The sequence below is a fragment of the Neoarius graeffei genome, chromosome 27 (assembly GCF_027579695.1).
Source record: "Neoarius graeffei isolate fNeoGra1 chromosome 27, fNeoGra1.pri, whole genome shotgun sequence".
NCBI lineage: Eukaryota > Metazoa > Chordata > Actinopteri > Siluriformes > Ariidae > Neoarius > Neoarius graeffei.
In genome coordinates, this window is record NC_083595.1 from 26,364,309 (window position 1) to 26,508,487 (window position 144,179).

General features: G+C 41.8%; 1 protein-coding gene across 2 annotated transcripts; it reads right to left on the reverse strand.

Moving 5' to 3' along the window:
- Positions 1-917: 917 nt before the first annotated feature.
- rhpn2 (rhophilin, Rho GTPase binding protein 2) lies at positions 918-57,514 on the reverse strand. 2 transcript variants are annotated; one of them, XM_060912010.1, is made up of 15 exons: positions 57,287-57,514; positions 50,948-51,063; positions 35,072-35,200; positions 21,397-21,472; positions 20,919-20,996; positions 20,507-20,631; positions 19,905-20,071; positions 17,161-17,348; positions 16,752-16,908; positions 13,693-13,812; positions 13,281-13,475; positions 10,772-10,818; positions 6,391-6,537; positions 4,714-4,872; positions 918-3,507 (listed from the first exon to the last, which is right to left on the reverse strand). In XM_060912010.1, exons 1-15 carry the CDS (start codon positions 57,353-57,355, stop codon positions 3,277-3,279), a joined length of 2,004 nt encoding a protein of 667 aa, XP_060767993.1. In that variant the 5' UTR covers positions 57,356-57,514; the 3' UTR covers positions 918-3,276. The 2 variants fall into 2 exon arrangements, with proteins under 2 accessions (XP_060767993.1, XP_060767992.1); XM_060912009.1 differs by having other exon boundaries at positions 10,742-10,818.
- Positions 57,515-144,179: the final 86,665 nt, after the last annotated feature.

Below are 144,179 nucleotides of genomic sequence, written 5' to 3' on the forward strand. Positions count from 1 at the left end.
AGCTCTTTGGTCTTGCCCACGTTGGAGAGGTTGGCATCTGATTGATTGATTCTGTGGACAGGTGTCTTTTATACAGGTGTCAATTTAAGACAGATGTCTTTAATGCAGGTAACAAGTTGATTAGGAGTGTCTAACTGGCCTGTGGGAACCAGAACTCTTAATGGTTGGTAGGGGATCAAATACTTATTTCACTCAATGAAATGCAAATCAATTTATATATTTTATAAAATGTGATTTTCTGGATTTTCTTTTTGATATTCTCTCACTGTTAAAATAAACCTACCCTTAAAATTACAGACTGTTCATATCTTTGCCAGTAGGTAAACTTACAAAATGAGCAAGGGATCAAATAATTATTCCCTTCACTGTATATCCAAAACTATTCATGACACGGATTTGAAACTTGGTATACATGTTAACAAGGTGATGTAGATGTGCCTTTTTATACTAAGAAATTTGAGAAACTTTAATTTTTCATGTTTCCATGGAAACAATTTCAGATTTAGTCCCTCAGGTTAATCTTAGGGGAAGGTTTTGTTTCCGGAGCAGAACTTGAAAACTATGAGGGTGTGGTCTTGAAAGTTGGTACATGTATACGATACTAAGAAAAGCCTTTTGATAGTAAGAAAAAAGTGAGAAATTTAAATTTTTTGGTCAGCTGGACCAAAGGTCCAGTGAGTTTATGCCATGGGCTGCTGAGGTCTGTGTAAAGAGGTAGGGTTGGTTTCCTGCAGCAGAACTTGAAAAATGTGACAAATGTCTTGAAACTTGGTATATAGGGTGAGGGATATAGAGGACTGTCTTCTTGTTCTTTATTATTTTGAAGTTTTAAACCTTGGATGATCACGTTGAGGCAATTAAAACCAAAAAAAAACCATGATAAAATTCATCTAAATGACTCAACAAAAGCAAATAAATCACCCGTTATATTTTATTTTATTCCAGGTTTGTATACAAAGTGACAAAAAAAAATGAGCCTCACTTCCACTCAAACAGTAGACTGCAACAGAAAGGCAAAACAGCAAATCTAAAACCACAGGAGGGAAGGGGGGGGGGAGAAAAGAAACCCACACACAACCCACTTAAATGCCAAAACCCCACTGGATACAGTACCAATTCAGAGGTTTGCCCTTTCAGACTTATTTAAATTTACTAATGCATTAATAACTAACCCAGAATATATAAAATGCCTTTTAAAATAGTGCCATCAAAGAGCAATAAATCCACCTGCATGTGACCTCCAGTACCTTTGAGGAGGTCTAAACATCGCCCAACATTACACTTGTTTCCATTTTTATTTAAAACCCCAAAAAACAAACAAACAAAAAAAACCCATGTCTAGATATTGCAGCTCTGGTGAATGCAGAGACGAAATATTTAGGAGTAAAGTCGCTTTTGAAGACTTTTAAAGGGAATTAGACATTTTAAAAGGGACACCAACACACAATAATAATAATAATAATAATACCCACAAAAAAAAAATTCAGTTGAAGGATAGAGAATAATATGAAGTCAAATACTTAATTGCACAAACATTAAACATAACACTCACCTATGGCATCACCCATGTGCAACTAGCCACAGTGGGACTCTCCCTAAATACATCAGAGGAATATATACTTATATTTATAGATCATTTTCTCTATGTGCGTTTTATTTATTTGATTATCAAATGTATACAAGTATCTACGTTGTAGACAGTGAAATACATCTAACCCTTCAGAAGGTGTTAGCAAATAGCAGACATAAAAATAAGAATAATAGGTCTTTCTATACTGAATGAGGTTCTTTCTTTAACCCTTCAAGCTTGAGATTGGCTCAAGCACCACCAGAGTCCTCAGGCAGAACTCTTCCTGTCAACACTTCATCAAAATAAACAGAGCATGTTTAATACAGAAGCAATCACTGCAGTGGCAGATTAACACGATACATGAACCACCCAATGAACCTTCACATTACACAAAATGAGAACACTCCAATACATTTCACACTAAACTTGCTGTAACATTAACATTTTTACTTCTTAAAATGCTCCAAACGGCAGCGTTAAAGTATTTAGTGAATCTCTTTTCCTTAGTGTATTCCTGTGGAACTGTGGACAAACTAGCATAAAGAAAAGAAAAATTCAAAGAAGTCCACACACACACAATCGTCGACTCTTCGATCAAAAAATACAGTGAAATAAGAATATTTACAGCAGCAGCAGCAGAATGTTCTTGATTGGTAAAAGCACAGAGTCCTCCCATCTTCATAGCTATTGGCAAGATGATGCCACAAAGTATCAGTTCCCTGTAGGACTGTTTATGCTCTTTTTTAAAAAAAAAAAAAAAACCTCCCATGTATGGCACACAGATAATAGGACAGATATACAACATTTATATATTTATAGATTTTCCAAAAACTGGTTATCATATTTTAACCGTGTCAACTACATGGGCACAATATGATGGCTTACTGGGCCACGGTCAGTTTAAAAAAAAAAGCATCACTGATGGAGGGGATAATACTCAGAAAAACTTGTAAATTTACAAGGTAAAAACTTGGATGTTCTCGGAGATCATAAAGTCAAATTTGGGAGACCCCCCCCCCCTCAATTTCTGAGATTCAAAAGACAAATAAATTTTAAAAAAAAATAAATTAATTAAAACAAACCCCTTGGATATCCTCTGAGACAATCACATTCTCCCATGATTGAGGAGGAAAGACCACTTTTCCTCTAACTCTTCGCTCAGCTGTGTTGTGCTGATGTTCAATACTTGCAAAATGAAAAACAAACAAACAAGCAAACAATCTGGTACCTTGACAGCAAACCCCCCCCCACTATTCTTCCAAGTTTTTTCCTCATAAATTTCTGACTTTTTAATATCTGAATTTGGGAGATATTAGTCTCAGAACCCCCTCCCTCAGCTCTGTAATGCACAAGACACTTTTTCCAAGTTTTCTTCTCATAAATTTGTGACTTTAATCTCCGAGAATATCTAAATTTTTTTTCTCATAGATTTAATCTTGGAAATTGAGGGTTTTTCCTCTGAATTACCCCCCTCCCTTTTATAAAACACCTACAATGGCTCGAGCATGCAGTCATAAGATGACTTACAGATCTATAAACTTTTTGCCAGTTGAGAAAGTCACCACACATTTACTCACTCTGTCCTAAGGATTGTGTGCAAGAGTCTTTTTTCCTTCACCACTTTACCAGTGACTGTTCGACTTTGTACCTGTGCCCGAGAGCACTGTGCCACTACCAGCAGGTCAGTGTTCTCTTCGTGTGCGCGTTTAGTAGAGGCTACTGTCATTGAAGGACCTGGGAATGGAGGGTTTGTAGTCGGCTGTAGGGAGGCTCAGAGTGCTGGCGCTCTTGTGTTTGTTCTTCAGCCCCCAGCTGAGGAATGACATCTTCTTGCTGACTTTGCGTACTTTCGGATGTTTGTCGTCATCATTTTCAGCCAGGCAGATCATGGAGTAGGTTTTTGGAAGGCCACCTGAGAATGTGGCACTTTTTGTTGGCTGTTTTTGGGAAAAATTATACAATATGAAGAGATTAGAACCTTTCACAAGTTAATCTTAATAAAATTATGCTAAATTTAAAGTTATTTAATTTAATATTTAAAAAACAAACAAAAAAAACCCCTCACCACTCACTGGCCAAATTAAAAGCCTAGACACAAATTCCTTTCAGCACTATTCAAGAGAGTGAAAACCAGACATGTGTCATTAAAGAGCAACTCCAAGGCTCTCTGTTCCAGCCATCCTGCCCACCTCAGTCACACTCTCTTGTGGATCAACCATAGAATGACGCTCCAACCAAGTATTTACTCATCAGTAAGAAGACTGAGATGCTGATCACCGTTTCATACCTTGAGGATTCGAAGGGAGAAAATGATGCAATACTACTGCGATCTTCTGTAAAGGGTCAGTGTGGCTGCAGCTTTTCACTCCAACCAAATCAGGAGTCACACCTGACTTCAGAACCTATATCCACATTGGCCCTTACCAAATACACACTCAGCTGGTGCACCTTTCTATGATAATGAGCAAAATCTTCAGCCACACCACCTCCCAGAAAGCCTGGAAACGTCTCCAGATGGCGATCTCGACTTTATAAAGCCTACTGTGTTTATGCCTACAAGAAAATTTATCGAAAGCAAAACACTTTGCCTTTGTTTGCATTGCCCTGCTCATAGCTTCATCTTTGCTCAACTGCATTAACCAGCTGTCAAATATCCAATCTACATGAGATTTACTCATGATGTACAAGCACAGAGGTGAAACTCCACTCTTAATTAAAAGGATGAAGATTGCAAGGAACAGGTAACTGCACAATCAGAAAAAAGGATACTGTTCATCACCAGGGTGGTACCCTCAAACTTTTATACCCTTAGTATGTATCCATTACTGAGAAAGGTATAGTGTACCTTTAAAAAGCTTTACTCTAAAAGGTCATGATGATAAAATTATGTACCTTAAATCTTTCCAGGTGAAAGATGCATATTTATATATATTTAAGAAAAAAAAAAAAAAAGGATAACGACACCACCCCAGTGACAAGGAGCAGTACAGTGTAGTACCCTTTATTCTGAGAATGAAGAATTGAAAAATCATGGACTGCACAGACAAGTTGTCACAGCCTTCGACTCCAAGCCACAACCTGTTCAGGAAATACAACAATTGCTCAAGTTGCTCTTTAAGACCTGAGGATGTTAGGAAAGTTACCATGGCCTGGATGCTGCTGTCAATCATGCTGATGACTTTTATGTCGATGCCTTCCTCGTCCACATCTTTCAACAGCTTCATGACCTCACTCACACCCATCCATTTACAGTCAGTGTCGCCAACAGCAACCAAGTAATCACCCTCTTTCAAGCCATCCACCTGGGGATGAAGCGATAACAGCAAAAAAGGAAAAGAGGCATAAGAGGAAGACAAAGGTTGCAAGTAGAGTAAATCTTGTTCTGAGAGGGGTATGTTTTATTCTGTATGGCCAATATTTACAGAATGCTTATCAGAGGGACAGCAGTGCAGGCTCATTCACAAAACACACACTACATAGGAGTACGTGATGTACTTTAGAAGAACAGAGTGTGTGCCCACAGGCCATTTCTGAACAGCTGCTCTGGACAGCTCAAAAGATTTAGGAGAATGAGAAGGCAGAATCAGGTGTCATATTAGGGAGGGGGGAAAAACCCACACAAGAGCTAGCTTAAGTCCTAGTCCCACCATACCGATAACTGCAACTATAAATAAAATCGGTCGCCTGCAGTTTGTGGTTGGTGGTCACGCCAGACCAATAACGATACTATAACTATAGCCCAGGCCTGGGTTTATCGGCATCTGAGATATAGCTTCTGGAGCGATTTTTCCAGGCCTGGACCTGATCCAATAAAACATCTGACCAATCAGGGAATTGTCACATGTGAGTGAGCACGTGCCATTTTCCCCAGGCATCTTTGTACATCCTTGTTGCATCATGAAATCACAGAACACGGATCTTTTATTCATGGTTACGTGACATTTTCCGTGAAACATCAATAGTAAATTAACCCCTTTGGACATTATGTATACAATTGTACACATGAAGTTCCATAAGTATTTTTCCTTGTGTCCAAAGGGGTTAAAGTAAACATAAATGCAGGCAAGATATTTTAATTATGAACTTTGGCAGTCCATTTGTAAGACAACTTAATTTAAAAAAAAAAAATTATATATATATCAGTGATGCGTCATCCATCTCCAATCTCTAATATACTGAAACATCCGTGACCAATCTGTAAATTATTAGCATCCGTATTAAAAATATGTAACCACTCTGTATTTTGTATCCTTTATTACATTTCCATAGTCTGTGACTTATCCATATTACTCGTCTGTCAACCACTGGAGTATGTGCATGGGTTGTTTTGAAGTCCAAGCTGTACAACATGACCCGGAATAACGTGCTACTACTTGGATAAAACTTCCATGACTATTCCCAAGTTGCATGCATTTATTTACCTGAGTGGCAAGACCAGCCGATATTATAGTGAAGATTATAGCTGTGGTGTGACTGCTCCAGACTGGAACTCAATTCAGGCAAAGGTATAGTCATAGTTATAGGTACAAGTGTTGTGGGACCAGGCCCTGAGAGGACAAGGGTCTAATAATGACCTGTGAGAGATAATCCATCTAATCGGTTTTTCCCTTTCCAACAAAGCCTGGTCACCATTACAAAACTACTGAGAGAGAAGACTGAAAGAGAAAAGAGACCGATACAGGCAGAGTCCAAGCTCCTTCATTAAATAAATCTTACATTTGTATGAAGAGGAAAGCACTGTGAAATAGGATCTCAAATATATAACGTGAAAAAGAAATGACTGGCATTTCTCAAGAGATAAATTGTGCATGTGAACTCACAGCAGCCTGGCAGAGGGGGTCAAGTGATTGGATCTGGACAGGTGCATCCCCCTTCAGTGTGAAACCTAGGTCTCTGTCCTCAGCTTTTATCCTGAGCGTGCGTGGTGCGGTCCACCTCTGTTTGGCTGAGAACACAGACAATGGGCCCTGCAACACAGGACATGCAAAAAAAAAAAAACCTGTGAGCATGACTCCGCAGAATGCACCACAAAACACAGCATGATAACTGTGTAAAATAGACAGCTTCAAGGGTCAAACAGGATGCAGCCTGATGTCAGCCGATAAACAATAGGGAACCAAATCTCCTGTGCTTAGCAATGGATGACCCAGATTTGAGTTTATAGCAATATACGGAAACATTTTAAATAGCCAAAAGTACATCCAATGTAGCTGATTCTTATTCAAGTTATAAAACATGTCTACAATATTTATGAAAATCTCACAAAATGCATGTTTCTCATGCTTTGCTGTGGTGGTGAAGTATAAATAACAGACGAATGGAATGTCAAGGGCTCTACTAATCAGCTTTTTGCTTCCAATTTACAAAAGAAAGTCAGAAGTCAAGTTATTAACACTAACTGGTTGGTTTAAGATACCCAATAAAAACAAGTCTTCTGCTGCTTGTGAGGCACATTACAACTTCTTAACTAAACCCATGCTTCAGGCTAAAAACTGTACACTTCTTTTAGGTGCCTTTCATGGAAAATAGGCAGCCATGCATACCAATATTGAGAATCACAGCAACTCAAATGCATCTTTAAAACACTTTAAAGGAGCCAGTTCACCCCTTCCAAGAACCCATTCATTTTTTTTTTTTTTGGTTTACATACAGGTCACTGCGTTCTGAAGTTCTCCGTTAACTCTTTGTGAGCACGCATCTAACTGAATATTGAGCTTTTACAAGAAAACTTACACTAACCGGCGGGGGACGACCCCACACAATTTTGAATACAATATGCCTGATAATTTCTGTTTTGCGGCCACCTGTGTGAAAGCCAAGGCCAGGTCTGGTCCATTACAACAGAATAACCATATGAAAACTAAATGGATCGGTCTAAAGAATTTAATATAACACTACTTTGACAAAATATCTTCAATTTCATGTTACAATTTACGATCCATGGCCTCGAGGGCCACTGTATTGTTGCGGATCATTTTCCAAAACATGAAACAGTGGAATATCAATGACACTGAAAATGGCGACTGCCATGTAGCACAGAGGGTGAACTGAGACCTTTAAACTATTAAAAAATAAGAAATAAATAAATAAATAAATAAATAAATAAATAAAGTCCACCTGTAAACAATGAGCCAATTTCACTAGAACTGAACATAAATCCAGTAAGCTAAAGTAGGCAGTATTACAGTCCACATGCTAAACAGTTTTTTGCTCCATCCTTGACTTATTAAGAATAAGAAAAATTAAACATCAAGTGTGCAGGTTTATGATATTTATGAAGTCTTAAGATGAAGTGTCCAAACCCGGATTATTAAAACTCCCAAAATCTTGCTTGTATGCTTCTGATAGTTGCACAAATTCATTTATATTACAAATCAAGTCAATGGTGGAGTTTATTTAAATGACTAGCATCAACTGAAATAATCAGTCACATCAAGTTCTCAGATCAGTGAACTGTCTCTCTCTCTCTCTCTCTCTCACATTCACGGCAGCTCTAATCTTACACAACCCCAATTCCAAAAAAGTTTTGATGCTGTGTAAAACAAGTTTCAGTTTGAACATTAAAATCTCTTATCTTTGTATTATATTCCACTGAATATAGCTTGAAACCAATTTGCAAATCATCGTATAGTTTTTATTCATGTTTGACATCATCCCAACTTTTTTGGAATCAGGATTGTAGTCCATACTAAGCCTTTTATGGGATTATAAGTGACAAATTACAGAGAGAGTTAAACTAAAATTAGTTCAACTTCTGAAGTTTTATTTTGTCATCTGAAGACGCTCTACCCTCAGGTATATTTGGAACCCTTTTCAAGCTTCAGAATCTTAAAGAATGCAACCTGTCTGGATCTTTAGACAATGATTGCAATCGATACAAAACGTTTTGCTATAATGGCTGATGACTACTATAGATAGTTTTTCACATGACGTCACAGAGTCAGGGATTCCCTAGTGGCGGCCATCTTGCGGGTCAAGCTTACCGTACGGGTGACTGAACACACATTGTAACGCGCGAGTACAAAGTCTTCAAAAGAACCCAAGCAGGCTATTTAAAGCTAGCAATGGTGCACACCTGTTGTATTCACGGCTGTCGTAATAGGTCAAATGATGACGTCGAGCGGAGCTTTTATGGAATTCCCACTGTACGGGAGCACGAAGGCGAGCAAACAAAGAAACTCAGCATACAAAGGAGAAATCTACGGCTTGCGAGAATCAACCGCAAGGATTATCAGCCTTCCAAACACAGCAAAGTCTGATCCGATCATTTTATAAGTGGTAAGTTGTTTATTTAAACAATCGTGTTTAAGTTTGTTTTTGGAAACCAAAACATCATGTGAATCTCTAGAGAATGCCTAATTGGAACTGCTGAGTGTACATTTACATTTTAATGTACACTTAATATCACTCGTTTGTCACGTTTCTATTTGAAACTTGTCACTTCACTCACGCAAGGGTCATTTTTGAAAAACATTTTAGGTCTATTCTGTATGATTTGATTTGTGTTTGGGATGCAAACAGCACGCCTTTTGGCGGATGCCGCCTGAATCACGCAGATCTGATTTTTTTTTTTTTAGGGGGGGCGTTGGAGTGTCTGATTATAATTTCAAAGTAAATTCTGTATTAAAATTACTTAAGCAAATCCATTACAGTCCATGAAACAGGAAGTATAAGGATGAGGAAAAAAAAAAAAAAAGTTTAAATCGGAAAGCTGCGCACATTTGCGCAGCCCGAGCGGTGTGCAGGACTGCGCAAACGTGCGCAGCTTTCCGATTTAAACTGTTTTTTTCCTCATCCTTATACTTCCTGTTTCATGGACTGTAACGGATTTGCTTTAGTAATTTTAATACAGAATTTACTTTGAAATTATAATCAGACACTCCAACGCCCCTGCTAAAAAAAAAAAAAAAAAAAAAAAAAAAAAAAAATCAGATCTGCGCGATTCAGCTGTGAAAAAGGCGGCATCCGACAAAAGGCGCGCTGTGAATATATAAAGTTGTATACATCAGACAGCCTTTAAAGTTTGATGAAGTCAGTTTCAGGCTTTGGCAGCCCTGCATAGTCACTTGAAAATGCATCTTTGTCCACTTCGTAGGGGTCAAATTCCCCTAATCAAGGCCAGTTTGGCTGCATACCATTGTCGTGAGATGTCGTCTAATGTATCTATATACTTCTGTTTGCTTGATTTAGCGATGGTCCGTTTTGTTTGCCCCACAAGATGGCGGCTGGATGGCGTTCCCCGGAATGCCGTGACGTCAGTGAAAACTATGTATTGCAATGATAGCTTTAGGACTGCAGTTGTCATGAACAGTCTTGCACTCAAGTTGCCATCAATGAACAGTTGAGAACATCAGCAAAATAGACCGTTTTAAAACTACAATGCACTTCCTGGTTACTCAATTGCACTTTCTGATTACATAGAAGCAAGCTATTTATAACCATGCTATCTTATCAGCGAGATGGGGATGGGTTCCCTTTTGAGTCCAGTTCCTTCATGTCGTCTCAGGGGGTTTGTCCTTGCCACCATCACCACCGGCTTGCTCATTAGGAATACGTTTATAAATTAATATATGTAAAATTTATACATTTCTGTAAAGGTGCTCTGTAACAATGTCTTGTTAAAAGTGCTGGACAGAAAATTGAATCGAATCAAGTCTATAAACACTTGTAGCCCAAGTTCCAATCAAAACACCCTGATACAGTGAGCAGTTTGAAACATGCAGTGAGTAGATTGAAGATATTCAAGTTCATGGTCATGCTTCATGATCAAAAAGCATCAGTGTAGTGAAAATTAAAAAATGGTGACTCGTGAGACAAAGAATTCTAGAATAATAAAGTGAGCAAATGATAAAAAAAAAAAAGTGAAAATTCCTACAGAACTCTTGATGTGCAAACAGCATTTCACCACCATTACTCATGTTAGTGCTGGTAAACAGTTTAAAGCTTCTTCACACTGAACAAAGCAAGCCAGCAACACAGTGTTTTATAAGAAACACATTATTAGAGCTGTACTACTGAACAGTGTGAAGTAGTTTTTGGAAGGGTCTGTTCAATACAGCATGCAATCCAAACAAGCAAAACTCATTACTAATTTTTCCTGACAACACAAAAGCATTGCTATACTGTCAGACCCTGAGGAAAAACTAGCAGAAAAATTAGCTGCCCACATACCAGTCGGTGGAATAAGTCTTTGACTTTCACCTTAGTGGTGACGGGAACCTCCATTTCGGCTTTCTGCTCAGTTTTAGCTACACAGGGGGGAGAAAAAGTTATTACAAACATAACTGACAGTCATCATCAAATCACAAGTTTACATTAATGCGTGTGTTCCATAATTTGTATAGAGCAACTTCTACAGGCACTTTTATTTAGCATTTCTGGAAGGAGCCTCCAGTGTCGACTCTCTTTAGTGATCAGTAATGATTTCTGAACAATGTTCGTCTTATCCTCTATAAACAGGGAGGAAAAAGGAAGGAGTGTGATAATGAAGGAGCAACTGTTTATAGCTTATGGAACACGTAATAATGGGACCTACCTTGTTTTTTCAGACATTCTGCAACATTAAATGCAACTATAAAATGTGTTCTGTGCCATTGTATAATAATAAAAAAAAAAAAAAAAAAAAAAAAAAAAAAAAAACACATTGCCTTGGCAACTGGCTGTGATACAAGTGTTCTATTTAAGATATTACATAGTGTTTTACTGGGAAATACGCTACTCCTTTTCATACTAGCTACATCTGGGACATAGAGAACCAAAACTGAGACATTTCTCTACATATCACTCGTGACGAAATAGAGTTGTTTTAATAAAATTTGCGTACTCCATTTGTGAACGTGTCCATATAATAAAAAGAACACAGGTTGGCTTGAAGATATGAAGTTTATCTTCATGTTGAAAAACCCGCATTTTTCAGACAAATACACACAGCGGATCTGAGTGACATTTAAATAATATTGGCTGGCGTTGAGTGGTATATCAGATATATTCCATTCAGCTAACATGATACTGAACAAGTCGAAGATGAGTAGCTGAATGGAATATATTTAACATACCATGAAAAAAAGCCAGCCAATATTATGATTATTATACATACACATTCCTTTAGGGTGTTCAGCGTCTTTCAAAATTCTCTCAATCTTCCGTATTTAACAAAGCAAACCTAGCAGCCATGTTTGTTTACAAATTGCTGCAGTCGCTCACTAGTGTAGAAGTTTTACATCTCCGATGTGTGACTTCATGTTGTCTTGACACCCATGCAATATCGTAAACCATATTCAATGCTCCTTCGCCACTGGGTCGAGTGACGTAACACATAGGATAAGCGATATGCTAACAATATTGCATGCTATCGAACCAACTGAATGAAACCCACTAGAATGGAATAGAACGTGTTTTTAATTCCATCCAAAAAAAAAAAAAAAAGTTTCCTGTATGTATAATAATTCCCGATATTGCACGCTGATGAAGTCACTCCCAGTGTTTTCCTGCTGACAAGACGCGCGTTGACAAAATGGCAAACTGCTTCAAAATTAAAATTCTTTCAATTAACTTGTTTTTTTGGTGGATGTGTCAGTATAATATAAAGAATATTACATGGTGGCACGAAGATATGAAGTTTATCTTCTCAGGTTGAAAAACAAAAATCACTCGTGAAATATATTCATGACTTGAACATAAACTTCATATCTTCACACCACTGTGTAATATCCTCATATGAGTGATTCCACGCTTATGGGTACTGAAATGGGGACATGAACTTATTTTTAAAAATTCACCTAAAACCATTTTTTTTACCATCAGGTCACAAAACATGTAATCTTTAATGAATGTTAAAAGATAACTTTAATTTTCTGAGACGTAATAAAAACATATTTATATGCCAAAGTCAGAACGTAACAGAAGTGTTGTGGACATATATATTCTCAATTTTAACAATGTAGAATTACTTTTTGAAACATAGGAAGGTGATGTTTTAGCAAATATTATATTTGCTAAAACATCACCTTCCTATGTTTCAAAAAGTAATTCTACATTGTTAAAATTGAGAATATATATGTCCACAACACTTCTGTTCACTACCTCCACGAGGCAGGTTATGTTTATGGCGTGGTCTGTCTTTCTGCCTGTAAACAGGATTCTGCAAAAGCTACCAACCCAATTTCCATAAAACTGGAAAGGTGTAGCATGGGTCAAGGAAGAACTCATTAAATTTGAGTGGCTCTGAGTTCAGCTTCATTTTTGCGAGATACATCATTTAACCTTGGTGGAGGTCTGCACTCTGAGTGTCCTCCTAGTTGAACAACCGTCATAGTTTTGTATTTTCCAGTCCAAAAGCTTTCATCTTTGAGCCCTCTTTTTAAAAAAAAAAAGTTAACATGATACACTGCAGTATTCTGAACATTGAGCAATACTTTCATTTTCTTACATTCCTCCATTAATATAACTTTACATTTTATCTTATTCACCCCTTCATGAAAAGCACCTTGAGGTTTTATTTTAAATAAAAATGACATAATGACTTTACAGTTATAAAGTTATCTTGTTGTATGTTTGACTGCATAATTATTAATCTTGACCTTCACAGAACAAAATGTGAACCTGTACAGGACCTTTTTGTCTCGACAGTGTAGGTTTCTTATTATGCCCTTGTATAATAGACGACTGTATTCTTTCCGATTTATTTATTTTTCATTTTAAGCCAACTCACCGGCGACGTTTGGTGCCTCCATGTAATCTGTGAACTCCTCTTCTGTGTTGTTTTGCTCAAATTTTTCAAGTGAGCGCTTGTGGCTGGCTTCGAGAATGGTACCGAGGATGTCCAGCTTGCGGAGGTGAGGGCACAGGCTCTGGTAACGCAATGCATCCTCTTGGTTCATTATCGCACGCTTCAGGTGAGCCTTACCTGTGGGGTGGAGCAAGACGGGAAGGTGTGAAGGGGCTTTGGGTGTCCGTTTCCATTATTACAGTTCATAATGCCATATTTGTGACGTAGATAACTATTGCTATTAAATAAACTGGGGTCTGGCTCACTGCTAATTAGCGAAGAGCATTTGATTTGAAAGAAGTGCTCATTTTGTGGAGTAACCACTGAATGATGATCGTAATGTGAAGGGTCTCACCTATGCGGCGCCGCTCCTGTTTCTTGCGCAGGATCTCGAGGAGAGGGCGTCCATCAGGCACTGTGTCATACACCTGACAGAGAGCCTTCTCCTGCTTATCCTCCTCATCACTGAGTGTTACTGCACGCACACACGTACGTCACTTCAACTTTCGCAAATAATTTCATGCATCTTTGTTTTCATTTTAATTCTCATTTTATGAGCACGAACACACTCTTAAGGAATACTTAGACAATCTACAAGTGTCATTATCACTGATACAAAACAGTGACGTTATAGATGAATTTACACAAAGACACAGAAGTTTGCATGATAGATTCCTCAATACAGAAGCTCCAATGCAAAATTAACTAAAGAAGCAAAACTTTGCTCAGCCAAAGCATCTTTACTGATAAACTACAAGTGAGACAAGGAGGAAAAATTTTTTTGGCTCATCGATTTTTTTTTTAAATACACAAAATGAGATCCAGACAAGTCCTGCCGTAAAAAGGCTTCTCCACAAAGATTCATTGTCTGAGATCTGTTTAATGTTAAAGCCGCATCCCTGAAGGCATCTGTGATTTTTCAGACCCATGCAGGGAGGCCTTCATTCCTGGCACTCAGAACTGATAAAATTTCTGCCCTCTATGTGAACAGTTTATAGCCCTGAGCCAGAACCAACTCCCTGGGTGTTTGAAAAGGAATAAAAGTTTTGCTAACAGCCTCCCCTCCCTTTCTCAGTCTTTTACTTTTGACTTCTGGCTTATGCTCAGCAGGCTTCAATAACAGTTTTGTATACCAGCCTGGCCTCATTAAAATCCCTCTGAATGTAAGGGGACTCTGTTAAACTTAGTTACCCCAATTCACTGCTCCCTTGTGGAAAACGAAAGGACTGAAAACTTAAATGTCTTTTGAAAGGTTACACCGAGTCTCAGACAATCAGCAGATGCCAACAGTTCCAGGAGTCCACTTAAGAACCTTCGGCCTGATATGTTAAGATGTGGATATAGTCAGTCATTTTAAATTAGGATACATCAAGTCTTTTTTTTTTTTTTTAAATTTGACATTTTGCTAAAATCTATACATAATGTACGCAAGTACATGTGCATCTATGAATGTACATAGTGTAGAATATTTTACACAGCTTTCAACATGACACTACCAACAGGACCTTTTCACAGAATTCATAGCACATACTTTAAAATGAGAGAAGCTTTTAGAATAAAATGCATGCAAACTTTCAAATTACAAGAACAGAATTTTTCACGCTTTCAAGAAATCTCATGACCACTGAGGGGTATTTCATCTGACTGGCTCCACTCCTCTGACTAGTGGAGGGCTACTAAAACTTAAACATTACCATTTTTAATAAGTTTATTTTCAGTAAATATTACTGAAACAGGATAGCATTTTTGAAAATTTAGTTAATACAAAAACACAATGTACATTTCATACAACTTTATACAATATCAACTTTATTATATTGCTGAAAAATTGCACATCCTAAGTTGGCAGCATGCCTTTTCTTTTTCTTGGGTGGAACAGCCTTTCAAAAGTTTTCGCCAGTCCATGAATCAGCTTGCAAGTTGCACTAATTCTTGCCATGTGAAGTGCATCCAAGGCTTTTTTATCTTTACACAAGGCTACAAGATCATCTACATCACTCATGGCCAGAGTTTTCTCTGCAGCAAAAGCCAAAGATTAAAGCCTGAAAAAAAAGTTTTAAAAGTTAAAAATCACAGTACATATCTGCTAATATCAACATGTACAATATTTAAATTTGAGAAGCATTAAACCACAACATTAACAGTTTCATGCAAAAGCATATAGGCCTACGGTATAGTCTATTAGGTTCACTAACTGTTCTATTGTGCATTATGAAGACTCACATGTACACTAAACTACATTTGATTAGTTAAACTTAGCCTGCAGTAGATCCAAATATTAAATAAGTTATCTGCATAAAATTACTTTAGTGAGGTATTTTCATGATTTTGCAATTTTAAGTAACTCAAAACTAGATCTAAAATGTCAAATCAGTAGCATTTCATTCTAAATTTGAAACTTTTCTCTATACTTAGGATACATTATATTCTTTGCATTGTTTGACAGTTAAGAGGAAAGTGCTAAAAACTTTGGCAAAAAGTGGTTTCTTACCTCAATATGTGCTTTCCTGTCCACAAATGGGTGTCAGATGCTTAGACTGTGTAGCTGCAGGCTTTTCCGAGGCCTGTAAGTAAACAGGGCTAATGCCACATGTCAAATCTTATTTTTGTGCATCTTCCCGGCAACAAGTGAAAAAAAAAAAAAAAAAAAAAAAAAAAATTCCTTGGCAGTTGATGATTTGACTGCTTTTCATACAGTTTCCTTTTGTTTTGATATGGTTGACCAGGGCAACACAACCACGATCAGCATAGTTAGTCTCTGCATCACACAAGACGCACCTGCATTTACCAGCAATGTCTACTTTCCGGTAATATTCGCCCACAGTGGTGTCCATTTCTTTGTTATAAATGACTCCTAATGGTTTTGAACACCATTCCCAATTCCATTTCACTCTGCATCCACTATCAACTTCCCTTGCTCGGTTTTCTTCTTTTTGATCAATAATTTTTACCATTGTTCAAAATATTCGCTTTCTAATTTCAAAATGCGGTTAACACGTTGTAAACAAGTAAGAACGAGCTACAATATATTCACGTCGCCGATTGGCTACATCACTAACGCTTGACACATTTTCTTCCAATCATGAACCTCGTTACACATGCATAATCGGAGTCAAGGTCAGTCCGTAAAACACGGAATGGGATGCAAAATAGCAAATATTACGTCTGCACATTTACCGCAAGTCAACACCTCTCCCGATTTGAGTATTTTGGCATTTCACAAAATGTATTCAAATCATCCACGACCAAATAGCGCAATCCCCTCCCCCAGACCATTCCACCTTGAGAACACACCACAGTGAAGCATGGTGTTGGTAGTGTCATGTTGAAAGCTGTCCTTGGCATTTGGGTTGTTTCTTGACTACTGTACAAATATATTAAAAATGAGGCTGCATGATTGGTTTATTGACTTACACTCATGGTCCATTAGGGAAGTGGAAATGAAGTAATGGCTGAGAGCCCAATAGTGATGGGCCTTCACTTGTGCCATTGTGGACCAGAAAAAGGGCACATTGTCTTTAACAGGGGACTGGATCATGGACTGGTGCACCTGTTTATACACTTCTCCCACCTATGAAACGCCACACACACATCAAAGGGTTTAAAATAAGTAGTTTATCTGTTACTTGCAAAACCAATAAATACACTCATGAACAACTACGAAACAGGACAATAACGTTCATTGTTAACAGTGGATAAATAGTCACCTGCAAAATATAGCAAAGTTATGGAGACCAAAACATTTTAATTAATTAATCCTCCAGTATAAACTACAGCTATGCATGGTTAGTTTGCCTGAAGTCATTAAATATCAAAGCAGTACCTTGGCAGCTTCCTGTGCAATTCTGAGCAGGCTGAAGAACTCATTACAGATTCCAGGCAGAGTGAGCTTCTCAAACACGCACTCCTGAGCCTGAGCCAACTGCATCTTTATCAGCATATTCAACATGGCTGGGCTCATGTCATAGCTGGGTGTGTGTGTAAAAGTCTCCTTCAGGTGATTGAGCACACCTAACAAGTTCAAGATTAGACAGTCAGTGTACATGCTACTATAAGCATGCTGGTGGTATTAAAAATGTCAGAAAAATCCACCGTATAATTCAGGAAAATAATAATGTTCTAGATCCAACTCTGAGCTGATTTTCTTGTCCCCCCTCACTTACATCCCACTACATATTATAGTGAAGGTAATTTCATGGTACAATTTACTCAAAGCCAAGTGTGAACTATGAAATGTGCTTTTCTAGCTGTCAATAACTGAATTGTTCCCTCTGGCACTAATGTTTTAAAGGCACCTTGGACCATCGGGTTCAACTCTTACTACGTTCTACTATATAATTCTGAAGACTAAAAGGAGAATTTAAGGCTTCCATTGCGACTGCAGCACAGACATTGTGTCAACTGGTATCTGATCCCAAACTTATGCCTCCAACAATGACACTTGGCAATCCAACAATCGGACATTAACAGTGTTAGGAAATCATACTTAGCAAGCAAGATTTTTGGCGTCTTTTGACAGACTGATGATTTTTTTGCTGGGTTTGTTAAGCTGGCTCCTTACATGACAATCTTCACAGAAAGATAGCCTTTGTAAGATTAAAAAGAATAAACATTTCTACTTTCAGTGAAATAAATGCATGATTTCTTAAAAGACCCTACACACTGTAAAACCCAATTTTGGCCAAAAGCCGGGGTTTTTTTTTGACTGATTACCAGACCTTGGCCACAGCAACAGCCGGCTGGTTTTCCCAGAGCACCACACATTTTAGTTCCTTATAAAGAATATCAAAAGAACAGCTCTCTGGATGTTGGTAGCAGGGAATGATTTTTTTTTTTAATGGGGTCTGAGAGTTTATTTTAAAAATTCTACCATATCCAAAACTTCATTAAAAAAAAAAAAAAAAGTCACAATAACACCACTGATTGAAATTGCTCAACTTCCCTTCCATGCTCTGTGTGCCTCATTTCTCACATTTCATTGTCTTGGCAAATTAAAAGTACCCTGTACCAGCACAGATTTGCACGTGAAATAACTATAGGTGCAAATCAAGCAAGCAAGCCACAGCTAAAGTAACCATGCCTTAAGTCAGGGGTTCTCAACCTTTTCTGCTTTATGGACCACCTATTCATACTTGTAACAAGTCGAGGCCCATAAAAAAAAAATCCCCAATTATTTTGGCTCATCTATTTTATTAGAAACTAAATTGATTGCAGAGTGCATTAACGGAATGCAGCATCACCCCCGTTACAGATGGGAGCCCAGGAATTAAACACAAAAATTTTTTTAGATGTAGGTATTATATTTAAAACTATGTGGATGTGCCAGAAGCCAAACCTTGCATGCAGGGCATTCTCTCAAAAGGGATTAAAGATTTTAGACTTTTTTTTTGTATATTTTTATTGTTTTGTATTTGTAATTATTTCTCTGTACATGCATTCTTTTGTATTTGTAATTATTTGTATCTGTACTCCACCAGCTCTACTCATCAACCTATCCTGTTTAAAGTTATTCATTCAGTATGAGCTGGAAAATTATCCATCTGTTGTTCCCAGACATCTCAAACTACCTGGTGCTGCAGACATCGTTCTAGACAGTCAAACAGATGAAAACCTGGAAGAGCATGGAGGAGTACAACTTTTTATGTGTGGCTGGGTTAAAGATCTGGGAATCAAAACAAGATAAATCCCGTATTGTTTTTGCCTGGATAAGGAGGAATTTCTGGGCTTTTTTTTTTTTTTAAATCGTCTTTGAGATGGTTGCTAGGACGCGACAAGTTTTAGTATCTGGTGTAAACAAACCACAGCCACTCAATTCTCAATCCTCCCTGCTCTTCTCTTCCAGAAGGCATCACAGATCCATATAATTTACCCACAAACGTATTTAATTATTCTGCCTACTGCATGCGCTCTCAGTCCCTGTGTGCACACATGGGGTTAAATGCAGAGGAGGAATGTGAAAAATAAAGGCTTGTTCTTGATTTACCCACAACTGTATTTATTCCACCTGAAAGTGTACGTCAAACCTGTGGGTGTGGCGGCGGCGGTGCTGGAGATGTGGGACTCGTTTTTAATGCGCCTTTTGGTGGGACTGTGGCTGCTACACCACGGGAATTACATCCTGACCCCTACTTGGTGGACTTTTTATTTTTATTTTATTTAATTATTATTAATTTTTTCTTTATTATTTATTTATCCTTGTCTATATTGTAAAGCGTCCTTGGGTTTCTTGAAAGGCGCTATATAAATCTAACATTATTATTATTATTAAACCAGCGACCGAATTTGGGACACTACAACATCCTGAACTATTTAGTATTTGGCTTCAAACTCGGGGGGGCACTAGATAGCGCTTCGCAGTCCAGTGGTTGAGAAACACTGCCTTAAGTGAACTGAAATTACTGGAACTCAATACAACTTTAAAAATTTACCCCCCCCCCAGGTGAAAGAGTGTCAACATAACACAGTTTAAGCAAATGTTTCAGCACAGCAGATGAAACTGTAATAGCGCTGTTTATTAGATACAAGCTTCTATAAATAATGATTCAGGCTACTAATCTGGGTACTAACCGGCTGATTTTTGCAAGGCAGTGATGGCACCCTCTAGGCCGGCCTCTGTGTGCCTTTCGCTGCGTGTGCCAATCTGGGTGTAAAGGGCAGCCATGTTGAACAGGATGCTGGCCTTTTCCAGGGATATATTCTGTTGGCATACTGGCACCCCAGTAAAAGAGTCGTACCTGCACAAGTCAGATTTCACACACAACTTTGTTCCATCTCTGTGTGTTTTCATAGCTCTCTAAATATTCCTAAGAACCAAATCAGACCTGCTGGGCTTCTTACAGTGGCATGATGAGTGATGCATGAAAAACATACTTTGAAAAAGTATCACTATAATAAGGGTACAGTTATGTGTACAGGCTGCAGTTACAGTTAAATGCAACTATAGAACTTAATGAACTGTTGATAATGCTGGGTACCATACATACTGCCAAGAAAGTCAAGGACGGGCAGTAATTTGGAAACATTTGGAGCCTGACCCTGAACATTGTGTGCCATTTCAAAAGTGAATACAAGTCATGTGGACCAGCAAATACTACAAATAAGCAAAATGTATTAATGACAAATGCAAATGCTGCCTAGTTTAACTTTATACTGTTGGACTTGGAACACACCATGTGAAGAAAATGCCCATCGAGCGGTTGGGGGAGAAGAAACGACTGTCCAAGAGTGATAGCTGGCTTAAATAGCTGGCGAGAAGTTCGACCCCTGCGTCGTTACGGCTTGGAGTGCGGCATGCCTGCTCAAAACACACACATCAGATGTGAAAATTTTACACGTGTTCATGCATCGGGTCATTTGTAAAGAATAAAACATAACCGAGTGTGCCATTATAGGAAGATAAACCAGTGGTGGTGTGATGCCATGAACTTGCTTATTTTCTTATAGCAGTCAGTAATGGTTTTATTTTTTAATCCCATATTTCTTTGCAACATGCAGATGTAAATTTGTTCCTAAAGCTTTGGCAACTGGAAAATCTGAAGATGGAAGACTTTGTGTGGAAGTCAAGTGTTCGTTAATTCATACCTTTCTGAGGTCCATCAGATCATCAATTTCATCCTGAAAGCATGCGCCATCCTCACTGTAATGCTCAAGGATGAAATCCTGTCAAAATACACAATATTGTTCAAACTGCCACATTCTATAAGGCTCCCACGAACGGTCACATACAGACCTACCCACACACACCATCCATCCATCACTCTAAATACATAGTGGCTGAGTGCAAAGCCAGAGTCAACATAAAATCACAACACCATGTCATTAGTGTAGAAATAATGGGTTACAAACTAGCCCAAACTGATCGGACTGTGCAACTAAAGCACAGGGGGATTAGAAAACATGATATCCCAGTTCACACATGACAGATGCTTCACATAGTACTGCACACTTTCTGCATAACAAATGACTACCATCCTTCTTCATACCATATTACCTCAGCATACATTTGTTTATTCAGTCAAGGGTTGCCAAAACACACAAAAGCCCCCCAAAACAAACAGACCTTGAAAGGTACAGAAAAGTCCAAGTCTTTTGTCTCCTTCAGGCCCAAAGGAATGAGAGGGATTATGGCTGAACCTCTGTGAAAAGAAAAAGATCAAGAATATGAGAGCAACAAAATGGCAAGTTACAGGTTCTCAAAATCAGCCATAACTATGTCAACCATATTCTTGCCTGATAAGGAAACCCACACAGCAGTTAAACATGCTTATAAAACTGCATGACAAAAGGTCTACAATCTCCATTTCTTATTTCCTAGCACTGTTCCAGCCTCTAACAGGTGACTGGGCTTAGCATCTCCATGCTGGATGATACTAAAGTATCTTTTGTAATCATACAATAGACGCACATTAATCCAGTTTTAGTTGTGATCAAAACCTTTGACCTTTTGTCTGATAAAACAATGCAACATTGAATCTTGAATTAGTGAGCAACATGCAGGACCAGTCAAAGGTTTGGACACACCTACTCATTCATAGGCTTTTCTTTATTGTGACCATCTTCTACATCTTCTACAATACTCAAGACATCAAAACTATGAAAACATTTGGAACATGTATGGAATAGTAGTTTAAAAAAGAAAAAGTTAATGCAAAATTTGTTTGGGATTTTAAAGTAGCCACCGTTTATCTCGACGCTTTGCACATTATTGGCATCATCTTAACCAGCTTCATGAGGTAGTCACTGGGAATGATTTTCAATTAAACAGGTGTGCCTTGTCAAAAGTTATTAATTTCTTGCCTTCTTAATGTGCTTGAGATCAAAACAGTAAATAACACAGTAAATAGTCCTATTCCACAAAGTAGTAATCCATACTTCAAGAACCGCTCAACTAAGTAAAGAGAAATGACATCCATCATTAAGACGTAGTGTCCTTTTAATTTAAAAAACACAGAATTAGAAGAAGTGTCCAAACTTTTGACTGGTACAGTATAGGATCAGGTGCTAAACCAAAAATATATTTTCATGACAAAAATCAAATTTTTACCACTGAAAAGGTCAAATTTTAAAAATCAGATTGTCCCATTTTTAAATCAAATCAACCACTTCCACTTCCACTTGGTTATAAACAGTCATTAAAAACATTTGAGAAATGCTTAAAAAAAAAAAATCATGATCTCCACGTCTTAGTGTATTGTGACAATTCTTCACAATACCAATATTAATATCTTCATATTGCACAGCCATGATTACAACTCCATAGGGGAGACTTGGGACAGTTTGTATTCCCATAAATTAATTTCAACCAATCAGGTTTCAGATGACATCAGAAGTTAGATGCTGCCCCTTAGAGTAACATACTTCCTCTGGAGCTACAAAGCTGGAAACTAATGTGTGCAGTTAAATATATTTGTCAACCAAAACTTGTATTTTCTACTTCACCTCCACTCTATGGTATAATGTACACTGGCGAGTTGGGGATTTGTTAGGAATTAAACGCATGTAGCCTAGTGTTACCAGATATAGTATTATTTATTAAACTTAAATTCTGAGGGAAAAACATTTCAGGATTTTTTTTTTTTTTTTTTCAAAATGGCCAGATGGGGAGAGTTGGGACAGTTTGTCATGTTACAGGTTCTCTCTTGCGATTTACAAATGTAATGGCTAGAGAAACAACTTCAGGACCAAAAAGGTTGCTGGTTCGATTCCTTGGACCAGCAGGACTGGCTGAAGTACCCTTGAGCAAGGCACCTCATCCCAATTGCTCCAGCAAGAGTGGTGGCGTACCTTGTGTCTGATTAACCAAAGAAAAACTGATGTGATCAGTTCGGGTGGGCGGACGGACAATTTTTTTTGTACGAATTTAAAAGTTGTTTAAAACCTTATTTCATTCCTTCTTGAGAATGCAATTGTTTTGTCTCATCAGGTTTTGAGTAAACTGACTTTTTTCTATCGCTGTACCAGCATCGTGTGTTCAGATAGCTCATATAGTACAAGTTTTGATAAAATTTAACCATGTCGGCCTCTGTATTTTTTGTTCCGGGTCTCCCAACATAATGTCTCCTTGCACCTCTTTTGCAGAGTAGCATTCGTGGGAGAGCAGGGATACTTGTGACAAGTTTTCAGCTTTTGTAGATTGTGTGAGATTCTTTGCAGGTAGCGTCATGTTCATATTGCATTAGAGTATTTACCATCTCTTACCACAACGTTAGTTTCTCAGCCTGTCGTATATGCTGGCCTTCAGGCTTCACAAATTTTTTTTGCAAGGAGACATTATGTTGGGAGACATGGAACAAAAAAACAAACAAACAAACAAACAAACAAACAAACAAAAAAACCCACAGAGGCCGACATGGTTAAATTTTATCAAAACTTGTACTATATGAACTATCTGAACACACGATGCTGGTACAGCGATAGACAAGTCAGTTTACCCAAAACCTGATGAGACAAAACAATTCCATTCTCAACAGCTAAACAGTTACAGTAAGCCTGTTCATTACAAGCACAAAGGAAGAAACATACCTACATTTACCTACAAAAACAAACTGTCATTTTGTTCTGGATCATATTTTTTTTTTGGGGGGGGGCTCCAATCTAGTTTCCCTACCACACATACAAAAGCATTTCCTGACCTGTTTATAGTGGGGTTTTTTTAAAGTCCTACATTGACTTGTCTGCCAGTGCTGCTCACACTAAAAAGCCCAACAGTCAAAATCCAAAAGTGAGAGAGATGCTTGGTGTTTTTTTTTTTTTTTTTTAAAAAGACCCTGTACTCTACAGTTCCATTTATTCAATCTTATCTTCAGGATTAGATACGCTTTGACTGCAGGTGAAAGTGTTTTGTCTGGCTGCTTTATTTTGGATGCACAGCACACAGGCAGAGACTATTCTAGCAAAGCCTGCTTACATGCTCACTCTGCTACGGAGGACAGCAGGCCCTCATTAAGAAGGCTTTATACTGAATTAGTGGCCTTTTTCAGATGCCTGAGATTTGAAAGGAAATAAAAAGAGGCTGAATCTCTTTCAGAGACAATAAAGCAGGCCAGAGACTGTCAAGGACACACTCACATGTACACACATGCGGGTCTCAGCTCATTGCCATCTGACCACTAATTACTCTTTTTGTTTTTCCGTTGTTATTGGAGACGAGGAATCTCAACAAGAAAGGGGCCACTTGAGTACAGACTTTTCTCTCATATTGCAGAGAAACTATAGCCAAGCTGGCAGACTGGGAGATTATTCTTTTGAGAGGTGCCCAAACAAAATAAATAAATAAATAAATAAATAAATAAATAAATAAAACACACCTCCCACCCCGAGAGTGCTTGTTTATATGGTTAACCTTTTACATGGATTTTTGAAAAACAGCAGCTGCCGGTGCTACACTGGCTCATGTTCGACCAATCAACATTCACTTGCATCACTCATGGTTCCCCTTCTGCTCACATAGTACCCATCCTGAAGTAGGACCTAAAAAATAACTCAACCCAGCCTTATAAGAACCACGATACTCCTCTATTCCTGCAGTGTAGACACACCAAAAAGGGGGAACGTCCAACAGTTTGAAGAATTATGAAAAAAAAAAAAAAAAAAAAAAAAAAAAAAAAACACACCAATATATGCTTAGTGAACATCCCATACAAAATCCAACGACATTAATATGGGGTTGGTTTCTCCTTTGCTGTTGTAATAACCTCCACTCTTCTGGGAAGGCTTTCCAATAGATTTTGGATTGTGGCTGTGGGGATTTTCTGCTCATTCACCAATTCATCCCAAAGGCACGCCGTGTCTTTATGGACCTGACTTTTGCCATGCTGAAACAGGTTTGGGCAACTTGGTGACAACGAAGGGAAATGTTAACTGTCACAGCATACAAAGATTCTATAAAACCATGTGCTTCAAACATTGTGGCAACACTTTAGGGAAGAGCCACATGTGGATGTTCTGTTCGGATATACATATACTTTTGGCCATAGTGCATACTGCTCTATGCACACTTACAAGCTATTCATTTTACTCCTCATAGTTTCTGCATGACTGACATGTCTCATTTCCCAAAAGCCTTCATCATTCAATTTATATTGAAAGAATTACATTTCCTCACATCACAGCATGGCTTCTCCAACCAATACAAGAGTGCTCTGAGAACACAATATCCCTTGCTGGCAACTATGCCATGACACTGGTAAAATGCAACTGAATTGAATGAAATTGCAATCTACGCATTACCGACATATAACAAAGAATCCTGTCAAGTTTCATGAAATTCCTCCAAAAACTGAGAGAGGAGTCGATTTCAGAAGGAGAGTAACCTTCCCAGGACAGACAGACTTCGCCACAACGTAATCCCCCTTTGGGTCTTTCGGCCAGCGGGGGGGATAAAAACCATGAGGGAAGTGGATTTCAGAAAGCAAGAGCACCTTGATAAAACTGCCAAAAGTACAAGTTTGTTAATAATCAAGGGCATAACTGGTAAAATTTGCCCAAATTAAACGAAAATTTCAGTATGCATATAACTGTCAAAGCCTTTTGCCAAGTTTGGCGAAATTCCTCCACAAACAGATTTCAGAAGAATGTACACCCTCATGAAACTGTCAAAGTTATTTAATCAACAGTCAACGCTCTGGTAAAAATTCGCAAATGAAATTAAATCGCAATATGCATATTGTCATAAGGCATTTGCCAAGCTTTGAGAAATTCATCCAAAATTGAGAGGAACTGATGACAGAAGGCAAGCACACCTTCATGAAATTGTGTCTTTTAAAAAAAAAAAAAAAAAAAAAAAAAAGTACAAGGTTGTTAATTATGGGCCACAACTCTGGTAAAATGCAACCAAACCGAACAAAATATGCGTACTACCAACATAATGCCTCATCAAGTTTTGTGAAATTCCTCCACAAACTAAAAGAGGAGTTGATTTCAGACGGTGAGCAGCCTTCCCGAGATGAACAGACCTCGACACGACATAATCCCCCTTCGAGCCTTTCGGCCAGTGGGGGATAATAAAACTTTACACATCCGCATCAAACCACACCCAAATTCACTGGCAGTCATTGAAAGATCACCATTTTTCACACAGACCAGAGGTTGGCTTTCTCGCTCAACCAAACATCACCCTGTATTACCCTGCTCCTCTCTACCTTCGTGAGCTCCTGACCCCTTACTGCCCCTCTCCCCCTCTGATCTTCTACCAATAATCTTTGCTGTCTCTCCCACCAGACTTTCCACCCTGGGAGGCAGGTCCTTCAGTGTCATGGCCTCCAAACTCTGGAACTTTCTTCCTCAAAATCACTCCATGACTGCTCTTCTTTCTCGACTTTCAAATCTGAATTAAAGACTTTTCTCTTCAGTGAACACTTCTCTTCCTCTTTTACTGTTTAACCTGACCCCCACTCTTCCCCCAATATAAAAGTGACCTTGGGATTGTGAAAGGTGCTATATAAATGAAAACTTGTACAGTATTATTAAATGTCATAATGTACACTATTAACATATAAAGTGTAACCAAGACCTCACCGGAACTCGAACCAGGCAACAAGTTCTCTTTATGTGCTGTTTGTTACTTAATGTGCACTAAAACTATGACTCAGTTTCTGAAACCATCTTCCGCATGCTAAAATAATAGCAACAACTGCTGCATTGTTCTTGAGGCAAAACGCATTTCTTGCCATTTGTGAGGTTCCTGTATATTGAATAGTTGATTTGAGATAACTAGTCTCGCTCGTTTTTCATAAACACCTTTCGTCCATCCTTTTTTGTTTGCATGTATAAAAGGTGTGTATGTCTACCTGTCTAACAGGCTCTAAAAGACATGTTTGGCAGCATCTGAACCAGTTCAGCAAGTAGTGAGCAGGGGAAGCTCTTTGATTACAATCTGTGTGCAAGTGTTTGTGTGCGCTTAAGGCTCATCTAACGTCCTCCTTAAACACAGGCCAGGTTTATCGTACTTAATTTGAATTAAAAAAAAAAAAGGATTGAGGGGGAGTAAGGAGGTACAGAATGTTCCGGTCAGGGAGCAGTCCTCCTCTGTCCTGTATTACTGCTGACTTATGGTTCAGCACTCTCGCTCCTGCAGATACACCACTTCACTGATGCTGACTGAACACCACTCCCAACTCAGCCAGTGGAAATTTTCCTTCTAGTTCTTCTTATACTGCTCTTAAATTCTGCAGTAGTGTTTTGGAGAACACTACTTCCTAAAAACCAATCAAGGTTTCATTGATCCAAGTTTTAGGTTTGTTCATGTTGCCCCGCTCAATGGGAAAATGTGGCTTAACAAAATCAATGATTAAACATTTAGCCTCACATTAAAACCTAGCTTCTGATGAAAATCACAATCACCACTACTCAAAGAAACAGCAATAAATGTTACGCTCAATCCCCCCCCCCAAATTACATTTTTCCTCCCTTAGGAGCATAAACTAGCATTATCATCTTTTCTTTGAGGAACATTGTTTTTTTGCTGCTTCTTATACTTACACTGCCAGTCAGACAGTTTTGAACACCAGGCTTCTCATGTTTTATTACATTTTAAAAATCACTATTAGACAGTGCTAGTATTAACTGTACAATGTAAATGGGGTGTGCCTAAGCACTAAATTCATCACATCTCATCTCTAGCCACTTTATCCTGTTCTGCAGGGTCGCAGGCAAGCTGGAGCCTATCCCAGCTGACTACCCACTGTTGATCACAACATACTGCTATATCGACTTGAACACTGGGTTGGATTGACTGGTAAAGTTATCAATTGGTTAAAATCATACTTAAAAGATAGAAGCTTTTGTTACCCTGGGAAATTGTTCCTCAACGTCAATGTCCTTGACCTGTGGTGTCCCCCAGGGGTCGATTCTTGGGCCATTACTTTTCAACCTTTATATGCTCCCACTTGGGCAAATTATCAATAAAAATTCAATTTTGTATCACTGCTATGCAGATGATACCCAAATTTATTTTGCTCCATCACCTAATGATTATGCCCCCCTTGAATGTCTCTACCAGTGTATCGATCAAATCAATAGCTGGATGTCACAAAATTTTCTTCAGCTGAACACAGATAAAACAGAAGTAAGGCTACGTTCACACTGCAGGCTGAAGTGACTCAAATCCGATCTTTTCGCCCATATGTGACCTGTATCCGATCTTTTATTGACAATATGAATGACACAGATCCGATTTTTTCAAATCCGACCCAGGCCGTTTGGATATGTGGTGCTAATTCCGATTCCTATCCGCTCTTTTCATATGCGACTTCAGTCTGAACCGCCAGGTCGCATTCATCCGACTTACATGTCATCAACAAGCCACAAACCTCACTATTCTGCGCTGAAGTAGGCGGAGGGTCTCTCAAAAAAGTTACAACAACATGGCGCATAATCACGGGCGCAGATAGAGGGTGGGACGAGTCATATTTAAATTCACCTCGTTCGGTCCCCCCCACTTATAGGGAGGAAAAAACATCTATGCTGTCTTTCTTTGCATAAGGCAAACCTCACGGAAAAATCAAAAGACTAATTACCATTCGGTTTATTGAGGTGCACGGCAGTGTATACATAGTTGCAACAACTCACATAAAACAAAACAAAGACTGATATTCGGTTGGTTGAGCTGCGCAGACTGCACAGGTTGCGAGCTCGAGCTTGGTTGCTATGGTTACTAACAACAAGTTTGACAGGCATATCGGGGTTGGGGTTGGTTTGTTGGCAGCTTTGTCCCCCCCAGTTCAAAAAACGTATCTGCGCCCCTGCGCATGACATCAATGCGAGGGACGCTTCGGGCTGTGAAGGTTCTGAATCTTCTCAATGGAAGGACGCAGAGGTTAGGGAGCTGATTTCCATTTGGGGGGATGCAGCTATTCAAGCTAGATTGGATGAGTCATACCGCAACCGGGCGGTTTTACTTCCGTAAACACTGGCCATGCTCACTGCGTGTGACGTCGTCGTATCCTGCAGTGCGCATGCGGAACACTTTTAGGTCGCTTTTCGTTCATACTGAGGATCACATACAAGTCGCATATATTTGTTAATGTGAACGACCTCACAAAAAAATCGGATTTCACAAAAAAATCAGAATTGAGCATTAAGCCTTGCAGTGTGAATGTAGCGTAATTCTATTTGGAAAAAAAGATGAAAGACTCAGGATTACCACTATTCTTGACACAAAAGGGATTAAAACTAAAGAAATGGTTAAAAATCTTGGTGTTTTCATTGACAGCGAGCTAAACTTTGACAGTCACATGAAAGCAATCACTAAAACGGCATTTTATCACCTAAAAAACATTTCCAAACTAAAAGGACTTATGTCAAAAAATGATCTGGAAAAACTAATACATGCCTTCATCTCTAGTAGGGTTGATTACTGCAATGGCCTTTTCACAGGCCTGCCAAAAAAGACCATCAAACGACTTCAGCTGGTTCAAAATGCAGCGGCGAGGGTTCACACGAACAAAAAGAACAGAGCACATTACTCCAATTCTAAGGTCCCTTCACTGGCTTCCAGTAAGCTACAGAATTGACTTTCAAGTATTGCTGCTGGTGTACAAATCTCTAAATGTTACAGGGCCCAATTACCTCTCTGATATGTTGCAGCAGCCTAACCCAATCAGATCTACCAGATCAAAACAGAAAAATTTACTATTAAAACCAGTTGTTAAAACAAAGTGTGGTGAAGCAGCTTTTAGCTACTATGCAGTACAGCTATGGAACCAACTGCCAGAGGACATTAAAAATGCTCCTGCTGTTGGCAGCTTCAAATCTAGACTAAAGACCAAGCTGTTTTCAGATGCTTTCTGTTAAATAATTATATTGTCTTCTTTACATTCTTTATAATCTTTACTTCTCTGCATGTTTTAAATTTACTTTAACTTTAGCCTATTTTATTCTTTATTCTATTCTGCTGGGTTTTTTTTCTTTTCTTTCTCATCCTATTTGAACTACTACTTCATTTTATTATTTTATTTTTACTATTGTTTAATTCTTATTATTTTCTTTTAATTTATTTTAATTCTTTTAATTGTTTTAGAATAAAAATAAAATTATGCAATTTTATTTCTCTATTGTTTACTGTTTTTGTTTTTACTTCTGTAAAGCACATTGAACTGCCATTGTGTATGAAATGTGCTATATAAATAAACTTGCCTTACGGGCGAAAGGCGGGGTACACCCTGGACAAGTCGTCAGGTCATCACAGGGCTGACACAGACAACCATTCACACTCACATTCACACCTACACCTATTTAGAGTCACCAGTTAACCTAACCTGCATGTCTTTGGACTGTGGGGGAAACCGGAGCACCCGGAGGAAACCCACGCGGACACAGGGAGAACATGCAAACTCCGCACAAAAAGGCCCTCACTGGCCACGGGGCTTGAACCCAGGCCTTCTTGCTGTGAGGCGACAGCGCTAACCACTACACCACCATGCCGTCCCAAGCACTAAACAGTTCCAATAAAAAGTTTTTTCTAACATTGTTTTTATTAAATATTTATGGAATTATACAATTTACTTCTACCTATTCCTTGGTAAGATTTTCACAACTGAGGGGTGAGGAGTGACATGGAAAGAACCAAAATACTTTCACCAATTTAAAAAAAAAAAAAAAAATAAAAAAAAAAAAAAAAAGCAGCGATGACTGCGATATTATTGGTATATTGCCAATTCTAAGGGGAGAATTGATCATTTTTAGAAGAGGTTCAATTACTTCCGGTATTATCTGTTTGAAGAGTCGTGTAGGTAAGGGATCTCATACACAAGTTGAAGATTTTGATGTGGAGATTAATGAAATTAGTTTGGTTTCTCTAAGGGGAGTAAAACATTCTAATTGCTGATCTGATACACTTTTTTTAACTCAAGGGTTGGTTAAATTGACCTTAAATTAGTAGTTTGAGTTTGTCGGATATTTTCAATTTTTTCATGGGGGGTGGGGGGGGGTGGGGGGTATGAAGTCATTGCCACTACATTGTAGGTGTGCATGGGTCTATGGCAAATCTTTTTCCTAGTTAAATTTTATGACTGTATTAAATAAGAATCTAGGATTATTTTTGTTATGCTCTATTAGGGTGGAGAGATATGCTGATCTCGCAGCACTAAAATCAAGAGGCTCTCCTTCCATGCCAATTAGAACACTATTGTTTGGCCCCATTTACGTTCTAATTGTCGAGTGGTTCGTTTTAAGGCGCATGTGTAATTGTGCTAGTTTTTTTTCCCCCTGCTCTAATCATTTTTCTTTTAAGTGGCGCTTCTTGATGAAGTTTGACAGTCCTGTTAATGTACAGTTTCAAGGCATTCCGGGATCCATGTGTGGGGCATCAACTCTTAGGCTTTCTTGTAGTCAATCCAGGCAGTGCACAGATTGGTATGTCTAGTTCTGCAGTCTTGAGTTACTGCACTGTCTACCAGTAGCTGATGTTTTGCTCCTCTGGTGTTCCTACCAATTCTTTTCTGAGTCTCGCTCACTTATTAAGTCTTGTGCCTACTCATCTTATCCGCCATGTTGTCTGACAGGAGCATCCATGTTGTGCAGAAGCAGGTTATCAGACAATAGCTAGATGGGACTGCTCCCTTCTGTAGGTCCTTCAAGATCAGGACTGTCCGACCTTCAGTCAGCCATTCCAGGGGAGTCCCATCCACGAGCAGCTGGTTCATCTGTGCTGCCAAGCACTCTTATGGCAAGGTTAGCTTCTTTAGCCAGGAGGCATGAACCATATCTGGGTCTGGTGTTGTCCAGTTCTTCATTTTCGAGACTCTTATTTGGATGTCTGCCACAGTGATGGGTACTGGGTCTTGTTCAGGCAGATTGCTGTATTTGGCTCCCAGGTCTATTAGCCACTGAGCACTGGCCTTATAGCCCAAGAGCATTAGCTCAAAATTGAGTCCAACCCGGAACAAATTAGTAACAAGCTGAATTTTTCAGAATATGTTCAGAATACCCTTAGGAATAACATACTAAAAAGTCCCCGGGAATCCACCTTGTGCTCTCTGAGAAATTCAAGATGGCGTCCAAAATGGCCACCGATTGGAGATTTTTCAATATCTCCGGGATAAAACATAATATAAATGCAATTAAAATGTTAAATTATATGTTCTCTCATACAAGCAATGCAAATTCACCATTGTCACACTCTTAAAATTAAAATTAACCAAGATTACAAGGTCATTAATGTGGAAATTACATGGAATTTGATTGTTGACATGATTGACAGATTAGCTTAGTAGGCTACCTACATACATGAACATAATGTAAGACAACAATTAGACGTCAATTTCCTTAATATTTAGTGCATCTTTAAGCTTTGATAAAATATTAAAGGGAAATTAAATTTGAGAACTCTATCTTCTAAAACTACAATGGCAAGCTGTTTCAGTACACTTAACATTCCAGCGACTTTCATGACAAAAAGGTCTGCCTCAATAAAAGCTCTTGCTTATAAACAATGAGTAGACTTAAACACTTCTCAGTGCCTCAGTTGTAATGCTTGGACCTTTGTTGTACCATCAATGAAGTAGGGAATTTATTCAAGCTTGTTTAAGGGTGGAAAAAAATTAATCTTTGAGTTTCTAGCACCAGTCTTTACTACTAGCAATGCCAGTGTGTTTGGACAAAAAGTGACTAAACTCAGCATGACCTTTTAACATGCCATTTTTCATTTTACACCACCAATTTACTTTAATATTAATGAAAATAAGTGCTCCAACCCCTAGTAATTGTGTTTGTTGTTTTGTGAACACAATAGGATGATACGGAGTGAACGAGTAACCAATGGATCCACACTCTATAATCGGTAGTGTACATTAAATAGTACATGTATAGATTTACAATTATAAGCCTGTAATTATTAGTCCTAAACATTAAGAACTGAAGCCATTTCAAAAAACATGAGATATCTTCATGATACCATAACGATTATTTTGTCATAAGTCATTGTTACTGTTATAATAATGTGTACATTGTTATTATATAATGTTAATGCACAATGTAATTAATACACACATGTTGGAATTTACTCTCCTACCCTACAAAACATATATTCTGACCTTTTAATTGCATTAATATTTTGTTTTGGGCCTGAGATATGGGCAGATCTCCATTTGGCGGCCATTTTGGACACCATCTTGAATTTCTCAGAGAGCACAAGGGGGATTTCCGGGGACTTTTAGTACGTTATTCCTAAAGGTATTCTGAACATATTCTGAAATTTTCAGCTTGTTACTAATTTGTTCCGGGTATAACCCTATTACTCCTGGGCTATTATGCGATTTTTCCCTTCTCCCATATCACTCAGTCTCCAGCCTTGGTGGATCTGGAACCACATGGTCATTACCCTGCCACTGGGTGCACACCTTTGATGGCTGAGTGGAGAACATCAGATTGATTCTCCTGGCTTCAGCTTTGCTTGTGTACCTCCTTAGATGGGTAGCCAGGGCTGAGTCTCTTTGGCAGTCTCTAGGGCCTCAGGAATGGACTCTGTGATATTATTGGATGCTCTCTGGAAGGCCTGAACCCACCCACCAAACCCCATCCCCTAATCTCACACGTTTGACCTTTGCCAAACATTAGACCTCAAAAACCTGGGAAGTGAGCCTCTTTTTTTTTTTTTTGGGGGGGGGGGGGGGGGGGGGGGGGCTCCATTTTAGAGTAGTTAAAAAAAGACAGGACATTCAAATAAAATACAGGGTATATAAAAACTCTAAAAATATAACCAGGATTAAACAATGGTGCAACTGAATTAATACATAAGCTTTAAATATGTTATCCAGGTGAAAGCTTAAAGGGGCCAGCTCACCCTGCCCAGAAGCCAATTCACAGTTTGTTTACATACAGGCCACTGGGTTCTGAAAGCACGTTATTGCTACTCTACTAGCTCTCTTCATGCGCTCACCTAGCTGAATATCAAGCCTTTACAAGAAAACTTTTGCTAATAATTAGTACACAATTTTGAACACAATATACCAGATAATTTCTGTTTCATAACCACCCGCGAGAAACCAAGACCAGGTCTGGTCCATTACAACAGAATAACCATACAAAAACAAAATGGATCAGTTGAAAGCATTTAAAATATAACTACCTTGACAAAATATCTTCAATATACATCACAATTTATGATCTATGGCCTCGAGTGTCATTGTATTGTTGGGGATTGTTTTTCAAATGTAAAAGCGGAATAGCAATGGCACTGAAAATGGCAACTCACCATTTAGAACAGAGGGTGAGCTAGGAACCTTAAGTGATTTTATAGCAGAGCTCCCCGCATCTGAAGTGCGCAGAGCGAAGCACCATATTTCTGTACGTACAAATGGCGTACATGTAGCACCACAGGGAACCCGATCGTAAGTGCAAGGCAACGCATTTCAAACATTTGTATCTTTATTTACACAAGATAGATGGGTTTTTAATCCAGTGCTTATTTTTAAATTTGCCTTTTAAAAAAAAAAAAAAAAAAAAAAAAAAAAAAAAGAGATTTACTAACATGTTTTACACTCCTCAGGAGCTCTGCTTTTAGGCAGTGCCTGGGAAAATAAATAAAATGACCAGTGTGTGGTTTTTTTTTTTTTCCTCCTTCTTAGTATTGTCCACCTACACAGAGGCTTCGGGAAGGGTGAGCCAGCCCCTTTAAAAATGTTTCTGTGCAACCCAGTCAAAGTAGAACATGAGATTTTAATATTACAAAAATATGCTTTATAAATAATAAATCATGATTATTAATAGCTATAAATTATTTGTACATGTATACTTACCGTACATTCTGGTAAACCTCTACTGAACTGTTCAGACCTTCCAATTCCTCCATAAGAAGTTGCAAATTGGAGTTCACATAACTCAGCTCCAGCAGAACCATATCACGGACTTTACTATTGGCTGTGGCCCTGAGAAAGAGAGATTTTGCTTTTAGGATTTATCATTTTAAAAAACCCTCCATTCCTGACAAGCATGCACACACGATCTGACCTGTACAATTCGCTCTCTTATGCAGAGATGTCAACATGGCTAACAAAATATTCAGAGAGAAAAATGTTTGACCAAATAGCAACAGTTTTCAGATGTGCATCAAGCAACAGTAAGAGGACTACAAGGCAAAGATCTGATGTGAGAGCTACTTTTACACACACACACACACACACACACACACACACACACACACACACACACACACACACACCACCCTGAGAAAAGTCGGCACAAAGCAAGAAGTAGCTGCTATCAGAAGCGACCATATCCCTTTCATGCCATGCATACTTTCCCTCTCAGGGATTTGGCTTTTCCGCTGGGTGAATTTTACTTGTTTTGTCTGATCGCTGCTTTAGCTGAAAATCTCCAGAAAAAGGGAATAGGTAAATTCTACAGCTAACCAATACATGTTGCCACCTCCATTTATGCATGTGGGTAGAACAGCTTTGCACCTTTGACACAATGGACAAACTTGCACTTGTGCCAACCTGTCAAACTTTTTGCAAGAGTAGCTCAGCAATTTCCTACACACACTAATCATAAAGTACCCATAACTAGCTCAAACTAGCTTGCCATTAGCCAAGCATTTCGTTTTGGGGAAAATGGAACACGAAATACATAAATTCCTGCCTGTCATTTCTTTTTTTGCAATCTATATAGGTGCACCCAATTTTTTTTTTAAAGAAAATGTTCAAGAAGTCATCCATTTCAACAGAGCGGCCCCCAAAACAATCTGCTGTATTCATAACACTTTCAGCCAATTCATTAAACTTTCTGGCTGACCCATTGATTTTACCAGTGGGAAGGGTAGGAGAAGGCTATTAAAAGATGTTTCATTTAAAAAAAAAAAAAGTTTACTGAAATCAGGCTTGTAGTACTTGAGTCTGACTCGTGCCCTAATTTTAAGGACTCGTGACTTGACTTGAGCACTGATGACTTGTACATTAACTGCATTTGGACTCCTAAATTGGAGCTGAGGACCTGGATTTTTTTCTTTATTTTTGTAACATTCCATAATTTGACAAGATATTTATATCCATGTTAATTTTTGTACTAATTTCTTGCAAGAATATCACACGTGCATCAGATAGCCTCTCGGGCATGCTCCGGACAGCGCGCGCGCGCCATGTGGATTCTCGTGCGCACTCTAAATGACTGTACCTTAATCCTGCGCAGGAGTGAATCAGCACATCTACATAAAAACTGAAAGCATACCTACTTTGCAAAGTATTGCGTTGCTGACATAACCAAGCCTTATTTCCTTGTTTGGTTTCCTGATCCCTGATTTCATGTTTCTCGTCTTTGATAACCTGTTTGTGCCTCGCTCGACCTATTGCCTGCCATTCTGGATTGTTTACCTGTCTTCACTTGTATTAATAAAAACACACCTTCTGCACTTACCGATACATCTGTCTCCCAACCATCTCTGACAGAATACTTCACACTCCCTGACAAAGAGAAGCACATTCACCTGTTCAGGAAAACAATTTTAATGGGACTAAAACAGTCACCATCAAATGGTGCAGTTGGAATTTTGTTCTCGGACTCAACTCTGATCAACAGTGGACTCAATTTTTCTCTTCATGACTTGGACTTGAACACTGGGGACTCGAGGTTTAATGACAACTACAACACTGACTGAAATTAAATTAATTAAATAAATAATTAAGTTAAAAAACAAACCACACCCAACCCCAGACATGAAAGGAAATGAACGAAAACACAGCTCGCAGATATTTTTCAGCTGTGACGGAGAGGCAGGATTTGAAAAATGGCCAACAAGGCAGGTGCACAACACAGCTTGTACTAAAACCCACTTAGCAGCACACAAATTCTCAACCAGCCATTAGCACAAGAGCTGCCCAGAAAAAGCCACTGAGTCACCCTTTAATCTTGGCGCACGTCCCATCGTTTCTATGTAAACAAGACAAATAAATGGCTCCATCTTTTTCTCAACCCACACCTTCCAACTCAGCTTGATGTAGCCTGTTTGTTTTATAGGAGGCATTTCTTTCTATTGAGAGCCTATTTTAGTCTGGCTGACAAATACAACTGAATTTAGATCAAGTTCATGAGTTAAATCATTAAAAAAACAACCATTTATTTGCAGTACACAGTGGTATTTTTAAACCACCAAAATGGTCTATGTAGAATAATTAACTGTTAATGTGTCTTACTTTTTAATGCCCAATAAATGACAAACTGGTTTGGCAGAATGTTTACATACATGACAAATTCTGAATTCCTATGTATTTGGAAACACCTCCATTATTCCAGGTCATTCTGACCTTCTAATGAACACCTAGCTCAAATCAAGTGCTTATAAAGTAGCTTGTATTCGTCAGTTGTAGAAACGAGCTGGATTTCACTGCCCGAGTCTCAATTTGAACCTTTTCTTTCAATTTATTAAACATTACACCACAGCACTGTTGCATTCTCAAAATCTGATTGGGCAGAAGATTGATGAATCACTCTGACAGTATTGCTGACTGCAAGACAAATCAAGTTTGTTTAAATTAAAACGTGTAGGTTTTTTAAAATAAATAAACACCCCACCCCACTTATTCCCATAAGAACATCTGACCTGGGGACATTCTTGCTAGACACGCCCCAAAAAACAGCGCGTCACTGTTGATATGGTGACGTTTTCTGTGAGGAAGTTTCTGGAGTATTTTTGGAAGGCGTCTCCAGAGCCAGCGCTTTGCAAGTCAGAGTAAAAGTATGCTTTTATGTAATAAATTTAAAAAAGGGGGAGTTGTTTGCTAATGGGCAGAATGAGTTGGTATTAGAAAAAAAAAAAAAGGATCAATTTTGCAACTGATTGTTTTCCTATACTTAGCCAAAGCTATCAGAATACACCATAATAATGAAAGTTACTGTGTCAAATCACAAAAATCAGCCCAAGTTAGCTAGCTACAGCACGCACATACTGTACCTAAAAGGTTTCCTGATACCACATTATCAATGTAATCTCAGGTATGACTGCTCCTTGTTTACAGTCATCACCTGAGCTCATACATCTGAATTCGTTTCTAGGGCAGGATGAAAGCTCTTCAAATAGGGGAAAAGGAAAGGGGGAGAAAAAGAGGGCACATTAGTCCATGTTGTAAGTTACACACACGCGTTTATTATCCTACACATTAAAACCAACTATATTGAGCCTAGCACAGTGTTTTGACTATGGAAAGCTGGAAATAAGAGATCAGCAGAACCTGTTCTGCTCGCATCTGATAGAAAGGCCACAGAAAGAATGCGGACATGCCAAAGCCATACGACTACAAGCGCACTCACACACACAGAGCGTGTGCACATCACCATACACACACACACACACACGGTCATATTTCAGCTTGAAAAGTCTTCACAAAACCTCTTTACTGAAATACCTCTTGGGTAAATCAGTCCACCTGTGTGAACATGAAGTACAAAGTCTGATTAAAATAGATTTAAAAAAAAAAAAAAAAAAAGTGACTGAACATTTCATTAGCTAGCAAGTTAGGCGTACCTCATTTTGGAGAAACCAGCAAGAGTAGCTAGATTTTGAAAGTATAGATATTCTGAAAAATCCCACCCCCTCCCTTCAGCCCTTCCTCCAAAACACATGAATGTGCACCGCTTGACTACTGCTGGAGGACAAATCCATGAGGGAGGAAAAAAAGTGTTGGGGAGAGGATGGTGGCGCATCGTTGTTATAGCCAATGACCTCATGTCTCCAGGCCATCCTTAAAAAAAAAAAAAAATCCGTTTCCTGTCCACCAGGTGAGCAAAAAAATTCAGTCGGGAGGGAGGGATTTTTTTTTTTATGGATGGATAAGAAATCGCAATGCTGTGTTTGCTTTTTCGTTCAGGACTTTATTACAAAAGCAGACATTTAATAAAATGGACAGTTTAATCAACTGAAACTTGTACAAAAACTAAGTTAGCATTTTAAATGCTGACTGCAACATTTGCAAAACTTTTACAAAAGGTACTTAAAGTGTCCGACACACGGACTTTTTGTAGTTCTAAATCGACTGTTAGGCCTAGTTCGGATGAAATTACACTATTAAAATGATCACTGAATGTTTTGTTTTTCTGAATCTTTACTATTTTGTTGTTCGCTAGAATACCATTTTGCGATTTCACACTTAAACAAATGTTTGAAAACTCCGGATCTCCTTCCTTCATGGTGGCTGCCATTTTTTTGTGCCGCACGGCGCATGTGCAGAGCTGATTCAGTTTAGAGTACGCGCGCACTCGGCGGAGGCAGTAGTGTGTCAGAGGGAACAGAAGCAGAGATAACGCTTATTTTGTCTCTGGTAAACCAGTCTTCTCTCGTTCAATTACGTGCTGGCATCAAAAGACACCGTTGGTTGTAAATGAAACCAAACTGAGTCGTTGGAGTGTATTTTCATACACAAATGGAGAAATGTTCGCTGAGTGTTTGTGTAGCCACCACTGCAGACCGTTGTTGTTAATTCATAGCATGCTCAGTTGCGCGAATGTGTCATGCACCGAAAATAAGAGATTTACAAGCCAGGAACGCCTCATGATGCAATACGCAAGAAAAGAAAAGATTTACTGCCATTTTACTTTGTATTTGAGTAAAGTGAATAAATAAATGGTCTGTGGAAAATACATTTAATCCTGGGAACAGGAGTTTATTTTGTGTTTACTCCCCCCCCCGGCTGGCTACTTATTTGTCATGGCTGGCTAGTATGAGCCTTAGTGGAAAGCCCTGGGAATGCGTAAATGTCAAGTTCGATTTTAGATTTACGAACCCGAAAAACCGGCGTTAAAAAAAAAAATTTAAACCGCACAAACGGCACTCACCCGGCCAGTGGACCGGAAACAGAACATTTTTTAATAAATGGCCCCATGTGTAAGGAAACAAACATCATAATGTAAAAACACTTCATACAGACTGAATGAAAATGACTGAACAGGCTTTTTACAGCCTTACGACTGCCACGGATGGCAGATATTCCCCCCATTTTTAGTGCCCGAACACTTGATTTATGCATTGCTGTCAGGATAGAAAGAATTTCAAGGAACAAAAATGCTTTTAATAAAAATGACCTCCAACTTTAAAGGAATACTCCGGAGTGAAATGCTTTTTAGGGCCATTTTCGCATGATTGGTAGTGCATACGTTGAGTTGGTAGCACAATCACGTCAATCGGTTGTGTTTTGAGAGTTGTTTTTTTGTGATTTAAACTGAAAGCGCTAACACGGCAGTGCGAGGGGCATGTCATTTCGCCGATACAAAACGCTGTTTTTAAAACCATTGCCAAGGTCCAAACAACATTAAAAGTTCAGTGGAAGTGAGTGCAGGGTTCCTACACACAAACCGAAGTGTCCTTGGCTCTGTAAGTGTACGGACAGATCGCCTAGAAGACTGAATACAAGACATGTACCTTCCCGAAAGTAGTTGTTCTCCAGACGCCATCTTCAGGGGACAGTCCGTAAAAGTAGAGTGCCAAGTGCAGAGCTAAATCCTCTGGAAATACACAATTTCGTAACATCACATGACCTCCCATTCAAAATTCCAACCCACTTGGACTATGTTGCATGCAGTTTCCTTTTAATTTCGAACTAAACACTAGACTGCGTTTCCATAAAATGCTACGAAATGGTGCATTTCCAGAGGATTTAGCTCTGCACTCGACTTTTACGGACTGTCCACTGAAGATAGCATCTGGAGAACAACTACTTTCGGGAAGGTACATGTCTTGTATTCAGTCTTCTAGGCGATCTGTCGTACACATACAGAGCCAGGGACACTTCGGTTTGTGTGTAGGAGCCCTGCACTCACTTCCACTGAACTTTAATGTTGTTTGGACCTTGGCAATGGTTTTAAAAACAGCGTTTTGTATCGGCGAAATGACATGCCCCTCGCACTGCCGTGTTAGCGCTTTTGGTTTAAATCACAAAAAAACAACTCTCAAAACACAACCGATTGACACGTGATTGTGCTACCAACCATGCGAAAATAGCCCTAAAAAGCATTTCACTCTGGAGTATTCCTTTAACTCACTTCTACAGCTGGCAAATTTGTGGTTTTGGGGTAGAATTCCCTTTTCACCTGCAACATTTTTTCTATTAAGTACAGGTATGACTGTTTAGAGTATGTATTGACTGAGCCCTGGCTTGTCTCAGTGTGATCTCTGAGCCTCTAGCCCTAGCTAACCAACTTGTATAAAAATGTCCCTGCCTGGACACACAGTGCATCCTTGACACCAGGGCCTCTAAAGGGTTGCCTTCTGTTACCCTGAGGCCCATCCTCACACCAACAATAATCTCAAGAGGTTCATTGGGGACCTTCCCATTTGAAGAAATGAACAGCATGCAGTTCTCATCATTATGAAGGAAAGGGAACTCTAGACATGCCCATGAGATCAGATTATATTATTAGGAATAAAGTTCAGTTTAGCTCTAGTTGCAGTTTGAGGGTTCTGGGTTTCTGCATTAGCTGCTTGCTCTGATTTAGTGATGAACAAGAAAGTCAGGCTTATCAAAGCCACACAACTTTTTCATAGAAACAGACCATTATTTAGCAAAGGGTTTACGGAGTCAAGGTCGTTGACAGAAAACATGTGAACGTCTAGAATAATAACCTTCTCAAAAAAAGTCAGGTTTTATAATTCATTCATTAGTGTCCAACTTTCTTGCTGGGGGGGGGACCCACCATATAATTGGTTGCTTGTAAATTTACAATAATTTTCAAGTGCTACATGAAATGATGATTTCATAGACCCTCAACAGAAACCTTGTAAGTCTCCATAAGACCAGAACAGGATTTCTAATGGAGACCAGGATGTCTAATGTCAGGACTGTTTACAAAGAGAAACAATTCATATGTATGCACGTAGAACGATAATGTTATGGAACTGCTTTACTTTCAGAATCAGTGCATACTATAGCTACAAAAAAGGGGGGGGGGGGGGGTACCCCACGTCCAGTGAGCAGTTACGTGAGTAAAAATGCCTTGTTGAGCGAGGTTAGAGGAAAATTGGCAGCCTGATTTGAGCTACATCTCAAATAACCACTAACTATGGTGAGCAGAAAAGCATCTCCGAATGCACAATGAAGTGAAGTGGAGGTCTGCTGCTGTAGCCCAATCAACTCAGCCACGAACAGGAATCTAAGGCTACACCGGGAACGAATTCACAAACACTGAACTGTCAGATTGGAAAAAGACCAGGTGACCCCACCCAATTGTGAATATTCAAGATTCTGTACTATTTCTAGGTCACTATATTCTAGTCCCTTTCCAGTTGCCTTCAATCTCTGGTTCATGCTTTCATTAGATCTCATTTAGATTACCATAAGTCACTCTTCATAGGCCTTTCTGCAGTCTTTACAAAAGCTACAATATATTCAGAGCCCTGCAGCTGGAGTTCTAACTCATACTAAATGCTCTGCTCACATCACCCCATCCTCTCTCAGCTACACTAGCTATCAGTTCTAGCCCGTCCAACCATCCATTATCTGTAACCACTTATCCTGTGCAGAGCCGCAGGCAAGCTGGAGCCTGTTCCAGCTGACTATGGGTTAGGTCCAGGGTGTACCCTGCCTAAGTCGCCAAGTCATCGCAGGGCTGACACAAAGACAAACAACTATTCACACCTACGGTCAATTTAGAGCCACCAATTAGCATAATCTGCACATCTTTGGACTGTGGGGGAAACCAGAGCACCCAGAGGAACTCCACACAGACACAGGGAGAACACGCAAACTCCACACAGAAGGTCAAACCCAGGACTTTCTTGCTGTGAGGTGACAGTGCTAACCACTACACCACCGTGCCACCAGTTCTAGTCCGTATTAAATTTAAAATCTTGTTCATCTCTTTCAAAGCCCTGCATAACCTTGCTCAGACCTACCTTAGGGAACTATTAACCCACTACACACCCACTTGCTCACTAAGGTCTTCTATCAAACAACCTACTTGCTGTCCCATGCACCAGACTTTCCACCATGGAGGGCAGGTCCTTCAGTGCCATTGCTCCCAAGTTCTGGAATTCTCTTCAATCTCTCCATGATTTCTCTTCTTTCTCTACTTTCAAATCTCAATCAAATACATATCTCCATGAACATCACGCTTCCTCTTATTACCGAGTGTCTCCCCCATGTAAAAACCTTGGGATTGTGAGAGGAACAACAGAAATTTAACTTAATTATTTAAATGTAAACAGAAATTATATTGGCCATGTGAACCCATGTTTTACAAAAGGTCAGATTTTCCTTGAGTATTATCCAGTGTTATAGTCAAGTCACTAAACCTCAAGTCCGAATACAGTATTTTTTTTATATATAGTTTTAGCACCGTTAACATTAGTTTGTTCCTGAACATGGCATATGAGCATTCTTTTAAGGAGGTCGAAGTATTCTGTCAGAGATGGTTGGGAGACAAATGCAAGTGCAGAAAGTGTGTTTATTAATACAAGTGAAGACAGGTAAACAATCCAGAACAGTAAGCAAAATCGTGAAATGGTGAAACAGGCAACAGGTCAAGCGAGGCACAAACAGGCTATCATACGCTTGGCAGAATCAAAGACGAGAAACAGGAAATCAGGAGCCCAAACAAGGAAATAAGGCTCAGTAACGTGTCAGCAACGCAACTCAGTACTTCGCAAAGTGTGTTTTCACAGTTTTTATATAAGCGCGCGGTGATTGTGCCTTAATCCTGTGCAAGTCGTTTATAGCACGTGCGGGACAGTCCATTTGGCGTGTGTGCGAGTCTATCTGATGTACATGCCAAGGTGCGCAGGTGTGACACTCTTGCCCAAAATTAGTACAAAAATTAATGTAGATATAATGTAAATGCCAAATTATTATAGCAGGCTATAAAAATAAAGAAAAATCCAAGTCCTCGTCTCCAATTTACGAGTCCAAATGCAGTTAATGCACGAGTCCGAGCCCAAAGTACTCAAGTCCAAGTCAAGTCACGAGTCCTTAAAATTAGGGCACGAGTCAGACTCGAGTCCAAGTCCTGGACTTGAGTACTCCAAGCCTAGTATTATCCCTTCGATTGAAGCAGTGGTTCAGAAAACTCACCAATGGATTTACTCAAATATGGATGTTTTATGTAAAACTGGAGTCAGGCAAGCTTGACTGCAGGCTGCCATTAAAGCAAAAGCAGGATATACTAAGAAACTTCATGTCAAGATTAACAGAAGTATTCAAAAAGGAAGCTTTTTTTTTTTTAGTAGTTTCACAGTGGACTGAGAACTTCCAAAACTGGCAGTCATATCATTTTTACTAAATGTAAGAGTTTATATACCCTATTTATTCCATCAATAATGCAACAGTCTGCGTTTGTTACAGAATACACACTTCACAGCTGTAATATGCATGCTCTTTGCAGCACATCCATTCTGAATTAATACGAAAAGACAGCTTGGTCTAGTAGGCTTCCCTCAGTAGCCAGTCGCCCTGCTGTCACTGATGCACACCACTATCCTGTTAAAGTCTATCTGGCTTTATTTGAATAAGAGGAAATATAAATGGCACTGATACTGAGCGTTTTACCAGTGAATACATGGAGAATAGAACAGGTACTGTAAATATTGCATCACCTGTGTGAGGATTAGGATTTATTCTTGGATACTTTTTTGTAATCTGTTGACACATGAAGGAAAGCCCATATAAGGAAATAATGCTTAAGGTCAGAAATGAAACTTGACCAAGTGTGTTAATCCAGGCACGGGATCGGCAACATGCTTTAAGGCTTTTGTACACCTACATGATTACAGCCCTGTAACAGGAAATGCAAATTTCATTCTCTGCTACCCTGAGTCTCAATGGCTGGGTCTTTAATGCAGGGTTTCTGCAGGCTTGAACAAGTTCAATTTAAGACTTTTTAAGACCATAACAGGTTAAATTTAAGACTTATGCTGCACAAAAAAAAAAAAAAAAAAGAAAGAAAGAAAATTGGGAGAGCCTGAATTATTTTCGAAATAAAATTTATCATTCACCAATGAACTCATTACATCCCTAGGGCGCGCTCTTGCATTAATGAGGAACTATTGGCCCTTTTCCACTACCCTTTTTCAGCTCACTTCAGCTCGCTTCAGCTCACTTCAGCCCGACACGGCTCGCGTTTCGACTACCAAAAACCAGCACGACTCAGCTCGTTTCAGCCCTGCTTAGCCCCTAAAACTCGCACCGTTTTGGAGTGGGGCTGAAGCGAGCCAAACCGTGCCGACTGAGGCTGGGGGCGTGAGCAGACACTCCCCTGTGCACTGATTGGTGAGGAGGAGTGTCCTCACATGCCCACACACGCCCCGCGAGCGCGCTGGGATCTGTCAACACCGCAAACCCGGAAGAAGAATAATTACGAATTACGAGAATTTCTGAAGCCTTATGCGCCTCGCCTCATCTATACGCTCTTGCCAGTATCTGTTGGCGTTGTCGGTGACAACAAGCCACAGAACCAAGACCAGCAACACTAACGACTCCATGTCCTCCATGTTTATTGTTTACTATTCGGGTCGTGAGACTACCGCTTAAAAGATCACTGAATCAGTGACATACAGAGCATCGTGGACGAGTTCGCGGAGCGCAAGGCTCGTCGTATGCCCTTCAAATAATGCGCACAGTAGGCTATTGATGTTTTATTATGAGCCATGTACAGTATGTCGCCTAATGTTTTTTGTTTCTGAGTTACATGTTCGTTTGAAGGACTTAATGTACAAAATAACATAGTTGCACCCCGGAGTGTTGAAATTGGTAAACACAGTGCATTCAGTGAGGTTTGCACCGCCCTCCTTTTATTTCTGACTCTTCCTGTCACCGTTGCAACCTCTGAGCGCTCATTCGCATGCCCTTCAAACAATGTGCGCAGTATAGGCTATTGATGTTTTATTATGAGCCATGTACAGTATCCTAATGTTTTTTGTTTCTGAGTTACATGTTCGTTTGAAGGACTTGATGTACTAAATAACATAGTTGCACCCGGTAGTGTTGAAATTGGTAAACACCGCAGTTGCGGACATTTTGTAGCCTAAAATGATGTTATGATAAGCTTTAATAAAGGGCCCGGTCATTTGCCCCGCCCCCGGCCCGGCTCTGACTTGTTCCGCCACTGTCACTGATGTCACTGTTTGCGCTGCTTAACGACATCACGTGACGTCCACCCACTTTCGCTAACTCCACCCAATGTGTCCACCCACTTCCAGCCAGCACGGTTCAGCGCGGTTGTAGTCGAAATGCAACTCCAACAGCCCCGCTCAGCTCGACTCAGCTCGACTCAGCACGGCACGGCTCAGCCGCGTTTGTAGTGGAAAAGCAGCATAAGTTGCAGTGGAGCCAAAGACATCCCGCAAATCACTTGAGGACGAGGCATTCGATTCCGTACGGTGTGCGTGTTGTAACGTTACAGTTTGCACGGAGTTAGCTGATACACCGTCTCGAGATGTGCTTGGACCTGACAACGGTGAACAAAATTGAGTGATGGCATGCGAATGTTGCAGACTTTTATGGGCAGCCTGGTGCTTCTCCGCTTTCGCGTGCGATTCCGGTGCCTTTACACCCAGGGTGCTGAGTTTGAGTGTTCTTTTGCACAATGTGCAGTATGCCTCAAACGGATTGTTTGGTACACGTTTTAACCAGTCTACGAAATCATTGTGTTCAAGCCAGCAGTCGTTAAACTTGCATTTGCCAATTTTGCTACAAACCGTGACAATAGGGCTGTGTGATATGGGAAAAAAAATGAATATCCCGATACATTTTCTCCATTTCACGATATACATCTCGATATATTTAAATCTCCTCTAAAGGACCCCATGAAATCTAACTTTTACTCTTTACTGTTTTCACTACAATCCCTGCAGATTAAATAACATTCTTGGTTAACTTTACAGGTGGTTTTCAACAAATTTTAAATTTTCATGTTGGTGATTAATCACAATTGAATTGAAATAAGACTATTTTTATTCAACAAAGATGTGGCACAAACTGCAAAAACAATCTTGAAAATTGCAACAAAGGGGCAATACAATACAGAGCTGCTCAGAGCTCAAATCAAAGCGCAAGCTCAACACAGAGAGACATTTAGCCTAAATAAGAAAAGTGCTCATTCATTAAATTTAAAAAAAATAGATCTCCAAGCTATTAACCTGACTACTGAGAACCACTGGAACATTCACAATAGAGAGAGAGATTGAGGGAGAGAAGAGAGAGATTTGCAAAACAATTTTTCTCTTTGCACACTTTTGAACTGAGTGTTTTCTGGTTCTGCCTCTCAGATGTGTATAATTCCAGTATTGCCTTCTCTGTAAAATGTCTGCGACCAGGCAACTCATGTTTGGGATCGAGTGTGTTTTGGAAGCCTGGTTTTTCCACTATACTAACTGGGATCATGTCTTCGGCAATGAAGTTAGTGATTGCATCCGTTATAGCTCTCCATCTCTGACTCGCTTTCTCATATGGGGTGGCTTTGGAGAACGAGGCCGCTATGGTCATTTGTTTAGCTCGTGGGGGGTTTTAGCTCGTGGGCAAGTCGTTCGGAATTTAAGAGACTCTTCATACTGTACCAGGTGAGTTTTCAGGTGATGGAACATTTGTCGTGCTGCTGCCTTTCGTGATGACAGGTTTTTTTTTTTGCACACTTTACAAACTGGCATTTGCTGTTCCACGTCCTCCTCGCGATATCCAAAAAAAATGCCAGATGACTGACCCCTTACTAGTTCTTTTAGGAACCAATTCGTCCGCTTCCATTTTTAATTTGTCGCTGAAATTGCCAGAGCTTACACTGTAGCCTACGCAACACCAGCAATTGCACGAACTGAGTCAGCGCTGTAAACCGGAACCAGGAAATCTTCCCACCGGCAGTGTTGCCAGATACTGCTGACGTTTTCCAGCCCAAAATATGTTCAAAACCTGCCAAAACGCACTTAAAACCACCCAATCTGGCAACACAACCGAAACTAGAAAATCTTCCCAGAAGTTCCTTTCAGCACCGAGATGCCAACCAATCCCGGGTGACACCTAGGTGCTGAAAGGAACTTCCGGGAAGATTTTCTACCTGCAGAATAATTCTGCACGTAACCTAGGTCTTAAATTACCCAAATGAGATTTTAGACCAACAGTGCAAAATATCTCTGTATTTTAGACTTTTTTAGGCCTAAAATTGAAAATGTGTAATTTTAGACTTTTTTTTAAGACTCCGTGGACACCCTGTTAATGGTTTAGTTTTGTATACTTTTTAGTGTGAAGTGCCTATTCACACTGGCACATCCGGACATAGTGCATCATGAACACCAGAGTTTTTTTTTTTGTTTAAATTAAACAGCCAACAGTTTAAGTGAGAACAGTCCTACACCACAACCACAAATTAGGAATAAATAGGGCATATTGGATATTTAGGACTTGAAAATCAGTTGTAGTCTATTTGAGGGCTTTTCTGGCTGCATGGTGAGAACAGAAGAGAAAAGAAGTCTCCCTTAATCACATTCTTCAATAGAAAGACCAACCCAGCGAAAAAGTGTATGATACTGCTGTGGAACACCAAAAACATACAAGACATTGCTATAGCAACTGATAAGTCCAAGGCTTGAGTGTGCACTCAAGTGTCTCTCCTCCTCTCCTCTCCCTGACACACACACACACACACAAAACAGGAAACTAAGTTTATAGCAGTCATCTGGGTGCATGGGGTTTCCAGGCCACTAATGAAACACTATAGCCTTGGGCACTGTGATCCCTCACTGACCTGCATGCAGTCTCGCCATTTCAGGCACTAAGGTCAGGCAAAGAAAACCCTGATTCTAGATCAGCACAAAGGAGCGAGGTCCAAAGCTGCAGTGGAAATGTAATAAATCAGCAAGGATCAGAGGGAGAAAACCAGGGAATTCTTGGCAAAGATGAGTGGGGGCAGAAATGAATCAACTGACTCTCATCTTTTCTATTATATCATTCGTCTCATATTAAAAAAAAAAAAAAAAAAAAAAAAAGTGACTGAACCAGACAGGAGCTGATATGATCTGCTCTGATGACTGGTGTCTCTCAATTGTTTATTTCTGTTGCTTCCTTGGAGCTGTTCTGTTTCTGGCCTGGAAAACCCAAAATGTTTAACATTTCAGAACATTACACAGTAAGTAGTATTACTTTCATATTCAGTGGGGTCGGACAAAGCCAACGAAAACAGTCAAAGCAAAATCTCCTTACGATATAGGTTGTTTTCTCCAGGTTAATTATTATCACAACCTTCAAGTTTCACGGCAGGAAATTGATTCTGGCCTCACCATCATAAAAAACAGAAACTGCAATTATGTTACAGGAAACAAATTGGTATTCTAGTAAGGAACAGATCATAGGGAGATTTAAATCCCAGCATGCCTGAATCATTCTAATAGTTTGTACAATATCTTTTAAGGGAACACCCAAATATACGCTCTAATCCAAGAAAATGAAATTAACTGTGGCACACAAACATGAGAGGAGATGAAATGTCTCTTCCTGAAGATAAAATAAATACGAGAACAATCACTTTTGACTTTAAAGTCAAAGAACACAAACCCAGATGATCCAACGCTTGTGTTTTTACTATCCCAAGGTATGAATGCCAAAATAAGCAGAACCCCCCCCACCATTCTCTCAAGCTGCATCATTACAATACTTGCTGACTAACATGAGATAAGCACATATACACCAGTCTCCTAGATGGAGACATGAGATAACTTGCAGGTTCATCACCTGCTCTTTCAAATATCATGCATACTTAATTTTTTTTTTTTTTTAAAAAGCACGCACAGGATGGATGAGACAATGGCTACATTAAGACACAGGTGATTGACAGAATTTAAACTGCCAGGAATTTAAATATAAGCAGGAAGAAGGGAAAAAATAAAAGCCACCACAACAACTTATAGCACAATGACACTTAACACACATTTACATCGCTCTAAAAAACAAAAATGTAATTTTCAGGCTCAAAACATGCCATAGGGCAGGTTCTGTTAAACAGAGAAGGAAATTCAAAGAATGTTATTTATGAATTAGGTGCAAAGGCTTGTCAAGTGTGTGCGTGCGTGCATATATATATATATATATATATATATATATATATATATATATATATATATATATATATATATATCTCACATGCACCCCATTCATCAGTTTTTCTGTATTTTGATCATTTTCTACATCGCAGATAAATACTGAAGACATCACAACTATGAAATAACATATGGAACATATATGGAATGTGGTAAACAAAAAACAGCATTGTTTTTTTTAAATACGTTTCATATTTTAGATTCTTGTAACTAGTCACCATTTCCCTTGACGTTTTGCACGCTACTGGCATTATCTTAATCAGCTTCATGAGGTAGTCACCTGGAATGATTTTCAATTAACAGGTGTCTCGTCAAAAGTTAATTCGTGCAACTTCTTGCCTTCTTAACGTGTTTGAGATCAAAACAGAAAATAGCCCTGTTCCACAACTGTATTAATCCATATATCACAAACCACTCAGCTAAGTAAAGAGAAACGACATCCATCATTACTTTAAGACATGAAGTGTCTTAATTCATAAAAATAAACCAATGAATTAGAAGGTGTCCAGACTTTTGACTGGTACTGTATATCTGTATATATATGGGTATGTGTGGGTTAGCAGATGTACAAGTATGTGAAAGCCAAGGTCTTTGTGCACGTGTGTTTGCATGTGTTACATACTTGAGAAGATTCTCAGCACCCGCTCTCATTCTCATTTGTTTGATGATCTGCTGATTGAGACTCGCTCTCTGGTTTTGAAGCTTACTGCGGCCGGTCTGAGCCAGTGGGTTACAGCCCTGAGAGAAAGAGATATTTTAAAAAGTTACATTAAAAACAGGTACACTAAAGCTCTTAGCTATATTAATTAATACAATTATAGAAACGTTTACATTTTTAAATACAAAACTAAACTTTCGAAACAGTTATGATGGTGGCATGTATCAGACAAATATTAAATCTGAGCCAATATTGATCCAGTGGTGGATGCCTGAATACAATTTTGTCTAAAACATTAACAAGTTCCTTTGTTTTTATTAAATGCCATAGATACAATAACACCGACTCAAACAGAATCACCATATTGGAGTTAGTCATACTGCGATAACAGTTATCTGTTCTCAGGACTAGTTATTACTCAAGGCTTAGGCATTTTAATACTATACTGTCTAAATGCCACCGCATCCTGTGTAAATATTTCATACATAGTGTCACTGAAGTGTGTCGCACCCAAGACCAGCTGACACAGAGAGAGAGAGAGAGAGAGAGAGAGAGAGAGAGAGAGAGAAAATGAGGAACATTCCCAGCTAAATGACATCACATTCTTTAGCCACACCTTTTATTAAAAAAAAGGGCAGCTTGAATGGAGAGCATTAAAATCACTGCTGTGCAGGCTGGGTTCATTCTAGAAAAGCCTTCCCAACACCCATGTGCACAAAGATCATCTCACACAGCGACACATTACACTGTCTCGTGTGTAATACATCTACGCAGCTAGAAAAAAAAAAAAAGTTAGAAAATTGGTTACAAAAAATTCTTGCTTTGATATATTTATCAGGAAACATGCTGGAAATGTCTGCTGTGGATGGAGAAATAGTTAACAATATTTACCAGGCTTTCGTCTAAACGGGGGAACAGGGGCGCTGCGCCCTCTTACTCTCAGCGTGCGCCCCCTTACCGACTCCGTGAAAACATCCCAGCAACACTACGTGACAATGTGTCTGATCATCAAATACGTTATAATTGCTCCAAAAATATTCCAATCATAGTAGATACACCGCCAGACGGTGCAAAAACAATCCGAATTGGCATTTTCCAGACTGAGGTGCCATGTTGTTTACTTGTCGCGGCTGCTCTCGCGAGATTTGACATGGGTTACATACAAGGTCAGCTGACTTGTAGAGTGAGATTTCTCGAGACTGAATGACCTTTCACCCACCGGCACGGGAGCTTTTGACAGAAGTAGTTCGCGAGTTGTTTTTGTTGACACTTGGGCATTTAAAGATGTCATCCCGCGGCACGAAACGGAAGAAAGCCAAAGACTGTCCGGGGCAGAAGAAGATTACTTCTTTCTTTTTCAATGTTGACAGACAATTTGTTACAATTTCCCCCTCAGATAGCCTCAGAATGTCCCATTGGAGCATTTTTAAAAGGCTTTGCACCATCCCCCCCGCTTCGCTCCCTCGCCATGGTGAGCGCCCTCATACTAAATTTTTCTAGAAAAAAACCTGTTTACTTTAGTGGGTTGGGAACAAGCCAAAGTACACAACTGCTATAGGAGCTACAAAAAGAGGAAGGCAACTACAGGACAGGTGCAATCTAACACACATGGGTCTATACCTTCTTGACATACTTTTTTTTTTTTAAGCCATATAATCTTATTCATACGGGTCCACTATCTAAATCTCATGATTACTTCAGGATAGTGACAGGTGGAGACAAAAACAAAGTTGGTGAACAGAAGAAAATGTTCTGATCCTCCAGAGATTTCACTTTCCATCATGTGTACACAGGAATCAGAAACAATGTTTCTAGCTCAAAAGAGACAAATTTAGTCTGAACTTTTGGGGTTTCTAAGGGTGCTTTCACACATACAGCGTTTTTACTGTGTGTGAATCAAACTCTGGTGTGCTTTATTTAGTCAGCCGAGAACACAGCAATCACAGTCAGGTGTGGTCCAAGTCTATGCGTGCGATGTGGTCTGGATCCGATTTCAAGTGAACTCTAACGTGGTTCAATTTCATTGAGAAAGAGATTTGACTCTGAATCAAAGCCAGTGTGGGAACTTGATGTGCTCTGGATATTTGGACAAAAAAGGCAGCAGGATGATGCATTGGTTAGCAGTGTCACCTCACAGCAAGAAGGTTCTGGGTTTAAACCTTACGGTCAACTAGAGTCTTTTTATGTGGAGTTTCCATGTTCTCCTTGGGCCTGTGTGGGTTTCCTCCCACAGTCCAAAGACATGTGGATTAGGTCAGCTGGCTACTCCAAATTGCCCACAAGTGTGAATGGGTGTTCGTCTCTGCGTTAGCCTCACGATAGTTTGGTGCACAAGTTGACAAACTATCGAGAGACCAATAACAAGGGCACTTGGAATAATTTAAACCTAGGATAATATTAAAAGCCGTACACCAAATTTCATCAAAATCTGTTCACTACTTTGAGTTACGCTGGGGACAGGCAAAATAAATAAATAAAAGTCCTGGATCTGCATACATATCCAGCTTTGCATTGAAATCTAATCAATTGCTCCTTGGCCCATGGCTTACATTTCCTCAAAATCTGTTTACTACTTTGAGTTACATTGGGAACAGGCAAAACAAAACAAGGCAAAAAAAAAAAAAAAAACCTCTGCCAATTTTGCAATAATAGGTCAGCTATGGTTCTCTCAAGATGATTATTGCATGATGTATCCATTTTCCAAATTGATTTCAGTTTGTAACATTCAGTACATCTCCAGAGAATAAAAAGACAGCCTCTACAATTATTGTGCACACTCTCGCTAATCGTTTACTGCTCTATCTGAAACACGGAGACATAGCAGGGTCATTTTACAATTATACAACTCTTCTCAGCCTCGTCAGAAGCTGAAACATCTGTGCTACATTAGTGTGTGGGGTTTGGCTGCATGCTGATTTTGGCTAGTTGCGACGTCAGAGGAAAGACAAGTAGAACGTGCCGAATCTGCGATTCCTACTTGCTGGCCACAGAGACAGCTGAAGCAACGATTCAAAAACCATCTCCCCAATTGATCACATTTAACATTATCTAATTACACCCCACTTCTCATTTCATCTTCTATTATCTGCATCTGTTGAGTGAGAAAGTTCTGTCGACTCGCTCAAAAGTATTTCGTCACAGCACAATAGTGACCAAGCCAAACGTGTACAATCCCCGAACCCACATTACGTACTTTCCTGAAACTATTCCCACCCTCTCCTTCATCTACTGAACCAAAACCATCCATTCACTTCCATTTCTGTGTCCCAACACCTTGTACACACCGTTTCATAACCACAGACTGAAAGCAACCTACTAATTTAAAAAAAAAAAAAATCCTTAACTACTGACTTACTTGCTGAAACCCAACAAACCACATCCTAATCTGCATCATCTACAAGACCACTGCATTTTCTTTACTAGACTAAAACCAGGAGTTCATGTGATTGCGAGGCTTTAATTATCATCCAAAGAATTATTTGCTCGAATCATCATTCCTTCTTCATCTCCTGACCAAAATCAATCTGCCACTGTGTTTTAAATAAATAACCATCAAAACCCATCACCAACACCATCTAACCATTTGTGAGCTGGCACAAAATGATCCCACTGCAAATTATCTTCACACTTATTCTGATTTACCAGTCCAAAACCACTCCCCACTTATCTACCAGCCACAAACGTTCCTTGTTTCAGGTCATGTTTCAAGTTATCTATAAATATTACAAGGACCATTTCTCTATGGTTGAAAATCTGCTTTACCAAAACCTTCAGCTTAAGTGAAACTCCTCCTCCCCCCATTCAGCTACAGTATCGGCATTACCCTGGTTATGGGCACAATGGATTCAGAGCCACTTGCTCCAACACCAGCCGCAAGAGAACACCACCTTAAATGGGACGTCAGTCCATTGCAGGGCCACTGTTTTTGCTTTACTGTCTCAAAATTACTCTGCACCTTCTGCCTCAAAACAATCCCCATGGGTTCATAGTTGGATGGCTGATATGCCAGCTTTCTGAAGGGGTTCAACATGGAATAGTTTATGAAAAGAAAACCCTATACCACACAGCTCTACACAGAAACTTTAAATGTTAATCCCCAAGATTTCATACTAAAGAACTTTTTAGAGCTTTCCATGGAGTGTATACTACCAGGAAAGCCGTCAGTCTTAGTGACAGTACAAAAGCGATAAATTAATTTAAATCATTATAAAGGAAAACTAGTAGGAAAGCAAAAATAATTTCAGTCAGACTACCATCCTTAACTAAATTCACTCTAGATCCCGATTAGTGGATTATATTTTCATCTCTGGTGCAATGGGCAGGTTCCCTCTACAGTCTGTTGCTGATCAGAACAGTCGGCTTATGAGAGGGAGATGCTACACCCTCCGAGCTCATTGTCCAAACAGCTTCTGGCGACAATACACTTTACTGCCTCCAGGAAGAAGAGGACAAAACAGAAGGGCAGATACAGTTCACAAGCAAAGCTGTGCTTCCACAGAGACAAAAGGCTCTTTTCAGCACTTGGATACACACACACACACGGTTAGACAAGAAAAAACACCACATGAATGAATGAGCAAATATGTGACCACACAGGTTCCACCGCTCAGATTGGACCAGCTAAATTAAAACACACAAACGTCATATTTTGAGATAATTAGTCTTCAACTGATACTCAGGACACGTACGCACACACACCTACCATCACTGCCTTTACTTAAAGAAAGAGCACAACTTTATTCATCACACACTTGTGAAATTTCCTCTCTGCATTTAACCCATCTGAAGCAGTGAACACACACATACATACCCAGAGCAGTGGGCAGCCATGCTAACAGCACCCGGGGAGCAGTTGGGAGTTAGGCGTCTCGCTCAAGGCCATCCCATACTAACCTAACCACGTCTTTGGACTGTAGGGGAAACCGGAGCACCCGGAGGAAACCCACGCAGATACGGGGAGAACATGCAAGAAAGGCCCTTGCCGGCCGCTGGGTTCGAACCCAGAACCTTTTTGCTATGAGGCGACCGTGCTAACCACTACACCACCGTGCTGCCCAAGACTCTGGGATTCTTAACGTTAACATTACAAACCAAGAACTGTATACACAAAGAAGAAACCTGTGTCACATATACATTACAGAACACCAAATTTTTTTCCCCCCTCCCTCATATCCCAGTGCAGTCCGAGCACAGGGTCAGCTATGATACAGTGGCCCTGGAGCACATGGAGTTAAGGGCCCCACAGTATCAGCTTGAAGCCCTCCTGGATCTTATACAAAAGACAGCTTTAACAGGAAGAATGCAGTAATGGAAAGACTAGGACAGAATGTGCATGGAGTATAAATACGTCAAAGAAATTCAGTCAAAAGCTATAACTCAGGATGGCCAGAGTTTCCTCCTCCACCATTATGACTATCAAAAAGTAGTGCCAGCTTTATTTTCAGGTTATTTGAAAATTAATTTTATATTATATATTTGGTGCAATATCTCCATAGGTGTATAGAGGCCCATTTCCAGCAACTCTCACTCCAGTGTTCTAATGGTACAATGTGTTTGCTCATTGCCTCAGAAGGCTAATGGATGATTAGAAAACCCTTGTACAATCATGTTAGCACAGCTGAAAACAGTTGAGCTCTTTAGAGAAGCTATAAAACTGACCTTCCTTTGAGCAGATTGAGTTTCTGGAGCATCACATTTGTGGGGTCGATTAAATGCTCAAAATGGCCAGAAAAAGGTCTTGACTATATTTTCTATTCATTTTACGACTTATGGTGGTAAATAAAAAAAAGTGTGACTTTTCATGGAAAACACAAAATTGTCTGGGTGACCCTAAACTTTTGAACGGTAGTGTATATTATATATCCATCCAAGAACAACTCACAAGGTATGGGTTTCCAATAACAATTGGCTTGTTATTCAGTATAGGCCTATTATTAACTTAAAAAAAATTAAAAACCTGAAAGCATAGTATATGCAGTTCAGGTTGTTGTGGTTTAATTATGATACAAAAACACACTGGATTATAAAATAAAAACATTACTTTGACCTTTCTAAGTGAGAAAAAAAACTTTTTTTTACCTCATAGCATTTGGTGCTTGCTAACAGTCATTTCAGGGATAAAAACAGCTACAAAAGCAGAAAACTATCCTGTGCGCCTTCAAAAATCTTCCTGTTACCTTTCTACACATTGACACTGAGTGAGACCTTGTGAGAAATAATTATGAAATAATTAACAAACTGGTCCAAAAGCCCGAGCAGGTCTTTTCTCTCAGCCCCAGAGCTGTGTAATGAAGCTCCTCTCACCTTCCTGAAGTAGTCATTCTCACTCACTCGGGTGCTCTTGCATCCGTTTGGTATTATCGCGTCCGTCATTTCTGACACTTCAACCTCAGCACTGGGCTTCGATTAAAACTCAGAAAGTGAAAAGTTCTTCCTCAGCGCGTTTAAACAAGCAACAAATTCAGAACTGCGTCTTTTTCTTCCTCCTTTCAAACTCTGAGGCTCATTCGGTTTCTCTGTGTGTGTGTATATGAGAACGCTCCACCCCTGGAGTGTGACGTAAATGTACGCTTGCGCTCACCTGCGCCTCTGTCCGACTTTAGACACGCCCCCTGTTCCATGTGGCACCCTGCGCGAGCTCGCATTAAAGTGCATATTCTGGTCCAATTTCGGTTTTTTTATATGAAAGTATGTCCCTTTACACACTCATCCGGAAGCGTAATTTTGTACAAGGCCATCTGTCTACAGCAGAAAAAAAAAAAAAAAAAAACGCGTCTGGAAAAATCCCAAGGGAGTCTGGAGCCAGATTCGTGACGTCACCTGCGGACCCGCCAGCAGGCTGATAGCCCTTTTCCACCAAATCAGTTCCAGGGCTGGTTCGGGGCCAGTGCTTAGTTTGGAACCGGGTTTTCTGTTTCCACTGACAAAGAACTGGCTCTGGGCCAGAAAAAACGGTTCCAGGGTAGCACCAGATCTTTCCCCAAATCAGTTCCAGGGCTGGTTCGGGGCCAGTGCTGGTGCTGGTTCACAACTCGTTCAACTTGCAAGCCAGCTGAGAACCAGTTTGCTTTTCCATAGCTTGCGGTGCTAAGGGGAGCCACGTCATTACGTCGCTACGTTTGCATAAACCTTGGTGCGAATATCGAAGCAAAAACAACACGGAAGAAGCAGCAACAACAACAATAATGATAATAATGGATGACTTCGCGTTTATACAGCTGCTGCTTCTCATCGCTTAAAAATGGCGATCTTTCGCGGTCTTGTTATTGTCGTTGGTCTTAACAACTCTGCCCCCCTGCTGACGTAAGCGGTTCTTTCCTCTGGCCCAGCAGAGAGTTGGTGCTAGCCTGGAACCGGTTTTTCTGGCCCCAGAGCCAGTTCTTTGTCAGTGGAAACAGAAAACCCGGTTCCAAACTAAGCACTGGCCCCAAACCAGCCCTGGAATTGCTTTGGTGGAAAAGGGGCATGTGTTGTTGTTGCTTCGATGTTCGCGCCAAGGTTTATGCAAACGCAGCAACATAACTGACGTATACAGTGACGTAATGATGTGGCTCCCCTTAGCACCCCGAGCTATGGAAAAGCAAACTGGTTCTCAGCTGGTTCGCAAGTTGAACGAGTTGTGAACCAGCACCATCACTGGCCCCAAACCAGCCCTGGAACTGATTTGGTGGAAAAGGGGTATGATGAGAGAGCTTGGACGGTTTCAGTGCACAGCCTGTGTAGACCAAGTTTAGCAGCTAGCGATTTTGCATTGAAATATGGAATTGTGACTTTCAGCTTCTAAACCCATGGATTGATGTATCAATGCTCATCTATCTATTGTTACATGAATCATATTTTTTCTAATTACTATTTTTTTTCGCGGTCCGGTTTCCATCAAATCCTGCGCTCTGATTGGCTGGCGAGTGGGTCCGTATCCTACGGTACGGACCCTGGTTATGGACCATTCACAACAACAACAAACATAGTAGCAATTTTTGTCAACATTTATCTTTTTTATAAGATTTATTTATAAGATTTTTATTAAAAATCTTATAAATTTTTGCCAGCATTTCTCAGCATAATAGCATTAATTTTACATCATGGATAGTGATAACGACAGTCTTCACAGCGAAAGTGAGTTTTACTACCCTGAGGAAGAAGAAATAAAATAAAACATTTCAGGAGAAAGCTAAAAACCTCTAATTGTTGCTAACGCCGAGCAAAAACATGGCTGAATCCTGAATGACTCAATTTTGTATAAATAGGGGACTACATAGGCGGCAAAATGTAGTTTTTTTCCTGCCATGGAAGTGAACTTGTATACCGAGGAGGAAGCCATTTGCATTCCAGTCGTGAATGAGGATTCAAAATAGCATTAATTTTACATCATGGATAGTGATAATGACAGTGTTCACAGCGAAAGCAAGTTTTACTACCCTGAGGAAGGAAAAAAAAACCTGTAACTTGCTAACACCGAGCAAAAACATGGCTGAATCCTGAATGACTCAATTTTGTATAAATAGTGGACTACATAGGCGGCAAAATGTAGTATTTTTTCCTGCCATGGAAGTGCACTTGTATAGCGAGGAGGAAGCCATTTGCATTACAGCCATGAATGAGGATTCAAAATGGCGGCTTGGCTCAGTTTTCCCTTTCGGGCGCTCTCGTTTTCTGTTAGAATTTGGTAAAGAAAAAAATAAATATATTATTTACCAGCTTATGGTCGGGCCGTATGGTGAAATACCGTGACCTTGGCCTTGAATACTGACCTCGGCCCAGAGGGCCTCGCTCAGTACTTTCAAGACCTCGGTCACGGTATTTCACGATACAGACCTCCCAGCTGGTAAATAACATATATGTACAGTGGTGCTTGAAAGTTTGTGAACCCTTTAGAATTTTCTATATTTCTGCATAAATATGACCTAAAACATCAGATTTTCACACAAGTCCTAAAAGTAAATAAAGAGAACCCAGTGAAACAAATGAGACAAAAATATTATACTTGGTCATTTATTTATTGAGGAAAATGATCCAATATTACATATCTGTGAGTGGCAAAAGTATGTGAACCTTTGCTTTCAGTATCTGGTGTGACCCCCTTGTGTAGCAATAACTGCAACTAAACGTTTGCGGTAACTGTTGATCAGTCCTGCACACCGGCTTGGAGGAATTTTAGCCCATTCCTCTGTACAGAACAGCTTCAACTCTGGGATGTTGGTGGGTTTCCTCACATGAACTGCTCGCTTCAGGTCCTTCCACAACATTTCGATTGGATTAAGGTCAGGACTTTGACTTGGCCATTCCAAAACATTCACTTTATTCTTCTTTAACCATTCTTTGGTAGAACGACTTGTGTGCTTAGGGTCGTTGTCTTGCTGCATGACCCACCTTCTCTTGAGATTCAGTTCATGGACAGATGTCCTGACATTTTCCATTCGAATTTGCTGGTATAATTCAGAATTCATTGTTCCATCAATGATGGCAAGCTGTCCTGGCCCAGATGCAGTAAAACAGGCCCAAACCATAATACTACCACCATCATGTTTCACAGATGGGATAAGGTGGTTCTGCTGGAATGCAGTGTTTTCCTTTCTCCAAACATAACGCTTATCATTTAAACCAAAAAGTTCTATTTTCGTCTCATCCGTCCACAAAACATTTTTCCAAGAGCCTTCTGGCTTGTCCACGTGATCTTTTGCAAACTGCAGATGAGCAGCAATGTTCTTTTTGGAGAGCAGCGGCTTTCTCCTTGCAACTCTGCCATGCACACCATTGTTGTTCAGTGTTCTCCTGATGGTGGACTCATGAACATTAACATTAGCCAATGTGAGAGAGGTCTTCAGTTGCTTAGAAGTTACCCTGGGGTCCTTTGTGACCTTGCCAACTATTACACGCCTTGCTCTTGGAGTGATCTTTGTTGGTCGACCACTCCTGGGGAGGGTAACAATGGTCTTGAATTTCCTCCATTTGTACACAATCTGTCTGACTGTGGATTGGTGGAGTCCAAACTCTTTAGAGATGGTTTTGTAACCTTTTCCAGCCTGAGGAGCATCAACAACGCTTTTTCTGAGGTCCTCAGAAATCTCCTTTGCTCGTGCCATGATACACTTCCACAAACATGTGTTGTGAAGATCAGACTTTGATAGATCCCTGTTCTTTAAATAAAACAGGGTGCCCACTCACTCCTGATTGTCATCTCACTGATTGAAAACACCCGACTCTAATTTCACCTTCAAATTAACTGCTAATCCTAGAGGTTCACATACTTTTGCCACTCACTGATATGTAATATTGGAACATTTTCCTCAATAAATTAATGACCAGGTATAATATTTTTGTCTCATTTGTTTAACTGGGTTCTCTTTATCTACTTTTAGGACTTATATGAAAATCTGATGATGTTTTAGGTCATATTTATGCAGAAACTTAGAAAATTCTAAAGGGTTCACAAACTTTCAAGCACCACTGTATTTATATATTTCTTCATTTAGAAGAGTACTGGCTACTGTAGGAGAAAGATTTCATAAGCCAGTGTTTCCCAACTGCTGTGCCGCGGCACATTAGTGTGCCGCAAGAGATCATCAGGTGTACCGTGGGACATTATCCAATTTCACTTAATTGTTCCGAAAAATATTTATTTACCGCAAATAATTTGTCTTCGTTCGTCTATGCCAGTGATGTATAGTGACCGGCGGAACCATCTTCGAATAGATAGCAGCAGGTAGCTAATTAACCTGTGTATCTACCTGTTGCCATTCAAACAATAGAATTAGTAATGCTTCGGGTGCGACAGTGGCACGGGTGCAAGTTTTCCAGCATGTGCCGGAAGCTCCGTTTTTTTCAGTTCTGAAAAAGTCATTTTTCCAAATCATGTAAATCCGTTGAGATTTTCGGGGGGTGGCCCTCTCACTGTCTCACTCCCAGCGTACCGCGGTACAGTCTCTGCACGAGACAAATCTTTTCATCTCGTCTTCGCCACAAGCCTCATTCAATTTATCCGCCGCTCACCGACGAGTGGTCCTGACTAGCCCATTGTTTCACGGTGTTATACATGTGTGATATCATGTTGGTTGTTCGACCAAATCAACACAACTATTCCCATGAGTCGCCATTTCTTTTGGTGCAAGTTAGAACGGTGCTTTTGATTGGCTCACTATTAACTGCCGTCCAATGAAACTTCAGCTTTTATAATAAGCCTTATTTCGCTTCCCTAACTTGCGACAGATCCACGTGCTTTGCCTCTGGTTGCTGATCAAAATATGTCAAAATTAAGTTTCTATTGGAAGGCGCAATACAATAATAATAATTTTGAAATTAATGATATTGGGGGGCGGCACGGTGGTGTAGTGGTTAGCGCTGTCGCCTCACAGCAAGAAGGTCCGGGTTCGAGCCCCGTGGCCGGCGAGGGCCTTTCTGTGCGGAGTTTGCATGTTCTCCCCGTGTCCGCGTGGGTTTCCTCCGGGTGCTCCGGTTTCCCCCACAGTCCAAAGACATGCAGGTTAGGTTAACTGGTGACTCTAAATTGACCGTAGGTGTGAATGTGAGTGTGAATGGTTGTCTGTGTCTATGTGTCAGCCCTGTGATGACCTGGCGACTTGTCCAGGGTGTACCCTGCCTTTTGCCCGTAGTCAGCTGGGATAGGCTCCAGCTTGCCTGCGACCCTGTAGAAGGATAAAGCAGCTAGAGATAATGAGATGAGATGAGATGAGATGAGATGATATTGGCCGTGCACTTTTCTGATTTTTGTGCTATGTAGTAATAAGTGAATTCAAAACATTTATTGGTGATTTAAATTGTCATCTGATATTGTGTGATGTGCAAATGCAATGTGCTTCCTTCTAGAATTGAAATTATTCATCACAAGTATCTGCTTTTATAAACTTTTTTTTTTGACATTTGATTACCTTTCAGTTATTAAATAAAAGTAAGGTAGGTCTTGAAATAAGTTTGTTAGCTTTTTTATCATCTTTTCTAATGTGGTTGTTCGGTTGAAAACTCATTTGTAGTCAGTAATGGATTATAAAATATAGATATTTTTGTATATGGAAAAAGCTGAATCTTGTTATTTGCTAAAATCCAGGAGTTTCTGAGGACATCAAGACATGTGGCCCCTTATTTTAACTCAAGCTGTGTATATATTGTAAAAATGGTATCACAGCAAAAGCATATTAAAAATGGTTGTTTCAACATTTAAATTAGTAGTCGCTAGATGTTTTGAAATATCAAGCCTTGTACTTGAAATATTATTTCAGATGAATTGATGAAATGTATTAAACATTTGATGTGAATATGCAAATCATATAACTATTAATATTATAAATGTTTGCATGAGAGACAACCATTTTAACTTGTAATTTAAATTTTTTTTCGAGCCCTAAGGGGGGGCTCACCCCCCCTTTGTAACCCCCCCTGCATGGCTGCGCCATGCATGTCTGAGTTTGTCAGACTTTTCAGGTTTTTGAAAATTTTATACTTGCACCCATGTATAAAAACTAAAAAAGGAGAGTGACTCAGAGCTGTTGAAGATCTTTGTGTGTGTCTTTCTTGTTTGGTGGTGTGCCGTGGGATTTTTCAAATGTAAAATATGTGCCATGGCTCAAGAAAGGTTGGGAAACACTGTAAGCTACACACATGGAATCGGCTAAGCAGGGTTGTATATACATTTAATGTGTTTGACAGGTCCCAAGATCTCAAGCCCTGACACGCATATCCCTTGATACATGTGAAGTAAAATGTAAAGAAAATGTGACCTTGGGCGCTGTGTGAGATGGCTGCCTCTCCAGTAGCTCTGTAGTTTTTAGCTCTTTAAACCTCTTTTTTTCCACCTTTTTACTTTTCTGCTCTTCTTACGAAGACATAGTGTGTTTTTCTTCATATCCCATGGATATTTTTAACTTTAACACGCAACCAGGAGCCAGTGTTCTCGCTTATTCGAGAGAGGAGCTGCTGGCCCTGAAAACAATGGGACGAGCTGGGATACGACACCCCATCCCGGCCGAGCTGAGGAGGAAACCCAGGGGCTGCAAAGCCGGGGCTAAGCTAAAGGCTAGGCTAGCGGACAACCGGCAGTGCTACAAACCATCCATTCCCTCCGTTATCATGGGGAATGTGAACTCACTGCCGAATAAGGTCGACGAGCTATCCGCACTGAACAACCAGCGGATTTACCGGGAGAGCAGCTTATTTATTTTTATGGAGACCTGGCTAACACATCTTGTACCAGATGCTAACATGGACCTGCGGGGATTCACTGCTGTGAGAGCCGACAGAGACACTAAAGCATGCGGGAAAGGCAAAGGTGGGGGACTCATCATTTACATGAACAACCGCTGGTGTAACCCGGGACATTTCTCCGTAAAGACAGTCTTATGTTGCCTGGACTTGGAGCTCTAGCATCACCATCTGTGTTTACATCCCTCCGAGGGCAGACGCAGCCGCTGCATGTGAGGGGATTCACTCTGTCACAGTAAGGCTGCAGACACAGCACCCTGAGGCATTTACAGGCAATTTCTGGGGACTTTAAACATGCTACTTTGGACTCTACTTTGGCTGCTTTTTACCAGGCTGTATCTTTTTAATTTCCCTGAGGGAACCCTCCCAAAGGGATCAATAAAGTTCTATCTAATCTAATCTAATCTAATCTAATCTAATCTAATCTAATCTAATCTAATCTAATCTAATCTAATCTAAGTAAGTGTATTATTGCCCAGGGCTTTTGTATTGTTTACTTATGTGTTAATAAATAACATTATCCGTGTACCACACAAACACAGGAACACCTAATTTAGAGTATAGTCTCTCTTATTTCTTATCCTGGCAACAGTCAACTTGTGAATTGCCGATTTTCTTGGTCTTTTTCTCGGCTCTGCTTTGGTCCTTGGATTCCGGGTGCCTTGCACAAAGCGCTCCCATTTCTCTCTCATTGTCCGGTCTTTTGGAAAACAATGAGTACTAATCCCATCAAGACTGGTGTTGTTACACCCTCCTATGATACATCTGTTAACCATTTTAATAATTATGTGATAACGTTGAAGAAATTTGCAGAAAACCACCAGGTCGTTTTCTCATAAACAAACCAGCGCTGACGTAGGATTCAGAAGGAGGCGTCCCGCACGTGACATCACGAAAACCAACGTTTGCCAGGAAATCCAAATGCCAAGTTTTTTCAGAGGCAGACGAATTCGCCTCAAATGGCTTGATTTCAACTGAATTTTTCTGGTATTGCGCAAGGTAAAAAAATTGTACAAGATGCAAAATGTGACAGATATTTGACCAAAGTTTAATACAAAATAGGAGAATTACATTGATCTTGCTCCTGAATTTACCTGTGATATGCACTTTAAAGTACAACTTTGAGACCGTGCTGTTAGTGATAAATAACTGGCTGTAATCAACTACAGTGATGCTTGAAAGTTTGTGAACCCTTTAGAATTTTCTATATTTTTGCATAAATATGACCTAAAGCATCATCAGATTTTCACACAAGTCCTAAGAGTAGATAAAGAGAACCCAGTTAAACAAATGAGACAAAAATATTATACTTGGTTATTTATTTATTGAGGACAATGATCCAATATTACATATCTGTGAGAGGTAAAGGAAGTGAACCTCTAGGATTAGCAGTTAATTTGAAGGTGAAATTAGAGTCTGGTGTTTTCAATCAATGGGATGACAATCAGGTGTGAGTGGGCACCCTGTTTTATTTAAAGAACAGGGATCTATCCAAGTCTGATCTTCACAACACATGCTTGTGGAAGTTTATCATGGCACGAACAAAGGAGATTTCTGAGGATTTCAGAAAAAGCGTTGTTGATGCTCATCAGGCTGGAAAAGGTTACAAAACCATCTCTAAAGAGTTTGGACTCCACCAATCCACAGTCAGATAGATTGTGTACAAATGGAGGAAATTCAAGACCATTGTTACCCTCCCCAGGAGTGGTCGACCAACAAAGATCACTCCAAGAACAAGGCATGTAATAGTCGGCGAGGTCACAAAGGACCCCAGGATAACTTCTAAGCAACTGAAGGCCTCTCTCACATTGGCTAATGTTCATGAGTCCACCATCAGGAGAACACTGAACAACAATGGTGTGCATAGCAGGGTTGTAAGGAGAAAGCCACTGCTCTCCAAAAAGAACATTGCTCCTCATCTGCAGTTTGCTAAAGATCACATAGACAAGCCAGAAGGCTATTGGAAAAAACATTTTGTGGACGGATGAGACCAAAATAGAACTTTTTGGTTTAAAGGAACAGTCCACCGTACTTCCATAATGAAATATGCTCTTATCTGAATTGAGACGAGCTGCTCCGTACCTCTCCGAGCTTTGCGCGACCTCCCAGTCAGTCAGACGCGCTGTCACTCCTGTTAGCAATGTAGCTAGGCTCAGCATGGCCAATGGTATTTTTTGGGGCTGTAGTTAGATGCGACCAAACTCTTCCGCGTTTTTCCTGTTTACATAGGTTTATATGACCAGTGATATGAAACAAGTTCAGTTACACAAATTGAAACGTAGCGATTTTCTATGCTATGGAAAGTCCGCACTATAATGACAGGCGTACTAACACCTTCTGCGCACTTCGGCAGCGCATTGATATCTGAGCTCCGTATCAATGCGCTGCCGAAGCGCGCAGAAGGTGTTAGTACGCCTGTCATTATAGTGCGGACTTTCCATAGCATAGAAAATCGCTACGTTTCAATTTGTGTAACTGAACTTGTTTCATATCACTGGTCATATAAACCTATGTAAACAGGAAAAACGCGGAAGAGTTTGGTCGCATCTAACTACAGCCCCAAAAAATACCATTGGCCATGCTGAGCCTAGCTACATTGCTAACAGGAGTGACAGCGCGTCTGACTGTCTGGGAGGTCGCGCAAAGCTCAGAGAGGTACGGAGCAGCTCGTCTCAATTCAGATAAGAGCATATTTCATTATGGAAGTACGGTGGACTGTTCCTTTAAATGAGAAGTGTTATGTGTGGCGAAAGAAAAACACTGCATTCCAGCATAAAAACCTTATCCCATCTGTGAAACATGGTAGTGGTAGTATCATGGTTTGGGCCTGTTTTGCTGCATCTGGGCCAGGACAGCTTGCCATCATTGATGGAACAATGAATTCTGAATTATACCAGCAAATTCTAAAGGAAAATGTCAGGACATCTGTCCATGAACTGAATCTCAAGAGAAAGTGGGTCATGCAGCAAGACAACGACCCTAAGCACACAAGTCGTTCTACCAAAGAATGGTTAAAGAAGAATAAAGTTCATGTTTTGGAATGGCCAAGTCAATGTCCTGACCTTAATCCAATCAAAATGTTGTGGAAGGACCTGAAGCAAGCACAGTTCCTGTGAGGAAACCCACCAACATCCCAGAGTTGAAGCTGTTCTGTGCGGAGGAATGGGCTAAAATTCCTCCAAGTCGGTGTGCAGGACTGATCAACAGTTACCGGAAACAGTTGCAGTTATTGCTGCACAAGGGGGTCACACCAGATACTGAAAGCAAAGGTTCACATACTTTTTGCCACTCACAGATGCGTAATATTGGATCATTTTCCTCAATAAATAAATTACCAAGTATAATATTTTTGTCTCATTTGTTTAACTGGGTTCTCTTTATCTACTTTTAGGACTTGTGTGAAAATCTGATTATGTTTTAGGTCATATTTATGCAGAAATATAGAAAATTCTAAAGGGTTCACAAACTTTCAAGCACCACTGTATATGGTGGTGCAGTGGTTAGCACTGTTGCCTCACAGCAAGAAGGTTCTGGGTTTGAGCCCAGTGGTTGACAGGGGCCTTTCTGTGTGGGTTTGCTCTGGTTTCCCCCACAGTCCAAAAATGTGCAGTTAGATTAAAGGTAGACTGCCTTTCAGATTTTTCAAGTGTAGGTCATAAAAATAATTTTCCCTGACACCCAGTTACGTTTTTTAGTGGACCTTAAGCTACTGATTTCTAATCATAGACTTCCAATTTTATTAGTTTTTTTTAATAGGACAATTAATGAATTGAGGGCCATGTGGCCCTAAATTCTCCGCTATTTTTTCCTGCTTCAACATGACACAATTCAAGATACTACGTCATGCATCATATGGTGGGCTTTCCCTGTTCGAGCAAGACATTGTGGGATACAAATTTGAAACAGGAGAGAAAAATGGAGGACATGAGTGTGCAAATGAAACTTGAAAGACTGACTACAGTCACGGAAAGCGAGAAAAGATGCTATGTTGTGAAGGAAAGGAAATGCAGGAAAGGAAACCAAATTAATATCAGCAGTCAGCGAGCACGTCGGTGTGATTAGCTGTTTGTTTAGCGACAGAATGATGTAACTGTCAGTGTACGGTCAAGGTAAACCTGTGGATGGCAGTCATGCAACACTGGATGCCAGCTGCCATAAAACCGAAAAGAAGAAGAAGAAGCAGGTAAACCTGCGCATGCGCACACGGACTTCCTCTGTCTGCTTGACTGCGCAAAGCGAGTGATTTCATGCACATTATTTGCTAGGGAATCCCCTCAAATTAAATAACTTCCTGGTCACAGAATGGCCTGGTTTTTTAATATATATTACAGAAATAAACATACATATATCACAATGACCAAATTTCAGTGGGAACTAAATTTCACCAATTTTATGAAATTGAAAGGCCATCTAGCTTTAACTGGCTACTCTAATTTGTCCATTGACCAAGTTTGGAGAGGGATGGGTGCTGCTAAGGCTACGTTTACACTAGACCGTGTCTGTCTCGTTTTCTTCGCGGATGCACTGTCCGTTTACATTAAACCGCCTGGAAATGCCTGGAAACGGGAATCCGCCAGGGTCCACGTATTCAATCCAGATCGTGTCTGATCCGGTGCTGTGTAAACATTCAGAATACGCGGATACGCTGTGCTGAGCTCTAGCTGGCGTCTCATTGGACAACGTCACTGTGACATCCACCTTCCTGATTCGCTGGCGTTGGTCATGTGACGCGACTGCTGAAAAACGGCGCGGACTTCCGCCTTGTATCACCTTTCATTAAAGAGTATAAAAGTATGAAAATACTGCAAATACTGATGCAAATACTGCCCATTGTGTAGTTATGATTGTCTTTAGGCTTGCCATCCTTCCACTTGCAAGTAGTAAGTGATGTGCGCTGGGATCACACACACAGCGGCTCAGTCCCGAATCGTGGCTTGTGCACTTCACTCGCGCGCTGTGTGAGCTGCGCAGGGCCGGAGTGCGCACCCTCCAGAGGGCACTCGCTGTTCAGGGCGGAGTGATTTGGAGCGCAGGATGCCTGCAGAGCCGAGCGTATCCGTGTATTGGCGTTGCTATGTGCACGGCTAACGGTTTTAGTGTAAACGCGAATCGTTTTAAGAACATTAATCTGATGATCCGCTGATTTGACGTAATGTAAACGTAGCCTAAGTTTAAATGCCCTAGACACACCAATGATGGACTGTTAAAATGTCATCAGTGGTGCTCCTACATCCCTTGCCGGCAGTGGGAAGAAGAAGAGTCAACTATAACTACATCCAAAACTGCGTACTATGCTACACAGCCTGTTTATTAGAGCACACCCATACAGGGGAAAAAATATATACATTTACAATACGTAAATATTCAAAATTGGTCCAAGAAATATATTGTTAGTGAAATATATGTCAATATATTTACTAATCAACCATAACACTAGGTGTGTCTAAGGCTGACACATGTACAGCTGAAGAAGGAGTTAGTCAGCTAAAATTTCATCAAATCATATATTTTGTTTTATATCCCCCATCAAAAAATTCCTGTGCAGGGATTGGCCAAGGATGGCTCACCTGACATAAAATAGTTCCACTATTGATTAAGCAATGTATCTCATGATGTCAAAAAAAAAAAAAAAAAGGATATGGTGTGAGTCAGTTATGGGCTATCCTGGATATACCATGAACTGACGTCACAATTTCAAGCTATACGGCCGACTAGAGTCACAGCTGTGGCTCTGCAAGCATTTCTGTGTATGTAGATCGATGTATCATGATCATGCCTAGCGAGGCAGGCGATAGTATGGTACATTACACATAGTTGAAGGTCGCTCCCACGTAAACAACAAACATGGCTGTCTCCAGTGAGTTTATGCTGAGGTTCAATCTCAACACTTTTAGTTTGGAATTTTTTGATGAGGGATATAAATGAAATATACCATGCACTGAGAGGCACTGATAATTATGGATTCTCTGAGGTGACTGGCATAGTACTGCACCTCTCAGAAAATAGTACTATGCCAGTCACCAAAGAGAATCCATAATTTCAACCAGAGCCTCTCAGTGCATGGTATATTTGATTAATATTGTTATTATATTTGCTAATCCATTGAGGGTGAGCCAATCTCAGCTGACATTAGGCGAGAGACAGGGTACACCCTGAACAGGTCACCCATCTATCAGGGCGAAGATTGGGAATGAAAATTTGTTATATATTCCATGTTGTTTTTATCTCATACAATAATGCATTTCCTTTAAAGGGGCTACAGAGACATGGACAGTAGTGTTGCCACCTGTCCCGGTTTTTCCTGATTGTCCCGGATTTTCATGGTCTGTCCCGGAAAAAAAAATAAAAATCCGGGACACTGAATGTCCCGGTTTTTTGTACATGATGGGCAAAATGTGTATTTCAACTTGTGAGCCAGCTGAGAACCAGTTTGCTTTTCCGTAGCTCGCCGTGCTAAGCGGAGGCACGTCATTACGTCGCTGAATACGTCATTACGTCGCTGTATACGTCAGTTACGGCACTACGTTTACATAAACCTTGGCGCGAATATCAAAGCAAAAACAACACAGAAGAAACAGCAGCAGCAACAACAACAATAATAATAATAATAATGGATGACTTCGCGTTTGTACAGCTGCTGCTTCTCGTCGCTTAAAAATGGCGATCTTTCGCGGTCTTGTTATTGTTGTTGGTCTTAACAACTCCGCCCCCCCCGCTGACGTAAGCGGTTCTTTCCTCTGGCCCAGCAGAGAGTTGGTGCTAGCCTGGAACCGGTTTTTCTGGCCCCAGAGCCAGTTCTTTGTCAGTGGAAGCAGAAAACCTGGTTCCAAACTAAGCACTAGCCCCGAACCAGCCCTGGAACTGCTTTGGTGGAAAAGGGGCAAATGGAGGATGCTTGGACTGATAAAAGAAACAGACTCTCTGTTGCAAATATAAATGGAAGATTAGGTAAGGTTTTGGTGAATTAAATGAAATCCAAATAGTCTTATCTGCCTACTCCTGTATGTGCCCGGTTATATCAGTTACATGTCCTCCTATGTATTTGTTTAGCCAAGAGCAGCAAGCAGCAGAGGCACAAGCAAAGCACACACCACACTCTAAGCAATCAGGTAAGCTGTTTGACACTACACCTTACATTGTTACATTCAGGTATTCTTAGATACAATGAAAAATTAGATTATTTATTTTTATTCCACATAAGCAAATAAACAGAACTTAATTATGTATTCCCCTTTTACCTGTACCCGCTACTGCCCCCAGGTGTCCACAACCAAAAACTGTTGGAAATAAACCAAAATAATGAAGACCTGCTATATTATGTAAAGCAATTAACTAAACAAATAACTAGCAAAAGCGTCATTTTTACTAATTAGAGCAATACAATTTCAGCGTAGAAGGGCGATTTTTGTCTTGGGTTAGATGTGCGAAGGGCGCCGTTGCTTACAAGCAAAAAGGTCGATTGAATGGTCGAAATGTCCAGGATTTTTGTCAGACACAGGTGGCAACCCTAACGGACAGACATTTACACTCAGGCAATTTAGAGTAGCCAGGTGACCTAATCCTAGTATCTTTGGACTGAGGAAGGAGAACATGAGCACAGAACTCCACACAGAAAGGCCCAGGCCAACCAGTAGATTTGAACACGAAACCTGTTTGCTACGTGGCAACAGTGCTAACCACTGCACCACTGTACCACCATATTTGTCTTATATTTTGCATTTTGTGTCATAGATTTGAATATATTTCTTTTTTTTTTTTTTAGATTTTTTTTTTTGGGGGCTTTTTTCACCTTTTATTGGATAGGACAGTGTAGAGACAGGAAATGAGTAGGAGAGTGAGAGAGACGGGGAGGGATCGGGAAATGACCCCAGGTCGGAACCGAACCTGGGTCCCCGGATTTATGGTATGGCGCCTTATCCACCTGAGCCACGACGCCCCCTAGATTTGAATATATTTCACACTTAACATCATATATATTTTGTTATGCTTCAAAATTCATTCATTTTCTATACTGCTTATCCATTATAGGGAAGCTGGAGCCAATCCCAGCTGACATCGGGCAAGAGGCAGGGTACTCCCATACACACCTATGGGCAATTTAGAGTAGCCAATTTAACTAATCTGCATGTCTTTGGACTGTGTGAGGAAACCCATGGAGGCATGAGAAGAACATGCAAACTCCACACAGAAAGTCCCCAGTTGGCCATAGGGCTCAAACACAGAACCTTCTTGCTGTGAGGCAACAGTGCTAACCACTGCACCACTGTGCCACCCTTGTGTTTCAAAATATATTAAAAGAAGTAGCCTTTATTTGTCACATGCAAACTCAATTACAGTGAAATTTGTCCTCCGCATTTAACCCATCTGAAACAGTGAACACGCGTGCACACACACAGGTGAGCAATGAGCACACACACACATACCCAGAGCAGTGAGCAGCTATGCTACAGCACCCAGGGAGCAGTTGGGGGTTTGGGGCCTTGCTCAAGGGCACTTCAGCCCAAGGCCGCCCCATGTTAACCTAACTGTATGTCTTTGAACTGTACAAAATTACAAATATATGTGATCAACAATGCAAATCTTTGTATATTTACAATATTTTTGAGACATTAATACATTTATTCTGTATGGACAGGTTCCCAACCCTGGTCCTAGATACTACTACCTAGATACTACTACCATCGTCCTACACATACACTGCATGACCATATGATTTGTGGACATCTGACCATCACACCCTGATGTGGCGCTTCCTATTGCTGCAAAGTTGGAGACACACAATTGTCTAGGATGTCTTTGTATGCTGTAGCATTACTAAGGGGTGTAAACCTGTTCCAGCATGACAATGCTCCTGTGCATAAAGTGAACTCCATGAAGACATGGTCTGTCAAGGTTGGAGTGGAAAAACTTGACTGGCCTGAACAGAACCCTGATCTCAATCCAACTGAACACCTTTGGGATGAACTGGAACGCCAACTGCATCCCATGCATCTTCACCATACATCAGTGCCTGACTTGACTCTTGTAGCTGAATGGCCAAATCCCTACATCAATGCAACAAAATCTAGTGGAATGCTTTCAAAGAAGAGTGGAGGTTATTGTCTGGACATCTGGAACAGGATGCTCAACAAAGGATGGGTTAGGGTTCATTGTCAGGTGTCCACAAACCTTTGACACTATAGTGTATTAGTGTTTTTCCTGCTTTTAACACATCGGATCCAGTTAATAAACCCTTCCTCAGCTGAAGTGTGTGTGAGTATTAGATCAGAGAGTACTCCAGAACCAGCATAGAGAACCTGTACAGTGTGATAATACCATACAATCATGTGTGGTGGGGGTATCTTTGTTGCATTTCTGATTAATGCACTCCTTGCCCGGTCTGTGAGTTTTGGTGGGCAGCCTTCTCTCGTCTGGTTTGTAGTGGGAAATATTCTTTCCATTTTGCCAGAATGGGTTTAATGGTGCTCTGTGGTATATTCAAAGATTGGGATTTTTTTAATAACCCAACCCTGAGCTATACTTCTCCACAACTTTGTCTCTGACCTGTTTGGCATGCACCTTGGGTTTCATTTTGTTTGCTTAGCAGTGTTGCAGAGTCAGGGTCCTTCCAGAACAGGTTGATTTATACAGACATCATGTGACAGATCATGTGACACTTTGATTGCACACAGGTGGGACTTAATCAACTACTTATATGACTTTTTTTTTAATTGAAATTCAATCTCAATACAACGTGACTCACTAATTATGTGATTTATGAAGTGAATTGGCTGGACCAGCTCTTATTTAGGGGTTTCATGCGAAAGGGGGTGAATACCTATGCACACTCCCGATTTCTATTTTTTCATCTTAATTATTGTTTGTTTGTGTCACAATAAAACAACAATTTGCACCTTTAAAGTGGTAGACATGTTGTATAAATCAAATGGTGCTAACGCCCCAAAAATCCATTTTAATTCCAGATTGTAAGGCGACAAAACAGGACAAACACCAAGAGGGATTAATATGTGTGTAGCGAGACATGTGGTGCCATCTAGTGTTCTACGAGTAGTAGTAAATATATTCAGAGTTTCTGTGGGTTTCATTTGCATGGAAAAGTAATGCTAAAAAATTGCCCAGAATTAAAATATATGTTTGGAAGTCTATTATTTGAAAGCAGGATACAAATAAAATTGAACTGAATGTCTGTAAAACCAATTTGACATGAGTTGAATTGGAGAGAACAGCTATATAATTTTGGGCAGCACGGTGGTGTAGTGGTTAGCGCTGTTGCCTCACAGCAAGAAGGTCCTGGGTTCGAGCCCCGGGGCCGGCGAGGGCCTTTCTGTGTGGAGTTTGCATGTTCTCCTCGTGTCCGCGTGGGTTTCCTCTGGGTGCTCCGGTTTCTCCCACAGTCCAAAGACATGCAGGTTAGGTTAACTGGTGACTCTAAATTGACCGTAGGTGTGAGTGTGAATGGTTGTCTGTGTCTATGTGTCAGCCCTGTGATGACCTGGCGACTTGTCCAGGGTGTACCCCGCCTTTCGCCCGTAGTCAGCTGGGATAGGCTCCAGCTTGCCTGCGACCCTGTAGAAGGATAAAGCGGCTAGAGATGATGAGATGAGATATATATATATATGTGTTACTGTGAATAGTTAAGTGAGCAAAGATTAGTGTATTATTTTTGTTTTGTACAATTGGAGAGTGAAAAAAGAAAAGGAACACCATGCAAAAGTTTGTGCACCCAATACATTTGAGTTCTCAGGTAACTTTTACCAAGGTTCCAGACCTTAATTAGCTCATTGAGCTGTGGCTTGTTCAAATTCTTTGTTAGGAAAGGTCAGATCATGCAGATTTCAAAGCTGTATAAATTCTCTGACTCCTCAAACTTGTCCCTAAAATCAACAGCCATGGGCTCCTCTAAGCAACTCCCTCGCATCCTGAATAATAAAATAATTGATGCTCACAAAGCAGGAGAAGGCTACAAGAACGTAGCAAAGTGTTTTCAGGTAGCTGTTTCCTCAGATTGTAATGTTATTAAGAAATGGCAGTTAACAGAAACAGTAGAGATCAAGGTGAGGTCTGGAAGATGAAGAAAACTTTCTGAAAGAACTGCTTGATGGATTGCTAGAAAGGCAAAGAAAAACCCCTGTTTGACTGCAAAAGATCTTCAGAAAGATTTAGCAGACCCTGGCGTGGTGGTGCACTGTTCTACTATGCAGCAACACCTGAACAAATATGACCTTCATGGAAGAGTCATCCGAAGAAAACCTTTCCTGCATCCTAGCCACAAAATTCAGCATCTGAAGTTTGCAAATGAACATCTAAGCAAGCCTGATGCATTTTGGAAACAAGTCCTGTGGACTGATGAACTCAAAATAGAACTTTTTGGCCACAATGTGCAAAGGTATGTTTGGAGAAAAAAGGGTGCCAAATTCCAGGAAAAGAACACCTCTCCAACTCTGAAGCATGGGTGTGGATCGATCATGCTTTGGGGTTGTGTTGCAGCCAGTGGCACAGGGCACATTTCATTGGTCGAGGGAAGCATGGATTCGAATAAATACCAGCAAATTCTGGAAGCAAACATCACACCATCTGTAAAAAAGTTGAAGTTAAAAAGAGGATGGGTCCTACAATAAGACGATGATCCAAAACACCTCAAAATCTACAATGGAATACCTCAAGAGGCACAAGCTGAAGGTTTTGCCCTGGCCCTCACAGTCCCCTGACCTAAACATCATTGAAAATCTGTGAATAGATCTCAAAAGAGCAGTGCATGCAAGACAGCCCAAGAAACTTGTAGAACTGGAAGCCTTTTGCAAGGACGAATGTGTGAAAATCCCCCAGGTAAGAACTGAAAGATTATTAGCTAGCTACAAAAAGCTGTGATACTTGCCAAAGGGAGTGTTACAAGGTACTAACCATGCAGGGTGCCCAAACTTTTGCTTCAGGCCCTTTTCCTTTTTTGTCATTTTGAAAATGTAAAAGATGAAAATAATTTTTTTTTGCTTAAAATATAAAGGGAATGACTCATCTTTAACTTTATGCCTTTTGGAGATCATTTCATCTACAACTTGCTTAACTGTTCACAGTAACAGCAATTTTGACCAGGGGTGCCCAAACTTTTGCATACCACTGTGTGTGTGTGTGTATATATATATATATATATATATATATATATATATATATATATATATACTGTATATAAAAGGACACAAGTGTTTTACTGAGTAATACGGCCACTGATATTTTTCAAGTGAGCTATATTCGGGACATGGAGAACTCCAACCATAACATACATCCATCCATTATCTGTAACCACTTATCCTGTTCAGGGTCGCAGCTATCCTTATCCCAGCTGACTATGGGCAAGAGGCGAGGTACACCCTGGACAAGTTGCCAGATCATCACAGGGCTTGACACACAGAAACACACAACCATTCACACCTACAGTCAATTTAGAGCCACCAATTAGTCTAACCTGCATGTCTTTGGACTGTGAGGGAAACCAGAACACCCGGAGGAAACCCACACAGACATGGGGAGAACATGCAAACTCCACACAGAAAGGCCCTCGTCAGCCGCTGGGCTCAAACCCAAAACCTTCTTGCTGTGAGGTGACAGTGCTAACCACTACACCACTGTGCCGCCCCCGTCTGTAATATGTTTCTCTGTATGTCACTTGTGAGGAAATCGATGAATTGTTTGTGAATGTGTCGATATAATAAAAAGTAAATCACAAATTGGCTTGAAGATATTAAGTTTATCTTTTTGTGCTGAAAAACTCGCATTATTCATACAAAATACATCATGTATCTGAGTGACACATTTAAAGGTATAATGCCTTTCAGATTTCTCAAATTTAGGCCATAAAAGAATTTTCCCTGACACCCAATTAATTTTTTTTAGTGGACTGAAAGCTATTGAATTCGAATCATAGACTTCCAATTTTATTACTTTTTTCAATTCTCCACCATTTTTTCCTTGCCTCTCGTCAAGATACTACATCATACATGACATGGTGGGGTTTCCCCGTTTGCGCAAGGCATTGTGGGATACAAAACTGACATTCAGCCACTCATCATCGGCAGGGACTGTGTGGAGAGGGTCCCGGTGTTCAGGTTTCTTGGCATTGAGCTGGAAAACGACCGAACCTGGAGTGCCAACACCAAGGAGCTGCTGAAGAAGGCGCAGCAGAGACTGTACTTTCTGAGAATCCTCAGAAAGAACTGTCTCCCCCAAAATCTGCTCCGGGCCTTCTATCACCGCTCCATAGAGAGTGTGCTCACGTACGGACTGTGTGTATGGTACGGCAGCTGCACATCCTCAGAGAAGAAGGCTTGGTTGTTAAGGCAGCAGAGAAAACAATAGGCTGCCCCCTCCCCACCCTGGAACAGATTTACACCTCCAAATGCCGCAGGAAAGCAATGGACATTTCAAAAGACTCTTCACACCCCGGTCATTGTCTCTTCCAGCTTTTGCCATTAGGCAAGAGATACAGAGCAATGAAAACCAGGACAAACCACCTAAAAAACAGTTTCTATCCCAAAGCAATCTTGGCTTTAAACTCATATGTGCAGTAGAACTATTCTTGGCCCTATCCCCAATGTGCAATTTGGTTAGCGCTGTCGCCTCACAGCAAGAAGGTCCGGGCTCGAGCCCCGTGGCCGGCGAGGGCCTTTCTGTGTGGAGTTTGCATGTTCTCCCCGTGTCCGCGTGGGTTTCCTCCGGGTGCTCTGGTTTCCCCCACAGTCCAAAGACATGCAGGTTAGGTTAACTGGTGACTCTAAATTGACCATAGGTGTGAGTGTGAATGGTTGTCTGTGTCTATGTGTCAGCCCTGTGATGACCTGGCGACTTGTCCAGGGTGTACCCGCCTTTCGCCCGTAGTCAGCTGGGATAGGCTCCAGCTTGCCTGCGACCCTGTAGAAGGATAAAGCGGCTAGAGATAATGAGATGAGATTATATATATATATATATATATGTGTGTGTGTGTGTGTGTGTGTGTGTGTATATATATATGCATGTATATGTATATGCATGTATATGTATTGTATACATATATATGTATATATATGTATATTTTTTCTTATCAGTGCAATCTGTGTACATACAGAACCAATACAATTCTGTTTATATTCTATTTTTACTATTTTATCAGTGCAATCTGTGTACATATAGAACCAATACAATACAATTCTGTTTACATTCTGTTTATACTATTTTACCAGTGCAATTCTGTATACTTTACTATTTATTTTTATACTTTTTTTCTATAACTCATGAGTCAACAGCACCTTCAATTTTGTTGTATGTTTGAAAAAGTGACAATGACAATAAAGACTTATCTAAATTTGAAACAGGAGAGAACAATGGCGGCCGTGAGTGTGTGCATGAAATGTGGAAGATCAACTACAGTAACAGAAAGCAAGAAGAAAAGACGCTGTATTGCAGAGGAAAGGCAGGACCAAACTAATAAAGATCAGCAGTCAGCGAGCACCTCGGTGTGATCAGCTGTTTGTTTAGCGACAAAATGATGGAACTGGGCGGCATGGTGGTGTAGTGGTTAGTGCTGTCGCCTCACAGCAAGAAGGTCCAGGTTCGAGCCCCGTGGCCGGCGAGTGCCTTTCTGTGTGGAGTTTGCATGTTGTCCGCGTGGGCTTCCTCCGGGTGCTCCGGTTTCCCCCACAGTCCAAAGACATGCAGGTTAGGTTAACTGGTGACTCTAAATTGACCGTAGGTGTGAATGGTTGTCTGTGTCTATGTGTCAGCCCTGTGATGACCTGGCGACTTATCCAGGGTGTACCCCGCCTTTCGCCCATAGTCAGCTGGGATAGGCTCCAGCTTGCCTGCGACCCTGTAGAACAGGATAAAGCGGCTAGAGATAATGAGATGAGATGAGATGTAGATGTGTAGTAACCTGTAGATGGCAGTAATGCAACACTGGATGCGAGCTGCCATAAAACCCGAAAGGTGAAGAAGACGACAATAGCTCAGGTAAGCACGCACATGCAGACACAGACTTCTTCTGTCTGCTTGACTGCGCAAAGTGAGCAATTTCATACACATTATTTGCTCAGGAATCCCCTCAAATTAAATAACTTCTCAGCCACAGAATGGCCTGTTTTTTTTTAAGATATTTCAGAAATAAACATATATCACAATGACCAAATTTCAAAGGGAACTAAACTTCACCGATTTTATGAAATCAAAAGGCCGTATTACTTTAAATCAGTGTTTCTCAACCACTGGGCCGTGGCCCATTAGTGGGCCGCGAAGCACCATCTAGTGGACTGTGAATTTTTTTTCAAGTTGAAGTTAATTTTTTACTCGTAGTAGGATACAGTTGCTGGGTTGCACCCAATATCACATCTGCCTCATTAAGTTACGGTCACACTACAGCTCGCGATACTTTGCGATGGGTTATCGATGAAAATGAGGCATTTTGGTGGCAATATACACGTGAGCTAAAAGTTGTGGTCACACACTAGATGAACACTTGACTGTCACACCTTTGTGTGCTTGAGGCTGGCGCAGCTCAAGTGGCTGCACACACTCACGGAGCACGTTGTGCACGTGCTTGGGCCCCAGTCGTTATGGGAAACACCTGATATTGATTTGAGTGCAGTCAGCACGCACAGATAGACACTATATTCATAGAAGCTTTGCGAAGCATTAATACTGTCACATTTGTTTCTAACCATGTTTAATTCTGTTTAAATAGTCTGCTTTCTGTTTTGCTTTTGTAAATATCATGCCTGCTAATAAACACTCTTCCTGCACTTACAACCCCGATTCCAAAAAAGTTGGGACAAAGTACAAATTGTAAATAAAAAAGGAATGCAATAATTTACAAATCTCAAAAACTGATATTGTATTCACAATAGAACATAGACAACATATCACATGTCGAAAGTGAGACATTTTGAAATTTCATGCCAAATATTGGCTCTTTTGAAATTTCATGACAGCAACACATCTCAAAAAAGTTGGGACGGGGCAATAAGAGGCTGGAAAAGTTAAAGGTCCAAAAAAGGAACAGCTGGAGGACCAAATTGCAACTCATTAGGTCAATTGGCAATAGGTCATTAACATGACTGGGTATAAAAAGAGCATCTTGGAGTGGCAGCGGCTCTCAGAAGTAAAGATGGGAAGAGGATCACCAATCCCCCTAATTCTGCACCGACAAATAGTGGAGCAATATCAGAAAGGAGTTCGACAGTGTAAAATTGCAAAGAGTTTGAACATATCATCATCTACAGTGCATAATATCATCAAAAGATTCAGAGAATCTGGAAGAATCTCTGTGCGTAAGGGTCAAGGCCAGAAAACCATAGTGGGTGCCCGTGATCTTCGGGCCCTTAGACGGCACTGCATCACATACAGGCATGCTTCTGTATTGGAAATCACAAAATGGGCTCAGGAATATTTCCAGAGAACATTATCTGTGAACACAATTCACCGTGCCACCCGCCGCTGCCAGCTAAAACTCTATAGTTCAAAGAAGAAGCCGTATCTAAACATGATCCAGAAGTGCAGACGTCTTCTCTGGGCCAAGGCTCATTTAAAATGGACTGTGGCAAAGTGGAAAACTGTTCTGTGGTCAGACGAATCAAAATTTGAAATTCTTTATGGAAATCAGGGACGCTGTGTCATTCGGACTAAAGAGGAGTGTAGCGCTTACGGAGTGTGGGTGGAGCACAGAGGACGGCAGGACAACGCTTTAGATACAGAGAGGGCTTTTATTCTTCAACTTTTCAGTTTTAAATCGCCCGTTTCTAGTATGCGGCGAAACACATACACACACACACTCTGCATTCTCGTCCCGGGTTGCGCTCTCTCTGCTCTCCCTCTGCCTCCTTACATAGGGAGCGGTTACTGGGAAAACACACAAAACACAGGTTAATCACCGTCAGGTGTAGTGATTCGGCCACTCACCTTCCCTGGCTCCGCCCTCCCGTAACAGACCGGTGCTTGACCACGCCCCCGCTGCCACAAGGAGAAGGACGACCCAAGTTGTTATCAGCGCTCAGTTCAGAAGCCTGCATCTCTGATGGTATGGGGTTGCATTAGTGCGTGTGGCATGGGCAGCTTACACATCTGGAAAGACACCATCAATGCTGAAAGGTATATCCAGGTTCTAGAGCAACATACAGTATGCTCCCATCCAGTCGACGTCTCTTTCAGGGAAGACCTTGCATTTTCCAACATGACAATGCCAAACCACATACTGCATCAATTACAGCATCATGGCTGCATAGAAGAAGGGTCCGGGTACTGAACTGGCCAGCCTGCAGTCCAGATCTTTCACCCATACAAAACATTTGGCGCATCATAAAATGGAAGATACGACAAAAAAGACCTAAGACAGTTGAGCAACTAGAATCCTACATTAGACAAGAATGGGTTAACATTCCTATCCCTAAACTTGAGCAACTTGTCTCCTCAGTCCCCAGACGTTTACAGACTGTTGTAAAGAGAAAAGGGGATGTCTCACAGTGGTAAACATGGCCTTGTCCCAACTTTTTTGAGATGTGTTGTTGTCATGAAATTTAAAATCACCTAATTTTTCTCTTTAAATGATACATTTTCTCAGTTTAAACATTTGAGATGTCATCTATGTTCTATTCTGAATAAAACATGGAATTTTGAAGCTTCCACATCATTGCATTCCGTTTTTATTTACGATTTGTACTTTGTCATACAATTCATACAATTGTTATACAATTCAGTTCACTATTTGAAATAAATGGACTAGACTAAAGAAATCGCTTTCAGACATGTTTATGCTTATTACAGAGGGAAAGTGCGTTCCACTGAGTTCTAGTGCTGGGTCATTTCTGGGAAATAAGAGTTTGGGTCATGGTGACAGCATGTGTATGTCAGCCTTGGTTCAGAGGTTTCAGGTTCGAAAACTGTAAGAGGTAAGAGTAGAATAATATAAAGTACAGACACTTGGTATATTTTACTTTGTGATTTTTAAATTGTTCATTTTTGGATTACGCTTCATTTTTGTGACTACTGCTTCATAGAGTAAATATTGATATTTACTGTATGGACATGGTATCAGAAAACTATTTTATTCATAAGCAGCAGCCACATGTACCCATAGGGTACCTATTTTTTTCACAATATCTTCCTTCATATTCATCATAAGTGTTACTGGGTGAGGTTTGTTTTGCCTAGCAATACTTGTTTTTATTGCATTTATTTAATTTCCTCGGCTCCCATCTGTCACAGGGAGTGATGTTGCATTCTGTTAATACACTTTACAATAGATTATTAGATTCTAATAGAATAGATGAGCCAAAATAATTGGGGATCTTTTTTAGTGGGTCATAACTTGTTACAAGTATGAATAGGTGGGCCTCAAAGCAGAAAAGGTTGAGAACCCCTGATTTAAATAATATTGGCTGGCGTTGAGTGGTACATCAGATATATTCCATTCAGCTAACATGATATTGAACAAGTTGAAGATAAGACGATTATATCTGATATACCACGAAAAAAGACAACAAATATTATTATTATTATTATTATTATTATTATTATTATAATACATACACACTCTCTTTTCCAGTTTTTTGATGTCCGTTGGTATGTTTTTCTCTTGTAAATATGCTTGAAGAATAGCTAATGAAGTTTTGGTAGCCTTTCGGGTGTTCAGCGCATCTTTCTTTGTCCTGGCGAACAAAGCCCTGCGATGACCTGGAGACTTGTCCAGGGTGTACCCCGCCTCTCACCTATAGTCAGCTGGGATAGGCTCCAGCTTGCCTGCGAACCTGCACAGGATAAGTGGTTAGGGATAATGGATGGATGTTGCCATTCGTTCTCACAACACTTAAAAGATGTTTAGGGACTGAATTGTTTCAGGTGTTATTTTGTTCCATTCTTCCTGCAAACAAGTCTTAAGGTGTGCAATATATATATATATATATATATATATATATATATATATATATATATATATATGTATATATATATACACACACACACACACACACATATATATATATATATATATATATATATATATATATATACACACACACACACACACACACTAGTGCATCTCAAAAAATTAGAATACCATGAAAAAGTTAATTTTTTTCCTAATTTAATTCAAAAAGGTAAGCTTTCATATATTCTATATTCATTACATGTAAAGTGAAATACTTAAAGCCTTTTTTGTTTTAATTTTGATGATTATGGCTTATAGCTCATGAAAATCAGAAATCCAGTATTTCAAATTATTAGAATATTCCCTAAGATCAATCAAAAAATGGATTTACAATACAGAAATGTCCAACTTCTGAAAAGTATATTCATTTATACACTCAATACTTGGTTGGGGCTCCTTTACCATGAATTACTGTATCAATGCGGTGTGGCATGGAGGTGATCAGTCTGTGGCACTGCTGAGATGTTATTTGATAGTATTTTTGGGTCGGGTGTTTCTCATCTTCCTCTTGACAATACCCCATAGATTCTCTATGGGGTTCAGGTCAGGCAAGTTGGCTGGCCAATCAAACACAGTCATATCATGGTCAGCAAACCATTTGGTAGTAGTTTTGGCACTGTGGGTAGGTGCTAAGTCCTGCTGGAAAAGGAAATCAGCATCTCCAAAAAGCTCGTCAGCAGATGGAAGCATGAAGTGCTCTAAAATCTCCTGGTAGATGGCTGTGTTGACTTTGGACTTGATAAAATACAGTGGACCAACACCAGCAGATGACATGGCTCCCCAAATCATCACAGACTGTGGAAACTTCACACTGGGCTTCAAACACCTTGGATTCTGTGCCTCTCCCCTCTTCCTCCAGACTCTAGAACCGTGATTTCCAAATTAAATGCAAAATGTACTTTCATCTGAAAAGAGGACTTTGGACCACTGAGCAACAGTCCATTTCTTTCTCTCCTTAGCCCAGATAAGACACTCCTGACATTGTCTCTGGCTCAGGAGTAGCTTGATATTAGGAATGCGAAAGTTGTATCCCCTTTCTTGAAGATGTCTGTTCGTGATGGGTCTTGATACACTGACACCAGCCTCAGTCCACTCCTTGTGAAGCTCTCCCAAGTTCTTGAATCAACTTTTCTTGACAATCCTCTCAAGACTGCGGCCATCCCTGTTGCTTTTGCACCTTTTCCAGCCACCCTTTTCAGCAATGACCTTTTGTGGCTTACCCTCCTTGTGGAGGGCATCAGTGATCATCTTCTGGACAACAGTCAAGTCAGCAGTCTTCCCCATGATTGTGGTTGTGTGTACTGAACTAGACCGAGAGATACACTGTGTTCATACTGTTTTACTCAAACTCAAAATGAAATATTCTAATATTTTGAGATGGGTTTTTTTTAATGTTTTTGTACTGTAAGCCATACTGATTAAAATTAAAATAGAAAAATGCTTGAAACATTTTAGTTTATGTGTAATGAGTCTAAAATATATAACATTTTCACTTTCTTAAATAACTGATGAAAATATTGAACTTTTTCCACAATATTCTCATTTTTTCAGATGCACTAGTGTGTGTATATATATATATATATATATGTGTGTATATATATATATATATATATATATATATATATATATATATATATATATGCTGAAGTTTCTTCTACCTTATGTTATAGGGACACACCAGTACTACCTCCAACAATAACGTTTTTTTATAAGTTCTTATAAATATATGTTTGTAAGAGTCAAATGCAGGCTCAGTTTTGACCTTGTGATCATTTCATTTAATTCTACTTTATTTATTACACCTAGATTTTACTGGTTAAATTCAGAATTGCATTTTTTAAATTAATTTATTTATTTTTTAGCACTAACTAGGTTTTATTTTGGTACATATACTTTCATTCACAATAGAAAGATATTTAAGTGGAAGTTACTTTTTTTTTGTAAATTAAGTGCCCCTGACAGGATCCTTTGTTCGTCAAAAATGTCCTCTCCAGAAATCTGTCAGTAGCAGTGCAGAAAACCTAGCCTGGGCCCGCCCATCCTAAGCGTGACGCAACACGAGGGCCTGTTGCGAGCTTAGCTTTGAAGTCGCGTTAGCCAGACTACAGAAAACCTGAGTTTGAAGCAGTCTCCAAACATGGCTGCTCCGGACTACACTTCCCAAGTGCCACAGCACCCCACATCGCCAGAGTATTAATAACATCACCTGTTTCTTGTTTACCTGCAATAATCTCCCTATATAAGCTCAGTTCACTCACTCTCTTGACATGAAGTATCGTTCTGTGTCCTAGTACCTGACCGCTTATTGTTTCGAATCTGTTCACGTTTATTTCCAACTTAGTTTTCTTACCGAGCCTGTGAGCTTCTGTTTGCCGATCAACCGACCCTTGTTTGTCCCTGACTACGTCTCCAGTTTCCTGATTTGGCTTAGTTGACAGTTTGCGACGCACCTACTCTCCCCTGCGTCTGCATCCATAAGTGCCTGCACCCTGACAATCACTCACCATACGAAATTCCTCTAGATTCCTTGAATCTTTACTGATATTATGCACCATAAGGAATCAAATATCCCAATTCCTTCAAACAAGGATATTATTTGAGGAACATTATTTTTAAACATTTCAATAATTTTCAAACACTTCTTTTTAATAAACTGGAGACACTTGGCCCATCTTTGCTCCTCAAAGACCAGGCCTTTCCTGGATGCTGATTTTGTACCAAATCATGATTACAATCATTTGTTGACATCACCTGTTTCAAATCACATCATTATTTAATTGTTTTACCTGATTGCTAGCCCTAAATTGCCCCACCCCAACTTTTTTTTGGAATGTGCTGCAGGCCTGAAACACAGGAATGGATGTATATTAACAACTGAAATGAAGTTGACCAGACAATACATGAAATATCTTGGGCTCATTCTCTCTGCAAAGAAATACAAGTCCAAGTAAATCTACAAATCACTGCTTTCTTTTTTAATTGACATTTTCCATACCGTCCCAACTTTTTCTGATTTGAGGATGTACAACAAAAGTTGAGTGTTTTTGGCTTGAACAAAGTTCAAAGCAAGTTACATGTTTAATGTTTACCATACTTGGCATTCGTTGGAAACACTTGCAAGCCAGTAGAGCATTATGGACTTGATATGTTATTAGAAATCACACTTAAAATTAGAAAACATGAATATCTTTCATTTTGTGTGTGTGTGTGTGTGTGTGTGTGTGTGTGTGTGTGTGTGTGTAATAGTTAATTCCTATTATACCAACAGTGAGACAGGATATTGCTCAGCCCTAACAGTTTCTTTGTTGAGGTATTGATAGATTTTGCCCCACCATCAAACAGCATGACCAGCCATTACTGGACACTACAGTTACATATTCTGAACTTTGGGTGTATGGATAACTAAATAATTTTTAGCTCATTTCCCCATTTTTTAGAAGTAGACACTGAAAGCCAAATAAATTTGTTTCATGGTTGCAGATTGTTTTATAGCTAATTCATTACAATTTACATTCAACTGAGAACTTTTCCTCATGAAATGTTACATTATGTTGTGCTAATTTTGTGGTATTGACTGTAATTGGTCTGTTTCTGCTAGGAAATTATGATCTGAAATCTCAAAATGCAGGGCCGTGACTCAGCATTTGTCTCATGACTGACTCTGTACTCCAACTCCAATTTCGTAACAAGCTGAAATATGCAAAAAAAATAAAAAAGTTGCACTGTGCTGTAGGAAGACTTCATCTTCTAAAACAGTGAGAAGGTTTTGTGAAATTATTGTTGTGTTCCTGTGCCATAGTAAAGCATTGTGAACCCCCATGGCTGCCTCATTTTATGTTATTGTTTTTACAATGCTTCCTCATCAATACCACATCATGAGATCTCAAAATTAAATTTTCTCAATTATTTAATGTCTTATACTTGCTTATTTTGCAGGTTATTGTACTGTAGCTTATCTACATCATTTTGTAGCAAATGTACACACAATGAAAATCTTATTCTCAGTAAAAGAAATATATTATTTACATGAATGAAATATGGCCAAAAGTATATGCACACCTGACCATCTGTCAGATATGACAGCCAGATGTAAAAGCAGAAGCGAGTGTTTAAGAGCAAACTGATGAACGGATCCAAATCATGAAGAAAAAGCAGTAGTATATTAAAAAAATCAAGCAAAGGTCAGGTGAGGCATAAACGGAACATCAGAGGCAATGTCAATAGGTAAAGTACAAAGTACAGGTGCAGGCGTGACAATAATCACATTGATGTGTTTGTTGAACATCATATTTTCACAATCGTGGGCATTATTAGGGCACTGGACCCCCCTTTGCTGCTGTAACAATCTCAATTCTTCTGGGAAGACTTTTCACTAGATTTTGGAATGTATATGTGGGGATTTATGCTCAATTAGCCACAAAAACAAGTGACATTAGGGGAAGAGGACTGACACTCATTTGGCATTCCAATTCATCCCAAATGTGTTCAGTGGGGTTGAGGTCAGGACCCTGTAGAAGCCCCTTGAGTTTTTTTCACATCAAACTATGCAAACAATGCATACAGTGGTGCTTGAAAGTTTGTGAATCCTTTAGAATTTTCTATATTTCTGCATAAATATGACCTAAAACATCAGATTTTCACACAAGTCCTAAAAGTAGATAAAGAGAACCCAGTTAAACAAATGACCCAAAAATATTGTACTTGGTCATTTATTTATTGAGGAAAATGACCCAGTATTACATATATGTGAGTGGCAAAAGTATGTGAACCTTTGCTTTCAGTATCTGGTGTGAACTCCTTGTGTAGCAATAACTGCAACTAAACGTTTCTGGTAACTGTTGATCAGTCCTACACACCGGCTTGGAGGAATTTTAGCCCATTCCTCCCTAAAGAACAGTTTCAACTCTGGGATGTTGGTGGGTTTCCTCACATGAACTGCTCGCTTCAGGATCTTCCACAACATTTCGATAGGATTAAGGTCAGGACTTTGACTTGGCCATTCCAAAACATTAACTTTATTCTTCTTTAACCATTCTTTGGTAGAATGACTTGTGTGCTTAGGGTCATTGTCTTGCTGCATGACCCACCTTCTCTTGAGATTCAGTTCATGGACAGATGTCCTGACATTTTCCTTTAGAATTTGCTGGTATAACTCAGAATTCATGTTTCCATCAATGATGGCAAGCCGTCCTGGCCCAGATGCAGCAAAACAGGCCAAACTATGATACTACAATCACCATGTTTCACAGATGGGATAATAATAATAATAATAATAATAATAATAATAATAATAATAATAATAGGTTCAATTTATATAGCGCCTTTCTCAAAACCCAAGGTCGCTTTACAATTAGAGAATGGATAAGGATATAGGATAAGGTTCTTATGCTGGAATGCAGTGTTTTCCTTTCTCCAAACACAATGCTTCTCATTTAAACCAAAGACTTCTATTTTAGTCTCATCCGTCCACAAAACATTTTTCCAATAGTCTTCTGGCTTGTCTGCATGATATTTAGCAAACTGCAGATGAGCAGTAATGTTCTTTATGGAGAGCAGTGGTTTTCACCTTGCAACCCTGCCATGCACACCATTGTTATTCAGTGTTCTCCTGATGGCGAACTCATGAACATTAACATTAGCCAATGTGAGAGAGGCCTTCAGTTGCTTAGAAGTTACTCTGGGGTCCTTTGTGACCTCGCCAACTATTACACGCCTTGCTCTTGGAGTGATCTTTGTTGGTCGACCACTCCTGGGGAGGGTAACAATGGTCTTGAATTTCCTCCATTTGTACACAGTCTGTCTGACTGTGGATTGGTGGAGTCCAAACTCTAGAGATGGTTTTGTAACCTTTTCCAGCCTGATGAGCATCAACAACGCTTTTTCTGAGGTCCTCAGAAATCTCCTTTGTTCATGCCATGATACACTTCCACAAACGTGTTGTGAAGATCAGACTTTGATAGATCCCTGTTCTTTAAATAAAACAGGGTGCCCACTCACACCTGATTGTCATCCCATTGATTGAAAACACCTGACTCTAATTTCACCTTCAAATTAACTGCTAATCCTAGAGGTTCACATACTTTTGCCACTCACAGACATGTAATATTGGATCATTTTCCTCAAAAAATAAATGACCAAGTATAATATTTTTGTCTCAGTTTAACTGGGTTCTCTTTATCTACTTTTAGGACTTGTGTGAAACTCTGATGAGGTCATATTTATGCTAATATGAAGTCTCGCGCATAATAGTTTATGCACATGCGTTTTTACTTCTTCTATTGTTCTGGTGTCTCCGAAGGGACCGTCTTACAGCGCCCCTAGAGGTGTGGCATGTGTATTGCATCGTTTTCAGCAAGCGTTGCGTTGCCATATGGACCTGATATTTTACTGATCGTTGCCCATGTGGATGCGAGATTTTTTAAAATAACATCTCGTTGCCGTTGTCGTGTGGATGTAGCCTTAATCCACATAATTTTGGACTGTGAGAGGAAAACAGAGCACCAAGAGCAAATTCATGCAGGTTCAAACCCCGAACCTTCTTGCTATGAAGTGACAGTGCTAACCACTGCACCACTGTGCAACCCTGATGTATATTGTGTTCTTTGCAAATAATAAATATTAAAATGAAATGTACAGTGTGACAGAGAACATATACAAGACTTGTCTATAAGCCTATTTTACAGGCTTGTAAAGACCGTTTTCAAGCAGAATGCATCTAAATTCCACCCGAAAATAGACACAAACATCTCAGTAAACATGGCCCTGTGTACACACACCACTCACTAACACATCAGTTAGCTAGAAGATTCCTCAGGTATTTATTGAAAGTACAGAAAATGAAATTATTTTACAAGATTTTTTGAAGGAATGCTGGAAGGTTCAAAGAAAAAGTGCAAATAATTGCCTTGATATGTTAAGGATGCTAAGTTTAATCATGTTGAATACCCAGACGAGCAGCTTATTTCCAGACTTCCTTATCTGAAGTATCAGTTATCTTTACTGGAAATGAGGGAGGACAAGTGTCAACAACCTTATGATAGTTCATGGTCCATTGTCACTCCCCCAATTTTATTCACCAGTAATAACCTTAAATTCCTATTTAAGAACTGTTTGAACACAGATGTGACTATATTCATACAGTCAAAACCATACTGTAGCCTAGATTAACAAACGTAATTTTTTTTGTTTTGTAGGACTTATTGCTATCGAATGGAGTCTACAAGCAATGTGAAGTTGGGAACTGTGATTTTTCTAATCCAGGTAAATAATTTCTCCTATGTGTCTGTTCTGTATTTTGACTATTTTCTACATTGTAGAAAAATACTGAAGATATCAAAACTATGAAATAATACAACCCTGATTCCAAAAAAGTTGGGACAAAGTACACATTGTAAATAAAAACGGAATGCAATAATTTACAAATCTCAAAAACTGATATTGTATTCACAATAGAACATAGACAATATCAAATGTTGAAAGTGAGACATTTTGAAATTTCATGCCAAATATTGGCTCATTTGAAATTTCATGACAGCAACACATCTCAAAAAAGTTGGGACGGGGCAATAAGAGGCTGGAAAAGTTAAAGGTACAAAAAAGGAACAGCTGGAGGACCAAATTGCAACTCATTAGGTCAATTGGCAATAGGTCATTAACATGACTGGACTGGGTATAAAAAGAGCATCTTGGAGTGGCAGCGGCTCTCAGAAGTAAAGATGGGAAGAGGATCACCAATCCCCCTAATTCTGCGCCGACAAATAGTGGAGCAATATCAGAAAGGAGTTCGACAGTGTAAAATTGCAAAGAGTTTGAACATATCAAGTCAACTCAAGTTTATTTGTATAGCGCTTTTAACAATAAACATTGTCGCAAAGCAGCTTTACAGAATTTGACGACTTAAAACATGAGCTAATTTTATCCCTAATCTATCCCCAATGAGCAAGCCTGTGGCGACGGTGGCAAGGAAAAACGCCCTCAGACGACATGAGGAAGAAACCTCGAGAGGAACCAGACTCAAAAGGGAACCCATCCTCATTTGGGCAACAACAGACAGCCTGACTATAATATTAACAGTTTTAACATGAGGACAGTTTCGTTGATGTTATAACTCTTCATTGATGGAAACTTGAGTGCAAAACTGTTCATGATAACTGCAGTCCTAAAGTTAGCAAGACAACTGTAGTCCTCAGCCATAAAAGCATTACTCTAAGAGTCCAGAGCATCCTCCAGGTATAACCCTCAACTGTCCTCATGGGGCCGTCCTTCACAGGAGCGATGCGATAAAACTCCGACCAGACACAGGGCACCAGGATGGATCAAGCAGGGCCGAGGGGCAGAAGAGGCCAGCATCTCAATCCCAGGACCAACATGTAACTCAGAGGGACAGATTGGGGGGGGGGGGGGGGGAGAGAGAGAGAGAAAGAAAACACATGTTGTTAGGTATGCCCTAAAAATGACAAGTCTTAAATCTGTGTGGTAGGCTCACAGAGACGAGAGTCTTGACATCAGGCATAACACACAACAATGGCATGCTAATATGGTAAAAAAATATATCATGACCTGCTCTGGCTGGATGCTTGATTGGGTGATGGGAGCACACTCCTCAGCAATGATGAGATGCAGATGGGACCCTTAGGGCTGGCCAAGACAATTCGGTTACATTTCACCGGGGCTGGGACATGCGACAGAAAGTCTGATGGCTGATTCCCTGCAGGCTACGATAGCCAGTCGAGGTCTCCACCCTCTCCACCAAAAGATTTCCTGTTGACTCCATGTAACTCAGAGGGACAGATTTGGGGGGGGGAGGGAAAGAAAACGCAGGTTGTTAGGTATGCCCAATGTCACCTGAATAAGTAGGAGCAGTATACATATTGCAGTGAGTACAAGTAGGGACTCCGGCAACTAACTATGACAGCATAACTAAAAGGAGAGAGCCAGAAGGTAACACAGGCATGAGGGAGCCCCGGGACATAAAGCAGCCAGCCACTACACCGTCAACAAACTCGAGTGAGCAAGCGAGTGGGGACTGACAGCATCCATACATCCCAGTTTACCAAAACACTCTATGTCTGAGGACCCTCCAGATCTACTCCTTTACCTCATAAACACCATTAACAAAAGGCTTGACTAAACAGATATGTTTTCAGCCTAGACTTAAATGCTGAGACTGTGTCTGATTCCCGAACATTACTTGGAAGGCTGTTCCATAACTGTGGGGCTTTGTAAGAAAAGGCTCTGCCCCCTGATGTAGCCTTCACTATATGAGGTACCAGCAGATAGCCTGCACCTTTTGATCTAAGTAGGCGTGGCGGGTCATAGAGGAGCAGAAGTTCACTCAGGTACTGTGGTGCAAGACCATTTAGTGCTTTAAAGGTCAATAGTAGTATTTTATAATCAATACGAAATTTGATTGGGAGCCAATGCAGTGTGGATAAGACAGGCATGATGTGGTCATATTTTCTAGTTCTAGTAAGGACTCTTGCTGCTGCATTTTGAACTAACTGGAGCTTATTTATGCACTTATTGGAACATCCAGACAGTAAGGCATTACAATAATCCAACCTGGAGGTAACGAAAGCATGGACTAGTTTTTCTGCGTCATGCAATGACATTAAATTTCTTATCTTTGCAATATTTCTGAGATGAAAGAAAGCTATCCGGGTGATGTTATCAATGTGAGTTTCGAATGAAAGACTGGGGTCAATAATCACTCCGAGGTCTGTTACTGCTGCACATGAAGAAACAGAAAGGCCATCTAGAGTCACTGTGTAATCAGAAAACTTACTTCTAGCTGTATATGGTCCTAGCACAAGTACTTCAGTCTTGTCAGAGTTAAGCAGAAGGAAATTAATAAGCATCCAGTGTCTAATGTCCTTAACACATTCCTCAATGCTATTAAGCTGGTGTCTCTCATCAGGTTTTGCAGAGACATACAACTGTGTGTCATCAGCATAACAGTGGAAACTAATACAATGTTTACAAATAATATCACCCAGAGGTAACATGTATAGAGAAAAAAGCAGTGGACCCAAGACAGAACCTTGTGGAACACCAAACTTTACCTCGGTACGTCTAGAAATATCACCATTTATATCAACATACTGATAACGATCAGTTAGATAAGACCTGAGCCAGGAGTGGGCCATTCCCTTAACTCCCACAACATTTTCTAGTCTATCCAGAAGAATGGAATGATCAATGGTATCAAATGCTGCACTAAGGTCAAGCAACACAAGTAGCGAGACACAGCCCTGATCAGACGCCAACAGTAGGTCGTTTACTACTTTAACCAGTGCTGTCTCTGTGCTATGATGAGGTCTAAATCCTGACTGATACATTTCATGGATGTTATTCCTATGTAAATATGAGCATAACTGCTGTGCCACAGCTTTTTCAAGGATCTTGGAGATAAAGGGGAGGTTTGATATTGGCCGATAATTGGACAGCTGACAGGGATCAAGGTCAGGTTTTTTAATCAGGGGTTTGATAACTGCTAGTTTAAAGGATTTGGGTACATAGCCAATCCTAAGAGAAGAATTTATTATTTTTAGAAGCGGTTCAGTTACTCCAGGCATTATCTGTTTGAAGAGATGTGTAGGTAAGGGATCTAGTACGCAAATTGAGGCTTTTGATGTAGAGATTAATGAAAGTAATTCAGTTTCTTTAAGGGGAGTAAAACATTCTAACTGATGATCTGATACAGTTATATAGTTAACTACAAGGTCACTTTCATTGTCTGACCTTAAATTAGTAGTTTGAATTTTTTGTCGGATATTCTCAATTTTGTCATTAAAAAAATTCATGAAGTCGTTGCTACTACATACTGCAGGTGTGCATGTGCCAATAGTGGACTTTTTCCTGGTTAATTTCGCTACAGTATTAAATAGGAATCTAGGATTCTTTTTGTTATCTTCTATTAGGGAGGAGAAATATGTTGATCTCGCAGCACTAAGGGCTTTTCTATACTTCAGGAAGCTCTCCCTCCAAGCTAATTTGAACACTACCAATTTTGTTTGACGCCATTTACGTTCCAATTTTCGAGTGGTCTGTTTTAATGTGCGAGTGTCATCATTATACCAGGGTGCTAATTTTTTGTCTCTGACCATTTTCCTTTTTAGAGGAGCTACATTATCTAAAGTATGGCGGAATGTTGACTCTAAGCATTCAGTTGCCTGATCAAGTTCTGCAGGGGCTGACAGTGACCCAATCAAAGTTGACAACTCTGGGAGATCATTTATAAAGCTCTGTGCAGTAGTTGACGTGAAAGTACGTTTAATACAGTAGCGTGGTGAGGTGCATATATTATTACTCAGACATAGTTTGAATGAGATGAGATAATGATCTGAGAACTTCAGACTGTGGAAGTGTGACTATATTGTCTACGTTTAATCTGAATGTTAGTATTAGATCAAGGGTGTGACCACCATTATGGGTCGGTCCTATGACATTCTGCTTAATCCCGACTGAATCTAAGATGGACACAAACGCTGTTTTTAAAGGGTCTTCTGGGTTATCGAAGTGAATATTAAAATCTCCGACAACTAAAGCTTTGTCTAAGGAAATAACCAGATCTGAGATAAAATCTGCAAATTCAGAAAGAAACTCAGAATATGGCCCCGGGGGCCTGTAAATAATAAGCAATGGAATTAACTGGGTAGACTTATTTTTCGAGGCTACATACATTATATGAGTATGAAGAACTTCAAATGTATTAAATTTATAACCAGGTTTTTGTGTTACACCTAGATAATCGTTATAAATAACCGCAACGCCTCCTCCTCTGCCAGTTAGACGAGGCTGGTGTATATAACTGTATCCAGGAGGACTCGCTTCATTTAATGCTATATCTTCATTTGGCTTAATCCATGTTTCAGTTAAACAAAGTACATTAAACTCCTGATCAGTAATGAGTTCATTAACCATTAGCGCTTTAGATGTAAGAGATCTAATATTTAATAGCCCCACCTTTAGATCAAAGGTGCTGGCAGCAGCTGTACAGTCAGTATGATCTAATTTTATATTGATTAGGTTACTGGAACAAACTCTCTGAATATTTCTACCTTTTTGTTGAGCTCGGGGAACTGACACAGTCTCGATGTAGTGGACCCTGAGTGACGACTCTGTGCAGCTAGCAGACAGTCGGTTTAGCCTGTTCGTCTGCTCCCTGGCCTTGGCTCTGGATTGTCAGAAATTAACTAGGCCTGTTCTGAGACTATGACCTATGCTGCAGGAAATGAGAGCAGCACCTTCCCGAGTGGGATGGATACCGTCCCGCCCAGCAGGCCAGCAGTGCCCTCAAAATTAGCCCAATTATCTATAAAGCCCACACTGTTTTCAGAGCACCACCTGGACAGCCAGCAGTTCAGCGACCATAACCTGCTGTAAGCTACATCGCCACGCCGCATTGGGATGGGGCAAGAGCATACTACAGCATCGGACATCGCCTTCGCTAATTTGAACACCTCTACAAAGTTACTCTTAGTAACCTCAGACTGACGAAGGCGTATATCATTAGCTCCTGCATGGATAACTATCTTTGAGAACCTGTGCTTGCCTAGGACCCTAAGATTACCTGCTATGTCCGGCACCTTGGCTCCCGGTATACACCTGATTAAAGCTGCTATATATAATAATAATAATAAAAAAATAATAATAATGATATATATATATATATATATATATATATATATATATATATATATATATAAAATTATCTACAGTGCATAATATCATCAAAAGATTCAGAGAATCTGGAAGAATCTTTGTGCATAAGGGTCAAGGCCAGAAAACCATACTGGGTGCCTGTGATCTTCGGGCCCTTAGACGGCACTGCATCACATACAGGCTTGCTTCTGTATTGGAAATCACAAAATGGGCTCAGGAATATTTCCAGAGAACATTATCTGTGAACATAATTCACCGTGCCATCCGCCGTTGCCAGCTAAAACTCTATAGTTCAAAGAAGAAGCCGTATCTAAACATGATCCAGAAGCTCAGACATCTTCTCTGGGCCAAGGCTCATTTAAAATGGACTGTGGCAAAGTGGAAAATATACATATATACTCATATACATATATGCATATGTATATGAAAAATATACATATATACTCATATACATACATACACACACACACATATATATAATGTGTGTGTGTATATATATATATATATATATATATACACACACATACATACATACACACACACACACACACACACACACACACACACACACACACAGTACATATATATACAGTGGGGCAAAAAAGTATTTAGTCAGTCACCAATTGTGCAAGTTCTCCCACTTAAAAAGATGAGAAAGGCCTGTAATTTTCATCATAGGTATACCTCAACTATGAGAGACAGAATAAGAAAAAAAAATCCAGAAAATCACATTGTCTGATTTTTAAAGAATTTATTTGCAAATTATGGTGGAAAATAAGTATTTGGTCAATAACAAAAGTTCATCTCAATACTTTGTTATATACCCTTTGTTGGCAATGACAGAGGTCAAACGTTTTCTGTAAGTCTTCACAAGGTTTTCACACACTGTTGCTGGTATTTTGGCCCATTCCTCCATGCAGATCTCCTCTAGAGCAGTGATGTTTTGGGGCTGTCGCTGGGCAACACGGACTTTCAACTCCCTCCAAAGATTTTCTATGGGGTTGAGATCTGGAGACTGGCTAGGCCACTCCAGGACCTTGAAATGCTTCTTACGAAGCCACTCCTTCGTTGCCCGGGTGGTGTGTTTGGGATCATTGTCATGCTGAAAGACCCAGCCACGTTTTATCTTCAATGCCCTTGCTGATGGAAGGTTTTCACTCAAAATCTCACGATACATGGCCCCGTTCATTCTTTCCTTTACAGGGATCAGTGGTCCTGGTCCCTTTGCAGAAAAACAGCCCCAAAGCATGATGTTTCCACCCCCATGCTTCACAGTAGGTATGGTGTTCTTTGGATGCAACTCAGCATTCTTTCTCCTCCAAACACGACAAGTTGAGTTTTTACCAAAAAGTTCTATTTTGGTTTCATCTGACCATATGGTATTCTCCCAATCCTCTTCTGGATCATCCAAATGCTCTCTAGCAAACTTCAGACGGGCCTGGCCATGTACTGGCTTAAGCAGCGGGACACGTCTGGCACTGCAGGATTTGAGTCCCTGGCGGTGTAGTGTGTTACTGATGGTAGCCTTTGTTACTTTGGTCCCAGCTCTCTGCAGGTCATTCACTAGGTCCCCCCGTGTGATTCTGGGATTTTTGCTCACCGTTCTTGTGATCATTTTGACCCCACGGGGCGAGATCTTGCGTGGAGCCTCAGATCGAGGGAGATTATCAGTGGTCTTGTATGTCTTCCATTTTCTAATAATTGCTCCCGCAGTTGATTTCTTCACACCAAGCTGCTTACCTATTGCAGATTCAGTCTTCCCAGCCTGGTGCAGGTCTACAATTTTGTTTCTGGTGTCCTTTGACAGCTCTTTGGTCTTGGCCATAGTGGAGTTTGGAGTGTGACTGTTTGAGGTTGTGGACAGGTGTCTTTTATACTGATAACGAGTTCAAACAGGTGCCATTAATACAGGTAACGAGTGGAGGACAGAGGAGCCTCTTAAAGAAGTTGTTACAGGTCTGTGAGAGCCAGAAATCTTGCTTGTTTGTAGGTGACCAAATACTTATTTTACCGAGGAAATTACCAATTAATTCATGAAAAATCCTACAATGTGATTTCCTGGATTCTTTCCCCCATTCTGTCTCTCATAGTTGAAGTGTACCTATGATGAAAATTACAGGCCTCTCTCATCTTTTTAAGTGGGAGAACTTGCACAATCGGTGGCTGACTAAATACTTTTTTGCCCCACTGTATAAATACACACACACACACACACATATATATATATAAATTGGAGCAAAAGGGCATAAAATAAACAGTCAAGGGCACTTGAGGTATACAGTAGCAGGTAAACATGAAATAACCAGTATAAACAATAAACTAATAGCTGTTAAGGTGAGGTAGTGCGGAATCGTGCAAATGAGCGAGGTAAAGTGAAATGTCCAGTCCCTGAGTTCAGTGTGCGAATGAATGTTGAGAGAGAGTGTGTGTGTGTGTGTGTGTGTGTGTGTGTGTGTGTGTGTGTGTGTGTTGGGGGGGACTGTGAGGGTGACGATGTCAGATGCTGAAGGGGGGGCAGGGGTGTGTGCGGGCAGAATCTGTGGCAGGGGGCAGAGGGGGGAGGAGGGGCAGAACAAGGAAGGGGGTTGAGCCTCCTGACCGCCTGGTGAAAGAAACTGTCCTTGAGCCTGCTGGTTTTGGCCCGGAGACGCCGCAGTCTCCTCCCCGATGGCAGCAGGCTGAAGAGGCTGTGAGTTGGGTGGGTGGGGTCACCTGCAATCCTGATGGCTTTGCGGGTGAGGCGGGAGTTATAGATTTCCATAAGAGAAGGGAGAGAGACACCAATGATCCTCTCAGCTGCTCTCACGATGCACTGCAGAGTCTTGCAGCAGGACACGGTGCAGGCGCCGTACCACACGGTGATGCAGCTGGTCAGGATGTTCTTGATGGTGCCTCTGTAGAATGTGTGCATGATGGGGGCCGGGACTCTTGCTCTCCTCAGTTTGCGGAGGAAGTACCGTACAGATGCTGTTGGGCTTTTTTGGCCAGTGATGCGGTGTTGTTGCTCCAGGACAGGTCTTCAGAGATGTGCACACCCAGAAACTTGGTGCTGCTCACCCTCTCCACTGCAGCACCATTGATAGTTAGTGGAGCATGCTGGGTGTGTGCTCTCCTGAAGTCCACAACAATCTCCTTTGTCTTCTCCACGTTCAGGTGGAGATTGTTGTCCTTGCACCACATGGCCAAGCATCTCACCTCACTCCTGTAGATTGTCTCATCGCCATTATTGATGAGACCCACCACAGTCGTGTCGTCCACAAACTTAATGAAGAGGTTGGAGCTAGATGTTGGTGTGCAGTCGTGGTGTGCAGTTGGGGGGCCCCCGTGTTCAATGTGATGGTGCTGGAGGAGTTGCTGCCGACCCATACAGACTGTGGTCTCACCGTCAGGAAGTCCAGCAGCCAGTTGCACAGGGAGGTGTTGAGTCCCAGCTGGTCCAGTTTATGAATGAGCTGCTGAGGAATGATTGTGTTGAATGCTGAGCTAAAGTCTATGAACAGCATTCTGACATACGAGTCTTTTGTCTCCAGGTGGGTGAGGGCTGATTGGAGGGCAGTGGAGATGGTGTCATCGGTCGAACGGTTGGACGATATGCAAACTGGAAAGGGTCCAGGATGGGGGGGAGGGCAGACTCGATATGCCGCATGACTAGCTGCTCAAAGCACTTCATGAGGATGGGAGTGAGTGCAACCGGGCAGTAGTCATTGAAGCAGGAGGGAGACAGCTTCTTCGGGACCGGGATGATGGTGGTGGCTTTGAGGCACGTGGGGACAACAGCTTGGTTCAACGAGATGTTGAAGATGTCTGTAAAGACATCTGTGAGCTCCTCGGCACAGTCTCTCAGGACATGACCAGGAATGTTATCAGGATCCAGGGCTTTCCGTGCATTTGTCATCCTGAGAGCTCTCCTCATGCTGTCTGGGGACAGCATCAACACCTGGTCACCGGGAGGTGGTGGGGTCTTCTGTGCCGTGGTGCTGTTGTCTGCCTCAAAGCGAGCAAAGAAGTTGTTCAGCTGATTCAGCAGAGAGGTGGAGTTATCACAGGTCTGCGGCAAGAGCTTGTAGTCTGATGGTCTGAATCCCCTCCACAGGTTCCTGGTGTCTCTGCTGTCATTGAAGTAGACAGCAATGTTCCTGGAATACTGTCTCTTGGCCACCCTGATGCCTCGTGACAGGTTGGCCCTAGCTGTCCTCAGGCCCACCTCGTCCCCAGCTCTTAAGGCAGCGTTCCGAGCCCTCAGGAGCCTGTGGACTTCCTCTGTCAGCCATGGCTTCTGATTTGCCCGAATGGAGATGGTTCTGGTGACTGTAACGTCGTCCATGCACTTCCTCATGTAGGCAGTGACGGTCTCTGTGTACTCCTGGAGATCTGTAGTGTTGTTGTAGGTGGCCACCTGTCTGAACATGCTCCAGTCAGTGGTGGAAAAACAGTCCTGGAGTGCCTCTGAGTACCCCTCTGGCCACACACGTACCTGCTTTGTAGCTGGTTTGGTGACTTTAACCAGCAGCCTGTATGCTGGCATTAGCATAACAGTGGAGTGATCTGAGGCCCCAAGGTGGGAGAGGGGGAGGGCTTTGTAGGCGCCTTTATGCATGGTGTAAACATTGTCCAGAGTATTGTTTCCACGTGTGGGAAAGTTGATATGTCCATAGAGTTATGGAAACACGCTCTTGGGGTTTGCATGATTGAAATCCCCAGCCAGGATGAGGAAAGCATCTGGGTGGGCTGTCTGCTGCTCACTGATGTGCTGATAGAGTTCATTCAGTGCTTCACTCCTGTTGTTATTGGAGCCGGGAGGGATGTATATTGCTACCAGCAATATGGCTGTAAATTCCCTCGGCAGGTAGAATGGCCAGCACTTAATAATTATAAACTCCACCAGTGGTGTGCAGTGTTTGCAGACCACAGCAGCATCGTGGCACCAGGCATCACTGATGTAAACACAGAGTCCTCCGCCGTGAGTTTTCCCCCCCGCGACTAGTGCTCTGTCTGACCGGTAGCATGTTAGCTGGGCTAGCTGAATGGCACAGTCCAGGATGCTGTCGTTAAGCCATGTTTCCACAAACACAAGGACACAACACTCACTCACAGACTTAGAAGATGAGCGGAGTAGGCGGACATAATCCAGCTTGTTGTCCAGCGAGCGTATGTTGGTCAGAGTGATGGTAGGGATAGCCGGCCGGTGAGGGATAGCCGCTAGCCTAGCCTAGATACCTCTGTGCTTGCCCCTCTTCTGCTTCCGCATGTTCTGCCTGTGGTGCTTCCACTGTGGGCTGGATGCAGGAGTGGGGGTCGGTGGTTGAGCAGGCCTCCGGAGCAAACTGCAGTCGCATAGCACTTCCGCATCCACTGGATTTATATCTGTGAATATAGTTCTGCGGATGTCGAGCAGAAACTCACGGGAGTATGTGCGCCTTAAAACTGATGGACGCGACAAAGACGAACAAATACATGCTGTTTTAAAACACAAAAAACACAAAACACCGTTCTGTCGGGACGGAGAGGAGCCACTGTGTGTGTACGCGCCGCCATCTTGGAAACACTAATTGTATTAGAAGGTGTGTCCAAACTTTTGACTAGTACTGTATATAGTTTTATATTGTCAGTAGTGCTATATAGAAACCCATCCATCCATCCATCCATCCATCCATCCATTATCTGTAGCCACTTATCCTGTTCTACAGGGTCACAGGCAAGCTGGAACCTATCCCAGCTGACTATGGGCGAGAGGCGGGGTACACCCTGGACAAGTCGCCAGGTTACCTCCGCGCTTGCCCCTCTTCTGCTTCCGCATGTTCCGCCTGTGGCGCTTCCACTGTGGGCTGGATGCAGGAGTGGGGGTCGGTGGTTGAGCAGGCCTCCGAAGCAAACTGTAGTCACATAGCACTTCCGCATCTGCTGGATTTATATCTGTGAATATAGTTCTGCGGATGTCGAGCATAAACTCACGGGAGTATGTGCGCCTTAAGACTGATGGACGCGACAAAGATGAACAGATACACGCTGTTTTAAAACACGAAAACACCGTTCTGTCGGAACGGAGAGGAGCCACTGTGTGTGTACGCGCTGCCATTTTGGAAACACTAATTGTATTAGAAGGTATGTCCAAACTTTTGACTAGTACTGTATATAGTTTTATATTGTCAGGAGTGCTATATAGAAACCCATCCATCCATCCATCCATTATCTGTAGCCGCTTATCCTGTTCTACAGGGTCACAGGCAAGCTGGAACCTATCCCAGCTGACTATGGGCGAGAGGTGGGGTACACCCTGGACAAGTCGCCAGGTTACCGCCGCGCTTGCCCCTCTTCTGCTTCCGCATGTTCCGCCTGTGGCGCTTCCACTGTGGGATGGATGCAGGAGTGGGGGGTCGGTGGTTGAGCAGGCCTATCCCACCTGACTATGGGTGAGAGGCGGGGTACACCCTGGACAAGTCGCCAGGTTATTGCAGGTTACAAGTCGCCAGGTTACCTCCGCGCTTGCCCCTCTTCTGCTTCCGCATGTTCCGCCTGTGGCGCTTCCACTGTGGGCTGGATGCAGGAGTGGGGGTCGGTGGTTGAGCAGGCCTCCGGAGCAAACCGTAGTCGCATAGCACTTCCGCGTCCGCTGGATTTATATCCATAAATATAGTTCTGCGGATGTCGAGCAGAAACTCACAGGAGTATATGCGCCTTAAGACTGATGGATGCGACAAAGACAAACAGATACACGCTGTTTTAAAACACAAAAAACACCGTTCTGTCGGGACGGAGAGGAGCCGCTGCGTGTGTACGCGCCGCCATCTTGGAAACACTGATTGTATTAGAAGGTGTGTCCAAACTTTTGACTAGTACTGTATATAGTTTTATATTGTCAGTAGTGCTATATAGAAACCCATCCATCCATCCATCCATCCATTATCTGTAGCCGCTTATCCTGTTCTACAGTGTCACAGGCAAGCTGGAACCTATCCCAGCTGACTATGGGTGAGAGGTGGGGTACACCCTGGACAAGTCGCCAGGTTATCGCAGGGTCTATAGAGAAACATTTTCTTAATATGAATAAAGATACTGTATAAGGTAATGTATGAAGGCCAACCCTGCCATAATCTTAATTTACATCAATTTTGATCCAGTTTTATTACCTTGCCTGCTACGGAGTAACCAGGGTGAGGTATTGTTTTTGGTCGTGTTTCTTTGGGGTTTTTTCGTTAATGATATTATGGGAAAACAGCTGGATCAATCTTCACAAAACTTTCAGGATAGATGGGTATTGGTCTCATATAGAACCTCCAACATTTTCAGGGCCATTCGGTCAAGGTCACCAAACAGGTTAAAATCATTTTTGGTGTGGCTACTGGCTCATATAGAGGCGCTAGCCACTACATCATCGTGCTGTAAGAATGTAAGAGTGTAACAATTGTTCACTGCACATGCGCATACACATACACGTGTTCTGATTAAAATGGCCAGCGAGTGTATACAATTTGGTTTATCATTTGAAATAAATGGACAAAAGAAATTGCTTTCAGACATGTTTATGCTTATTACGGAGGGAAAGTGTGTTCCACTGAGCTCTAGCGCCGGGCCTTTTCTGGGAAATAAGAGTTTGGGTCATGGCGACAGCGTGTGTATGTCAGCCTCGGTTTGGAGGTTTCAGGTTTGAAAACTGTAAGAGGTAAGAGTAGAATAATATAAAGTACAGACACTTGGTATATTTTACTTCTGTGATTTTTAAATTGTTCATTTTTGGATTACGCTTCATTTTTGTGGCTACTGCCTCATAGAGTAAATATATATATGCGATATTTACTGTACGGATATGGTATCAGAAGACAATTTTATTTATAAGCAGTAGCCACAACTACCCATAGGGTACCTATATTTTTTGCGATATATTCCTTATATTCATCATAAGTGTTACCGGGCGAGGTTTGTTTTGCCTGGCAACACTTATGAATTTTATTCAGTTTGCAGACATTAGAGTTAGATGAAAGTGTACAGGTGTACATTTTCTCTTCCCTAACTTGGCACGGATTTTGGGAAAACCAAACAAAGTTTTAGTATTGCAAATATCAAGATATGCCCACCGTTTATTTAATTGAGGTTTACAAAATAAAACAAAATAAATCGTTATGTGGGATTGAGCTGAAGAGTTTATGGTACAAGTTTATATTTTATAGTGGGTCCTAGTTTAGTTTTTTTCACTCGTGACACGAATGCAGTGAAAAGTGAGCTGGGCGAGTCCTGTTGGATTTTAACAGGGCGCAGGAACTTCGTGTATCGATATAATAACAGTGTGGGAAATAAGGCCACACCGGTGGACATTGAACAATAATTTTCACATTTGTCCGTCTGTATTTCAGAAGCATCAGACCGGATGGCCCATGAAAAATGGTAAAGATATGGGTCTAATCTACTTCTAATTTTCTTCCAGAAGTGACACTGGGCAAATACATTATCGTAACATGGCCTGTGATTGACCGATCGTGGACGCTCTCAATGAATGACAAGTCACTTCTCATCAGCAAGTAGGAGTGCATTCTGCCCTGACACCATGCAACGCTGTTATCAGCTGGGCAGGTTTACCACTAATGTTAAGAGAAAATAGACAACTGGGTGGTTGACGTGACGTGTGATTTTAGTGTAACGTAGTGTAAATACTTACTAAAATGTGTTTTTCCTTCCAAAAATCATAAGTAAATGAAGAAAATTACAGTATTTTATGTTGTAAATTTACTTTTGGATGGAAAAAAAAAATTTTGTTCATGTTTATTTTAAGGTTGTTATGCCAAATGTCCTGCGGTGTGACTGTGACACAAATGAGACATGAAATATAAACAGTTCTAAAATAAACCAGCAACATTTGGAATAATTAATAAAAGCTTTGGAATTATTTTGCAAATATTAACTAATTAAAAAAAAGGTTTTGACTTGCAAAAACATTATACAGTAATATTTAAAAGTTAAATTTTGTAACATAAATGCAGTCCTGTGGTGTGACTGTGGTGTGACATCACTTAAAATGGAATTAAATGCCTTTTAAGTAAGTTAATTCATTTTTATCATGATGTACCTTTTAAAACACTGCATAATTTAACTATCACAAGAAAACCAAACAGAACAGTAAGATTTTTTTTGCATTTTACAAAATACTTCCATGGGAGTGAGTGAGAGTAAGGAATCGAAGTAAGGAGTGAACTGAAAAACAGCTGTCGAAAATAACTGTATCCTGGATTTCAATGATGATTTTGAGAAAGGGCTTCTTAAACTTTAACATATGTCATCTGCAGTTGAAATCAGCAATATATGTATATTTTATCTTTACTGTAATATGATGTCACACCGCAGGACATTTTATGTCTGTGGTTGTGAAAAAGGCTTAGAACATAGCAGAAAGAGGGGGAATTCTATAAAACACTAACAGTTTAAAAAACTTAAGCCTTTGAACATTAGAATTTCATACATTTTGTGTGAAAATTGGAACATTAAAAAAAAATTTACTGTTTCACCTCTACAGTATTTGTCAAGTACCCAACTACAGGTTTTGGACCCTGACAAAGTGTGTGTGTGTGGGGGGGTGGGGGGAGGGGGTTCCATTGTATTTTAACCCTCTGGGGTCGAGAGCTTCTCTGGCGAAGCTTGGCAGGTTTAGGATGAGTAGGTCATGGATTTAGATAAATATCTTTGAGTTTTTAATCATACAAGCATGATAAACATATTGACAGAAACTTTATACTTTACACTTTCCTATGTGCCCACTGCCAAATAATATATTTTTTTTAATTACCTAAATTAGATGAAACATAAAACTTGTCACCTTACTCCATCACACCGGAGTCGGAGCACTAAGCGCGCACTTACACATTCATAAAATACTATTCACATGGTAACGGCATGATAATCACTTTCACTCTTTCGGTTTCAACTGATTTCTCTTTCACAGTGTTTTCTTCTATTTTCTAAGTTCTAGTCTAGCAGTTTTTAGTCTGAATGTCAAATGATATTACCATGTCTAGTTTTGAGTCATTTTAAAGGCGTCATGCAGTGGCGATAAAAGTCGCATTATTCTGCACCACAATGCTTTCGAGATTCGAAATAAATTGACCGTCGATTTTTCAAAAGCTTCCCGCGGTTGTAATCGGTCTTTATTTGATCATGCCCATCACTTGAAATTTTCCGCGTTCGCAGCGCCCCCTCTCGGTCAATGGAACAGCTGCGTGACGTCATACCAGTAACCACTCGGTGCAGTTGCAATGACGGACACACCAGAAAATAGGAGTGATGCTGAGGAAATTAGCTTTGATTTTACCGATACAGAAGAAGAAAATGGCCCACAAGTAGAGATTTTGACAGCTGAATGTCCTGGTGGTATCCAGCCTTACAGATTTGAACCTGAGCGCTCATCTTCAGAAGAAAATGAGGACAGTTCTGACGACGACAGAAACGAAGACGAGAATGAAGACCGGCGACTTGAAGACTTGTTTTGGTTGGTTTCTCTGACTAAATCACTACTTGTGTGTATTTTTAAAGACCATTTTCACTTGAATTAGAATGCTGTGTGATTAATCTATGATTATGTGTAATACTGATAGCTGTAGGGGGTGAAAGTATAGCTAGAAAGATTGAATTCTAGCGACTTGACAGCTTGCGATCTCGCGAAATGCAGTGGGCCTTCTGATACAGTAGACCCCTTGATATTTCAGTTTTCATCATTTTCCTTTTATTGCGGTTGATTTTAACTTGATATTCAGTATGTTATAGGCTGGGAGTATTGAGCTTTGTATTGTATTGTTTAGTAAACGTACAATCGTCAGTAATAAGTGATAATTATTAGTTAAAGGCAGCTCTGTGGCATAAATCTTTCAATTAATCTTCTGTCATCCATTTGCTAAAATTATGTGCCACATGTGTTATCAAGACAACACTTCATGTGACAAAGAAAGATATGACAAATACATAAATGTATGAAAATCATTTTGTACAATTAATGATTGATACATAAACACTTAAAACGTGTGTGGCAGCGGGGGCGTGGTCAAGCGCCGGTCTGTGACAGGAGGGCGGAGCCAGGGAAGGTGAGTGGCAGAATCATTACACCTAGACCCCGAAGCCGTTTGTTTTCAGGATAATGGCTGGCTGATGAAATTATTGGCTGGCTAGCTGACTCAGCCAAAACCTTAATGGCTGCTGCAGCCACCAAAATGTTTATGGCTACAAATGGCTGATACTGGACGTCACTGTGTGGCATATATCCGGGCGAACGGATCAAACAAATGGGGGGAATAAATAGCAAATTACCACAGGTCCCCTGGTCTCTTACTTCATTGTAAATATAAATCTAGCAAGATTGTAGTTCAATGCTAATAATAAGCTAATCTGGATTGTTCGAGGAAGACATCTAGCTATCTACTCTCACTAGCAATGACCAGTGAAGGACTGGCAGCTATCTTACTATGATGAAAGTAGAGTGGTGGAGTACTTTTTTTTTTTTTATCAATCTCGAAGTATGTGAAACAAACAAACAAACAAAAATACCTTTACACTTTCCCTCAGCAGCGGCAAAGAATGCAGCCATCTCGTCGATATCGGAGTCGATTGATGCTCTGGGTGGGTTCCCGGGTTCCCCAGTGTATCGTGGTAACGGTGTGAGGGGCGGGAAGCCAGACAGGTAGTCACAACGGCAAGCTTGTGGTGGCTCTCTGTGCTGTGATATCAATTCTAAATCTCTACAGTGTATGCCTATTAGGGTTGCCACATCTGAGTTGTAAAAAACCGGGACACATCGGTCGGCAGCCGCGCCTGCGCGCACGTACGAGCGCGGGGGTTGAGGGCTGCGGACACGCACATCTACGATGCCTTATGCCTTATGTGAATGTTCACGTTTAAAAATAAAACAGTTCAACTGGTGCAGTTAGGCGTTTAGTTAAAATTCATTTTGTCTTCTTAACCCTTAAATGGGCACTACCACAAATATTATTACAAAAAATAATTTCATCTAGGAATGATCTTATTTGGACGCCAATATTTTTTTTAACAAATATTTAATAGTAGGCTAACCGCCCCCTGAAGAGCATGCATCTTACTTTGAAGCTTTAGGCCAAGTTTTAATTATATACAAAAATAAAAGAAAATACATTTGACTCCATAAACAAGTTTTGACATTTGTCTCTTCATAACAATAGTAGGGGTTAACAGAGTAAACAGTTATTTTTATAGGGATAATCTTTTTTGCCCCCCTCCCTTCTTTATCAGTGCAGGTTTTGAACAATGTTGAATGTCACGTCTTTTTTTCTTTTTGACAGGTACCGGATCTTCTACTTCATTCTGTCCGACTCCCTCATCGTCTGTCTCTCCTCCCATTCCGTTTCCAAATCAAAATAATACAAATATAATCAATATAATTTCTCTCAGTCTGCTTCGTTGTTGTTTTAGCCTTTTCTCTGGAGAACTGAACTTTAAAAGTTAGACTACCGTATCATACCAAATAGCCCTAATCCTTTGTTTTAATCACAAGAGAGAGGTGCTATGTTATTGGGACAACCGATTTATTCATTTCTCACGCCAGTGTTCAGGCATTCTTTTTTGATATATTTAATGATTTATTTAATGATTCATTTATTGATGAAATTGGCCCAGGCTTTAGAACCAGCCTTTATCAGAATCAGAACATAGGAAGTAGACAGCCAGCCTACTCGCGCACCGACCAAGGGAACTCACCTATTGTTTGGTATTACGGTATTCCAGTAGCTTTGATTTCGCGCGGCCGCCGTTGTATTGACCACGATCACCTAGCAACGGAGACTGGCTGCGTGCACAAACATTCGGTGAGGCCGCACAAGTAGCTGCCTACAATATGCCCGCTTACGTGAAAACTATTAATATGTTAAGTGGCTGCGAGAAACATTAACGATTTGTGTTTATTTCAATGGGGGATAATGTGAGGAAGTAAAAAACCGGGACAAAACGTGTCCCGGGAAGGTTATTCCATTTTCCTGGACATTTTCCATTTTCCACAAAAAAACCGGGACAATCCCGGAAAAACCTGGACGTGTGGCAACACTAATGCCTATACGTCTCTATTGTGTTACTACTTGTGTGTACAGTTGATCATGTTTGTGTCACTTTTCTTGTAGCTCATGATGTGGATAAACCCATTATTTGATGTACACAATTCTTAGTGGCTCAGCCAAATTTTATTAGATAGCGGCTCAAATTGGCTTACAAAATTATTGGCTGGCGGCGGCTCAAATTCTAAATGGCGGTTTTAGCGGCGCCTGGCGGCGGCTTCGGGGTCTAATTACACCTGACGGTAATTAACCTGTGTTTTCCCAGTAACCGCGCCCTATTTAAGGAGGTAGAGGGAGAACAGAGAAGAGCTCATCCCGGGACAAGAACACAGTGTGTGTGTGTTTCGCTATCAGATTAAAACTGGCGGTTATACTGAAAAGTCTGGCAATAAAAAGCCTATGTGCATCTGAAGCATTGTCCTGCCGTCCTCTGTGCTCCACCCACACTTCAGAGAGCTCTACAGTGGTGCCAAAACCCGGGATAAGGTGGAGCACCAACCTCGCAGCCCCATGGAATCCTCCCTGTTCGCGGACCTGGTCCACGCCCTCGCCACGGCTCAGCAAAGCCAGCACCAGGCGCTCGTCACGCTCCGAAAGGAGCAAGAGCGGCGCTTCGAAGCCCTGGTGCTGGCCCAGCAGGAAGATCGCGAGGCGTTCCGGCATCTCCTCGCGTCGGCAGGGTCCACCAGCGCCCCGGGCCCGTCCTCTCACCGTGACCAAGATGGGCCCACAGGACGACCCCGAGGCGTTTCTCACATTGTTCGAGCAGGTCGCCGAAGCCTCGGGGTGGCCGATGGAGCGGCGCGCCTACTCCCCCTCCTGACGGGAGAGGTGCAGCTGGCCGCGCTATAACTCCCCGCTGGCCTACGCGGACCTTCGCCGGGCCGTCCTCCAGCGCGTGGGGCGCACGCCAGAACAACAGCGCCAGCGCTTCCGCGCGCTGGAGGACGGCTCGGCGAAGGTCCGTGTAGGCCGGCGGGGAGTTATAGCGCGGCCAGCTGCGCCTCTCCTGTCAGGCGGGGGAGGAGGCGCGCCGCTCCATCGGCCACCCCGAGGCTTCGGCGACCTGCTCGAACAATGTGAGAAATGCTTCGGGGTCGTCCTGCGGGCCCATCTTGGTCACGGTGAGGGGAGATGGGCCCGGGGCGCTGGTGGACCCCGCCGACACGAGGAGATGCCGGAGCGCCTCGCGATCTTCCTGCTGGGCCAGCACCAGGGCTTCGAAGCGCCGCTCTTGCTCCTTTCGGAGCGTGACGAGCGCCTGGTGCTGGCTTTGCTGAGCCGTGGCGAGGGCGTGGACCAGGTCCGCGAACGGGGAGGATTCCATGGGGCTGCGAGGTTGGTGCTCCACCTTGTCCCGGGTTTTGGCACCACTGTAGAGCTCTCTGAAGTGTGGGTGGAGCACAGAGGACGGCAGGACAACGCTTCAGATGCAAATAGGCTTTTTATTGCCAGACTTTTCAGTATAACCGCCAGTTTTAATCTGATAGCGAAACACACACTGCGTTCTTGTCCCGGGATGAGCTCTGCCTCCTTAAATAGGGCGCGGTTACTGGGAAAACACACAAAACACAGGTTAATTACCGTCAGGTGTAATGATTCTGCCACTCACCTTCCCTGGCTCCGCCCTCCTGTCACAGACCGGCGCTTGACCACGCCCCCGCTGCCACAATGTGTTTTTTAAAAAATAATTTTTTTCTATCAATACCTAGCCATGACCTTGAAATCAGATCCATTGATAACAACAGTCACAAATAGTGTTCAGTGTTCGTTGTTACAGCCAAACACAATACACCGATTAGGCATTTTGTATCACAGAATATTAGTACATCATTTCATAGTGTTTTGAGTGTTCAAAACTATCCACAAACTGAATAAATCCACAAAATCCGCAATGTAAACAACTCTGGTAAACGCACGCTATAGAGAAAACATGGGGACAGGCCAGCATCACCCAAGGGAGGTTACTGGTATGACGTCACACATAAGTTGACCTAGTTAATGGCTGGCTGCCTAAATTTGGCTGTGCGCGTCAACTTTAAATGCTTGTAGCGGGCGCATCGTGACACTGAGATCGCGGGAAACCGAGGGGCTTGAATAACCCACCAAACCCGACATTTTGACACGATATAGCCTGATTGCTGAAATTACCGCACGACGCCTTTAAGTCATTTTGTTACAAAGTTACTTGGAATCTCGTACTCAAAATTTTAACTCTGTTATGTAAGAATAGTTGTATTGTTAATGACTAAATTTCTTATAGACTTATTATTAACATAGTATTAAAAATAGTCATTGTTGACATAATAGTTCATGAGTGTTATTATAGTACCTATATATGAGTAACAGGAGGCTGTTACCAACTGGAACAGCCTTGCCCCCACCCCCACACACACTTTTTTCTAGGCATGGAACTGACCTGTGTGTACTACTGTTTTCTTGGGTATAACTTTAAAGCATATACGCAGAACCATGGCCTCACTTTCGTTTATAAATGCCATGAGACCTCAAGAATGGCACAGGAATAGTTTTAAGCGTTAACAATAAATCTAATATAGTAATTTTTACAACTAAAGTGATTCATATAGGTAGTGGTCTGAGTGAATCACCTTGATGTCCGTAACGTCACAGCAGGAAGTCTTTCGGTCTCATCGCCATTTCTGCTATACTAAAACACAGAGCTGACTGCAACTCTCATCCTCCATTTTGAGCTAATCTATTGCCATGCCACATAGATGTGCCAGCAACATGACAGAAGGTGGATTTACGTTGCATTCATGGCCCAAGAATGTTCAAACTGCAAAGATTTGGATGCATTTTGTGAGAAGTTCACAGGCACATTGGGTGCCTATGAAGTGGTCTCTCCTCTGCTCTGCACATTTTACTGAAGACTTGTACAAGACCTCTGATCTGTTGAGGAGCGTTGGCTATAAGCCTGTATTGAAAGAGGTTGCAGTACCAACAATTAAATAAAACTACAAGAAAAGGAGAGTATTTATTTATTTTCTAAAAAGGAAAGCAAGTTCAGCTGCACCAGTTCTCCCAGAGTATGAAGAAAATGGAGAATGAGTGGAGCAGCCATCTGATTTCTTCACTGGATATTGCTGCCATCTTGCCCTTATGTGGAAGAAGCAAATGAATGGAAAACTGAACGAACAACTGAAAGTCAGATTGTTTCAAAACAATCGACCACAAGATGGGCCTTCAAGAAGTGAGAACACAGACAGATAAGCTCTGACTCTCATTTGGATATAAAACAACAAAAACACGTTGTTTACCTGCATTTAGATTAATACATGTAACTTGTATTGTGTTTAAGTTACCGGTATAAGATTATTTAATTTGCTTCAGAATGTGATTAACTCAGTTCATCTGATTATTTAATTAACCTTTTACATTTTATCAGTGAAAATGCATGCATGTACATGTATGTTGCATAAGTTATAACATCTATCCTATTTTAATGAGAGTCAAACCACAGTCAATGAAGTCAAATCAGTCTTAGTTGAGCAAGTTGGTAATGGTATTTCTTACTTTCACCATAAATTTGTATTTATATGTCTTTGGTCTATAGACCCTTTTCAGTCACGTGACCTTCGTAAACGCGACCGCCATTTTGGACATGTAGTGGACTTCGGCTCGAATCAGTTTGAATGCGAGGAAGGCGACAAACGAAAAACATAAGAAAAAGGAGCGAGATGCAGAAAACACCTTCACTATCCAGCGACGTAGGGCATTTACAGGGCGAGCAGAGGGAGAGATATTTGCAAAAATTGAGGTTAGCAGGCTTAGAGAACGACGTTTACCTGCTTCCACCAGGATTGTTCACTGACGTACGGAAGTACACGAAGCCCTCGTCTTTACCTGACTTCGGCCCACATGATCTGTATACCTATGTCATTAAAAACCCATCGCCATACACATACACGCCAACGTCCAAGGTTCCGGAGCGCGCTCCGGCTTGCTCCAGGAGTACTCCGGCCGAGGTTACGGAGCACGCTCCGGCTTGCTCCGGAGCAAGCCGGAGCGCGCTGCTTAATTTGAGGGCAACCTCGGCCGGAGTGTGCTCCGGAACCTCGGCCGGAGCACTCCGGGAGCAAGCCGGCGCGCGCTGCTTAATTTGAGGGGAACCTCAGCCGGAGCACTCCGGGAGCAAACCGGCGCGCGCTGCTTAATTTGAGGGAGAGCAAGCCGGCGTGCGCTGCTTAATTTGAGGGGAACCTCGGCCGGAGCACTCCGGGAGTAAGCCGGCGCGCGCTGCTTAATTTGAGGGAGAGCAAGCCGGAGCACGCTCCGGAACCTCGGACGTTGGCTCCGGCAGCTATTTATACTGGATCCGGTGTAAATAGCTGCCAGATCATAATTACAGTAAACTAGTAAATACAGTAAAGGAAAAACTTGAGACTGAAAGGTTTTAACAGTCATCCAAATGACTGAACGTAAACATTGCTACAGTAACATACTAGCTACTGTGTTGTTGACATTAGCTAGTCAACAATAGCTACTACAGAAGAACAAAGAGGTTACAATGGGTTATTTTAGCCTATTTGGTTACACACTCGCCGCCACAGAATGTTAACAGCAATGTAATGCCTTTTCTGGCTAATTTTATTCGTCTTACCTCCAACAAAGTGGTCACTACACAAGCGATGGTATGCCGAGGGCTGCCAATCTGTTAATGGCCGCTATCCATCTTCTCCGTCGGGATCCGATAAAATAACCCTTGCCTTGTTTGTTGATGGTTACTACATCCAGGTGCACAACAATATAGTGGCATGATGGAAGTCTTGCTGAAAGTAAAAACTTTCTTTGCTGCCGTTCCTCAATGTTGGCTGTGGTAAACTACTGGTAGTACACGTCCAAAATGGCGGCCGCGTTTGTCGTGACGTCACGTGAAAAGGGTCCATAGCTGTCAAAGGCCTCGGCCTTAAAACCGGTTACCGCTGTGATGTCATGCACTCAGGGATGGCTGGCTCAGCAGAGCAACTCGAATGGCAACTTTGCAGTCGATTTTAACTCTCAAATATATTTTTTTAATTCCCATTTATGCAGCATACAAGAGTCAAGGGTGGAGATACTATCCACTCAAATTTATTTAAAAATAAAAATTCTGTGTATCTACATTAAGCATGTTTTTCTTGAATCTTCTGATATTTTCTTGTAAATTATATTCAATTTGTAGTGTAATTAGCAACTAATGTTGAGTGTAATTTGGCCTTTGAAGATCACAAAAATGTGCCTGTAAATAGCTAAGAAGCCATCTCCAGACATCTATTTCAGCTTCCAGAGCCCTAAGGCGGGCCCCAGACCCCCAGCCGCATTGCTCCAGGCCTTTGGCCCATCGGCCAAATGAACAACAAACAAATTTAGTCTTTATCCCATCTACATGCAATCAGCAAGTTTTCACAATCTTCATTACCTTCTCACTGAAGGCTTTGAGTTCATGACCATCACAGCCATTGATGCAGACGAGCCATACACTGACAATGCTGATATCAGGTACTCCATTTTCAGTCAGATTCCACCAGAACCAAGTCCAAATATGTTTGCGATCAACCCTATCAGTGGAGTGATTTCAGTGAATGCTGATGGACTGGACAGAGAGGTGAGTGCACAAATCAGGTTTTAGAATTACTTGAGTTGATGTAGAATGAATAAAGGAAATATGATGATCTCTTTTAGAAATATCCTGAATATACTCTGGAGGTTCAAGCAGCAGATGATCAAGGACGTGGTCACATAGTCACAGGAAAAGCTATTATTACTGTAACAGACAGCAATAACAAGTCCTTGGTAAGAGAGGTAACTGTTGTGGTTTGCAGGGTTTTCATATACATCAAGTCTTCATATAAAAATACTAATTATTAATTATATTTGTTGATCAAATAATGCATGTAGACACATACAGTACATGAGGTCAATCTTATTTGTATAGTGCTTTTAACAGTACAGTGTCACAAAGCAGCTTTACAGAAATCTACACATTTTATACATATTAATTTATAAAATTGTCAATATAAATTTATCTCTAATGAGCAAGCTGAGGCGATAGTAGCAAGGAACAACTCCCTGAGATGACATGAGGAAGAGGAACCAGATTTGAACCTTGAGATGAATTTGACTCAAAAGGGAACCCATTCTCATCTGGGTGATAACAAACAGCATGATTATAAATAACTAACTTCTATAAGTGTGTCCTATATTGTCAAAAAGTGCAACTGTGTAACCAGGAAGTTCATTATAGCTTTGACATGAAGTCTATTTTGATGAAGTTGTCAATTGTTTACTGATGGAGACTTGAGTGCAAAACTGTTCATGACAACTGCAGTCCTAAAGTTATCATGGTGATTGTAGTCCTAAGCCATCATAGTAAAACTGTTTGAATTAGGTGTCCAGAGTAATCTTCTAAGAGTAACTTTAGGCTGACCATCAGAATCAAGTTTATTGCCAAGTACATTCTCACATACAAGGAATTTGCTTTGGTGGTTGGTGCTTGAACAGTTAAAATATTTTAATTTTGCAAATACAAGAAGTAGCTATATACATAGAATAAGAAATAGAAGAATCTGAAATGCAAATTTGAAAAGTGGACATAATTTAAGGGGTATGTGCATGAGTTGTTGAAGTCCAAGCTGTACGGTATGTCTGGAATGTGCAAAAATAGGTCACATGATGAAGATGGAGAAGAGACATAATAGTGTGTTAGAGGAAGAGAATATGTGTAATGGACTAAGTCAATAACCAAGCTGTACAGTGTTGGCTGGAATGTGCAATAAAGGTTTGCAGAATGGAGATGTATGACATGACCATGAAATGTGCAAAATGCATTTCAGAGACAAAGTGCATTAATGTCATACATTGGAAGCGTGAGGTTAGAGTTTAAAGTCAGTGGAGGTCTCAGACCTTACTGATGAGGCCAGCTGCAGTGGGGAAAAAGGCTGGCCTTATGGCTTGAGGTTTTGGTTCTAATGGACTGTAACCTCCTACCAGAGGGAAGTGGTTTGAAAAGTTTGCATCTGGGGTGAGAGGGGTCAGCCACAATCCTTTCTGGTCTCTTCAAGGTCCTGGACTCATACAGGTCCTGAAGAGACAGAAGGTTGCAGCCAATCGTCCTCTCAGCAGAACGTATGGTGCGTTGCAGTCTACCCTTGTCCCTAGCAGTGGCAGCAGCATACAAGACAGTGATGGAGGATGTGAGGATGGACTCAATGATGGTGGTGTAAAAGTGCACCATCATTGTCTTGGCAGATCCAACTTCTTCAACTGCCACAGGAAGTACATCCTCTGCTGTGCTTTCTTGGTGAGAGAGCAGGTATACGTCTCCCACTTAAGGTCCTGGGTGATTATAGTGCCCAGGAAGCAGAAATACTCCACAGAGGTTACGGGAGAGTCAAACAAGGTGATGGGGGAGGGTGTGGCAGAACTCCTCCTGAAGTCTACAATCATCTCCACTGTCTTTAGAGCATTGAGTTCTAAGTTGTTCTGCCTGCACCAGGACATCAGATGGTCAATTTCCCACCTGTAGGCAGGCTCGTCCTCATCAGAGATGAGTCCAATGAGGGTGGTGTTGTCTGTGGACTTTAGGAGCTTGATAGACTGATGACTGGAGGTGCAGCTGTTGGTGTACAGGGAGAAGAGTAGAGGAGAAAGGATGCAGCCTTGGGGGGATCTGGTGCTGATGGTTCGGGAGTCAGAGACGTGTTTCCCCAGCTTCATGTGCTGCTTCCTATCAGACAGGAAGTCAGTGATCCACCTACAGGTGGAGTCTGGCATATTCAGCTGGGACAGCTTGTTCTGCAGAAGAGCCGGGATGATGTTGAAGGCAGAACTGAAATCCACAAACAGGATCCTAGCATAGGTTCCTGGGGAGTCCAGGTGCTGGAGGATGAAGTGAAGAGCCATGTTAGCAGCAGCATCTGCAGATCTGTTGGGTCTGTAGGTGAACTGCATGGGGTCCAGGAGCGGGTCAATGATGGCTTTGAGGTGGTAAAGCACAAAGCACTCAAAGGATTTCATGACCACCAAAGTCAGGGCGATGGGTCTGTAGTCATTTAATCCTCTGATCCTTGGCTTTTTGGGGATAGTGATAATGGTGGAGGCCTTGAAGCAGGCTGGCACATGGCATGTCTCCAGTGAGGTGTTGATGTCTGTGAACACCAGGGACAGCTGATCGGCACAGTGCTTCAGGGTAAATGGTGAGACTGCTTTGCAGGGGTTCAGCTTCTTAAAGCATATATGCAGAACCTTTATTTTTAAATAAATTTCTGGGTGGATAGCATCAACATCCTTGACTCTTGTATGCTGCATAAATGGGAATTTTAAAAATATATATTTTTGAGAGTTAAAAAATTGACCGCAAAGTTGGCATTCGACCTGCCCCGCTGAGCCAGCCAGCCCTGAGTGCGTGACGTCATAGTGGTAACAGGTTTTAAGGCCAAGGCCTTTGACAGCTATAGACCAAAGTCATATAAATAAAAATTTATGGTGGAAGTAAGAAATACCATTACTGACTTGCTCAACTAAGACTGATCTGACTTCATTGATTGTGGGTTGACTCTCATTAAAATAGGATAGGTGTTATAACTTCTACAACATACATGTACATGCATGCATTTTCACTGATAAAACATAAAAGGCTAATTAAATAATCAGATGAACTGAGACAATCAAATTCTGAAGCAAATTAAATAATCTTATACCAGTAACTTAAACACACAATACAAGTTACATGTACAACCCTGATTCCAAAAAAGTTGGGACAAAGTACAAATTGTAAATAAAAACGGAATGCAATAATTTACAAATCTCAAAAACTGATATTCTATTCACAATAGAACATAGACAACATATCAAATCTTGAAAGTGAGACATTTTGAAATTTTATGCCAAATATTGGCTCATTTGAAATTTCACGACAGCAACAACTCAAAAAAGTTGGGACAGGGGCAATAAGAGGCTGGAAAAGTTAAAGGTACAAAAAAGGAACAGCTGGAGGACCAAATTGCAACTCATTAGGTTAACTGGCAATAGGTCATTAACATGACTGGGTATAAAAAGAGCATCTTGGAGTGGCAGCGGCTCTCAGAAGTAAAGATGGGAAGAGGATCACCAATCCCCCTAATTCTGCGCTGACAAATAGTGGAGCAATATCAGAAAGGAGTTCGACAGTGTAAAATTGCAAAGAGTTTGAACAAATCATCTACAGTGCATAATATCATCAAAAGATTCAGAGAATATGGAAGAATCTCTGTGCGTAAGGGTCAAGGCCGGAAAACCATACTGGGTGCCCGTGATCTTCAGGCCCTTAGACGGCACTGCATCACATACAGGCATGCTTCTGTACTGGAAATCACAAAATGGGCTCAGGAATATTTCCAGAGAACATTATCTGTGAACACAATTCATCGTGCCATCCGCCGCTGCCAGCTAAAACTCTATAGTTCAAAGAAGAAGCGGTATCTAAACATGATCCAGAAGCGCAGACGTCTTCTCTGGGCCAAGGCTCATTTAAAATGGACTGTGGCAAAGTGGAAAACTGTTCTGTGGTCGGACGAATCAAAATTTGAAGTTCTTTATGGAAATCAGGGACGCCGTGTCATTCGGACTAAAGAGGAGAAGGACGACCCAAGTTGTTATCAGCGCTCAGTTCAGAAGCCTGCATCTCTGATGGTATGGGGTTGCATTAGTGCGTGTGGCATGGGCAGCTTTCACATCTGGAAAGACACCATCAATGCTGAAAGGTACAGTATATCCAGGTTCTAGAGCAACATATGCTCCCATCCAGACGACGTCTCTTTCAGAGAAGACCTTGCATTTTCCAACATGACAATGCCAAACCACATACTGCATCAATTACAGCATCATGGCTGCGTAGAAGAAGGGTCCGGGTACTGAACTGGCCAGCCTGCAGTCCAGATCTTTCACCCATAGAAAACATTTGGCACATCATAAAACGGAAGATACGACAAAAAAGACCCAAGATAGTTGAGCAACTAGAATCCTACATTAGACAAGAATGGGTTAACATTCCTATCTCTAAACTTGAGCAACTTGTCTCCTCAGTCCCCAGATGTTTACAGACTGTTGTAAAGAGAAAAGGGGATGTCTCACAGTGGTAAACATGGCCTTGTCCCAACTTTTTTGAGATGTGGTGTCATGAAATTTAAAATCACCTAATTTTTCTCTTTAAATGATACATTTTCTCAGTTTAAACATTTGATATGTCATCTATGTTCTATTCTGAATAAAATAGTGGAAGTTTCAAAATTACAATCATTGCATTCCGTTTTTATTTACAATTTGTACTTTGTCCCAACTTTTTTGGAATCGGGGTTGTATTAATCTAAATGCAGGTAAACAACGTGTTTTTGTTGGGTTTTTTTTTTTTATCCAAATGAGAGTTGGAGCTTACCCATCTGTGTTCTCGTTTCTTGAAGGCCGATCTTGTGGCCGATTGTTTTGAAACAATCTGACTTTCAGTTGTTCATTCAGTTCTCCGTTCGTTTGCTTCTTCCATGTAAGGGCGAGATGGCAGCAATATCCAGTGGAGAAATCAGACGGCTGCTCCACTCATTCTCCATTTTCTTCATACTGAGTACTCCGTCATTCCTGCTCGGCTCAGGCAATTACTAAAACCCAGGACGGGACAGGACGTCACCAGTTTTAGCAACAACCATGGGGAGGTCACTGCCCGAGCAATAATATGTCATGTCCCGTCTTGTTCCATCCTGGGTTTTACTAACAACCCTCAGCTCACACTCCAAGAGAACTGGTGCAACTGAACTTACTTTCCTTTTTAGAAAATAAATACTTTCCTTTTCGTGTAGTTTTATTTAATTGTTGGTACTACACCCTCTTTCAGTACGGGCTTATAGCCAGTGTGTGGCAGTGGGGGCGTGGCCAAGCAGCAGTCTGTGAATGGAGGGCGGGGTCAGGGAAGGTAAGTGGCTAGGTCATTACACCTGATGTCAATTTGTGTGTGTGTGTGTGTGTGTGTGTTTTGTGTGTGTGTGTGTGTGTGTGTGTGTGTGTGTGTTTTGTGTGTGTTTGTTGCAGGGATGGAGTATAAAAGGAGGGGGAGAGAAGAGGAATTCACTCCCCGACCACAACACGTGCGCGTGCGTGAGTGAGTGAATGAATGAGTGAAAGAAAGAAAGAAAGCTGAAAAGCTCAATAAAGTGCGTGTGTGAACACGAACTCTCGCCTGCCGTGCTTCTGTGCTCCACCCACATCGGGGATTACTACAGTGGTGCCGAAACCCGGGTCGCACAGAAGGGAACCACCCCATGGAGTCCTCCCCGTTCAAAGAGCTCATCCTTGCCCTCGCTACTGCCCAGCAGAACCAGCATCAAGAGCTGATCACCCTCCGGAAGGAACAGCAGCAGCGCTTCGAAGCCTTGATGCTGGCCCAGCAGGAAGATTGCCAGGGGTTCTGGCACCGGCTCACGTCAGCAGGGCCGTCGGCCACCGCTGCCGCCACCCTCACGAAGATGGGAGCGCAGGACGATCCGGAAGCGTTCCTCGCTCTCTTTGAGCAAACAGCCGAGGCGTGGGGGTGGCTGCTGGAGCAGCGCGCGGCACGCCTCCTCCCGCTCCTAACTGGCAAGGCGCAGCTCGCAGCGCAGCAGCTCCCTACTGACAGCCGGCTGGTCTATGCGGACCTGAGGAAAGCCATCCTGCAGCAGCTCGGCCGCTCCCTGGAGCAACACCGTCGGGGCTTCCGGACGCTGACACTGGAGGAGGTCGGCCGGCCGTTTGCATTCGGCCAGCAACTCCGGGACGCCTGCCGGCGGTGGCTGAGGGCGGAAGACTGCGACGCCGAGGAAATCATCGACCTGGTGGCACTGGAGCAGTTCATCTCTCAACTTCCGGAAGGAATGGTGGAGTGGGTCCAGTGTCACCACCCGTCGTCGCTGGAACGAGCCATCGAGCTGGTGGAGGACCATCTGGAGGCGGCTCCGACGGCAGGCAGACGAGGCGTCTCCCCTCGATTCTCTTCTCTTGCTCCCCTTTATTTTGCAGACTGATGCATTGGACAGGGGGCGGGGGGCCGTTCTGTCCCAGGAGGTGGAGGGTGAGAAGCACCCGGTGCTGTACATCAGCTGAAAGCTGTCGGTGCGCGAAAGCAAGTACAGCACAATTGAAAAGGAGTGTCTCGCCATCAAGTGAGTGGTCCTTGCCCTCCGATACTACCTGCTGGGACGCCCTTTCACTCTCTGTTCGGACCATGCACCCCTCCAGTGGCTCCACCGCATGAAGGATGCCAATGCGCAGATCACCCGTTGGTATCTCGCTCTCCAGCCATTTAAGTTCGAGGTGATCCACAGGCCAGGGGCACAGATGGTGGTGGCAGACTTCCTGTCCTGTCGGGGGGGGGAGTCAGCTTCAGGCCGGACGGCTCCCCGGCCTGAGTCGGGCGGTGGGGGTATGTGGCAGCGGGGGCGTGGCCAAGCAGCAGTCTGTGAATGGAGGGCGGGGTCAGGGAAGGTAAGTGGCTAGGTCATTACACCTCATGTCAATTTGTTTGTTGCAGGGATGGAGTATAAAGGGAGGGGGAGAGGAGAGAAGAGGAATTCGCTCCCCGACCACAACACGTGTGCGTGTGTGAGTGAGTGAATGAATGAGTGAAAGAAAGAAAGAAAGAAAGAAAGAAAGAAAGAAAGAAAGCTGAAAAGCTCAATAAAGTGCGTGTGTGTGAACACGAACTCTCGCCTGCCGTGCTTCTGTGCTCCACCCACATCGGGGATTACTACACAGTGCTCCTCAACAGATCAGAGGTTTCGTATGAGTCTTCAGTAAAATGTGCTGAGCAGAGGAGAGACCACTTCGTAGGCGCGCAATGTGCCCATGAACTTCTCACAAAACGCGTCCAAATCTTTGCAGTTTGAACATTCTTGGGCCATGAATGCAACATAAATCCACCTTCTGTCATGTTGCTGCACTGGCCAGCAACACATCTACGTGGCATGGCGATAAATTAGCTCAAAATGGAGGATTGTAGTTGCAGTCAGCTCTGTGTTTTAGTATAGCGGAAATGGCAATGAGACCGATAGACTTCCTGCTGTGACATTACAGACGTCAAGGTCATTCGCTCAGACCACTACCTATATGAATCACTTTAATCTAAAAATTACTATATTAGATTTATTGTTAATGCTTAAAACTATTCCTGTGCCATTCTTGAGGTCTCAAGGCATTTATAAACGAAAGTGAGGCCATGGTTCTGTGTATCTCCTTTAAAAGGGCACATCTTGGGTATATTTAGGAGCAAGATCAATGTAATTCTCTTATTTTATATTAAACTTTGGTCAAATATCTGTCACATTTTGTGCAATATTTTTACCTTGTGCAATACCAGAAAAATTCAACTGAAATCAAGCCATTTGAGGTAAATTCGTCTGCCTCTGAAAAAACTTGGCATTTGGATTTCCCGGCAAACACTGATTTTCATGACGTCACATGCAGGACGCCTCCTTCTGAATCCCATGTCAGCTTTCGTTTGTTTATGAGAATACAACCTGGTGTTTTTTTGCAAATTTCTTCAAATGTTATCATGTAATTATTAAAATGGTTAACAGATGTATAGTAGGAGGGTGTAGCAACACCAATCATGATTGGATTAGTACTCATCGTTTTCCAAAAGACTGGACAATGAGAGAGAAATGGGAGCGCTTTGTGCGAGGCACCCAGAAAAACCGGCAACATGCAACAGACCACAGCATCATATGCAGGGCTCACTTCATAAAGCCCGACAACTTTGAGAACTATTTGCAGTGGGAAATGGGCTTCAAGAAGCAACTTGATCAGAAAAAAGACGCAGTTCCATCTGTTAGAATGCCCAAAGCAACACCGTCTCCATCTGTGTCAGCGTCACCAAAGGAGCCAGCCATGTTCATCTCTCCTGACAGAAGGCGAAGTGCCGCATCCATTGAGGCCCTTGAAGCCAAGGACCAAGCAGATCCGAGAAAAAAACCAAGAAAATTGGCAATTCACAAGTTGACTGTTGCCAGGGTAAGAAATAAGAGAGACTATACTCTAAATTAGGTGTTCCTGTGTTTGTGTGGTACATGGATAATGTTATTTATTGACACACACAAAAGTAAACAACACGAAAGTGCTGGGCAATAATACACTTCACATGTATCAAGGGATATGCGTGTCAGGGCTTGAGATCTTGGGACCTGTCAAACACATTAAATGCATATACAACCCTGCTTAGCCAACTCCATGTGTGTAGCTTATGAAATCTTTCTCCTACAGTAGCCAGTACTCTTCTAAATGAAAAAAATATAAATACATAATAATTAGAAAAAATATGATTTATGTAACAATAGATAGATGAGCATTGATACATGAATCCATGGGTTTAGAAGCTGAAGCTTTTAACTATCATCATTTCAATGCAAAATCGCTAGCTGCTAAACTTGGTCTACACCAGGGGTCACCAAACTACGGCCCGCGGGCCAGATCCGGCCCGCCACCCCCCTTTGACCGGCCCCCCAGCCCCTCTGCCCCCCATCACTTGAACCGGCCCTATGAGGCAATCCCCAAAAGTGGTCATGGCCTATTTTTTTAAATTGCTTTTTGGCAAATAATAACATGTCTGCATCTTGTATTTTGTTGATTTTATCAATTAAAATTGATATTTAGTTATAAAATGAACTATTCATATTTTCCGAATTTTCATCATATGCTCGCGATCAAGCAGTGACAGGCAGCGCACGCGCAGAGAACTGTCAGTGTTCAGGACAGCAAAATGGCTAGCGGTCAGTGAAAAGCTGACAGAGAGTGCAGAGTTTTTAAAGAACAGTGGACCACCGATTATTTTTTCATTCAGTGTAAGGACCGTGCAGTTTGTCTTGTATGTAAAGAAAGTGTGCCGGTTTTCAAAGAATATAATCTGCGTCGTCACTATGAAACCCGCCACAAAGAGTATGCTAGTTTGCGAGGGCAAACAAGAGAAGACAGGATTCGAGTTTTTTGCTTTGGCCATGGATGACAGCAATGACGTGCAGAACACAGCACAACTGCTGTGATCTATTGATCTATTGCTCATATTATTATCAGGGATGCAAACAGCGCGCCTTTTGGCGGATGGCGCCTTTTTCACGGCTGAATCGCGCAGGTCCGAATTTTTTTTTTTTTTTTTGGGGGGGGGGCGTTGGAGTGTCTGATTATAATTTCAAAGTAAATTCTGTATTAAAATGACTAAATAAGCAAATCCGTTACAGTCCATGAAACAGGAAGTATAAGGATGAGGAAAAAACAGTTTAAATCGGGAAGCTGCGCACATTTGTGCAGCCTGAGCGGCAGGACTGCGCAAATGTGCGCAGCTTCCCAATTTAAACTGTTTTTTCCTCATCCTTATACTTCCTGTTTCATGGACTGTAACGGATTTGCTTATTTAGTCATTTTAATACAGAATTTACTTTGAAATTATAATCAGACACTCCAACGCCCCCCCCTAAAAAAAAAATTCGGACCTGCGCGATTCAGCCGTGAAAAAGGCGCCATCCGCCGAAAGGCGCGCTGTTTGCATCCCTGTATTATAATTTCACTGTTTTTTAAAATGTATTTATTTTATAGGCCTATTTATTTGACCTTTATTAAGTGCTGCATACAATTATTATTTATATTATTAATAATATCAACAGGCCTACCTACAATTTATAATTTTCCACTCACCTTTGCCAGTGTCAATCACCTCAAATAGGCAGATGTTTCTTACCTTGACAGCTTTGATATTATTTTTATTAGAAAATAAATAAATGGAATATCAGTGGTATTTCAAATTAAAACAAAGTGTGAAGACTTGATTACTACTTTTGCAAACCACTAGTAAAGATAAACAAATATGTGCCAGGAATCAAGTGTTGATATAGTAGTGTGGATATAGTGGTGGGGATACAGTGGTGTATTGTATTGTATTGTATTGTTTATTTTTGAATAGGGACAGATACAAAAACATAGATATCTGGAACAGTTATCTGATGTATGCATCACAGTATTTGTAGCCAAAGCTAATTCACAACACTTGTCCCTAGTTGGGCTTTTAATTAAACAAAACAAAAAAAGAGAAAATGAATATTTAAAATCTATGAGAAAAAATATATATACATAAAAATAAAATAAAATAAGAAATAATGGTCATAATAATAACAAAATTAAAAATAACAATAGCAATAGTAAAAATAAAAAGACAAATAGCAAGCTAAGTATCTAAACTAGTAATTCAAACTAAATATGAGAGCAGGATTGCTGTTGAACTAGCCATTGTTTTGTTTGTTTTTTGAAAGAGAGAAGTGTAGCTATGGATTTTAAACTGTCTGGTAGAGAATTCCATAATTGTGTTCCTTTTATTGAAAAAGAGGTTTGTGCAAATGAAGTTCTACGGAATGGAACAGTGCAATTGCCTTTTGACATTGACAGTGGTGGGGATGGCTGTGCCAGGCTAGTAATCTCTACTACACAATGAGGCCTGCTGGTGGTCATATTTGTCTGGGTCATACAATTCTATGTGATATAGCTGACCCGACCCCGGCCCCCATCACAGTCAGGAACGACAATGTGGCCCCCAGAGAAAAAAGTTTGGTGACCCCTGGTCTACACAGACTATGCACTGAACCCATGCAGGGTCTCTCTGCCTGCTGGCGGATCCACACGTGACGTCACGAATCTGGATCAATATGGCTCCAGACTCCCTTGGGATTTTTCCAGACGCGTTTTGTTATTTTATTTTTTTCTGCTTTAGACAGATGGCCTTGTGCAAAATTACCCTTCTGGATGAGTGTGTAAAGGGACATACTTTCATATTAAAAAAAAAAACCCACTAAATTGGTCCAGGATATGCCCTTTAAAGAGTTTGTTAGCATCTGTCTCCAGAATAGACAGAGTTGAAGCTGTGGTGTAAGGTGGATGGGCCTCTGAGGTGTGAAGTTGTAGAGAGGTCCTGGCAGTAGTAGAGGTGGGGGAAGTGGTGGGCTGGAGCTGGAGTGTGGAGTCATGGGAGATCTTATCAGGACAGTCCCACTGTCTTTCAAAGCGACAGTAGAACTCATTCGGTTGGTTGGCCAGGTGCAAGTTGTTAACAGAGTAGGGGGGCTGAAGGTTTGAAGTTAGTAATCTATTTGAGCCCTTTCCAGACAGACATAGAGTCGCTGATTTGAGAACTGGTGTCGGTGTTTCTGAGGTGGGGTTTACATTAGACCGTATCAGCGGATCATCAGATTAACGTTTTTAAAACGATTAGTGTGCACACAGCAACACCAATACACGATTTGCGTGCACACAGCAACACCAATACACGGATACGCTCTGCTCCGCAGACATCCTGCGCTCCAAATCACTCCGCCTTGAACAGCGAGTGCCCTCTGGAGGGTGCGCACTCTGGCCCTGCGCAGCTCACAGAGCGCACGAGTGAAGCACACGAGCCACGATTCGGGACTGAGCCGCTGTGTGTGTGATCTCAGTGCATATCACTTACCACTTGCAAGTGGAAGGATGGCAAGCCTAAAGACAATCATAACTACACAATGGGCAGTATTTGCATCAGTATTTGCAGTATTTTCATACTTTTATACTCTTTAATGAAAGGTGATACAAGGCAGAAGTCCACGCCGTTTTTCAGCAGTCACGTCACATGACCAACGCCAGCGAATCAGGAAGGTGGATGTCAGTGACGTTGTCCAATGACGACGCCAGCTAGAGCTCAGCACAAGCGTATCCGCGTATTCTCAATGTTTACACAGCACCGGACCACACACGATCTGGATTGAATACGTGGACCCTGGCGTATTCCCGTTTCCCGGCGTTTCCAGGCGGTTTAATGTAAACGGACAGTGCATCCACGAAGAAAACGAGACAGATACGGTCTAATGTAAACTTGGCCTCAGAATACAGTCATTTAGCTTCTCTCACTGCCTTGCTAAACCTGTTCCTAGACTCTTTAAACCTGTTCCTGTCCCTGCTTCTGAACACTTCTTCTTTTTGCCACCTTAGCCATCTGAGCTCACCTGTGCACCAGGGTTTGTCATTATTGTAGCCCACCCTGGTTCATGATGGAATCCAGCAGTCCTCACAGAAGCTGATGTAGGATGTCACAGCCTTTGTGTACTCATCCAGACTACTGGTAGCAGTCCTGAACATATCCCAGTTTGTACAGTCCAAGCACACCTGAAGGCTCTCTGCAGGCTCATTGCTCCACATCTTAGATGTCCTCACTACAGGTTTCCTCAGCTTTAATTTCTGCCTGAATGCAGGAATCAGATTAACCATGACATGATCAGAGTGGCCCAGTGCAGTGCGGGGGACGGCGTGATGGGCATTATTGTATGATCCAAAATATTCTCCTCTCTAGTCAGGCATTTAATAAACGGTTTGTATTTTGGTAGTTTGTGTCAGAGGTTACCTTTGTTAAAGTCACTGAGGACAATAACTAGGGAGTCCAGGTTAGTCTGCTCCACACTCAGTATCTGATCAGCCAGCATGTACAGTGCATTCTGCATGTTGGCCTGTGGTGGAATGTAAACACTGACCAGAATGAATGAAGCGAACTCATGCAGGGAGTAGAAGAGTTTACAATTAATGAAATGGTTCCAGGTCAGGAGAATGATGTTGCATAATCACTGACCCATCACTGCACCAGCTGCTGTTTACATAAAAACAGATTCCACCACCCTTTCTGTTTACTGGAGAGATCTGTCTTACAGTCCGCTCTGAAAAGTTGGAAGCCAGCCAGCTGCAGCACAGAGTTCGGAATGAGTTTGCATAGCCACATCTCTGTGAAGCATAAAACGGAAGATGAATGAAAGTCCCTGTTTCTCCCCACCAGCAGCCAGAGTTCGTCTAGTTTGTTGCACAATGACTGCATATTGGAGAGAAATATCACAGGTAGCGGAGTGTGAAGTTTGCGCCGACAGAGGTGCACCAGCACGTTTTCCTCTCCTCTGGCATCTCGCTGAGTGAGCAAAGGTGAGCGCAGCTTTGACCAGAATGGCCAATATTTCCATGGAAGTTGTGAACATTCTGAAAACGGGTCATTGGTTGATGGAGCAATTTGTGAAGAAAGTAATTTATAGGTCACTGGCTAAATAATAGTGCTGTGAGAGGTCTATAATCTCTAACACTGTTTCTATAAATTGAGACATAGCATTCTCAGGCCTATAGACCCGTTACTGTAAGAAAAGGTTAATTCTAGTGTATTTTATCAGTTGTTCATGTCTGTTTAGAATTATATTTGTGATTGGTGTACAAAATGTTTTTAATTAATCTAGACAAAGGTAGAGTGGGTGATTACTCCAGTCAAAATCATTGAGAATGAACGAGGGACATACCCCAAACAGGTGGTGCAGGTATGTAGAGCTGATCTATAATTTGAAGCCAAATTTTCACTGTGCATCTTTTATTTTGTATCAAGTTGTCACATCTTGTGCCCAGACTAGGTTCTGTCATGCCAAAGAAACACCAACAGTGTATCACGTAACCGGTGAAGGAGCAGACCAGCCTCCAGTGGGACTTTTCACAATAGACAGAAACACTGGTTGGCTCAGTGTGTCAAGGCCTCTAGACAGAGAAACAAAAGATAAATATGCGGTGAGACTTTTTTTGCTAATATCTGTTTTGAAGTGCTTAACAAGCAATAGAATCTATTGTTGTTTGTGTAAAAGCCAAGAGAAAACCTGCTCTCATTAATGAATATTGGTTCACAGTTTAGTAATTTACCATGTTTCTATTTTTCTGTTAACACCAGTTTCAAGCCCATGCTCAATTAACTACTGACAACGTTGTAGAAACTGCCACTGAGGTGATAGTCGAAGTGCTGGACCAGAATGATAACAATCCTACCTTCACCCAAAATCCATTCACTGGCAGTGTATCAAAAGCTTCAAAATTAGGTAGCCATATCAATAATGCTATGTAGCAAACAGATTTAGTATTTACCCCATCTACATGCAATCAGCAAGGTTTCATAATCTTCATTACCTTCTCACTGAAGGCTTCGAGTTCATGACCATCACAGCCACTGATGCAGATGATCCAAACACTGACAATGCTGATATCAGGTACTCCATCATCAGTCAGATTCCACCAGAACCAAGTCCAAATATGTTTGCAATCAACTCTATCAGTGGAGCAATTCGAGTGAATGCTGATGGACTGGACAGAGAGGTGAGTGCACAAATCAGGTTTTACAATTACTTGAGTTGATGTAGAATGAATAAAGGAAGTATGATCATCTCTTTCAGAAATATTCTGAATACACTCTGGAGGTTCGAGCAGCAGATTTGCAGGGAGAAGGTCACTCAGTCACAGGAAAAGCTGTTATTACTGTAACAAACAGCAATGACAAGTAGGTAACTGTTGTGGTTTGCAGAGGTTTCATATAAAAATACTGATAGAGAGACTTGTTTGGCAATAATGTAATGTAGATGTAATGCTTGCAACTACTTTTGAGTAGTTTCAGTTAAATCCTTGAAATTTATCTTTGCTCACACATGTGCTCTCTGTTTTTCATAAGGCTACCCTGATCAGTAATTCTCCATCACCCGCTGAAGCTACCCTATCACACGAAGATGACCAGGCTTCTGGAATCACATCTTCCAATCATATAGCTATGCAACACTTTTAAATGTAGATATATACACATGTTTATCTTTCAATAAACTGAGAATCATCTCTGAACAGCTGTGTCTGTGTCAGGGAATGTCACTCCCAGGTCCGTGAGGCAGAATCTCCTAGGTGGTAGAGGACTATATTTCAAGATCATTCTAGTTCAATTCAACTTTCTTCAGTGCAAAGAAATCAATTTCCTAGCGGCTCATTCAGGATCTCCACACGGAAGACGAGAATTGTTTTCAATAATTATCTTGGCTTCTCTTCTTCCATCTGGAAATCTGAGATCTTGTAATCCCAATCGTAGACATGTGTAACGTAAAAAGAAAAAAAAAAATCCTGTAGGTGTTTCTTAGGGCAAACTGGAAGTAACTGTGGGTTGTTTTGTCTAAGTTATCCTTATCTCCGAGTGCTTCTTGGAATAAGAGGGTTGTTGAGTCTTACTCAACTATGTATATTCCTAAAACTGTCATATACTGTCGTTTCATGGTGTTCCCAGAGACTGGTTGAGAGGTTTATACACTGTGTTAAATTATTTTCCAATATTATAATTTGACGAAATTTTACCTCACTCTGCCCAGAGAGATTCTTCTTGATTTTTTGTTCTTCTCTGTTTTGTGGGTGTCAAGATGGCAGGAAATTGCCAGTCTAAGAGTAAATACAACCCCAATTCCAAAAAAGTCGGAACACTGTGTATAAATAAATAAATTAAAACAATGTGAAGATTTGCAAATCATGGAAACCCTATATTTAATTGAAAATAATACAAAGACAGACTTCCGCTTCCGGCCAACTGGAGTAGGCAGCAAGTAGTGGCGGCTCCGCAAAGCTTTGACAAATTATATTTTCTAGACCAACTAAATACCAATATTTAGGCTCACAACCTGGGACCAGTCTCCTTTGACAACATTATCCGTCATGAGTAAAGAGAGTAGTAGAAGATACACACAGAAAACGCTACAAACTTCAACAGCTCCAACGCTGGCCTTGGAACACCACAATATGGTGCAGGCAAATTCGCCGATCTCTGTGGAGACACTCCAGAGCCAGCTACAAGCATACCGAGAGGGAATGATGAGTGACAAAGTTACAAATATTATGCATGCACCAGGAAATACGAAAAGACATTTCCTCTCTCTGGGAAAAAGCTAAAACTGATATCAACGTGCTCTGGAGTGAACACTCACAGAAAATAGAAGCCCTACATAAGACCCACACAGAGATGGGGAAAGAGCAGAAAGAAATGGAGAAGGCACTCTGCGATGCATCTGACAAAATAGCAGTTTTGGGAAAAAAAAACCCACAAGATGTACTGGCAAAAGAGTACAAAAAACTGCACAGACCTTGAAAGCAGAAGCCACAGACAAAACTTGTGCATAGTCGGAGTCATGGAGGGAATCCAAGTCGCTTTGCCGTAGAGTTTTTTACTGAAGTGCTTGGTAATGAAAACTTTGAGTTGCCGATCAAAATGGACCAGGCACACAGGACTCCAAAACCAAAAAGAGGATAACGTCTGCGAGCCATGATTGTCCATCTACATCACTACTCTGACAAGGAAAAGATCCTAAAGTTATCCAGGAAGAAAGACCGCTTCCTTTACAAAGGCTCCCCGGTACCCATCTTCCCAGACATGAGTCTCAAGCTCTGTAGACTATAAGCCTCATTCAATCGGGTGAAAGCCAAGCTCCAGGAAACCGGAGTATGCTCTGGAATTCAGAACACTGGTGGCCGCTAGCGGATGGAATGATCCAGCTCTGAAAGCTGTATTTTACCAAGGTTTGCGCCCTGAAATTCTGAGCGAACTCGCCTGCCGTGAAGAACAACTCACGCTGGATTCTCTCATCAACCTCACGATTTGCCTAGGTAATCTCCTGGCTCATCGACCCTCCCTGCAGGAGAATAGTAAACCAGAGCCAGTTTCAGAAGAAAGTTCTGCCATGGACATCTCACGCACTCCGCTAACTCACTCTAAATGTGCCAGAAAGAGGAAGGCAGGACTGTGTTTCTACTGCAGTAGCCCTGAACATCAGCTCAATTGCTGTCCCATCTGTCCTTCTCGCTCATCCAGCCGTCGAAGAGTGGTCCTCTCTCAGCCAGGTCATATGGGAGGAGGTCCACCAACGGATCGAGACTATCAATGCCAAGTACAAGAAGTATGCAGATAAGCACCATGCAGAAATGTCAACATACAACCCAAGTGACAGAGTGTGGATAGGAACCAGAAACCTCAGGGAACTGAACTCTTGCAGAAAGCTCCAGCCACGTTATATCGGCCCTTTTAAAGTGCTGGACCACATCAACAAAGTCTCATACAAGCTAGAACTTCCTCCTCACAGCAGACTGTCACCAACATTTCATCTCAAGCCTGCCATCCCGGGGGCCCTCACTGAGAACTCACCTAACTAAGAACACCCAGTTCTTGACATGGAAGGTGAACCCATTTACCAGGTAAATAAGATCCTTAACAATAGACGTAGAAGAGGGCAGATTGAATACCTGGTAGACTGGGAGGGTTACGGGCCCAAAGAGCAGAGCTGGGTTCCAGCCAAAGACATCCTAGATATGCTCCTCAAACAAGATTTCCATGCTCTACACCCAGACAAGCCTGCACCCAGAAGTAGGGGGCACCCTAGAAAGACTATAGCTCCCAGTGGGAGCTCTTTGGGAGGGAGGCTCTGTCAGTAAACCCACTGAAACTGTCCAAACTACAAACGAACACCATGGACGACACTTCCCAGAACTCACAGCGCCCTCTGTCTCCCAACTATTGAACTCCACTGTCACTCATCATTCCAATTAGTCCCCCTGCCTATATAAACCTCTCTCTCACACCACTCCAATGCGAAGTATTGTTCTGCCTATATCGGTTCATTCCAAGCCTTGTTGTTTCCTGACTGACTCTCATTCTTCTGACTCTTGCTACCCTGTTTTCCATTTATGCTCTTTGTCTATTCTCTTTAACACTGTTTGCCAACTGCCTGACCATCGCTAGTTCTACGACTCTGTTTCTCGTCTCACATTTTGGCTCTGACACTGTCTGCTCCTTGTCCCTCTTCTGCGAATACATCCGCAAGTGCCTGCACCATGACAAGTACAGTGGTGCTTGAAAGGTTTGTGAACCCTTTAGAATTTTCTATATTTCTGCATAACTATGACCTAAAACATAATCAGATTTTCACACAAGTCCTAAAAGTAGATAAAGAGAACCCAGTTAAACAAATGACACAAATATTATACTTGGTCATTTATTTATTGAGGGAAATGATCTAATATTACATACTGTATCTGTGAGTGGCAAAAGTATGTGAACCTTTGCTTTCAGTATCTGGTGGGACCCCCTTGTGCATCAATAACTGCAACTAAACGTTTCTGGTAACTGTTGATCAGTCCTGCACACTGGCTTGGAGGAATTTTAGCCCATTCCTCCATACAGAACAGCTTCATCTCTGGGATGTTGGTGGGTTTCCTCACATGAACTGCTTGTTTCAGGTCCTTCCACAACATTTTGATTGGATTAAGGTCAGGATTTTTACTTGGCCATTCCAAAACATGAACTTTATTCTTTGTAGCACATGTTTTAGGTGGGTGGAGCACAGAAGCACGGCAGCCCAGTACTGAGTTCTCAATAACTCTTTTATTGTCAGCTTTTCAGCTTCTATACGTTTACTCATACACACACACGCAGTGTTCTGGTCGGGAGAGCCCTCTTCCTCTGCTCTCTCTCTTTCCTTATATAGGGCGTGGTTGCTGGGAAGACACACTAACAGGTTAATTCACCTCAGGTGTAGTGATTCTGCCACTTACCTTCCCTGACTCCGCCCTCCAGTCACAGACCGCCGCTTGACCACGCCCCCAGTGCCACATACCCCCACCACCCAACTCAGGCCGGGCAGCCATCCGGCCTGCAGCTGACTCTCCCCCCCCGACGGGAGAGGAAGTCCGCCACGACCATCTGCACCCCCGGCCTGTGGACCACCTTGAAGTTAAAGGGTTGGAGTGCCAGATACCAACGGGTGATCCGCGCGTTGGCATCCTTCATGCGGTGGAGCCACTGGAGGGGCGAGTGGTCCGAACAGAGGGTGAAAGGGCACCCCAGCAGGTAGTTAATAAATACTGGTGCGGATCGGCTTAATACCTAATAACCCATAAAGTTCGTTCAGTGTTCGTGACATAAATGAGGTGCCTTGATCAGTCAGAATCTCTTTCGGGATTCCAACTCGGGAGATAACGCGGAAGAGCACCTCCGCAATACTGCGTGCTGAGATATTGCGAAGAGGCACTGCTTCCGGGTATCGCGTTGCATAGTCCACCAGAACTAATATAAAGTGGTACCCTCATGTTGACCGATCTAATGGCCCGACGAGATCCATCCCAATTCTTTCGAACGGGGTCTCGATTAATGGGAGAGGACGCAAAGGCGCTTTTGGAATGGCCACTGGATTTACTAACTGGCATTCGTGGCATGCCATACACCACCTACGGACATCGCCGCGAATCCCTGGCCAATAGAACCGGGCCATTATTTGGGCTAGTGTTTTATCCTGCCCTAAGTGTCCAGCCATGGGATTAAAGTGAGCTGCCTGGAATACCAATTCCCGGTGGCTCTTTGGAATCAAAAGCTGCGTGATTTGTTCTTTAGTCTGAGTGTCCTGCGTCACTCGGTATAATCTATCCTTCATAATAGAAAAATAGGGGAAGGACGGGGTGGCGTTTGGCTGGAGCATTTGACCATCTATTACTCTCACTTGGTCAAATGCATGTCGCAGAGTCTCGTCTCGTGACTGCTCTAACGGGAAATCCGCGAGGGATTCCCCGAGAGAGGGAGGAGGAGCTGGCGGCTCCTCACTCTGACATGGTGATGACGTAGACGGCTCTGTGACAGCTGCTCCCGCTAAAGCGACACCGGGACCTCCCCTTGCTAAACTACGGCAGGACCCATTCTTTACTAAATGACTCATTAACTCCCCGAATCCCGGCCAATCAGTCCCCAAAATTATAGAGTGGGTAAGGTGAGGATTAACCGCCACCTTCACTATAAATTTTTCCCCTCGAAAAAAAATGTGGACCGACACTAAAGGGTAGCTGTGAACATCCCCGTGCACACACAACACCTTCAACCAATTGTGCTCCCCCCAATGCCTAGTCTTCCACCAGGCTTTGGTGAATTGAGGTCTGATTACAGCCAGAGTCCACCAACGCCTGATATGTATCCCGTTGGATACTCACCGGTATGCGATATGCTCCGGCCCAATCGAGGGCGGCTCCTGGCGCGTCGGGGATCCGGACCACCACGCCCACCTCCATCGCCGAGCACTGATGCTGGAGGTGCCCCGGCTCCCCGCAGCGCCAGCACACCGGCCCAGGCTCTCTCTCTGCACTGGTGTTCCAGGTATCACTCACCTGAGGGGGGAAAGACACAGACACGGAAGTAGGAAACGGTAGGACACCGCGGGTGCGGCGGGCCGGCTGGGGTGGAGCTGGCCCCCGCCTCCGCGGTGGGGGAATGGGGCGAGGGAGAGGAACAGAAGGGGAGAGAGAGGGAGAGGGGAGGAGAGAAGGGGAGACACGCTATCCTGCTGTTGGAATGGCCGCCATATGGTCCTCCGCCAGCTCAATGGCCTGATCCAGTGACGCCGGGCGATGGCACTGGACCCACTCTGCGGTTCCCTCTGGAATTTGAGCGACAAACTGCTCCAGCGCCACCAGATCGATGATCTCCTCGGTGTCGCGGTTGTCGGTCCTCAACCACCGGCGGCAGGCGTCCCGGAGTTGCTGGCCAAACGCGAACGGCCGGCCAACCTCCTCCAGGTGCAGCGCGCGGAAGCGCTGCCACTGCTGCTCCGGAGTGCGACTCATGCGCTGGAGGACGGCCCTGTGGAGGTCCGCGTAGATCAGCCGGCTGCTGGCGGGGAGCTGTAGCGCGGCCAGCTGCGCCATGCCCGTGAGCAGGGGGAGGAGGCGCGCCGCGCACTGTTCCACCGGCCAACCCCACGCTTCTGCTGCCTGCTCAAAGAGAGCGAGGAAGGCCTCGGGGTCGTCGTGCGGGGTCATCGTGCGGGCCCATCTTCGTCAGGGTGAGGTGGGAAGGGCCCGCGGCGGTGGAGGTGGTGGACCCCGCCGACGCGAGTAGGTGCCGGAACGCCCGGCGATCTTCCTGCTGTGCCAGCACTAGGGCCTCGAACCTTCGCTCCTGTTCTTCCCGGAGGGCGACCAGCGCCTGATGCTGGCTCTGTTGGGCCGTGGCGAGGGCATGGACCAGGTCCTTGAAGGGGGAGGACTCCATGGGGCTGTTCTCTCCTGCGCTCCGGTCCCGGGTTTCAGCACCACTGTAGCACGTGTTCTAGGTACTGTAGGTGGAGCACAGAAGCACGGCAGGCCAGTACTGAGTTCTCAATAACTCTTATTGTCAGCTTTTCAGCTTCTATATGTTTACTCATACACACACGCCACACACACGTGTTCTGGTCGGGAGAGCCCTCTTCCTCTGCTCTCTCTCTCCTTATATAGGGCATGGTTGCTGGGAAGACACACAAACAGGTTAATTCACCTCAGGTGTAGTGATTCTGCCACTTACCTTCCCTGACTCAGCCCTCCAGTCACAGACCGACGCTTGACCATGCCCCCACTGCCACATTCTTCTTTAACCATTCTTTGGTAGAACGAATTGTGTGCTTAGGGTTGTGGTCTTGCTGCATGACCCACCTTCTCTTGTGATTCAGTTCATGGACAGATGTCCTGATGCAGCAAAACAGGCCCAAACCATGATACTACCACCACCACCATGTTTCACAGATGGGATAAGGTTCTTATGCTGGAAAGCAGTGTTTTCCTTTCTCTAAACATAATGCTTCTCATTTAAACCAAAAAGTTCTATTTTGGGCTTATCCATCTGCAAAACATTTTTCCAATAGACTTCTGGCTTGTCCACGTGATCTTTAGCAAACTGCAGACAAGCAGCAATGTTCTTCTTGGAGAGCAGTGGCTTTCTCTTTGCAACCCTGCCATGCACACCATTGTTGTTCAGTGCTCTCCTGATGGTGGACTCATGAACATCAACATTTGCCAATGTGAGAGAGGCCTTCAGTTGCTTAGAAGTTACCCTGGGATCCTTTGTGACCTCAACTATTACACGCTGTAACAACTATTACTCTTGGAGTGACCTTTGCTGGTCAACCACTCCTGGGGAGGGTGACAATGGTCTTGAATTTCCTCTATTTGGACACAATCTATCTGACTGTGGATTGGTAGAGTCCAAACTCTTTAGAGATGGTTTTGTAACCTTTTCCAGCCTAATGAGCATCAACAACTTTTTAATACGCTTTCATATTTAATTCTGTGCTGAGCCAAATTACAAAAAAATTTCGTTCCGTGTGCACTTGTTGCATACTGAATGACAATAAAGGTTGTCTAACATTGCTTTTTCTGAGGTCCTCAGAAATCTCCTTTGTTCATGCCATGATACACTTCCACAAACGTGTTGTGAAGATCAGACTTTGATAGATCCCTGTTCTTTAAATAAAACAGGCTGGCCACTCACACCTGATTGTCATCCCATTGATTGAAAACACCTGACTCTAATTTCACCTTCAAATTAACTTCTAATCCTAGAGGTTCACATACTTTTGCCACTCACATATGTAATATTGGATCATTCTCCTCAATAAATAAATGACCAAGTATAATGTTTTTGTCTCATTTGTTTAACTGGGTTCTCTTTATCTACTTTTAGGACTTGTGTGAAAATCTGATGTTGTTTTAGGTCATATTTATGCAGAAATATAGAAAATTCTAAAGGGTTCACAAACTTTCAAGCACCACTGTAAGTAATAGTATGTATTTCCTCCTCTTGTAAGAGATTTCCGGTTTGATACCGCACTTGCTTTTAAATGTAGTAAAGTAACAAAAGTACTGAGTTATTGCTGCTATTTGTTATGATGTTACTGTGAATAATAATAATAATAATAATAATAATGCTTTATCTGTTAAGGAGACATGTGTGAGGGAAGACATGAACAGCTAACTCAAATCTGCAGTCACTCAGGAAGTGTTGTAGTACTTGAGACCAGTCTCAAGACCACTTTTTGAGTCTCATCTCGGACTCAACTGCATTTTTACTCTGTCTTGTCTCAGTCTGAGACATAGAGAACTCGGGATTTTATTTTAAGACCACAACTGCAGTGATTTCACTAAACTGCCTATCTGATTTATTTAACATTGTTACTGTGATTGGATGTAAAATTTCCTACTTCAAATACGACCAATAAAGTGACTCACTGCTAATTTGAAATTGTTCTTCCTGTTAATGGCCGTCACCTCTCCCCGCCCCATCACACACACACTGGTCTGGTCATTGTCTTGACTTCATCTCAACCCTTCAAAGTCTTGGTCTTGTCTTGGTTGTGATACACTTTTGTCTTAGTCATGACTTGGTCTCGGTTTAGGTAGTCTTGACTACAAGACGACACTCAGGTTTCCTTAATAAGACTGTTTATTAACTCGCATCACTCACAATGCTTTAACTTTTGAACATGTACATTTCCAAGCATTTTTGTACTTTAACTCAAGCAGAAATATAAATTGAAAACCTTTACTTTGATTCCAGTACAAGATTTTTGCCTTTTGTTAGCTGCTAATTCTTAACTGTGATTGTGTGACTGTCTATGTGTTGATATTTTCCTGACAAGATGCCACCTGGGAGTTTCCACTGGGGCATTGGATCCCAAACACTTCTCTGCATATGGTACTCCTCTGCAGGTCTTCACTCCACAAAGTGAACAGACCAAATGTATGATTGTTTTGATGGTTTCTTAAGATTCAAAGCTTATAACCAAAGCTGAAGAGTTTACTTCTGTTTAGGAGGTGGCTGTAGATTCTATGGTGTCTCACATTCAGCTCTGGTGCATGGTTTATGGTCAAAACACACCTGCTTTAAGAAAACTTTTTTGTGCCAGTTATGGCAATCCCTAACTATACATTAGCAGTACCTGTTACAGCTGCACCTGAGTCCACTGAGGAGTCCATTTCCCAGGAATTAACACAGCATACAAACATGGCTGGCACAGACAATAGATCCCATCAACACACATGCCCAAGTTCACCTGAGTACTGATTATTCACATGTGTCTCTCATTTCAGCTCATCAAGCAGCTAGTATATATGGATTCTTCACACACCATTTACAAAGCAATTGCTCAGTCCTGTTTAGTCTGACCTTGTCAAGCCTTTTGTTCTATATTGTGATCCTGGTTTTGACTCCTATTTGATGACTAGTTTCTGATATCTGTCTATCCTTTGACATTCTGTCTGCCGATCTCTTGAACTTTGAATTGTTTTTGACCTTTGCCCATTTGGATTTGTTTACTTGACTATGCTAAGTAAAGAACTGAGCTGCAACTTCCTTACACAATCCATGACAGAATTGCTTCGCCTTATTCATGGATGCAGTGTCAGATGGGGCAACCCAGCTACAGTTAATGTCACCATAAGGGGTGTTTGTTTTGGGCACCTTGAAGTACAGTATGAAGTTATTGAGCATTGCTGTGACATATTGCACATGTGTTTTTGTTTTGCCAATGCGATTTGCTGTGCTGTCATTGTACACGTGTGTTTGTTTACATTGGTGGGGAGGTGACTACGAACTGTGGCAGGTGATTCCCATGAACTGAACAATTACCACACCTCCTAATCATCCAATCCGCGACACTACTGACTGGCATAAAAAGGCACAGAGACTTACCTCAGGGGCTGTCCCCGGGAATCGATCGCTGGCTTCCTCACTCCAGCTGTGGATCTCGCCATCCCCCCGTTGTGGACGACTGAAGGCTCCATTGTTCCTTGGCTGCCCTGATTTACATACAACGCACGTAACCGGACCGGAACGCGACGCTGAGGGGTAGCCAGAGGAAGACCTGTCCAAGTCGGGAGTGCTTCTGTGTCCATGCGGCGGGGCCTCTCCGTATGGCAATCCACAACTCTTGTGAAGGAAAGTACCGGTTCCATTGAGTGTTTGTGTATAGCATTATTTTCTGCAAGTTCCTGGCTTGTTGTTAATTCCTGGTCTGTCATCTGCCCGAGGTCCAGCGATTGGAGCAGTTTCCGGGAGCCCTCGTGTCATCACTCTCACCTCAGCTGCAATGCCTGCCTCCGTAGGGGAATCCCTGCGTCGACCACGCACCCTTTGGACTACCGGGAAAAGATGCGTTAACTGTGGCTGTGCGCAGTGACTGAGACTGGTTATATTGTGGAGACTTTTACTATTACCCTTTTGTTTTGAGTTGTGTTTATTGTCCAGATTGTATTTGTGGTGAACATTGCTATTTTCGACTAACCTATTGTGTGACCGTAGTATGTAGTATTGTGTGCATTTTACTATTTATACTAGTGTTATAAGGAAAGTAGTCTGTAGTATTTTGATTTTGCTATTTATACTATTTTTCTGTGTATATTAACTCTGCATGGGTTGTAGTGTGTGGAGAATGGTTATTTAGTTTTAGCTATTGAAATTTGTAAACATTCAAGGTGCCCAATTTCTTTGTCCATTTTTATTCTTGTGAATTTAATAAACTGTTTATATTTTTTTTAAACTCTGTTTGACTTGTGCTCCTGGGACTACAAACATGGATGGCTCCGGTTCTGACAGCAGCAGATTCAGATCCTCTCAGGGATGCTCTTGCTGCCCAGGGACAACACCCCAGGGCACAGGAGATGAGCACTGCAGCCCTCACCCAAGCTCACAGCCCAGCATACTGCCTCTGTGAGACCTCCTGCACCCGTTGTGCCCATCCACCATTTTGCTTCACAACCAGACAAGTTTTCAGGAAAAACCACCCAGTATCAAGGGTTTCTACTTCAGTATTGCTGATACTTTGCCGAGCAGGAAGGAGTTTCTGACCAGATGAAGACAGCCATCTCCAACACATCTGATCAGTGCTCAACTGCCTGTTAGAGAACCACCTTTATGTCAAAACTGAGAAGTGTGAGTTCCACATGCATCAGATCTCCTTTCTGGGGTACATCATCAGTGCAAAGGGGGTCAGTATGGACTCCTCCAAGGTCTCTGCAGTGACTTCCTGGCCAGTGCCCACTTCAGTCAAGGAGCTCCAACACTTCCTAGGTTTTGCAAATTTCTATTGCTGTTTCATTAGAAATTTCAGTACTCACGCAGCGCCCTTGACCTCCCTGTTAAAGAAGGGACCAAAGCGCCTTCACTGGACCTCTGCAGCCAAAGAGGCCATCAACAAGCTCAAAACCACCTTCACCACAACCCCGATCCTCCAACACCCTGACCCTACCGAACCTTTCACGGTTGAGGTAGACGCCTCCAAGATGGGCGTAGGAGGGGTCCTCTCACAGCGCTTTGGCGAGAAGCCCGAGCTCCACCCAATTCTTCTCAAAGAAACTCACCTCAGCAGAGAGGAACTATGACATCGGGAACAGAGAACTACTCACTAGCAAGCTTGCTCTGGAGGAATGGAGGCACTGGCTGGAAGGAGCCACTTACGCCTTTGTCATACTTACAGATCATAAAAACTTGGAATATCTCAAGAAGGCCAAGAGACTTAACCCACACCAAGCCCAATGGGCTCTGTTTTTCACATGCTTCAACTGCACAATATTCTATCATCCAGGCACCAAGAACACTAAGATGGACACCCTGTCATGTGTCTTCAGCCCATCTTCTCATGACCCTGAACCTCACCCCATCCTCATGCCCAAATGCTTCATCCAAGCAATTTCATAGGACCTAGACAAGGAGATAAGAGAGTCACAACCACAGACTCCTCCAGCTAACTGCCCACCTATATGTCCCCAACCATCTCCAAGGTAAACTCATCATTTAGGCACGTGCATCTCCTGCCACCGGTCACCCAAGCGGTCACCATACTCACTGTGAGTGTCAGTTTCAATTCAGTTCAAATTCAAAGGGTAGATGTTGTATAGTTGTTGTCACATGCTTATCTTAAAACACTGTGTTCAGCTGTTGTTCATACCTTTTTCAAGATGGTGGAAGATGTTCAAGATGGAGGCAAACAGGTAAGCAGGTCGCAAGCAGGTACAGTAAGTAGCAAGCAGGCAGAGGAAGCAAGGCAATGGCAGGCAAGCAAGCAAGGAGAAGGGGACAATGGCAGGCAGGCAAGCAGGTGACACACAGTGAAGTAAATCCAAATTGTTTGTAATTCCAAATAAGGCTAGGTAATCCAAATATAATGGTTCAAAATAAAGGGTTCAAAGAAGTAAAACTATAATATTTGTTTTCCAAGTTCAATGTTTCTAAATCCCAAAAGATACAGGCTTAAAGCTGTAAAAAAACTATATCACTACCACATCTTCCTTTGTCTAACTGAGACTGACTACCAAGTGGGAGGCAGCCATTTTTACCTGGTCGGTCAGGTGACCAAAGGCTATGTCAAAATAAAAGTCCATGGCCCAAGGCCAGCAAATCTTAACCAAAGTAAGAGTCTAAACTAAGGAAACTAAATTTGGCTCCAACACTCACCAACTGCTATGGAACAAGTACTGGTGGGAGAATATGTTGACTGAGATCATCCATTTCATCTCCTCATGCATGGAGTGCACACAAGCCAAGGTACCTCAAACACCTCTCACTGGTAAACTATGCCCTCTCCCTGTACCACAGAGACCCTGGCCTCACCTGGCTGTCGACTTTATCACTGATCTACCACCATCCCAGGGCAACACTACCATCCTGGTCATCATTGACAAGTTCTCCAAGGCACTGAGACTCGTCCCATTACCCGGCATCCCTACAGTTTTCCAGACTGCCAAACTGTTATTCCAGTATGTTTTCAGATACTTTGGCATCCCAGAGGACATAGTCAGCAACCATGGTCCTCAGTTCACCTCAAGTCTATGGGCCAGTTTCATGGAGTGGTTAGGTGTCTCTGTGAGCCTCACATCTGGATATCACCCCCAGTCCAACAGCCAGGTAAAGAGGGCTAACCAAGAGATAGGAAGTTTCCTCACAATCTTCTGAATGTGGAACCAGGGGGACTGGGCCTGTTTCATCCCGTGGGCCAAGTATGCACAGAACTCTTTGAAGCACTCTGTTACACAACTAACACCCTTTCAGTGCATGCTTGGCTACCAACCTCCCCACCCACCCCCGTTCCCATGGGACAACTCACTGGCATGGGTACAGGCAGCAGAGAAGTGGTTCTCAAGCAGCCAGTCAGTTTGGGAGGAGGTTCATCAATGCATCGAGTCTGTCAATGCCAAGTATAAGGAATACACCGACAAGCACAGGAGCGGCAACCCTGAGTTTTCTCCTGGTGACTGGGTATGGGTGTCAACTAAGGACCTCAAGGAACCAAATACTTGTAGGAAGCTACAGGCACACTACATCGGACCTTACAAGGTGCTCCGATGCATCAACAAAGTCTCCTACAGGCTTGAGCTCCCACCACACAGTCGCTTGTCACCCATATATCATGTCTCCTGCCTAAAACCTGCTATCCAAGGTCCTCTGTCCACAAACATGCTCACCCCAGATCACCCATCACCTTGTCCAGAAGGGGAGCCCATCTACCAGGTAAACAGAATCCTAGACTCTAGGCACAGATGAGGTCAGCTTGAGTACCTGGTAGATTGGGAGGGCTATGGACCTGAAGAGTGAAGCTGGGTAGGAGCAAGGAACATTCTGGACCCTCTCCTGACTCAGGAGTTCCATAGCCAACACACCAACAAGCCTGCACCCAGAGGGAGAGGGCGTCCTAGGAAGAATGTAGCTCCTAGAGGGAGCTCCTTGGTGGGGAGGTTCTGTCAGTAATGTTGTCAAAAGTGCCAGTCTGAACCCAACTACAAACATGGCCACTCAGGACTACAACACCCATGAACCACAGTGCCCTCTATTACCTGTTTATTAAATACACCTGTCACTTGTTTCCTGGTTCATCAGCCCCACTATATAAACACCTCTCCCACTCGATGCAAAGTATCGTTCAGTGTCCATTCCTGTTATACTGAGCCTTAATTCTACTGCCTGCTTTATTGTGTTCTCAACCCTCACTCTCATATCTTTCTCATTATTCTCTAGCCCTGTCCACATTGCCCCATCTACTGATTGATTGACCCTCGTCTGTCCCATGACCTTGATTCTAGTCTGGCATTTTGGCTTTGTTTCCAGTTTGATTTCCCCACTCTCCCCTGCATATATATCTGTAAGTGCCTGCACCCTGACAGCCAATATCAAATCTCCCCTATATTTCCAAGAGCCTCAAAAAAGCTATGGTACAGCAGTCATGCTCATATCTACAAAGGAACAACATTCATGAAATCTATCAGTCAGGATTCAGACCTCATCAGAGCACAAAGAAAGCACTGGTTAAAGTAGTAAATGACCTACTATTGGCCCCTGATCAGGGCCAATATGTCTCCTTGTTTCTGTTGCTTGCCCTTAGAGAAACCTTTGATACCACTGATCATACCATTCTCCTTGATGGACTACAAAATATCATTGGAGCGAAGGGTACAGCCCTTTCCTAGATCAGGTCTTATTTAACTGACCATTATCAGATTGTTGATGTAAACTTTTCTTGTACACACAGGTAAAGTTTGGTGTTCCACAAGGTTCTGTCTTAGACCCACTGCTTTTTTTTCCTTTATATGTGCTACCTCTGGGTAATATTATTCATAAGCATGGTATTAGCTTCCACTGTTGTACTGATGACACACAGTTGTATGCTTCAGCAAAGCAGGATGA

Bases quoted from the DNA above. Each gene is read 5' to 3' on its own strand.
- rhpn2 (XM_060912009.1), bottom strand. From the start codon at position 57,355: ATGACGGACGCGATAATACCAAACGGATGCAAGAGCACCCGAGTGAGT. The intron at 51,064-57,286 runs GTGAGAGGAGCT...TCTTTCTCTCAG, and splicing joins AGAATGACTACTTCAGGAAG to GGCTGTAACCCACTGGCTCA. The intron at 20,632-20,918 runs GTATGAATTAAC...TGTTTTGAGCAG, and splicing joins ATCTGATGGACCTCAGAAAG to GCATGCCGCACTCCAAGCCG.